The 117,711-nt window shown below is 40.2% G+C and overlaps 5 protein-coding genes and 1 non-coding gene across 6 annotated transcripts; 2 read left to right on the top strand and 4 right to left on the bottom strand.

Annotated features, from left to right (window-relative positions):
- Positions 1-20,415: 20,415 nt before the first annotated feature.
- Positions 20,416-39,800, bottom strand: cog6 (component of oligomeric golgi complex 6). Its single transcript, XM_026378752.1, has 19 exons — positions 39,666-39,800; positions 39,015-39,158; positions 38,524-38,595; positions 38,330-38,388; positions 32,252-32,363; positions 31,832-31,914; positions 31,599-31,669; positions 30,663-30,756; positions 29,525-29,653; positions 28,596-28,687; positions 27,247-27,311; positions 27,060-27,151; positions 26,820-26,937; positions 25,662-25,793; positions 25,384-25,551; positions 24,776-24,883; positions 23,075-23,128; positions 22,881-22,960; positions 20,416-21,319 (listed from the first exon to the last, which is right to left on the bottom strand). Exons 1-19 carry the CDS (start codon positions 39,798-39,800, stop codon positions 21,172-21,174), a joined length of 1,956 nt encoding a protein of 651 aa, XP_026234537.1. The 3' UTR covers positions 20,416-21,171.
- Positions 39,801-40,881: 1,081 nt separating this feature from the next.
- LOC113149720 (LHFPL tetraspan subfamily member 6 protein) lies at positions 40,882-79,487 on the top strand. Its single transcript, XM_026341968.1, has 4 exons — positions 40,882-41,212; positions 42,017-42,534; positions 75,255-75,353; positions 78,663-79,487. The coding sequence occupies exons 2-4, from the start codon at positions 42,150-42,152 to the stop codon at positions 78,779-78,781; spliced, it is 603 nt and encodes a 200-aa protein (XP_026197753.1). The 5' UTR covers positions 40,882-41,212; positions 42,017-42,149; the 3' UTR covers positions 78,782-79,487.
- Positions 79,488-85,007: 5,520 nt separating this feature from the next.
- On the bottom strand, positions 85,008-85,080 carry trnak-uuu. The gene has a single exon. It is a non-coding gene; the product is annotated as a tRNA-Lys (tRNA).
- Positions 85,081-85,479: 399 nt separating this feature from the next.
- On the top strand, positions 85,480-90,382 carry nek3 (NIMA related kinase 3). Its single transcript, XM_026363629.1, has 14 exons — positions 85,480-85,517; positions 85,595-85,722; positions 86,095-86,188; positions 86,315-86,412; positions 86,490-86,573; positions 86,929-86,996; positions 87,096-87,182; positions 87,970-88,024; positions 88,209-88,409; positions 88,617-88,731; positions 88,813-88,965; positions 89,058-89,189; positions 89,324-89,441; positions 90,037-90,382. The coding sequence occupies exons 2-14, from the start codon at positions 85,606-85,608 to the stop codon at positions 90,101-90,103; spliced, it is 1,389 nt and encodes a 462-aa protein (XP_026219414.1). The 5' UTR covers positions 85,480-85,517; positions 85,595-85,605; the 3' UTR covers positions 90,104-90,382.
- A 9,058-nt stretch (positions 90,383-99,440) lies between these two features.
- Positions 99,441-101,915, bottom strand: lpar6a (lysophosphatidic acid receptor 6a). Its single transcript, XM_026340394.1, has one exon. The coding sequence runs from the start codon at positions 101,113-101,115 to the stop codon at positions 100,045-100,047; it is 1,071 nt and encodes a 356-aa protein (XP_026196179.1). The 5' UTR covers positions 101,116-101,915; the 3' UTR covers positions 99,441-100,044.
- Positions 101,916-107,307: 5,392 nt separating this feature from the next.
- Positions 107,308-117,023, bottom strand: rcbtb2 (regulator of chromosome condensation (RCC1) and BTB (POZ) domain containing protein 2). The gene is made up of 12 exons (XM_026377758.1): positions 116,828-117,023; positions 115,484-115,618; positions 114,648-114,798; positions 113,925-114,091; positions 113,681-113,839; positions 112,451-112,558; positions 111,331-111,473; positions 111,039-111,229; positions 110,505-110,631; positions 109,311-109,450; positions 109,081-109,211; positions 107,308-108,966 (listed from the first exon to the last, which is right to left on the bottom strand). Exons 2-12 carry the CDS (start codon positions 115,607-115,609, stop codon positions 108,826-108,828), a joined length of 1,584 nt encoding a protein of 527 aa, XP_026233543.1. The 5' UTR covers positions 115,610-115,618; positions 116,828-117,023; the 3' UTR covers positions 107,308-108,825.
- Positions 117,024-117,711: the final 688 nt, after the last annotated feature.

The following is a 117,711-nucleotide window of genomic DNA, read 5'->3' as shown; positions in this document are numbered from 1 at the left end:
CCTGCTTCCAGAGCAAAGATCAGTTTCTGATGTACAGATACACATATTACTGTTGTCAAGATCTCTAATCTGTTTATCTATGTCTCCTCTAGCCCTGTGCATCGTACCCTGATACCTAAAATGTCTATGAATTGGCAATAGATGACTAGAAGGTTGTCTGACCTGGTGTCAGTTTTGATCCCAGGTAATAAATCAACTGACTTTAAAGTTGTAGAGGAGTGTTAACAAAGAGCACTAGGATTTACTATTGGCTAAGTTTGACATGAACTAGATGACAAAAATCATTGTAAATTATCAGTTTTCAACACCATAGTCCAGAAATAACATACTGTACGTAGAGGAAAATAAGCTGATTCCCTGTTTTTGTCTTCCATTCAGTGTCCTCACTTAAAAACTGCGCATGGAAACATGGACACAGGAGATAAAGGATCCCAGAAAGGAGGTTCACGCCATGTGCACAGGATTGTTTTACAAAAGACTGAAAACTCTCTACTTGTGTGCTTAACTCCCATTTAGTGGCGTCTCATTTCTTCCTTATAATGATTCCTCCTGGCTTTTTCTTACAGCTACATTCCGTACCATACACCCCCTACCAATGAACTCATTCACCCCAGACAGCAAACTGCATAGCCTCCCTGGCCCCACTGTCTTTGACTTTGACTTGCAAGTAAAAGATAACCTTTAACTAGACAAGCCTTTAGGAACTGGTCTCATAAAAATCTCTGGCAAACAAGTGTTCTTTAAAGCATGCAGTCAATTCAGTGACTAAATGTTTTCCTTATTTTAGAATTGATTTCTGTTTCTGTGGAATGAGGTGTTGTCTAGGTATTGTAAAATACGCCCCATCCCAGAAACTTGACAATTCTACATAATCCACATAACAATAAGCTTGGCCAACAGCAAATTGAAGCGAGCTGAGTAGGCTTAGCTCATTCGAAGAAATGGCACACTATACGTTTCTGCTCCCCTGAGTCCAGGAAAAAATGTAATGTTTGCATTTCTTTACAGTGCAAAGCAATGTGGGCCAAGGTTTTGGTGTCAGAGTGGGAGGGAGGAGGGACAGGGGGGCAGAGAGGACGCTTGTGAGCACATAGCTGAGGAATGTGGGTGTGGACTGCTGCCAAAGGCATATGCGATCCTTATGTTCCCCTGGGTGCGAGAAGGCAAAATGCGGTTAGACAGTTGGGGCCATGTCAGGACACAAATGCAATGTGAGGACAAAGTAATATGCCATGGAGTTCACATTCTTCACTGCATTTTGTGTTTGCCCCTAGTTTCCACCTAGTGTTTCCTTGTGCCCCCATTTTGAATCGAAGCAATGAATTACAGAAACAAGGGGGTTTTGTTAAAGCATGTAAATTCTTGTCATTCCCTTTAGCAGGACAGTTGAGTCAATATTTGCGAACCCAAGACTTTCAGTATTAGAAAACTGTGGCCAGTAGTCCAATCTGTTATCAAAGCCTCTTCCTGGAGTTTGTCCATTAACAATGTGCTTGTTTGAGCCTTCACACTGTAATGACATTCCTGAAGAAAAGTATTTCTGAATGACTTTCTATGAGACTACACAGCTATTCTGGTTAGCCATTTGGCTCGCAGTCAGACGTCAAGAGTATTTACGGATAATTAAGTGTCACAGACTAAATATTATACAGTGGCTCGGTACTCTCTGTCACTGTAAAAAGGAAATGTAATAATTAAACTATATCAAAGGGCTTGTTCAAACAAAATCAATCACATTCTGGACCTAATTCAATGCTGTTTTAGTCCAACAACACTGTTACTCTTCAATTTAAATGTTAGACCTACAAAGTTTCACTATATATAATAAAACTACTGTATATTTAAGTTTTTAATCCAAATAATGTCAAAAACCAAGTAACAAGGGTAGAAAATACAATTTTTAATGATTCAATTATATAAAAAAACTGATTTCTAAACTTGTTTTTAACCAAACAAGAAGAACTCACATTTTGAGATACTGTATTAACTGTACTTTACCATACTTATCTTTTCAAGCTATCATACAAGCCCGAACATGCACACTTGTGTGTGTGTATGTCAGTATGTGAGTGTGTGTGTTCGAGGTGTGTCTCCAGGGCTCTGTAGATGACACAAATAAGTCTCAGTGAGACTTTGGGCCCAAAAGAGACCACGCAATGGGGCTTGTAACTAGTGGAGTGCCATAGTGGATGACAGAACCCATGGGTGGTCACCAGCCTCAGCTGAGCCTGTCTGCTGCACAGCGGCAAATGACCCAGCTGAATGTAATCTGTCATTGGTTTGAAGTTGTCTTGATCACATCACACAGTAATACATACACCCGTACACCCACATATGCCTAAGTATCTCTTAAAATTTATTTAGTCAAGATTTATTAGTGCCAGAAGTGGAAAATCTGTATTTTATTTTCCCCCCAAATGTGTCAGGCTTTGAGTGTTCCCCTTTGATAAACTTTCTGGTTAATCTAAGAGCCCTTTTAAATGTCCAAAGAGCCCTTCTGATTGACCAACACGCCCACCTGATAGGCCCCAGTTTCCTCACACTAAATGACCATCTGCTTGACAAAAGCACCCTTCTGTTTGGCCTAAATGCCCACCTAAACTGGTGGGTCCATACCCATAACCTTCCCACCTGCACCTTTAATACATCTCTCTTTGGTGAAAGTGCTCTTCCAGTTGAGCTGCCATTTTGGCTGCCTCAACTGCTCCTTCTTCTGGTTGTCCCAACTGTTGGCAAGTAACCCTCTGGTTGGTCAAAGTATCCTTCTAGTATTTTAATTAGTTTTCTAGTTGGTTCTTCAGGTCAACCTGAGTTCCGCTTTGGTTGACATAAGAGCGCTTTAGGGCTATTTTGATTGTGTGAAACAAGAAATAGGTTTATTTCCACGTAGGCTTTAACTAACAAGGAATTTGTCATTGATATTTGAATGAGAGAGGACAAAAATAAAACATAAAGCCAATGTTCCAATCATCCAGCTGCGAGTGCTCCTCTGATGGACCCAGATGACCCTCTGACTGGTATGAGTGTCTTTCCGTGCCTAGTAATTCTGTAGGTTGTCTCAAGTGTAAATCTAATATGACCCTGAGACTACACTATAAATCTGAACATAAGCCGTTGCCATGTTTTTCCTCCTCACCCCACAGAAAGCCTTACATGCCATTGATCAGATGATCAGTTGCCCTTCGTTGCAACACATCTAATCATCCTACAACGAAGTAGTTCCACTTTGAGGCCAACAAACGTCACCATGAAACAAAACACTTCAGGAGTGGCTGGAGAAACAAAGAGAGAAAGACGCAGAGGGAGAGTAAAAGAGAAACAGATGTAGCTCAACTGTTGTGTAAGTTGAGAGGAGACAGCCCAGCCTAGAGCTGTGATTTGTGTCCTGACTTGACCTCAGCAGCAGCAGCAGTGGTAAGACACCCAGCGAGCACAACACACACACACACACAAGTATTGATCTGATTCTTTTTTATCTTTACTGTTTCTGACTGTGTTGCTGACCGTCTCGTTGTCATGTACGCACCACTGGAACTGATGAGTCCCAGATGACTTTAGCTTCCAGGTTAGTCACATTCCACATCGGTTTTTCTCCTCGCAGCCTTTGTACTGTCACATTTCCATGTTCAAGGAGCCCTCCTTAAGCACTTCTGACATTATTTTAGTTTCTATAGTAAAGATATATATATATATATATATATTTCCCGAGTACTCCATTCATGTCGTGTGATGTGAGCAACTTTGGAAGCAATGCAGAGCACAGTCTGTGGCTAAGTGTTCTGTAGAAGACCGAAGTGTGTCAGAACTGCCAGTCCCCGACATCTCAAGGGTTCAATAAGGGAGTTTTTTGTCGTACTGTCAAACCCTCTGCTGCTGCTGGGAGGAGCGGACTGAGGGGAAAATTCAGACCATTTCAAAATAGATTCAAAGGCTCATTTCTGATGCTTCATGGATTGAACTTGACAGCCTGGTAATATCTTATGACTAACTCAGAGATGCACAGAAACAATAAGAGTCTTTTTCCCCTGCTATACCACGGGCGATGGTTACTACAGTCTGCCTTTGTGTTGCTCAAAGCTGTTACTACATGCAATGGCAGTCTATTTATGGCTGTTCACTCAGCCTGGCAATGGCTCGCCCACAGCCATATTCCATGATTTATATGAAAAATGCCCCTCTCCACCCAGCTTGGGTTTGTGGTTAGCTGCGACTGGCACGCGACCGATGGTATTTCCTCCAGAATGATAGTAAGAGAGTCACACACCGGCACTCTCAAGAATAAACAAAGACTTTTTGAAAGGCAAACAGGATGTAAACACTGACGTTTCTATGGTAAAATTACATGAGAACAAAGAGGGAAAGAAGGAGAAAAAAAGAGGAAAAGAGGTCAAATACATGCACAAAGAAAGAAGAAAGAAAGAGGTGAGGCAACTCTATGTGTGTACACTGAGGCAATCACTTGGTACAAAGTTTAAAATGTTTTAAAACTGTTAAAAAGAAGGAAAATAAACCACAGTAAGATAAGAAGAAATAAATGAAAGTATGCAGAAGAATGATCCCTGTACTTGCTAGAAATATAAACGCGTTCATTTGTGTTAAATGTATCTTAAACAACAAAGAACTGTAAACAGTCTCACTGAGGCAGACATCTATCTCTGCAAATAGAAAAGATAGTCAAACTGCAATTTCTTGTCTCAAAAACTATAGAGAATGGTCTGTTATTCATTCGTTCAATGGACTGATAATCTCTCTGAACTATACCACACAGAAACAAGAATGTAACAACAACAGGCTGCTCTAATAGCTGGGTGGTGCTACACTATATTTTCTGATTTTGAAACAATGGTGCTGATTTGCATATTACAGTCCAAGCTTAATACCTGGAAGCTCAAGTAGTGTTGGCTCTTGTTTGCAGTTGGAGCTGTACCAAAATATTTGACACCTATGGCTTGTGGTTTGACAGCCTTGGTATTGCTGAATGGCCTTTTTTTTTTTTTTGTTTTTTTTTCGACTTTGCTATTATCAAAATGTCAGATTTATTTTGTCAAAGCGCTGCCTTCCGTTTTTGTTCAGCAGCAAATGGACACACGTTAGTATTCATGGCCTCGCCTCGCCATAAGTCATGTGTTTTAAAGTGTTACTCATCAATGGCAGGGGACAGGACAAGGTATCCTGCTGCAGCACTGGGTCATTCAACCTGTGATAAAATTATTCATTAGTGTATTAGATCCTGTGTCCCCTCTACTCATGCGTGTCATAAGATGTTTCACGCTTGTTTACGTTTTATCCAGGAACATATCAGTTACCTGAGCCCTGGTCTAATAATCTGCATGTAGGGTACATGTGGGCGAGAACCAAGTATCAGCAGGACATTTGAAAACAACACCATCAACAACACTCAGTGTGGCTCACAAACACTGAGTGCTGATCCTAACAAAGCAGCATGTGTGTTTAGAGAAGTCTGGCACTGAGTTGCAGGTGGAGGCGGTCCTTCTCCGTACGTGTGTGATTTATCTCATTGCAGTTGCGGTTGAAGATTGGTCTTCTGATAATAGAGTCGACAACAACATCGCTGCATTCTTCTTGGTTTGAGGATGTCAGCTTGGAGCTTGTGTTTCAAGTTTTTTTTTTTTTTTTTTTGCTAATTTTTTCATCTGCACATAGCAGAGAAGAAGACATAACATAAAAAAATCAACCAGTGATACACCCAGCAGAGAACAAAGAAAAGGAAATGGCAACCAAAACCATCTTTTTTCAAATTTATAGCATAGACTTTTTAATCTTTTAGGCAACCAGAAGTTTTTTGTTTTGTCTAAGCTTTGTTGTGGTAAACAAAAAGCCTAGACAAAATTATGTAATTATCAATTATTTAAGCTTAGAAGCCTAGTCTGCAACCTCTCTTTACTTCTTTCATCCTGAAATTTATTGCGTAAACTTTTATTTTTGAAGGTTTTATATATAAAGAGTCTATAAAATTTGTTTTTGGTCTTTGTTATGGACATAAACAACAAAACAAGTCTTCCCAATTAGGTACAAAAAAAAAAAAAAAAAAAAAGCCACTGACTGAGGTATTGCAGCTGTAGATATTTGCAGGTTTTGTATCATATTTATCACATCAGTGGGCCTAAGACAAAAGACAATTTGTTATAATGCTGATAATTAAGTATAAAGTAAAGGTACAGGCAATATCACACAGAACTCTTTTGACTGTAGCATAAATCTTGGATAATAATGATGCCAAAAGAAAATAATCTAAACCATAACCATAAGTTTATTAGCTATATGTAAACAGTAGCACATATCCTTCAGGGGCTTAATAACAGAGACAAAAGAAAGCAATACATACAATTTTTGGAGATGGTATCTCTGTGAAATCATGAATTATGAGCAAGAGCAATAAAATGAGGATTTAAAAGCTTAAGTGTCACATTGGAAATGCTCAGATGTCTTTTTGTCTTCAGACACCTGCCCAAGAATCACAGAGTACAGCTCAACCATTAAAGACTGGACAAATAGGAGATTTATTCCCAGTGTAATGTCTGTATTATGGTATCAACTGGTGGTCTCTTTTAGACAAGGACCAAAAATATTGCTCCAAATCTCTATAAAGATCTAAATCTTTTTACTATTGTTGTTAATAATGTTATGGAGTTGACACTCCAACTGTGTGTGTCCTGAACTACTCGGTTATCGACTTTGAGAGTTTAGGGAGTAGCTCATGTCAATAAACTGGCCTGCCCCATGCTGGCTGCACCATATGGAGAGGTCTGGTTGTAATTTATGGGACAGGCCAGGGCATAGTGCCAGGGAATTAGAGATGCAGGCGGCAGGAGACATTTTAATTTGTGCTGCCATGTGCAAAGGCATGCACCTCCAGCCTGGGTCGGTTCCTGTGATTAGACTGGCTAGCGTATTCTTAGAAGAGAGGAGGAGCAGGAAAACATGGAGAAATAGAACAAGACCCAGGAAATATAGTGATGTAACATGGTGTTACAGCAACATCCCACCTCTATCAAAACAAAAGGATCATCAAAGTCATGTTCAGCTTCACACTGAGTGACACCTGATTTAAAAATTCTAATTATGTCAATATATCTATTGATATTGTTATATTAACAATGTATAACTAAAGTTAAAAGGCTGCTCAGTGCATCTAATCGAAGGGAACACCTGCAGTATTCGGTTTTAGCTCAGTTTTTGGTCTCTACCAACTTCTGCAAATAGTATGTAGCTCTACATCTGCAAAATATTCCACTAAGGTTCTGTCATTTGGTGCAGATTGCAGACAATCAGTCCTTATAGCTTGATAACAGCGAGACAATAATAAAGACAATAAAGTTTCAGGCCAGACAGCTAAACAAACTCGTTGTAAAGCTCTTTAAAACTTAGTGGAGTTGTAGGTTTGTGTGATAATTCTTTTGTAATTAATCAGTTTGAAGTAAAAAGTGAAAAATCCTGCAGGAAAGCATGTATTCTGGATACGAGGATCACATTAGTGGTAATGGTGAAAGTCTGAGGATGAATTCGGTCCAGTGGGATGCTGCTGTCTCTAGGTTCTAGCAGAGAGGGAGCACCTTGACATGACCACGGAAACAGATTCCCATGAAAGGACTAGAGCAGCACAATCAAGAGCCACTGACGATGGAGAGCTGTGTACAAAATAAAATATTCAAGACTTTAAAGAGAAAATACCTGATTATTCTGCCAGTAATTCAGTGAAACTAGGATTTCAAACTATATTCCAACAAGCTTCAGGTAGTAAAATCTCCCTCAGAATAGAAACACGGTGTCTTATAAAAAACAGCTTTGTAAGAGATATATCGAGTTTAACTGCACAGTAATGTTTGAAAGCCTTTGCTTTGCTCTGAGCTGTGGTTTATGTTCAGTAATCCTACAGTATGTGGCAACCGAGAGCTGACTGAATTCTCTGGAGTCCTGTCAGGTGAAGGCTGTAAGCATTCCTCTGTTTCCTAGACAATGGCATTATGGGATATAGACAGAGATATGTCTGAACCCGTGGTATAGGGAATGACCTCGCTCTCATTAGTGAGCTGAGGAGAGGATGGCAATTACAAATCTGAGTCCCACAGGAAGACAGAGGTAGGTCTAAAGAGACTTGTTATCTGTGTGATACACTGTACGTACAGGTGACAACCTTTTCCTCAGGTGAGACACTACTGTATGGATGTACCTCTTTTCTTCTAGTTGGAGTTCTTAGTCATAAGTTATATCACCAGAACTGAACCAAAATGTTAAAGGTGAAGCCAGGCAGTGAGGCAATGAACTGAAACCCAATATAAAGCTCCATAAAGGTTTATAGAGTGTCTGTGAGGGATTAGTCTATCCAGGGTAGGCCAATATTACATTTAAATTAGGTTATTTATTTATGGAAAATAATAATTAAACATTTCAGGACTATGCTTAAGGTTCAGGGTCATAGAGGATGTTATGAAAGAGTCGTGTCAAGAACACATATTACTTTTTCTATACTTTTTCTGCCTGTCTTGGTTGAGTGGTGTAGCATTTGTTGCATATTCATGGTAAGTAATGTAGACATAGTACATTTTTAACACATAGTGGGGACTAAGTAAGGACACAACCAGCCATGGAGCTGCTACTCCCTTTTATTTCATATTCCCCTATTTTTATTTCTGGCCACCATTCACATCATCGCATTATTTTATACACTGGGATAGTTGCTGCTTAGGTTTGGCAGTTGCCCAATAGTTTTACAACCAAGTGCACAAGGCAGCCTCAAAAGCAACCAAACAGGTTTGAAACAAGTTCAGGATCCAATTATTTTAATCAGACAACTTATTAGGAAGTACACCTCTTTACAACACAAGTAGTGACATTAAGTCTAATGGATTCTTTAAAGTTGTCCTTTCAAAGAGTCCTTTAAATTCTGAAGCCTTTGTTATTATAACTGTGCGTGCATAGTGTTTTACAACACAACAGATAAAAATAAAATGTCACTTTTGGTTTCAGTTCCAAACATGTGGCCTAGTTTTAAAATTGTCTGTGGTTATCTGACCACTCCTGTTGCCCTATTGAACTCAGTCGTAAAGTTGTATGAGCAACGTCACTGACTGACGATGAGATTTGCAGATGAACCAGGCTGGTTCAAAAATAGATTTACCTTTTATGTCTGACTGACACTGACTAACGATGAGGGACAACAGCAAGGAGGGAAGCTATTATTTTGGAAAACTCCTTTGTCGCACCATACGAAATCTTTGTATGCAGTTTTTTGATTTGATTGGAGCAATGAAAATATGGGTTAATTTAAGCTCATCTCTTAACGGCAACGTACAGATATTTAGTAGCTTGAATTAAAATCTGAGTCCCATGCAATGAACAACACTGTCTCTTTAAAAAGTATGCACTGTATTAGTCATTATGAGATGTACTCATACATTAGTGTTACTCAGGATGAAGAATGTGTGCCTGTGTGTGTATGTTTGGGAGAGAAAGAGGCTGTACATGTGCGTGTGTGAGTGTTGGGGGAGAGCCTATTGAGTGTTGCTAATGACTGCCATCCCATGAGCTTAATCAAAGATTTGTACATTTAATTGCTGTGAAGTCAGTGCTCACCACCTGCCACGTCTTGCCACACATGTGCTCACCCCCTCTCTGGGAGCATTTCCAGCTCCATCTATCATCCCTGGCTGAAGGCTGAGACAACACAGCCTGCTGGGCAACCTGCACTCAGCCGTCCAGCCGGGCTCAGCCAGGCCTGCGCAGCATGGACCCGGAGAGCCTGCTCAGCGCGGCGGGAGGTCTGTCAGCACCTGGGCCTTACAGTGCTGAACCATTCCTCACATTATTAAAAACAGACTAGCCTAAAACTGACACTGAATAAAGTCAGTGAGATGTATGTTTTTGTTTTCTTCACTCACAGAGACATTCACACGGCCATGTGCAACCCAGCCATGACATGAGATATGTATCAAAGCAGAAGAGCTCTGTGAAACACAGCCAACTCTGCACCTCTTTAGGCCTCACCCTCACTCCCACGCTAACTACTATCACCGTGTGTGAGAATTGGTGGTCTGCTTTGTCCCGCAGCATGGCCCAGGATGGAATGTGGGCCTGATCTGTTATCAGTCTCAGCTTGTTTTCCCAGCTGATGCCCACAGGCCTTGTGTAACACAGCCACACTCTTGAGCGAGCTCTTGCACGAGCTGTGTGAGGATCTGTCAGGATTGTTTGCTACTGCCTCTCACCTTTGAGTTTGTGGGGCTATTACAGTATACATGATAGACATTAGTCCCTAGAGGCCACAACCTCCTAGGGAGCTACAGTTCAACACAGCAATGCAGCATCAGGTGAATTTTTAAGGAGCGGGAAGCTCGTGCTGTGCACAATGCCAGAAAGGATCCAGAAGGGCGTGGGGAGCCTGTTGTATGGGTTGTTGGTCATACGTTATTTGATGAATGCCTAATAGTATTCTAGGTGGTGATGATAATGTTATTGGCAACTGAACAAGGTATTTGCACATTCTTTTATCTCACTTTCCTCTCCAATTTTCATGTTTTCATGTTTAACTTTACTCACATCACATTCACTTCTACAGAATGTGTCCTTTCACAGAAGATCACCTAAAGTGGTGGTGGCTCAGGTGTTACAGTTAATCCAACGTTATACTCATCCTTGAAAGTTTGCTAATTGTCCCATACGAGGCTCCGGGCTAGACAGAAAAAAACAGGCCTGAGCTGTATTGTGGGAGCGAGTTCGACTGTAAGCTGGCAAGTCTGGACAAAGCCCTCTATAGCCTGGCATCTCCTGGGGCTGGAGTGCTGCTCGCAAGGTGTGATCCAGACCTGCCCCCGTGGGTGTGTGAGCAAGGGAGCAGGTGGAAGGTTAGAGCTGCCTGTTTGACTCCCTGAGCTCATCAGTGGCCCAGCCTGTTCACCGTCTACACGAAAGAGGGACGATTACTTGCATTTACAGTAACTTTTGCAACATGTCGACAGCTTTCTTGCTCTTGAGGTTCACAATTTCAAATGTGAGCTTAAGAGCCGTGAAGTGTTTCGCTAACTAAAACAGGAAGTGAACATCAATCAATTGAGATAATAAGTACAATTGAACTGACTACACATTTACCTGTGCCTGTTTATTTAAGTATTATAGGTACAATATTGGAGGTTTTCTTGGTTTTAACTAACATTATTCTACTTGGGAATGAATTGCTGGTTAGGTGTTTTTGTCCATTTTATGTTGTATTGTTGTTTGTACTCTATAGACAGTTTACTTATAATTATTATTATTTACTTCATTATTGAGAAAGAGGTGAAACAACTATACAACTGAGAGCTTTAGAGGTGCTGGTAAATTAATTATACTACATTTGGACAGAGCCAGGTTAGCAATACCCCCACTACCTAGTCTTTATGCTTATTCATTGCCCATCTTAAGAAAAAGTCTCCACCTGGATTAATTAATCAAATAGGTAAGAGCCTCCCATTGGATAATTACTGCATGGATGATTACGTTTCAGCTGGCAACAAATCATTTAACCATAACTGATGCAGTGAGTAGCTTCTCAGTTCTTAAACCATGTCTGAAGACTCATCCTGTGGTCGTGGAAAAGATGTTAATCTGTTTCAGTAGGATCAAATTATTGGCATGGACATATTCCAAGATGACAATGTCAGGATTCAGGCTCTGTGTGAAAGAGTGGTTCAGGGAGCAGGACACATCAACATCACGCATGGATTGGCCCCCACAGAGTCCAGACCTTAACCCAATTGAGAATCGTTGGGATGTGCTGAAGAAAACTATGCACAGTGGTCCGACACTCCCATCATCAATACAAGATCTTGGCAAAAAATGAATACAACTCTTGGCGGGAATAATGGGAATGTTGTGACATTGCAGGAGAATGTGTGCTGTAATAATCTTCTATTCTATTTTCAGACAATTTTCAACATTAAATGAGAAAACACAGCAGCACAGATTCTGGTGTTGAAGACACAGCTGAACTGCTGAATATATTAATCAAGTGTACTACCACTGCAAAATATTTCATTCAGTTGAGTTTCACCTTGCCGTGCTGAACCCAGTGTCACTCCAGACTTTAATTGGTTGAATCAGAAGCTTTAACTGGGATCCACCTGCTCAGCATCTTTCACAGAGGAATTTAATAAAGAGAGTATACAGATGCAGCAAATTATGATGATTATATTGTTCATTGTATAACCCGGTGCATTCCTGCTGCTGATTCGTTTCACTGTAACCTGGAGAAAAGCAAACTAGACAAACCAATTTGAGGGATGCACTCGCAGAAAAGAGGGTCGACCATATGGCCACTCTTCAGGGAATACAAAATAGAGTTTATGATCTCTCTCATATCGTGACAGCAGATGCAATCTGAGTGGTCTGTTTCGCTGACTCACATGTTTGGGCCACCCACGTATGAGAGCGCCAAGCTAAAATCACACACTGTTTCCACGACAACCATAATTTATACCTTCAAAACAACTTTTTCTTTCATCTCACACAAAAAAAAAATGTAATTAGAAACTTGCTTCTGGACTCAAAATGTCAGAAGTACTGGATTTTTGCAAAGTTTGAGCAAAATAAGCATAACATCGAGATCAGGTTCCTTTCAAGTGGAGCAATAGATTTCGCCTCACAGGTAAGTGAAGCTCCAATGAAAATAAGATTTGTGAGTTAAAACATTTGAAAACAGATCTTTTTGATAATTTGGCAGGTTGCCTTTACGGATGTTGAACACACACACATTGTGTTGAGCACAAATCCACATAAATCACATTGCAAGACAAGTGGAAAAAGTGTTTTTGTGAAAGCCTACTCCTCCATTCTTGAATTTTATCTAACTTCCTACTGTGATTTCCTATTTCAGGTCAAACACAGTTTCCTACTTCTTGATCAATCCAAAGCATTTCATATGTCGGAGCCAAGATATCACTTAAGAGAAAGTCGAGACCTTTCGGTGTATGAATGGGAGGAAACTGCAGAAGGGTTTACCCACCATGCCTGTCATTCAATAATAACACCCTTTCTTTTCTTCTGTGTGCCCAGGTTAAATACCAAAGCTTGTTTTCTCTGCATGGATTTGATTTGCTTCCATGATTTGAAAGTGACCGTTTAAAAAAAGCCTTCTGTGGAAAGTTTTCAGATGTCTCTCTCTCTCACCTCTGTCTCCACTCCCCCCTTCCTCAGTGAAAACAGGGCTCGATCCGGCCCCGGCCCCCGACTTGTTGGGACAGCTGCTCAGATGATCCGAGCTCTCCGCAGGTTCCATGATTCATTTTCTGAGTCAACACCACAAACTTGAGCTTCAACCTTGATGCTGTCATGATTCACCGGCAGATTTGTAAATTGGAATTATTACTCAATTGAATGTGTACAAAATAAACAGGGTCAGTCTCACATAGAGTCCGCCTAAGAACAGGGAATGAAATGAGAAACTACACATTTAGACATTAGAAAAATATATGATGTAATTTTTCCAAAGCAAAACTTCACAGCTTCGATAAATTCTGTTTTCTGCTTCCATTCGCCCACCAGACATATTTTGTTTCTTGTTTGTTTTCATGAGATTTTAATTTAACATATTATGCTGATTTAAGAAACGTTCTGCAGTGTTGGGTGGATAATTATTACAGTTCCTTTAGTGTGATGAGAGAAGAGCAGCTGAATGACTGGCGCATGTGAGTTCCATTAAACTTTTATGAGATGTTGATTTTTCTTTTTTTATAATTGCTGAAATATTATATAGAAAAACTGCTTCTGTGGTGTTGTTGTTCTGTTTTGTGGATCTACAGTAGGTCATGGATTAATATTATTATTAATAATTAATTTAACAGAATGATAAACCACTAAAACACTGGCCTAACACAAATGAGATAGATTTAAGATATGTTTAAAGGTTTTATATTTTTGTAATCGGCGTAATCAGTTAAACTACAGAATTTCCTCCAAACGTCCACTGATGCAGCAACACCGTGCTTACTGATTTTCCATAAAGGAAGCAAACGATCGATCTGCTCTTTGATTAACATTGATGGTCCCAAATAAAAGCCAAAATTAGCCAAATCGCTTTTTCATATCTCTCACTCACACTTTTTTTTTTCCTGAGATGGGGCATTACTAGAAAAGCTCCCAGTCACACCCATGCGATGAGGGAACGGGCGATGGTTTCACTGTGGCTCATCTGGATCACTCTGGTTCGACTCCTCACCCTGGATTGAATTAGCAGCCTGTCTTTCAGCTAGTTCCTCCCTTACCAGTCTGGCGTGGAGAATGTGTGGGCAGGGAGGGATTAATGATGTCAGGCCAGCAGTTTTGTCACTGCCACTCCCAGTCTGCGTATAAAGCCACTAATCACCAATCTACCTTCTGCAGACTGCTCCGAGTTCCCTCCTCATGCTAAATATTATTGTTGTGAGTTGTAGGTCTAGTGACTCATACTTTCCATTGACATCTTACTCATTCAACCGCTACAATGGGAAGGAGTGGCTTTCTGCTGACACACATTCCCACACACTTCTCCATCGAGCCATATTAAACTGTAGTTTAATATCACTGCATTACTTTAAAGAAGATTAAGCCGCTCCTGACAACTCTCCCAGTGACTAACGAGTTGCAACAACACCATTGCTTCTCTACAGGTGATGTTGGCCTGTAAGTATAATAAATCAAAGGTTAGTTAGCTAATTAGAAGCTGGTTTACAACGACGCTGGTGTTTCTTTTTTTACATTTTGTGATTTCTGTGGCTGACGGCAGTGTGTTCAGAAATGGAAGTTTGGGATTTGTTTTTAACAAAGTAAAAGTAACAGTGAATCCTCCACACAAATCTCTGCCAAAGTTAAACACACAGCACTTCGCCACAGTTGTACCACAGTGAAGCAGATTAAACAGTCTCGTCATAGGAATAGACACACTGTGAACTTATTTGATGAAGCAGATAAATGAACTTTCTGTTCATAGTAACATGAAGTACATCCAGAAAATATTGACAGTGCTTAACTTTTTAAGTTTTGTAATGTTACGGCTCTTTTCCAAAATGAATTAAATTCCTAATCGCATCATAAAACAATACCCCATAACATCAACGTGAAAGTAGTCTGAAACTTTTGCACATTTATTAAAACTTAAAAACACTTTAATCATATGTACATTAGTATACACAGACATGACTCTTTCTAGAGTGGGTCGCCAAGTCAAACTGAGCCATCGAGAGGAGAAGAAGAACCTGATAGTCACTCTAAAAGAGCTCCAGCATTTCTCTGTGGAGAGAGGGGAACCTTCCAGAAGAAAAACCATCTCTGCAGCACTCCACCAATCACGCGTGTAAGGTACAGTAGCCAGAAGAAAATCACCTCTCAGTAAGACAGTGGCAAGAAAAAGTATGTGAACCTTTTGGCATTAATTTGTCATAAAATGTGATCTGATCTTCATTTAAGTCAAGAGTATTAACAAATATAATGTGCTTAAAATAATAACTCCATAAAAAATAACAACCATAAAAACCTCATAGTGCTAGTGGAAAAAGTATGTGAACCTTGAATACTGACCTCCAGAAAGCCAATTGCTGTAAGGCATTAGCATACGTGGAAGAAAATTATTTTGAGGGTGTGGACTAGAGCTACTTTGACCACTCTGACTTTTTGAGTTTGCTCTGCACAAGAAGAACACGCTTATGTGAACCATGCCTCGCCAAAAGGAGCTTTCAGAGAATCTACGATCAAGAATTGTTGATTTAAATAAAGCCGGAAAGGGTTAAAACATGATGTTAAAGACTAGTTAGACAAATAATCTACAAATCGGTGAGGTAAAGAAACAACCCCGAGTGGCAGCCAAAGATTTGAAGGCATCATTGGAACTGGCTAACATCTGTGTTCATGAGTCTGCAGTATGTAAAACACTGAACAAGCAGGACTCCGGCTGTCAGTTCAATTGTTCCGACTGCCAATGGCAATTGATGTGAACTGAAATTGTTCTGTTCTCACAGGAAACCATACAGTTGACCACACAACAGCGCCCAGTGGTTTGGTGTAACATTGTCCTCAAGCCTCGTCCTAAAAGTGAGCTTTAAAATCTCAGCACAACGAGACGAGGGTTGAATTGTTCTTCTGACCATTTTGTGATATCGACATACTCAACTTTTAAGCTGTTGCTATTTTGTTTGGTTTTCTGTCAAGGGAAACTTCTATTTAATGCTCTTGAGAATGTGCTGCTGTGATTCTCTGTCACTAGCTAAGCCTTCTTGGTGTGTGTGTGTGTGTGTTTGAGTGCACACTATGGGGAGTCAGCATACAGGCCCATTTCACGTGGTTCAGAAGGTGAAGGGTTATCAGGGGAAAGGTGAGTATGGGACTGCTGCTCTGGGTTACTCAGTAACTGGGGCTCTCTCCTTTCCCTCTCAGGCCTCTACTGCTGTTTCTGCGCAACCAACCCCACACCTCTCACCACACACACACACACACACACACACACACACTGCATCTGTGTCACTGTGTTCTCCCATCGTTCCTTGTGATCTTGCAAAGAAAGAAGAAATAATGCAGCACTTCTCCAGCTCTAATATTTTCTTGTTGAGAAACAAAGTTTACAGTGTTTGACTTATAGATAATCAAATAAGTCACATAAACCTGGCATCTTATGTGTTATTATCACATTCTGCAACATTTACACCCTCTAAAAAGCTTTTTTGTTTTTCAGTTTACAGGGCAGCGTGGAGATGCAAGAATATTGACATTATTTGGTGCTACTAAGTTGATAAGAGCTGAAGGGTTTAATTCAGAGAAAGACTAGAATTAACAGCTGATGTGCTTCATATTGTCCATATGACTGACCTTGTTCTTGCTAGGAAGAGAAACTGATGCTCAACTTTAAACTAACACTGGTATGACGGCGTACAGACTCCTGCCGTTGCATCACCATCCCAGCATTCTGCTGTCAAAACAGTCGAGCGTAATGCAGCCAAAGCTTGTGCTTACAATCGTGTTTGTTTACCGACCCTGAGCCGGGACACATGAAAGTGGGGTGACCAGGTCTGCGGCCGTGACCGACGAGCAACTCTTACCCATATAATCTCTGCTTTTCTTTCTGTCCTACACACACAAACACACACAAACACACACACACACACACACACACAGTGTAACCCTGTTCTTTTGCTTCAGGATGGGAGTCACAGGACTCTGCTTGGAAGAAGAGTGCAGCACGGTCGCTCTTGGGACCAATGAGAGCAGAGACAGTGCTCTATGTGTGAGTAATGATTGACAGCATGTTGGATCACTCACAGAGGAATTAGTCATGGTGAATTTGTTACATGTTCTTGTTCTCTTTTCTGTTCGAGTGCATAGGTCTCTGTCTGTCTCTCACTGTCATGGATTTGATTGTGTGCCGGTGCCAAACCTGGTGATCTTTTATAAAAGGCTGAAATAATTGTTTACAATCATGGTAAACAACTTAAACAACACATATTAAGAAATCTCCTTTTCATATTCATGCAGGAAAACAGAAGGAGAATTTCATGAGTGACTAAAAACCAAACAACACAGAACAAATCTAGTCATTAGTGAAACAATTCGGAAATTACTGAACATGCTTGCGTTCGGCCCTTGACTCCGTACAAAGTGTTCATACCAGCAAAAGCAAACATGTTTCTGCTGAGAGCAAAAGCTTACACAATGAAGTATCGCAGCCACACGCAATACTGTACAAGCATTCTGGGGCACCATCGGGGGGTCCAACCTTTTCCAGCAGAGCGAGGGCAAAGCAGCTCCATCATTGGCTAATCTTCGGCCAGAAAGAACCAGTCATCTCAGCGCTCTCCTCTCATCCCACAACTATCCAAACACTGTGCTGTTAGTGTCTCTGATATGCTTTGTTTATCAGGCCACCTGGACATGCATCTGGTCAGCCAGGGAGTATGCCTGTCAGTAGCAGTGCCAGATGGACGTGCATTAATAACATTATGTGTCAAAATCACAAGCAGCAAATGCTGACTTTTGAGGCAGTTTTTTGAAAGTTTCTGAAGCCCTGTGTTATGTTGAGTGCACTGAACGAATGCTGATTAGGGTGATGGGAACAGCAGAGAATCAGAGAGGAGAGAAAATTAATTACCATGCGCTGGTGTTTCAGGTCAGTACTTCACAGTGCCCCCCTTCCTGTGCTAATAGACAAATTACATAATAGCCTCCAAAGAGTGAAAGAGGTTTGACATAAGATAACCTCTCCAAATAACAAAAGTAATGTGGAGAAATAAGAGGAGATATTTCAGCTTCATCATAAAATGGACAACCACATGCAATGCATCGGGCGAGTGTTATATAACTAATACCTTTATTCAAACTGGCTTAATAAGAGCTGTTAGGGGTGAAGGGGATGAGTGGTTTAATTCAAACTAAGAATTTGGTCAAGGTGATCAAATCCAGAAACAAAATGCTCAAGTATGGACTAAAACCACGCTGCACATAATGACTGATGAATGAACTGATTTTCGGTGATAAACACATCTGCTCTTGCAGAAAGTTTGTGTATATTTAACAATTAGGCAGGATGTGATGCAACTGTTCATAATCTGCAAGTCAGCACAGTCTGTGGCACGAATAGCCCAATCAAAACAGATAACAAATTAACACTGTATGCCTTACAGTGTTACTTACTTTGGAGGTTAGTGGTGCAAAGTCCATTATTTCATCATTGATTTCCTAACTACTTCCTATCAGACAGAGCTTTATCTGTGTGGGAAGATTAGAGCTAGAAAGTAGAAGACATTTTGCTTGTACTATGGTGTCACTGGTAAGTGCTAATCTTTTAGTTTTCCTACCAGAGAATTAATATTATGAAATTTAACTGCAGTGACAGTTAACCTTGGATCATCACAGAAAAACTGTGAAAGAGGAACTCTATGTGTCATTAATCAGCCTTCCAGATGTTTAAAAGATCATTTATATTATTATAAAGAAAATCATGTCTAGGACTACTTTACCAAACTGCTGGTTATTGGTTAGCCTGCCTGCCAAACGCTGAAAAATCAAAATAATTTAACAGCCAATGCAACAGGCAAAGTGCCTCTGTGAAACCTTTTAGAGTTACTGGTGCAGTGAATCTACAGTTTGTGTGTATTATGTTTAATTCTCTGAAAAATGCTGAGCAATAAACAAAATTTATTTTATTACTAATTAATCAATTATTTTATTTTACATTTTATTGTAAATGCTCTCAACTGGCTCTGCTAGTTACCAAATCCTACTTTAAAGATGTGATTCATTCCCAAGAGAGGAAGCGACACGACATTTCTAAGCAAAAACATGCAGTAAAATGTGTGATTTCCACAGCGGCTGTGCATTAGTTTGAGTCATTCTCCTTTCAAAGTTTCTGCTGAGGCATTAGATGAGAATCAAGCTGTCAGCTGCGATCGACATTTACCCCGAGCCGCTGGAACACAAGGGAGAAAAAAAAGGAAAGAAACAGAAAATTGAAAATTGCTGGTATTATCCTTTAACCCAGATTCCTGCTGGTCTCATGCTTCAGCAGGCAAAAGCGTGGTGACCGAGTCATATGGAGCGAATGATGGGATGAATGTTTGCCACCCTGCTCACCACTACCTGCCTCTAAGTGGTGACTATCACCTCTCACATCTGCTAACTCATTAATACAGAGACCAGCAGGAAAAAGCTCTCACGTGCTGATCTGTGCGGGCCCACATGGATTCACACACTCCACTGACATGCAGCTGAGTAAGTGAAAGCGTGCACTGTTTGTATTGTCACGCTTGTTATTCAATAATCCTGCTTCTCAAACATCATACTCACTTTCTGCCAAAAGATCGCCGAGTAAAAACACTCAAGAATCCAACTTGTATCCCAGTAGGGCCAAGCAGAACTGAAGCGAGAGCTGGTCTATTTAAAGGACCTAAGAGTGCTGTCCAGATGCTGAACTTTGTTGTATTCCATTTATTCCCAGTACTCAATGTCCTGGCCAATGATATTTGAGTAACATCCGGTGAGCTGGGGGAAATCCTGGGACTCAGCACTAGTAGTGCTGCCAAGATTAGGCCTGCTGCCATGAACCTTGATGTCAGATAGCAGAAATGAAATGCTGCCTCTCAGGCCAGAGATCATAACAACAGACCAGATCAATATTCAGTTATCTTTACTGTTTCAGTGGCGCTTAACTGGGGATTACAAGGTCTGGGAGGTGTCAGATTTCCACAAATATGATATTATATGTCAAATGTCACAACAAAATGAAAAACAAAACTAAGACAGTGGCAATGAAGCAGAATTATCGGTCAATTATTTGTTGGTTTTATGTTTTGGATTCTGTAGATTCTGATTTATAAAAACCTCTTAATATAAGATTTATATAAAGAAACTTTACATTATGTGGAGAAAAGTAGACATCTACTAAAGTATACATAACACAAATAATGTAATTAGAAGCTTTATTAGTTCCTAATAGTCACATTCCTACTATGGGTCTTAATGCTGTGCCAGTAATGAAGAAAAACACAACATCCCGATGACACAGTATAACGTGTTCTGCCAGAGATTCATTCAAACGTTGAATTTATGGTAAATGACTGAATCTATTCTCATTATAGTCTTATTTTCACATCTTTCTCAGCTTTACAGGCAGTTTGAAAAACCAAATGAGACGGTAAGACATATTTTCCATTTCAGCCCTACAACTCAAAACAGTTGAGATTAAAATAAACACAACGTTTGTGCTGAAGCCTGCGAGGTTCCTCTTGGCTTTGTGGCTGAATTTTTCCTGACCACTTTTAAGTGTGGAAAAATAAGACAGGCCTCTTAAATTCAGTGTATCCTTTTGATTTATATAATGTTTAATAGCTTGAATAAAAACACATTGTTTTGTACAAATATGGACCCTAAACATGGCACACGGTGTGAAAACAGAAAGAAGAAGAGAAAAACAAGCGGACTGTCTGCAGCAATGAAAATATAAGGATTGTATACATATAATGTCCTTCTTCCTGGCACACAGAGAGATCTATATACATTCATGTCTCTCTGAGGTCAGCGACCCACATTTCCCACGAAAAACTCCACCTTAACAACTACTTTTATATACATATGTGTTTTATTATGCTGTACAAATTACACACCTCTTTAAATAACCTGCAGGCTGTTCAGCACTGGGGCTCAGACAGACAAAAGTGTCGCTCAGGACAGCAAGGTCTGAACCTGTTGAGGGGATCTGGGTACCAGGGTCTCTGGGTCCTTGTAGCCATTTGCTGGACTAGTCAGTGCGGAGTAAACCTCTGCATAGGCTCTGCACACCAGCTCCGTGGACTGACGGAAAATCTGCTCCCTGCACAAACAGATAAAAAATAAAAATTTTTAGATTCTTACACTCACAAAACAAAGTCCAACGTTTCTAGTCTAAATCAGACAAGCAGAGCTATGCTGTAACTAGTCGGCATTCAAGAGCTGAAATAAGTCAGCTATGGATAAGAATTTGTCCTAATTACTTTTTTGTTCAGTGACCACAGTGTGTAAAAACAAAGAGTGGTAGTGTGTGGTGCACACTGCCATCTATGGATACATTTTCCAGTATTACTGCACAAACATCAGGCGCCTGTCTCAGCAGCAAAAAAATTATTTGACAAGAAAAAGAAAGAGAGATAGAGAATTTTAAATCATATTTACAACCATCATTAGCAAAACATCTAAACTTAGTGTTAAAAATAATTTAATTATACAACCCAGATATGTCTTTGTATATGTTTGCTGTTTGTGTGTGATAAGTGGAATAATATTTATAAGAAATTGAAATAAAATGCATTTTGGCCATGTCACACTTATGATTTTGGACTTGATCATGCAGAAACAAAATCTAAAGATGTAATTTGCTGCTTGTTCTTACTCGGCTTTTATTTTTGATTTAGTCTCTTTTAAGGTGTAAAAGTAAGATTTTTTAAAATACTTTTGTCCTAAAAAAAAACTTAAAAAAATTTAACTTTAGGCAAAGGACATAATGTAAGTATCATGCAAGTGGAAGATGCAGCAGCCACACCAGAAGAGCCCAATGAGAGAACTCAAGGACTCAGTGGGAGCACCTTGGTTGTATCCCACTCAGGCTCTTGAGATCCATATTTTTAATTGGCCCACAGAGAACACAGAACCGCAGTGCTGTGTATAACACCTTTAGTCCAGACCAAGTGTGCTACCATGAAACTAAAACGAAAGGAGTCTAAAAGTACATTCCCATTATTTGTGTGCTCCAGGAGTGTTTTCAGAGTGCTAGCGGGTGTTTTTGTGTATTTAGGTGAGCAGAAAAGCAGACATGAGAGACAGCGGGAAAGAGAGAGAGAAAGACAAAGAAGAGGAATGATTTCAGGGAACGAGTGTGAGGGAGAAATGGGCCAGAAGCTAATTAATGGCGTCCTGCCCATCAGTCCTCCCATGTCCATTAATAGAGAACATTAACCTGAGGTACAGAGTGCTCCTCAAGCCTGCTGCACTTCCCAGTAAACGTGACTCACAGAAAGAGCCCTCCAATGTAGCAGCTGGATTGAGCTAAAAGCATGTGCATTTTCTGATCAGCAAGACAAATACAGGCAGTCCTGGTGCCGACTGCTCTCTCAATGTGTTGGTGGCTCTAGCAATTTAGCATCCAAACTCGCCGTGCATTTAGTCAAGTGTTTTGTTTGGAATGCAGTAATGATCGTATTACATCTGGGAAACTAATGAATGTTCAACATTATTAGGTCAACGCTCCCGTTCTATTTTTATAGCTCTGAATGTGTTCCTCACTCTGCTGAAACACCATGCAATGTAGTAAACATTTAACTTTACGCCTGAACATTGCATGCATACTAATCTTTCCCTGAACTAAACAGCTCCTCTCATCATTTAGGATGACAACTCACTTGATGGCTGCACTGAGCAGGAAGTTGAGCTGTGGCATCACAAGAGTGTCTGGTGAGGACAAGTAGCGATCAAACTGTACCTGTTGAGCGTGTGAGAAAGTAAAGGAGCAGGTGATGAATCAAAAAAACATAATAATTAGGCGAGTTAATCGTATTTCAAAATGAGGTTTCTTGATTCACATAGTGTAGCTCACCATTGCTGTTTTTACAGAAGAGCTGTCCATGCTGGGGAGGAGGGACAGAGGACCCTGAGACAGAAAAGTAAACATCGTTTTAGAATCCAACTCAAGGTCAATGTTTGAACAGCAACAATGCTGAATCTGAGAACTGAACAAAGGTCAGGTGGCTGAGATCTACATTCATTCATGTCTGCAGCAGCAGTGTTATTTGTAAACTCTGCACACAGTCTCTAAAAAGAGATGAAGGTAAGGATCCAGTGATGCCTAAATGAGTGATGTTACCTCAGTCCAGCTAAACATATAATAAGGGTAATTTATTTTTCATAGTTTCCAAACCCAAATGATGATTATGCTAAGGCTGGACAACGATCCAGCATATTTATCCTGATAACAAGTCATCATCTGTTACTATAAATGACAGGCTGGTTTGTTAATCATTTGTTTGATGTCTTGATTGGTGCAGACATCTTCATTTATATGGGATTCAGTTTAGTCATGCAGATTCAATAGAGTATCTTTAAGTTGTAAGACATTTATAAGCACTTATCTTCTGCACAAAAGAGACATACAGGTGAAAAAACTGAATATAAGTGACTTTGTGTTTTTTTTTTGTTTTTTTTTTTTTTTTACAATAAATGAATTTGGAAGAGTTTAAATTTGTGAACAATTCCCTCCCTAAATCTTAATGTTGACTACAGTAGTGTAAACACATGACTGACTTGAGAACACAACATCAGGTACCTTTAAGGCAATTAGCTGGCACTGATTATCCAGATAGGCAACATTAAGTCAAGCTTAAATGCCTAAATTGCCAACATTAAACGCAGCAAATAGAAGGCAGTGCAGGGGTCAACGCAACAAAACAGTACCTTGAGTGATTTTATGGGATATGGGCACATTAACAAACGCATATGAGCACACTAACTCATCTGTTTGCTGCTAGCCAGTGAACAGTACGGTTGGAATTACTGTTGTGCAGTTTGATTTTTCTGATGTACAGTATAATAAAATATTATATATGCATGCAAACATAATAAATGTCTTTTGTAACATGTTTTACATGTTAAACAGAAAAAAGTAAATCTGGAAACTCTAAAATAAACCTGGGGATTCTTGTCATTCATTGACATCTGGAGAGCTGTCGAGTGCAGACAGTCAGACTTAATCTTTTCAAACAGAACACTATTTAGGGAAAACCAAGCCACCCAAGTAGCGAAGTAGACGGCAGAAGAATGACAGTTCCTGACTGAGCTTTGCACTGGGCTGCAGCACCAGGGTGTGGTGTGTCCTGACATGACCTGGGGTTTCAAGACTCTCATGCTAAACCACAACTATTGGTCTCAGTCAGCCGAGTGGCAAAGTGTGTTACTAAGAGGGACGGAGGCACCAGGAAATCAGCTTTCTTATTTGCACAGGACACTTCTGCAGAAGGTAATATATTTTAATAGAACATAATATGATCTGCTCCCCCTGCCCTTTTCTCATCAGAAAATCTGATAGAAATGTTATTATCCCCATGATCAGATACTGGTCATGTGGTAACCATAGCGATAGCTATTGTAAAGCCCAAAAAAAGAGAGAGAGTTAAAGCCTGTGTAATATAAAAAAAGAGAACCATTAGGGAGTCTAACAAGAGGGGGAAAAAAAAAATCACACAGTTCTTTAACTTCACAAGAGAGTGTATGTGAAAGTATGGTTAAGTGCTTCATGTGAGACCTGTTCAGCACTGTGCTGCTGGACACAGCTGTAGATGTAACTCAGTCCAGCTCTGGTCAGCACAAAGGATGCCTGCTCGTTGATGAGAGTGTCAAGGTGAGCCTCAATCTGGAAAATGTGGGAGAGAGCGGCTTAAAATCCAGTCCAAGCCAACATTATAAACCAATGGTACTTGTGGTTAATGGAGAATCACTGTGCTATTGATAATGAAACTTCTACAGGAGCTCTTGTGGTGCTCAATTACAAAAGACGTGCTAAAAATAGAGGGATAGAGGGCACATTTGAGCATGAACAACAATACATGACGCACACCCTTCTATTGGCTAGCAAATTAAATCTTTTTAATAAAAGATTTGGGCTGTATGGGTTTTAATGAAAGCAAAGAGAATAATTAAACATTTTTACTGAACAAATAGTGTAATGACTGTACATGTTAGAAAACTTCATGATTCTGTATGTCTCATCTCCTAAAGGTGTCGTGTTTTTGTTCGTTATTATTACATTATTGGTATTGACTAACTAGAATCAGGTTCTAGTTAGTCAAACTAGATAAACTGCATATTTATAATTGCAATGTCTGATTCACTAATAATTTGTTAATAGCAAACCTGGAACTCAAGCATCTCCAGCCTCTTGTCAGTGAACTCAAACAGAGCCAGGGTGGTCTTCATGACATACAGTGAGTTGACCATGTACGTAGCCATGTCGGCTGTGCCAAGGTTACTGGCTGATACGGTACACAACTGTAGGAGGGGATCCAAGATGCAAGAGAGCACCTGGTAGAGACAATGAAAGTCTGGGTCTTAGGAGATGAATGAAAACAAACCTTTAACTTTTACAGAGACAGTAACTCATGTTTAAAAATCTGACCTCACTGATCATTTACCTGTGCAAAGTCAGCCTGACGGGCATCAAGAGGAACAACGGAAGAGTCGTGGGAGGCTAGCACCTCCCTGAGGAGGGACAGGGTCTGAGTAAGGGATGCTGTAGGTCCCAGGTCTGCAGGTGGCAGCTCCACCTGCCCAAGCAGTCAGGACCACATCAGGACAAAGAAGATAGCGCAAAGTTATTCTTGCAAAGGCAAGTTGTGTGTGATCTGCAGTCTTCGTGAAGATAAGTGGTCGTCGCGGCCAACTCAAAGCATTAAACATTCCTAATCAGCAGTGTGACAGCCTGAATATACAACTGCTCCCTGCTGCTACTCTCACTCTGCTTGCTCAGAGTCAGTTGAGGTTTTTAATGAAGAGGGTTTTGATTTTATTGGCCTCTGGATACAAAACACAGAACTGAGCCGGGCCACCTTTGTCCACCTAATAGAGCAAATTATGAGAAGGCTGTGTTCCTGGCATTAGCTGGAATTGACACCAAAACCCTGAGGGCCTCCAATTTGATTAACACCAAGCTACAGGGATAATTCTTGTAACTGCTATTGATCAGAACGCAGCAAGCATGTAATATGGAAGAGCTCCCGCTCGTGCTGAGGTATATTTGGATGGCAATTTAACTAAACAGTTAACAAACCTGGTGTTTTTTGGCAGCTAACGCCATTTCGATGCTGAGGCCAGCAGGCCAAAACTGTTTACAAGCAGCAGTGCTTCAGAAATAGCTTGTTGTGTTTGAGGGTTTAGACGAAAAGCTGAAATACACAATGTGTGTCCACAGGGTGCAATAGTGAACTTCTGCACTCTCATTTAAGCATTTTTATGAAAGAACATTGTGAACTGTCTCTATTTTAAAACTAGTCGCCTTTTCTTTCTGGCATTGTTTCCCTTGTAATCACTTACTCGGATGTGATTTCTCTTTGTTTTTATTGTTGTATATGGATAAAGGTCTGATTTCTGCTACTTCAAAGATTTAGAGAATTGTGTATGAAGATTTTTTACATATAAAATAAAAGCAACAATCAACTTAAAAAAAATTAGATGGGCTAACAAGACAAAGAGAACGTAGAGAAGAACAATAAGGAATATATCATTAAACTATATCAAATAAAATAAATAGAAAATAGAAATAGTCAATACAAATCTTTCTACTCATCCTGTACCTTGTCCATCAGTCTGCTTGCATGAAGGCTCAGGCTGTTGAAGAACATTTTTTTGCTGAGGATATGCATTTCCTCAATAGTCATGAGCAAAGAGGCCACACTGGTACCAATAATGGAGCTGGAAATCAAATACAAATCAAATGTATGGATAAGTCGACTAGTGTTACAACCAGTTTTTAACCAAATAACAATGCACATTATGTTGCATACTTTAAACTTCAGTAAGCTACGCTAAGGTACCTGATGGTGTGGTGGTAGAACTTAAGCAGGTTGGACAGCTTGTAAAGCAGAACAGCACCTGGTTCAGCCACAATGACCTGTTCTATTCTAACCTGAGGAACAGATCCATAAAACAGATGAGGAGAACATGACAGAAAACAACATGCATACAACAATTTAAAAACTACCACGTAAACTGGTTGCTCACCTTAAGTGGCCTGCAGACTCCCTCGGTGATGTGTCCAACTACTTCCTGCATGTTCTCTTCCACACCTAAAAAGACACACAGAAAAAATTTTAATGTATATAACTAAAAAATAAATATATGCACAATATCAGTTAAATCTACATAATTAGACACAACATTCATTCCTTTCTAAATGACACATTTGTGTTTATTTTAACAGGTGACAGCAACGTCAGCACTGAAACTCCACGTAACCACACTGACACCTGCCTGAGAATGCAGGACTCAGCATTTGTGCAGGTTAATTCTCCCTCTGTGTCTACTGTACATAGAAGGTGTAACACAAACAGAGCAGCAGTAGCCACTCTTGTGCTCCGTGTGTCTACACTGGAGACATTCCAGCAAAGTTCAGTGTAGGTCAGAGCCTAATACACAATCACTTTGGTCATGTGTGTAAAATACTGAAGAACAGACTTCAAACATAAAATATGCTTCGGGCCGTTATTACGCATGCTGTCCAGACAGCTGGAGTGATTAACATAAGAGTGTCTCTGTTTCATAGGACAGGCAAGACAAACAATTTGGTAGTCCATATTAACTACAGGAAAATACTCCAAACAGGTGTAAAGAGATAAATATTAACCTTTGATAACCTGGATGTAAGAGTTGGTATAAGGCAAAACTAGTCTTAAATCTTAACTGCTTTGAGAATCAATGAAATGTAATTTGAGAAATTAGCAAAACATGAGTCTATCTATAGGGCCATAAAGTGTACAAAATAAAACAAGGAAACAAACAAATATGCAATAGGAGTAAGATGTAAAAAAAGGTAAACAAGCTGTAGGTGACCACATGGTGGAGATCTGAACGCTGTGTTACTAACATATAGAAAACGTCATACCTGTCATGATCCTGCTCTTCACATCCTGGCCCATGCTTTTATTTTGACTTTCATTTCCTCTCCCTGCACTGTCCTCACTTTTCCAGCTACACTTCTTTATCCCTCGTGGATTGCACCTGTTCTCCCCTGCCACTAATCACCCTGATTACCTCACCTGTGTCACCCTCTGCTCACTCCCATTGATCACATCATCTGTTTCACCTGTGCACCAGCTTCCATTTTAAAGCTGCTCTCAGTCTACACCTCTTTACCAGTTTGTCAGTGTTGATACTGCTTTCTGCTTTCCCACAATTACTGCTGAGATCTGTTGTTACTTTATTTTCAAGTGTCTTGTCACGTGTTTCTTGCTTCTCATGTCTGATCCCTGTATTCCATCTACTTCATTACAATGAAAACTTTACTCTCTTACTCGTGCTCTTCGTGTCTGGTCTTATAATTGGGTCCTATGAAACCTTAATTTTGACAATACCTTGCAGAGTGACTTGTTTCAACAAAGCTTCTAGATGCTCTTTCTCTGATGCAGTAGCTTGGTGCAGCCAGGCCAACATGTCCCCAACATACCTGGAAAGAGTGACAAAACAGTCTGTGTAAAACGGTACGTCACTGAGGGTCCAACCTGAGGGCTAATCTTACCGTGTCCTGACTATAGTTACACTGAGGCATGGGTCATCATGTTTCACACGCCTAACACACAAACGCACAGCTTTTGGTGTTACATAATGGTGGAAAATGATTATGTGCCAACTCGTATGTGTGCATGTGCATGTCTTTGTTTGCTTGTGTGGATAAATTTTACCTTTAAACTACTGCAGTGAGGATTGGTTCAAATTAGAGTAAAGTTTAGGTTAAGCCAACAGATGGGCATTTACTTATGGTTATAGTTCAAGTCTACGAGTCTCCTCAAAAAATATATCAGGACTGAGATATGTGTGCGTGTTTGTGAGCGTGCGAGGATATAGAGAGGTGAGAAAGAACTTGATGTTCTCAGAACTGCTGTTGCCTCCTATTAAGTGGAGGTGATTTTGTGTTCCACACATGGCTGGTATTCTGAGAAAATCTCCCATTTAGCTCCTGGGCACAGGAGAAAGGGGGAAGAAGACGTGGCACAACAGGAAACACAGACACAATCAGACACTCCTTGACAGACATTTAACATCACCTTAGATTGGGTTTCAAAAGTTAAGATTCTCAGGAGCGTGGAATTAAGTATAATGGATTTATAAGGCAGTTGGACAATAACAATAACAATCACACAACATATACACTACAGAGTAGTTGTACCTTAATATTTTATGAGACATCATTCAGCATATGTTCCAAATCAGTGCAGACTGGATAAATGCCTCAATTTCAATCACAGCTGATGGTTAAGTGGTATTTATATACGAATGGATGTACCTCATGGGGTCATGTGAATGCATCTCTATGGGACGAGGAGTTCCCCCTGGCCCCCCACGGGTAAGAGCATCAATGAAGCCACGTACGACAGCACACCTGCGCGCAGTCCCAAACTCATCCAGAGTATATCTGACCAAACAGAGGAGAAAGGAAGACGACATTCAGCACGCAAACCTCATGTGAAAAGTGTTTTTGTGCAGACTGTGTGGCGGAGGTCAGTCACTGACATACATCAACAATGCAGGCAGCTTTTCCAAAAGGAAAGAGTTTGAGGTTGTTTTGATTACTTGGCAGTGGCAGTCTCTGTGACAGACTAAACAGAAGATAGTGCTGAATTAATATTCCAGGAACACTGGTCTCCACTCTCTCAGCCTCAACATCCCCAACAGGAACATGACCTTGAATCCTTTCTGGGCACTGAGACAGGTGCATTTCCAAGAAAGCAGTCAGACAAAAGAGTGGTCTACCATGAAACATGTGAAACTTTCTTTTGTGCTTTTTTGTTTTATGTTAAACTTGCTGTAAGCATCGTATGCAATTCTTTGACATATACAAGCACAAATTGATTTCCTGCACTGGTGGGTGTGCATTATTTCAAATTCAGTGCTTCAAAACATTTTAGTATTTTTATTCAAGATTGAGTGAGTGATTTCCTTAAAAAATGTAATAAAATAAATAAGCTTTAATAGTGCCTGTTCATGTGCACTTCAGGCATTTCAAGGCACTTACAGAATTTCAGTCTCAGAGGTTCATAATGGTATAAAGAACATGCCATGATTCTCAGAGTGACTAAACTCTTTGTTTGTCAAGCTGTAGCTTTTACAGCATTACAAAAAGGCTTTTTAAAATAAATACATTTAGGGTAGAAAATCATTTAGCATGTTCGTTCTAGATTTATTTCAGTAATTTCATTACATTATGCTGATGTACATTGGCATTTATTAATGCTGAAATGTTACAATTAAGAGATCTATGCCTTCTTGTATTTGTCAGAAATGGGTTTAAACAAATGTTTATACTGCATTTTGACAGTGATTCTTTGCCAATGTGCTCTGCTTCTGTTGCTGGAACACACTGTTTTGTTCTGATAAATAAATAGAGATAATTTACTATTTGTGAGAGTGTGTTTGGATGTTACTTGTAAAGAACAGGACGGTCCTGTAAGGCCTCCATTGCTTGAATCAAGACGGGGCTGATATCACATGTCTCCTGGGTCAGTCCCCTGCATTCATCTACATGGAAAAAAAGAAAGCAGGACAAGAGATGTAACTACAAGGGTAGTGGAAAAAAAGCCTCTCTTTGTAGTAACTATGCCCGATTAGATGTTGCTAAATGTTTTTGACCATGGCAACAATGTTGGCAAGAACATGTTACAGCACCATGAACATTTTTCAATCATATTTTCCCATGAGCTTTGTGCATCAGACAATACAAACAATGAGCTGCCAGTGGCCAGACTGTGGAGAAAATGGGTCAATGCACGCCACTCTTGACAGACCTTACTAAATGCTGGAAATAGAAGTAGGTGCCTTCATCATTCAGTGCAGTAATATTCTGCCACACACTGACAAACTAGATTAATGTCCAAATTACAAAAAACAACATAACAACAGCTCTTTTATCACCAAACTTTCACTTGGCAAATTTCTGCATTTGGGTCTTTATGGCAAATCTAAACCACAGCAAAATAAGAGGAACTCGTAATTTAGTAGATGGTCTATAATTCTGTATTGTATAATTATACAAATTAGGTTCCTGTGAACTAAATAGTTTGTTTCCATTTTGATTTCAATGACAAAACATTAACAAAAACTTTAGTTTCTAGCCTTCTCCTGACAAAACCCCTCTCAGACATCATAAGTCACATGTGTTTACAAATGAGTCCTATAGATGACAATCACTGGATTTTATCCACACTTGAAACTGGAGTTTGTATTTATTTAGAAATGTAAAAACGAGACCAAGAGCAACTGCTGAAGTTCAGCTGTCTGTCTTAGATGTATGGTGATCTTGTGCAAAAGGGGTCACAGTTAAGTTTATCCCTCAGCGTACTCGTGATATTAACTGTACTCACTCTGAGCCCAGCGGTAGAGCTGCTCATATGATGTCTCCTGTAACACAGCCATCTGCTCCATGATCTCTAATCTGGAACAAGCACATGAGCAAGACTGAACATTACATACTCATGACCTGCAGCACAGAGTGAGAGGCCTGACATTTTTTTCCATGTTCACCTTACTGGTTGATAATAAAATCTGAGAATCCCACAAGGAGAATAAAATTACTTTAGTCAGATGTGAATCTTACCCTGCAGTTTGTTGATTAGTTCGCAAGAGGATTTTAACATCCTCGTGGATGTGCTTCACCCTGTTGAGAGCTTTGAAGAAATCCTGGAAAATGTATGAATTAATGTATTAGGATCAATACGTGTTCATATTTGTCAAAACAAAATTCAAAGCTTTGGTAAATATGTCTTCTTCTGAGAGAAAATATGTAGTGTTATTAGTAGTTAAGTAATGTATGTGCAACTACACATTGTTTAAAAAGAGCATAGCATATTTAGTTAGTAGTTGTTACAGTATAAAACAAAACACAAGGCAATGGAAGACAGCTACAGATCAGCAATGCAATAATCTGTACCTGATGCTGCATCCTCCTATCCGCTGGGTGCGGAACGGAGGACTCTACATGATTTAAATCATTAGCATACATTTTAATGAAGATTACTTCAGTAATAGGTGCATCCCGAGGCCCTCGCAGTGTGGCCATCTCCTCCGGAGATAGTTGGAACTTGGCAAGAAAAGCCTGAGCAACCTGAGCTCGTACCTCCAGTCGGTGACTGAGGAGAAAGAGATAATTGTTCTAATTACCTTCACTTGTCATGCTTGTACTTTAATATTGTTTAAAAAAATGGTTCTCATTATAATGTCTTGTCATTTAGTTTATTGTTCAGTTCAGCTGTGCAGTTGCTTGGCATTATGATTTGTTTTGTCTGTCGTCAAGGCCCTTGTGGACTTTTATCTCACAGCAGCGTTCAGACTTTTTTCCCCCACTCTTTCATCTTTCAGATTTATCACTGTGTTTTGTCATACCCTTGTGTTTTCTTACCCTGCAAATAAGAAGACCTGTCAGTGTGGAAAGCTGGAACAAAATTATATCCTGTTTACTTTAAATACAGTGCAGGTTGTCCACTAAATGTAATGCTCAAGGTCCCACAGAAGATGGCAGTCACACTCCTCATACACACACACCTCTAAGCTCATAGGGAAGAGTTCGAGGACTGGGTGGGACACAGCAAAGATATCATGTGCAGGAGTCAGAAAATAAATAACAGAGGAAGATAATAGCAACAAAAACAATGCGTAGCCGGATACTGGCCAGGTTTTGTCAATCAATAATAGCAGAGCGATAACTATCTGTGTCACTATAAGTGTCTCAACATAATAGTGACCATAGCAACTGCCCCAGGCAAACTGGGAACTCTTGTCATGGGATAGCAAAACAACAGGAAGTCCTGCCTCTGCGCCCATCTTTTCATTCAAACCACCTAATCTATATTCTCACCCTCCATGTGAAGGCAAGGCAGGATCAGTAAATCACCAGGTTGTTTTGGTAGAGCAGAAAAACCCCCAACATTATCTGACCATTGTCCTTCACGCTGCTATTACCAGTGCTCAGCCAGCTGAAAGTAAAGGGTTGTAAATCTGTTACAGGATTCTACAGTTTAGTATTTCTCTGTGTAACTCTCAAGGCGTCTTTGCCCAGTACGTGTTTTCCCAAAGAGATTTTGTTGCAACACACAAAAGAAACAGATTGCCTGGACCACCACTTATAATTCAATGCACAGTCAGGCTTGTAAGTCCATACTTGGACTTGTTAGTAGTGATAATACTTTGAATTATTCATTTTAGAGAGACACAGCAGCCTTGCCTCTACCTTTTCAACAGTTTCACTATAGAAAAGTGCTTATGACTAAGATGCCACAGTCAACTTCAGACTGGATTCAGAGAGAACGCATCATACTACTGAGAGGTAACAAATTAAAACAAGATGCACTCAAGCTAGCTGTTATCCCCACACAATTATAATGACACGTTTAAAAAAGCAACCCCTATGCAAATAAGGTCATTAATTAAACTGACTGATGCATAAATTAGAGAAGATACTTCAACATGTGCGTCTTCACACGACACAAGCAATATTAATGTAAGGTCTGTAAACGCTTGAGAAGCACAGTTAGTGCAATTAGTTTACACTTTAATGTAGAAATGCTTTTAAAGGTAAATTATTGCACGCTGTATTTCAAAAGTATGAACTTGTCAGTTTCATTTTCAGCCAGTAATTTGTCCCAGTGCCAGTGAAGGAGATCTGAGGACATGTTGAACTTGAGACATAGGAGCAACAGCAGAGCGAACCCTTTTCACATGTCCGACTGAGAACAGGCTCACCTGCAGAATGTAAAAAAAATAAATCCCCCAGTTTTTTCATGTTTAGTCCGAAAGTGACAGAACCTGTACAAGGTGAGGAGAGAGGGCTGTGGGACGTGTAGCAGCCGAGCAACCGAGAGCAAGGGAACGATTGAGCTGCAGGATCATTTTCTACAGCCCTGTCAGGACATGACACATTCTTCTTCAGATTGCAATTACCAAATACCAGAGAGAAGCAACATACTTGAGTGAATCAGCAATGTCACACTCTGGGCTAGTGGTTCAAAGAAAGATTAGCTCAAACATGATGTAAGCTTTTCTTGAGGTATGCCCAACAAGTGCAGAGGTTAATTAGATGTAGGTTACATAACGTGGCGTGAAGAAGGAAGACAAGTTACTGTCTTTGTGTCTTTGCTTGTGTCTGTGTGCGCTCAGATTTTCCAGTGAGGCCAATTGATTTTGTCTGTTCAAGCACAGAAATCGTTAAAGCAATATAACACAGCACAATCTCATAAACAGCTTTGTCAAAGTGAAACACTGAAATTACCAGTTCCTACTTAATGGCTTTGTCATTAAGTTCAGAAAAACAGAGAGCTTGATCAGTCAGTAACAATAAGCAAGCTCACCATTCACTACAGAGTGCAAAAACAGCTTAAGTTTTTCACTTCCATGAAAACATTTGCAGGAAATGATCATTTCTGAAAACTAAACTCACAGACTGAACGACAGGGAGAATGACAGGTGTTCTTTGTAATGAACAAATGTCCAATGTTGTCATTAGTTGTGACCTTGTGGATCAATCAACCATAAAAGTCTATTAGAGGCCATTTCAAAGCCTTGTGTGGAAATTACTGTAAGTGTGTGACTGTGCCATGTGACAACGATCACAGAAAGCTACATCCAGTTACATTAGACAACACAAAGGCACACTAACAGTCATACCCTCATTAAAAGCCAACTGAGCCTTAATAAGGCTCCAGCATCATTTTACACAGGTTGTCATTTACATTCTGATGCCCTTGTTGTTGTTGATTGTTCTCAGGGGTCTCAGAGCTCAGAGGGTTCATTAATGAGCTACACAGAAGGCATACTGAGAGCATTTGCTTCATTTTCAGTCTGAATACAACACAGCTTTATGTCTAATGATTCATCATGTGCCGTTAAAATTACTGTGGGAAATATGTCTTAGCAGTCGGTACTAAATGTATCTACATTGCACTTTGGCATGCAGTCAACTAGGCCTGCTGTAGCAGCCTGAGGGGTTTAGTAATAGCTGGAGCCCAACTCCTACAGCTCCAGCTGAACACTGGACTGACACATCCGTTTGTGACATGTTTGAACTTGTTCAACGTGATAACATGTCAAGCTAATGCAAAGATCACAAGGTGCAGTACAGGTGGACAGCATTACGTTTCATTATGGAAAAACACACAGTTATCCTGTTGACAGTGTCTTTGAACAGAACCAGGCCAAAACAAAAGAGCAGCATGTCTGAAAGCCGGCAGATAAACACATGCTGTCGACTCTCATTGGCTCACCCTGTCCACCTTTGCCTCAACACACTGTAAGCAAACTGTTGTTCCTTCCTGTTTCATTAAAACTGACAAATGGCACAATGTCGCTGGCAGATAAGATAGCAAGCAGTTCGAGACAGGTCTGCTCTGCCGGATAAATACACATCAGGAGCTTTGGCAGAGCTTTGAAAATCACTGTAGTCTCTCAGCAAAGCTGCCTTATAAGCACAAAATGTGACATTATGCTACAAATCTTAGCATAGCTATAACAAGTGTCAACAGGAAAAAAGGAAAAGACTTTTGGACTGCAGAGGATTTTGTGACCTGAAATAAATCTGACAGAGAAGACCAGTGCTGTAGCCTGTCCGGTGGGTAGCTGAAGGAGGACAGCTCGACTGCACACGTGCCCTGGCAGCTCTTCTGAGACAAAATTGCTAAAGACAAGGTCAAAGCCCAGCGTGCAGACACTATCCCATCTGGCTTTGGGGTCATTGTAGTTCTGGGAATGAAAATGTCGCACCGATGGACAGCGGGTCCCTTTGGGACCACCCGGCAAAGAAAAGAGCGAGGCAGGGGGCCTCTCAGGGGGCATTCATATAAAACCTCTAACCACTTATGTTCAGGAAGACCCCCCGCACAATGCAAGGCAACATGTATTAATTCATTGCCCACACGTGTTCACTGGTGACTTTATTCCCACTGGTGTCTTTCACTGCTCTCACTCTCAGCCCATCTCCTCCCTGCTCAATCTTGCTGCCTCCACTTCTGTGTCACCTTTCCGGCTTGGAATTGCCACGCTACATCAAAGCTGTCAGCGCTGTTTTTTGCCAGAAATCTACATTATCTTTGCCCGTGCCCCTGCCTTGATGACAACTCACAAGGTCACTGAGCACTGAGGTCACAGCAACTACAATTACTAATGAAAGCCCCACCCCAACAGCTATCAGTGAACAGGAACGGGTGGTGTATTTACACGTCCTTGACGACACTTTGTCAGCCAAATTCAGACTGATTTTAGTGGCTGGCTTTCATCAACAGGAAAAATATATTTATACATCAACAACCCAAAAAAAGATGTAGAAGATGAAGTTATAGCCAAGGTATACTGGCTCCACTTATGATTACATTACTGCAAAGTCTTTATATTGGATCTGTATATATGTTAGCTCTTAATGCGTGTTGTCAGCAATTCTCTATTCACATGCTCAAATATAAAAAGACACTGATTGGCTGCACTCCAGTTGTAATAGTCTGACTTCAATACGATCAGGGAGAAGTGCAGTGTCAACAGGAACTACTTTAATGTGTATCTCCAGATCAAACGTCCAGGATATGACAAATACAACAAATAAAGCTCCATTAATGATGATTGCTGCCCTCCTTATGCAAATAGACAACTACAGGAGAAATATTTCATCAACTTCATGAATCATTCATACCTCCTCATCAAAAATAAAGATGTGTTCACCAGCTCCTCCTGCACCAGATCTCTCTAACTTCTGACACTAAAGAGAAGCAGTAGCATTTCACGGTATAACTGTAGCCAGGTTATTAGAGTTTTAAATTGGCAGGCCACGTGCTTCTTTGTGCAAATAATATTAAATTATCATTATATCATTTTTAATGTAATAGCTTGGTTCTAAATAAATCCCCAGTAGCTGACGGTCTCTAAGAGGCAACTCCTGGAAAACAAGGAAGTGGCAGCTCATTCAACCATGCTTCACTTTCAAACATGTGTGCAATAAAATCTTATCATTTGCAAAGTGGACCATGTTGTTCCTGGTGCTATATTTGTCTGGAAATATCCCTGAACAGAAAACAGAGTAGTCTCTCTGTGGAAATGAAACACCAAAGAGAGTGAAATGTTGCCTATCAGTGACATATGTGATGGGTTCCCAAAATGACTTGTAGCTTCAGAACAGATAAGGGGAGATATGTTGCCGTGACATCCCTTTGAAATTTCTGCAGATATTTTAGAATATAGTTGCTATCCTATCTCCACAATCTCACTGATATTCTGAAATGCCAGTTTAAAGGTTCAGGGTGGCACATTGCTCAGATGGTTTCATTTGATAGTTTTTAGCAATTTAGTTGCCATCAGATCATCAAAACAAGTTGTACCTGCAACAGTGGAGTACAGCCGACTTTCCAGATTTATGACCACAACAACAACTGTACAATATAAACAATACTAAGTACAACGTGTGTTTGATGCAACTCAATGAAACAGCCCTACAAAGATCTAACATAAAAGATTCAGTTTGTTGAGACTACTATTTAAGTGTTTTGAGTGCTCACTTTATTCTTTGTTACAATTTAAGGCTATTCATTATGAAAGTGTTGTGAACCTGACTGCATAATAGCAACACAACCTACGTTACTGCTCCCAGCACATTCAAATCACCTAAATAACTAAAATATGCTAGGGTTGCAACAGTTTCCCCAGATTAACAGTATACCATGGTATCACAACTGATGCTTATTATACAACGTACATTTGCTTAATGCTGGTACTGAAAGAAAATACAACCAAAAGTAGAATCTATCTTAAGGGGGTGTATTTAGTTAGCAAAATGTGTGGAACCAAAGTGGCTGTAAATGACAAAAACATTTTGACATCTTCACCCAAAGTATGTGTCCCATGCTTTGGGATAATCTTGCTTTTACATTTCTATAATCTAATAATATAAAAATTTATTAGTACAACAGTCAAAAAGATTATTTTTTCTGCAGTGAGTATTTTTACTCAATGCAGAAACCATGATACTTTTTCAGATGGTTATCTTGTATCGTTGCAACACTAATGACAAGTTACAACATTGACAGGCATCCACAAAACATTTACTTTGTCAGGTTAAACTCACTTTTCTCCCTGCAGCTTGTTGGTTTTCACTATGAGGTCCTGAGTTTGCTCCTTCGCTGCCTATTAAAGAAAGGTTAGAAACACTGTATTTTTTTAAATAGCTTGCAAAAAGTATGATTTTATCACTTGTTTGATCCATGTCAACCTAATACTAAGCATACAGAGATATACTACTCATTGTTATTTCAACCATACCTTTAATCTGTTGGTCATTTCTTCACAACATGTGCTCATGGCTTGGACATCCTCGTGAACACTTTCTAACTCCTGTGGAAATGTGAAATCATAAAATCACAGTTTGTTCTGTTAAGACTGTCCTGCAAACAACTGTGTTTCTGCAACGTCACAATACATTTAAGGATTTTAAGAGATTTAAAAATATAGAAAATAATTAGTAAACATATTAAATTGTTAAATAAATAACCAGCTGAAAATGGGTCGGGGAATGGTAACAAAACTGCATCCAACTCCCTGCAATTAAAGATGCCATAAGATCTGCTGAACCAGCAGAATATCAGAGTTAACTTTTAATGTTCATTTTTCAGTTAAGTTCTACATTTGTTGTACAAATGTTGTGCTGTTGTGTAGAAATGTAAATGTGTACCAGCTCAACAGTCTCTCCAAAGGCTGATCTTTTATTAAGCCTCACTAAATATAGTGCATCTTCTGGCAAAGCCATATCTTACTTCTTTCACTTCTTTAAATATTCGTGCAAACTCCTCATTGATTGCTAAACTTCTTCTCTCTATGTCACCACGAAGATTTCTCCTGGTGCGCAAACTGTTCTCGGTGAAGAACACAGAGAGCGCTTTTAGAGCTTCCAGCATCTCCTGAAAGCAGAAAACAATGTCATGTTAGTCAAGGTTTCCTTGAGGTTATGTTCTCCTTCCACACAACCCCACACACAGCACAGCATACAGTGTGCAGCCTATATTTTCCCCCTGTAAAACACATTGATCAACTTTTGGACTACTCCCCTGGTGTCTAAAACGATTTATGATATTATAAATCTTTGAAATTCACACTGAACTGCAGCAACTCGTTCATTAGTCTCAGTTTGTGTCCTACCTACTACAACATTAACCTATTTACATAGCTACATTACAATTTATGCTAAAGTCAGAGAGGATACACCGGGGCTATGTAGAAAAATGCTACCTGTTATATAAATAAATATTTTGACTGACGTTGTCTGACTGGGCTTGACCACATGGACATTTTTATTAACGCTACACGATATAATGATTTCTGCAAACGCTACATTGGGAAAATATCGCTTGCAGATTTGACGGCTGTTAGCTAGTTAGCTAGCAGGAAGCTAAATCCGTCCAGCTTACCTTGTCATTGTCAAGCCTCGTCTCCAGTATTTTGTTGAGCTTCCTTGACAGTGGATTATTCGGTTGAGAAGCTGCATTTGGATTCTGTATTACAGTGGCGCTGTCTGCTGACATTTCTACTTTAATATCAGACATTATACTGAAACACCTCCACGTCAACTTTCGGAAAACTGTTTTGGTCCGTCTCAAATCAACGTCCGGTCAACAAATAGACCCTAGAAGAGAACGATACAACGTTCCGCTTAGGTTGACGCTATTTATTAAGTTAAGTAAGTTTTGCTTAAAGATGAGAAAATAGCAATTATGTTATCACGTAAAAAAATAACATCAGCATTGTTATTTAGGCTAATCATTTATTTAAACATATAACAATGCTTTGTTACTGTGTAATGTTCCTGTTTCTACATATTCAAATACAAAGTGAGACTCGATTGTAGTAAATAAGAAATCGTAAACGTGCTGTTTGAACTGAACTGAAACAGACTTCTGTTTTTAAAATATTAATTTAAATTTATTTTTGAGTCTCCACTAAACCTAGTTACTTTATGGCAAATAAAGATTATAATGACATTATAATATTTATCAATCACCGATCTTCACTGAAGGACAAAACATTAACAATTTACATTACTTAATTTATATTGTAACACAATAAGTAGATATATCACTATAACTAAAAACAGGGTGCAGTGTGAGTTTCAATTTGCCTGTCATTTTAAATATTTCTTATTTAGTGGGAGCTTTAAACTACAGGGTGATGTAACTGTGTGCATATCAGGGTTAACCTACATCATCTAGAGGTATTTCTAATTACTAAGCAGTAAATAAACCTACAGCACATGTAACTCATTTTTGCACAGGGCTGTAGAGCACATTTCAAAACATAAAAGCAATGCACATTTTAAAAAAGCACCTAAAGCATAAGATGCAGTGATTTGATAGCGACATCTGCCCAAAAACATTCCTTAATTTGGTTTTATTAATAGCTCCTTAAAAACACACTGAATCCAAAGATTCACGTTAGGCACCGCTCAGTAAAGATTTACTAGATGTAAGTCATCGTCAGAGCTGCTGTTGGATTATTTACGAGGTGTCCATGAATGCACCAGGAGCATGTAGGGAATGATAGTAGCGGTGAGTCCAGCCCCTGGGTGGGGATTTGTGTGATTGATGGTCACCTCCCGAGAGTGTTCATGGACTCGCCCCCTTTCTCCTTCTCTCTCTCTACCTCTGTCTGTCTCCCACAGCAGGAATGTGGATTCAGGAGTCCAGTCAGTCCGCGCCGCACGTTTCTGCGCCGCTCAGGAGTGAATAATTGATCCTCGCCTCGACTAAATGTATTGATGAGGAGGAAGTGATTTGTGGAGGATACTGCGGTGACTTTTTTTTTTAAATTTACAATCATAGGTTGAACACATTTCTTTTCTCTTTTTTCTTGACTGGGGAAAAGTTTTGATTTGAGACTTACGCACACAGCCGGAGTGCGCAAATGGAAATAACCTTTGAGCGCACAGCGAGCGACCCTTATTCCGGTGGTCTGCCAGCATGTAAGCTTTCTGATTCATTTTCAATTTCCCAGTCTTGTTGTCATTTGTCACATTCCGACACAGGGAGCATTGCTACAGCGTACCGTGTTCCTTGAGGTCACCCCTATTGAAATATGATTATATATTTATGTAGTGGCTGTTTCTGTGGGAGCGGATTGTTCCCTGAACTAAGTTTGAATTGCTTTGGTGTTTTCACATGATATGGCACCATAACACGGAGCAGGCTATACTGCTATGTGTGTAATATAATTATAAAGTTTATTATAGGGAGGGTATCTGCTGTTTTGTGCAAGAGTTACAACTGTTATCAAAATAAAACTACATTATTGTCAGCTGTATTTATCCCCAGGTGTTTAAGTTACAGGGTACCTGTGCTGATATAGTAGTTATTATTATTCCTTTTTTACTTAACGATGGCGAATACTGTGAACTAATAACGATAATTCTCGCATTAGACGTGAAGGAAATGCCCTCAAAACATATAAAATGCACAATAAATGCACAATAAACACACTTAAATACATAATACTTAAAGGACTTAACAGAAAACCAGGATTAACTAAGCACCTGTCAGGCACAAAACTACACTGATCATGTTGTTATTAGTCTGCTAATTAGTAATAATTCTACTGGGATTCTCTCTTATCTATGATGTTGAATTATTACTGTTTTGTTTTTATGATGGCACAGATTTCTATTTTTCAGCCTATCAAAGTCTTTTTTCATGCTATTCCAAAACCACTTCTTCCTGCAGATGTGTTTTTCTGTCAGTGCTCACCCTGGATGTTTCTCTCCTCCTGACAGGGACCCAGAATCACTGAGAAGGTGAAGACTGCTAGTGTTAAATGCTCACTGCAAGGCTTCCCACAACACAGCGACTGCTCATATAACTGCTGTTAGTTCAGTGACTGTGTCGACCATTTGCACACTGTTTACCATGGCGTCTAGTCTGACATGTACGGGTGTTATCTGGGCCCTGCTCTCCCTGCTGTGTGCTGCGGCCTCCTGTGTTGGCTTCTTCATGCCCTACTGGCTGCTGGGGACACAGATGGATAAGCCGGTGTCCTTTGGCACATTTCGGCGTTGCTCCTATCCTGTGCGGGACGAGGAGAGGCAGGCTACAGTGATGCTGGAGCAGTGTGGGCGCTATGCCTCGTTCCATGGCATCCCCAGTCTGGAGTGGAGGATCTGCACGGTGGTGACAGGCGTGGGATGTGGCCTCCTCCTGCTGGTGGCACTCACAGCGCTCATGGGCTGCTGCATCTCTGACCTCATCTCACGTACTATCGGCCGGGTGGCCGGCGGAATCCAGTTTGTTGGTGGTAAGTTGATGTTTCTGTGTGGTTCTGGGTATTTTTGTACCTTCATCCAGCCCAAACCAAAACCTTCAGAGTGTGGTCAGTACGTGGTTTTCATCTGACTGAGGTTGTATAGAACAGAGTGAAGTTATGAAGATATCTGGGACTACAGTGCTTTGAAGAGTCAGATCACATAATTTTATGGTTTGGTCTGAAAGATTACAGATTCTCTATAAATCCAGATGGGAGGTATGTGGCTGTAATTACCTTCTCATTGCTCACTGAACTAAATGAATTGATGAGGAAACAAAGAGGCGTAGAAGTGATAATCATGAAAAGTTTATCTCCGTCCAACTTCCCCAACAAACCTACTGATGGTCGAGAAATGGATCAACGGCCGAACAGGAAATGAACAGACTCGTTGAGATGTAGCTCATGTTACTCACTCAGTGCCTACAGGTCAATGTTCATTTTTTATTTGATTAAATTTAATTAAGATGATTGCAGTTTTCAAGGAACGCTCAAGGCACTCTGCTCTATAAGTAAATGTTTGTAAGATTTTTGAAAAAGCACAAACTGAACTGTGGATCGTCATCGTGTTGGTGCCTAACGTGAATAGATTTTGGTCCCATGTGAGAAAACCTGAATTGGGCAAAGATATTGCAAATATGGTGGAACATATAATTTAAAGAAGAAAAAAAAACCTTCAGAGTTTCATCATACCTTCCTGTGCTTCACTCTGACTAGTAATTTTCCTTGCTCCTGCTCTCTTATGGGCCACAGACTTCTGGCATCAATTCACATCCTTTGTTTTTAGTTTGACTGATGAAATGGTGTAAAATTGAGCTTCATTTGTGCTACAAGCTTGCCAGAAATATGTCAGTGTGATTTTCTGATTTGGATTTGATCCAGAATGCACCCCTTAAAGTTGAAAAGCAACCCACGCCTGTTTCTTTCTCTTTGCAAAAGTAGAGGTCCGTCCACGCTGCAGTTCTGACCATGCTTTGTTTGTTTAATTAGTAGGTGGACACAGCTCTGCACGGTACCAGCTTTGTTTATGTGTACGGTTGGTTTTGCTCATGTGTTCTCCCGGGACGTGAGGTCTGAGGGAAAGCTTCCATTGAAGCTTCAAGTTTCTCTGCCCCAGTTTAAGAAGCTGCGGCGCTCCAGTCCTCTCATTAACTCAAAAAACGTTTGCTTGCATACTGTGGCTCATCACTCTGCTATGTGCAAACCCCATCACTTCAGTTTGGCTTTAAAAAGTGATGTGACAGAAAAGCAGGTTGCAGGCAGATTTGACAGAGCTGCCAGGTTTTTCAGAAGGATAAATCTACAGAGGACCACCACAACGCACCATGTCCTAGTTCTAAAAGGCTTAGCTACTTAGCAACATCAGTATTAATGATGTATAATATGGAGGATGATTAAGGTGAAGGCTGGTTGGTTTATTCAGAAATGTGCACTTTTATGTAAGGAGAGCTCCTTTTAAGCTCACAGCAACCCCATACATAGAGCATTACAGCAAGCTGCTATTTTTGGTTATAGGATTAAAACATCCCTGTCTTTTTTTTTTGCAATTTCTCTCGTTCGTAGACTCACAAATCCAAACACGCATGAATTTAGATGAAAGGTGAGCGAAAGAAGGTGGCGCACCATAAAAGTGGCAGCACTCAGATCTTTTAACTTGAATGCTGTTGAGCTAAAGGGCAGGGATGTCTCAGAAGGGCTAATTGGAGGTGACACAATTGGGAAGCTCAGTGGGCTGCTCCCTGTATTGTCTTCTATCACTTACAAAGAGTGTAAAAGTGTGATGGAAGACAGGGAGGGGGACTGGGAGAAAGAATTAAAACAATACCTGATGATTGAAACATTCAGCATTTGCTTCTTATTAGCCCAGAACCTCGCTGAGAAATAAAGATCTGCTGGGGGAAACCGGAATGTGTGCCAAGAGATATGATCAAATCTCAGCGATTAGCAGGAACATGGAGCAGGAATAAATGAGGCGTACAGTTGGTGAGGCAGCGCATGCAAATTCAACAGACGCAAAGGAGCCTTATAGTTCGGCCTATGATGCTGTTGTCTTCGTCCTTTTGTTATTTTGCATCTTAACAGAGAGGCCCCAGTGAAACATCCACTCTACTTCTTCCTTAAATTCATCCCAATCTCATGAACTAGATTAGAGCTAAAAGGATTTATCAGGGCTTTATTTCATTAGCTACAGTCCAGACTAAAAGAACAACATTTACCAACAACTATTATTGTTGATGGTGTTGCTGTTTACCTCTTATAATGCTGTTTTGTTTTTGGTTCTCTGTGAGCAAGTTATTCCAGAGCTGGTTAATTGCTAATGGCAAAGGCCCAGATTTCCTCCACAGGCCAGAGAGTCTGAGTCTGAGAGTATGAGACTGTTCTGGCTCATAAATCAAAGGCCTGAGATCGCTGTGCTGCTTACATTAAACAACTGCTTTCACTGTAGTTTCTTGTCTTAGTTATACAGTGGTGAGGACTCGAAGCGGCTGCGGCACAGATGGGAGGTTCAGACATTAAAAGATTCTTGACTTGGATTTGGTTGTTAGGGATTTTGATTCTCCCCCTGCAGAGCCGCGCCTTGTGTTTTTGGGTGCCCCAAGAAGAGCTGCACGCATTGGGAAGAGAGCTATTTACTGTTTGCTTTTGAAAGCCACAATTTCTAAATGTGTTTTTACATACTTTGCATTTCCCTTCTGCATAAATACCATCCTTTAATCTATGGTTTTTTGCTTCCTTGTTTATTTACTCCCTTTCCACTGCCCCACCTCACAGGTAGTTTTGTTTTGACATTGTGTTATTTGATTGTTTCTTGATGATTTATGGTCTGAAGGTCCTGTGATTGTATAACCGTTCCACTCCATCATCAATTAAGTTTAAATATTGTTGAGGCTTTTTGAAAGTGAGATTCATGATCTGAAAATGGGCTGGTTGGTGTTGAAACACTTCACATATGTTTAAAATCAGCAGTCTGAAGAGCTGAATTTCTGGTTCAATAGCCTCTGTACAGATTTCAGTGATAGCCATGCATGCCGAGTTGGCTCAGACATCAGGATTTTGCCTCAGACGCAGTCTAATTCATGCACAGTGCAAATGGCTTTAAGGGATTAATTGGCTTGTGATCTGGCCAACTGCTGAATTTAACCAAATTGTAAAAGTGAAATTAGAAAATTATTTAAAATCTGGCTGGAAAATGTAAAGATCCAAAAAGTACAATTGTTCGATAAAGGTTTTTCTACACCTAATAAGAGCTATTGCATTTTGTTATTTAGATTATCAATGTTTAATTAATATTAGTCAAAATAAGAACATGTACATCACCAACAGGAGAACAGAAATGTACATCACCAACAGGAGAACAGAAAACACTCTTTAAATAGCTCTTTGTTATATAGATGCATTGAATTAAAGCTAGAACTTTTGAAGACAGAGACTGTGGATGTCATACTGTGAGGTTATGCATGTTTAGTAACATGCATTGTTATGCAATCCCTGATTTGGAGCACGCAAAGCCAAAAGGAGACGCGGTAATTGGTAAGTGTAGTTTCAAAACATGCCTAAAATCTCTCAAACAGTGGTGAAATCATCATACACATGATAAGTCAGGAGATATACAATAGGTTCTCGAGGCCAGAGCATATAGGCTATATTCTATAGAGAATGTGTTAAAGTGACGTGTCCTTGAAACTGAACAAGACAAACAATATGATGAATGACAGGCTGTACTCGGCCTTTTTCTGGTAGTTTGTTGGGAAAGTATGGAGGGTACAGGCAGAGGACTTCATACGGGCTGCTGCTGTTTCAGAGGAGGTGCAGACCCATGAGGTGCACTGTCCCCTAGGGATGTAAAGGAAAGTTTGAAACAGCTCAGTGCAGCATATTTTACTGCTATAAGGGAAGGTCAGCAGGGAGTCTAATTTTGTCATTGGCGTTGTTGCAGCGAGGACAAATTCAATGTTATCACAGAGGCACAGTTGAAAAGCATAAATGATTGGGTAGAAACATTGAACTATTACATGAAATTACATGAAATCTTACCCTGGATTCTGGAAGTTAAGTTTTATTTTATTTGGTTGTTTCACTCAGAGACCAGCTCTCTTTCACAGGAATGTACTGATCACATGAACACACACATTCCCACCTGGAAGCTGCCCAGTTCAGCCCAGTCTGACCTGCTGGCCACTGACCAGCTCCACTGGAGCGGCTGGGATTAAGGTCCTGGCTCAAAGGCACCACAGTAGTGTTGACGAGGGAGGGGCAAGTGCTGCTTTTTTCTACTTGTACAACCAACCAGGTTCGGTTTTACTGGTCTGGGGGATTTAACCAGCAACCATCTAGCCACGAGCTTGCTAACCTAACCATTAGGCGATGTAATTTATTTGTGGTACATTTATCTTTCAGAATCAGAATCTAAGCAAGTAAAACCGTGCTATGTCTGTTTTTATTTTGAACTAAAGGGTGGAAAAAACTGGCTCCTGCCTCTGCAGTGTGCACAGGCTTGTTGGCCGTGCTGGTTGAATACATCCCACAACATCTGAACTATCAAATAATTTGTTGTGTTGCCTTCTGGAAAAGCTTCTTCATTTTGTTTTCTGGTTGATTGGCCCTGTTTACACCTTTGTGCCAGCATCTCATTTGCCCATTCATATTGTTATGTAAAGAAAAATAAGAATATGCAGGGATGATACACACATGAAAAGCGTTCTGAGTTGATTACAGTTATGTTGTTTCAGGTGTATCACTTCCTTAAGTAGCTCTGTTGTTGCCCCAGAGGTAACCTGTAACACAATATGTCAGCACAGTATACAGCATCCGGGTCATGTGCTATTCAGGCCACATGATGTTAAATTTACTACATTTGTCTGATCTACCAGTGTAGCTCAAAGTGCATGTCAAGGGCATGAGCATGAGCGCTAAATTTAAAGACATGTAAATAAATTACAGATGGGCTGCCATTATGGCTTCCATGATTTTGCCAAGGGCTATTTGGCACAGGAGCATGTTGTCCTATTTGAGAGCCATACCAGCACAGCCAGGAGCTTTGTCCTTGTGTCGGCTTTGTGAGTTGTTGCCAGCTGGATCCCCTCCAGTCCCAGAGTGTGTGCTTCCACTCCCCTCTCACCACCAGCACTCATTTTCAAGAGGTACAACAAAATAAAACCACATCCATATGAGGAAGGCTTTGGAATGTGGAGCTGGGCATTGTTTCATGGTGTCAGATCACGAGACATTTTCAGGAGCATAGGTAAATATGCTTCTCCTCGTAGGCCTGCCACTGTGATGTGAGGATGAACTACACTGTCTCGTCTGCCATTGCAGACTGTATTGCATAAAACGGATGAGACATCACTGGCCTACTGTATACGTTTAATAGAAGAAACCCCTTCCACTACTTCCTAGAGCCTTCTGTTATGGATTTTAGGATGCTATCTTGCTCTTCATTACTTACATTTCCGGCCACTGATGGTTATAAAGTGAACGTCTCTTCGTCTGGTTTGATTGATCACCTACTGTAGAGTGTAGTCCATTCTTGCAACACTGTAATGCGCTCATTCAGCCTCGCAGCTATTTTTACTCAACATGCAGTTTCCCCAAACCCCCACTAAGACCACTACAAGGGTGACTGGAGTCAGAGAGCAGCAAAATGTAGCCTGTCCACCATAGGCAGTCTATTTTCTTCAAAACTCTGGTCTGTTTTTCATCATCACCTTTCACTTGTTTGCAGCATGAACTCTCTCCTTTTCTGCCCTACAGTATTATTTGCACTGCTCCTGTATTAAATGCTCTATTTCAAACTTGTTTCACCTTTTCTCTAGTTCTGCTTTGTGTCCAGCCCTGTAAGTCCTTTCCCTATCCTTCTCCATCTTCCTCTCGTTCTCTTCCTCCTCCTCAAAGTGGCTGTTCACATTGCTCCATGCAGCAAGCAGAAAAAAAAAACTGATTGAGCCAGTACCCAGTGACCCGGAGAGCAGACCTGGGCTCAGACAGAAAGAGGGAACAGATAAAAAAAACAACAAAAAAAAACAGTGAGACAGAAACAGAGAGAAACAGGGCGGAAAGCCCAGCATCAACAGGGATTTAGTTTTGTCAAACAGGAAGTCTGTGGAACCAAAGGATAGACAGAAGGGTTATTTCAGTCTGTTCCTCTGTTAAGTCATTGTTTTCTCTGCCATAGTAGCAGGCGTGCTGTATATTGGATTGTTTTGTCACTGGGAGCAGAACTGTTCCCAAAAACCTGTCTAGTGTGGCATCTAGGAGGCTGACAGCAACGAATGAGTTTGGGGAACAAGATTGGCAGTGCTGTGCTGAAACTATTAGTTGATTAAATAATTTACACAAAATGAATCTGCAGCAATTTTGATGATCATTAAATCAACTGAATGATAATTTGCAAGTAAGTTACCAGCAAAAAATCATTAGCAATCAATCTTTATCTTGTTCCTGCCACTCACACTGTGGGACTGAGCCAGAATACTTTGTGCTAGATGCTCAGCATGCTAACATGATCACAAGTGACCATGTTCACCATCTTAGTTTGACGTGCTAGTCTCCTGAAACCCAGTCATGCAGTTTTGTGTTTTGCCTTTTGGGACGGCACGTGTCTCTGTGTTTCAGTAACCATAGTCAGTGTTGAAAACCATGGATATATTAGGAGAGCTGGATACGGCACTGCCTCTCAGCCCTTTGGTCAGTTTCTCCAAGTGGCCTGAAAAAAAAATGTCCACAAGACTTTTTTTGGCTTATGCACCAGACAAGCTATTTTCAGTGACTGGGTGCCATCTTTGAGTTCCCTGTCCAGCCCACATGAAACCTGTCCCCTATGTAACACACATGATGACTTTTCTAGTAATATCTCACATGGGTTCTGACTTTTCAGAATGACTACTTGCTTGAAAACCACATTTTATGAGAGCGAGTGGTGAGTGACTAAAAATATGAATTTAGTTTTAGTTTTTTCAACATTTTATTGGTTTTTCAGTGTTTTACACAAAATCTTACTCACTGAATGGGATATGGTATGTAATGGTATATGTCTCAGTATCCTTTGGGGTTTGCATGTAAACAGTTTTTATATGATGTTATAATATAAATAATATTCTGCTGACAAAGAAAGTCAGAACAAAATTTCATGGTAATTGGTACAATAGTTGTTATTTGATATTTCGAACTAAACCACAACTATGAACTCACTCATGGCACTACAGGAAAATGGCAGAGGATCATCAAAGTCACAGGATTCATCCTCTGAGCACCACAAATGTCTGTATAAGATTTCATGACATTCAATCCAATAGTTGAGGTTTTTCTGCATTAGTCAGTCTGCAACAGACTAAACAGATCTACTAAACTTACTCCCACCACCTTAAATTCACTAATAATGAAAATGAGTGTGTTCTCCTCTAAGAGGGTGAAGCAGGCAAAAAAGTAATTGTTAGCAAATATCACAGTTTTGCTGCTGACACTTAAAACAGTGAATACAGTGTGCGGATGAATCACCGCTCAGACAGATGCTTAACAGATGGCAAAGACTCCACTTCTCTGTATCACTGGTGACACACATTTTAGAGGGCATGTTTGGTGTCAGTGCCTTACCCTATACTTATGCAAGTGAGCAACACTTTAGTCACAGGTGGGATACAAGAATAAATCACTTTATCTGTTGTTTCTGTAGCAGATAAACCCTTTGTGTGAACAGAAATACAAAGACAGAATGAGGGAAAGAAGACTACCTGTTTACCCCGAACTTCACCACATGTTATGTCTAATTAGGGATGAAAAAGATGGAAAGCCCACGTTTGACCTGAGACACCTCTGAGGGAGTCAGAGGCCTTGAGTTAGCTGAATAAATGAATAAGTATGGATTGAATGAATTGGGTCTGAGCCCTGTGGGATAAAGTAGTTTGCTCAGTATTCATACCCTGTTTTACAGTCTCAGAGGCACTGTGCCTTTTACACTACAGTTAATTATAGCCTGTTCTTTCTAGTGAGGGGGAATGTGGGGTCAATACTTCTTTTGTGCTGCCTTCTCATAGGTCAAATAGCAAGCAGGCAAGGAAATAGAATATGGGCTGGATGTATGGAGACAGATCTGCAAATAAAATGGGAGTGCAGACTAGCTGAGAGAGGGGTCTATTTTAGGCAAAGGAATCCACAATAATTGCCTGTCTTTAGTTTCTTTACCCCCAAACCACAGATACACTATATTGTAAACTTCCATATTCCAAAGAAGCAGAGTGAACACCTCCTTAAGGAGTAAGTCATTTTTGTCCGTTTCACCACTCTGACTCATGGACGTCTTATTTAATTTGACTCTGTGTCTCATCCCGGAAAGCACAGCAATAGCACTAAGAGCTACAAGAAGAGACAGCTGTCTTGGTAGAAGTGGCCTCTGTCTCCGGGAGAATTAGATCAGGGTCAGTGTGCAGCTCTGGGAGGGAAGCTTTGCCCCTGACTGGGTCAGTCAAACATGTGACCTTTGCACTAGACAGTGAAGACAGGTGAAGGTGGCGTAAAAAAAAAAATAAAACAGCTGCAGATCAGATCAGAGGAGGAAAGGAGTCACCTGTGCACATAGAGTTGTTTGTCATGAGTGCCCCACACTCTATTAATCACTTGGTGACAACAGTTGTATGTGTGAAGGGGGCATTTGGTTTTCTAAAGTGCAAATTTGTTGCTTCTCTTGCCCTTTTTTTTTTTGGAGAGGTCCTGTAATGTAGCCTAAATGTGGCTGAGTAGAAATTTGGAGATCAACGCCCCACCTCTACCTTCCCCATCCCCTGAACCACAATTTTTATTTGACAGGCTTTTAAACGGTGAAGGATTTTTGAAGGATGTTATGAATTTATGAGTGGAGGCGAAAAGACCCTTGAGAATGAGTGTTTGTGTGTTAAGTGATCAATAAAAATAGAACTTCATTTAATAGAGTGAAATGTGCATGTGAGCTTTTTTTTTTTTAAGAAGCCTTGCGTTAAACAGCATCAAAGGCACCTTGGCATAGTAATGAGCAAAATGTCACACTCGTCATTATCATAAAATGACAACACTGTAAATGTGCTGTATGAAATTATGTCTTAGCAAAAAAAAAAAGAAGTGTGCATGCTTCAGTTCTTATAAGGCTGACACAGGCTGATGTCTGTTTTGTGGCCCACGGCTCTACTTGCAGAGAATGGGGAGGGTTTAGTGTTGAGGAGGAACGCGACGCAGTGTGATTGCAGTTTTGCTTTGCTTCCCAGGCTCTCATTCCAGCTGGGCAGCAGCAGTTGGGTGGGCTCTTCCCATTATAGGATCTGGTTTCCACAGTAGCAGGGGGTGCAGACCAAAAGAGAGACACGGGGAGAAAGTGGAGGCAGGGTCAACATTTTGAGAAATGCCTAAATTCTTGAAGCAGGCGTTGTCTGTTGTTTAAGGCAGACAAGTTATGCTACAAGTTACACTTACATTCAAGAAACACGGCACCGCTAGTCAACTTTTACTCTGCTGGAGCAGATTGTAGTCAAATCTCCATAGTTGTCAAATGGCACCTTGTTGACCGAACATCCTTTGAACCTGAAAAAGCAGAAATTCAGCAGCAACAACAGCAACAACAGCAAAACATAAACAAAATCAGAAAAGAAAGAGCCTCAAGTCAAGCATTTACCCTATATAGCCAAGTGCACAGGAAAAAGAGGCCTTGAGATGTCTTGAGGCCCCTTATTCCTGAGCCATCTGGGACGTCTATTCAGTACACCCTAAGACAGAGTAGCTCGATGTATTTTGAGTCACTGAGTCCAAAATGCAGCCCAGTGAAAGCATAACACCAGATCTCTGGAATGCACAAAAGGGAGCTTCATCTCAGTGAGACCTAGAGGCAGCTATAAACAGGACAGAAGACATGCACTACCCATATTTGTATGTGTTTATGAAGATCAGCAAGAGCCGATGGCCATATATAGGACATTGGTGAGAAACAGCTTGAACAATACAGAGCTTTCTGAGGTTTGGTAGCTATTATTAACTGCACTCAGAGACACATGTGACAATACTGCACATAAAGTGGGAATAAAATATTGTTGGAGTTGGAGAAATGAGTAGAACTTGTTTTGACTGAGTCCACGCTTCCTCTGCCTTCTTCATGCACATATTCTCTTTTCTGTTTTCACTTTTTTTTTTCTTGCTTGTCTCATCGGTATGTCCTTTTTTGCTTGAACAGAAACAAAATGTCACAGACAACTCAAATGCAAAGCGAAAGCTGAGAGTTCTGGGAGCATGGGAACAAAGGCACTCTTTGATCCAGCAGACTGACTTTTACTCTGTGCTCTAATTCTGGGTCTGGACCCCGTAAGCCCCCTGGTGTTGTTCTCCCGGTCCTCTCAAGCTAACTACACCCATTTCCTGGCCCATGGTCTGGCCATGGATCTCCATAGCAACAGCCACCTGGCTTTAGTTTCTGTTACCACCAAATATTACAGAAGGTTTTCCTGGGTGTGATTGAGAGTCATACTGTAACTGAACCTGTGGCTTTTAAATCACATATTCCAGCTAGTGCTTGTATGAGCTGATGTCTCTAGCAGGAGATGGTGAGGATGAATCGAAATGATGAAATATTAGTTATTTATAGGCTTTATAGACTTGCCAGCATAATGAAAACACCAATCATCACTGAATTGCTCCAAGATAATGCAAAGTCTGACTACCATCAATTGTCTGCGTGGTGTTGTCACTTTCATTTTAGATAAATTCTTGCAAGACAAAGTAAACAAAACCCATTCAACAGCTAAAATGAGATCAAACTATTTTTTTTGGCAGCATCTTAGCTATTCTGTAAAAAAAAGTACATGAACCTCATTACAGTGTCTATACCCTAGTGTTATAGCCTGCTCTGCCTATATATAAACACAATTACGTGGGTAAATTGGAAGGGAACCACACAGCTTTTAACATAGACAACTAAAGACAAGGGTGTCACCTGTTAAGTGGAAGCAGAATAGAGGGTTTGTAATTACAGAGTGATTCTATGTGGACCCTTGGGAGCTCAAGGGTACTGCTCTGCTGCCAGTGATATCATTCACTTCATCATCTCCTGCACTGCTGGCTAAGATTTGATCATTAGTGAATGTGTCGCTATCACGACTGTCCTCCTAATGCTGCTCCCCGCAGGTCCTAGGGGCAGCTCCCTTTCCAGCCTCCTGCCACCTCCTGTCTCACTGCTCAAACATGTAATTGAAAAATAAGGTTTCTACAAAAAATAAAAGGAGATCAATCTGACTGCTTGTCATAACATTGTTTGAGTGTCTGGCCGAATTGTACTGGCAAAGTGAAAGCAGTTAGACGTCCGTGTTATTTTTCCTAACATCACTGAATCTTGGTGAGAGCTGGTGGATCAGGAAGTGAAACCCTCCAAAGCTGTTCTGCTCAACATATTTCCGCCTCTCTGTGATGTGCTTCACCATCTGACATTTGAAGATAGCCACGCAATAAGTGTCTGACTGGAGTGCGTGTGTGTGTTTTCGAACACAGAGCGCTCAGCCTCGCTCGTGGTGGATGCCAAATGGCTCATCATGTGCAGCGAGAGAGATAATAGAAGCCAAGAAGTCACAGGCACTCAGGCCAGCTGATAACATGCTTCATACTGTCAGTCACACATCAGAGTGGACAAAGGAAAGGTTGTGTTATTTTGATTGTTTGCCTGATATTTGTGATTTGATGCTGATTTACTGTGTTTCTTTTCGAGGCGACTGGCTCAGAAATATTGTTTCCCAATGTTGCTTTTTCCTCTTCTGTAACTGCATCAGCTCATAGGTGTGAGGAAGCAGAGGTGGCTATTAGAGATGTATGTGGATTTGACATATGTCAATCAGTAGCTACAGCTAAGACCTTGCAAAACAACACTGGATATAGGGTAGTAGATGTCCATTATTACAGCCTCCACTGTGCCTGGAGCTCTGCGATCATTTTGCTTCCAAGACGTTGTAGTTGAGGATGATTGAATGACTGATGTTTACTGTGGATGTTTCTGTTACTGAAGACTCTTCAGCCTAACTGCACTGAATATACTTTGGCATGTTATTGGCCATTTATTTGCAGGAATAAAAATGATGACACCACATGAACTGGCACGAAAATAGACATTTGCTATTTCTGTGTGAAGTTAGCCTTTAAAAGCTGTCTGCAGTCATAAATCTGAGTTAAGTCTCATTATGACTATGTTCAAAGGGAATTCATAATTAGAAATATGTGGAAGACTGTAGAGACAAACTGTCTCAAATGAAATGTCAAAGGTTTGAAAGGAAATTGGACAACTTATTATTTTAAAGGACTGCATTCCCAGGGGTTTTGTAGCTTTCATGTGTTGATGTGAACCTCACCCTCTCTGCTTCTTCTTGTCTTCTTCACACGCTCAGTCCTAGCAACACAAAGACTAAAGGAAATAGCAAATATATGGTTACTGGTCAGTCCACAGCTTTGTTCTCTATTCTCCAGAGACCATTGCAGTGAAAGACTTGAGAGGAGCTGAGCACTTTGTCCTGAGCAGTTGTCGGCTGACTACTGGCAACTGGTGCGTGATTTCCCCCGGCGGCATTCATTCAGTTTGAAAAGACACATTTATTCTAGACACATAGACTCCACTTCAGACTTCAAACAGAACAAGCACGAGTGTTTTACAGTTACGTTTAGCATCAGAAAAATAGTTTTCACTGATGAAACATAAGATATGGGATGAGCAAGTCAAAAAAGCCAAAAGTACAAACCACTGTGGTTTAATAAGAAACTCGGATACAAAAATGGGACCAAGCAACCTAGTTGTGGTTCTAACTCCGCTGGTCATGAGTTTGTTTCTTTATAGAAAACTAAGCTTCCTTGTTTGAACTCCTCTGGGTTTTCACAGGCATCCTGTTTCTTGGAAGGCAACTGAGAACAACAACTCAAAGCAAAGACAGCTTGTACAGAGTTATCACAGAACTTTAAAGATGTGCTGTCACTGAGGCAAAGTATTCAAAGAGCCATCCTTCCCACTACTGATTGATGGGCTCTCAGCAGGGTGCCGCTGAGTCAGGGAGGCACCTGCCCTGAGCCACAGCAATCTGTAATCATGATCAAACCTCAGATCTTTAGCTGGGAGTCAGCTAGTGTCCTTGCGCTAGGCTTTGTTGTTTTGAGCATGCTCTTCTCCCCTCGGCAAGCCCTTCAGGCAGTTACACAGAAGGCACGCGGGAGTTGTGGGGACAGTACAGGATAGAGATTTAGACACAAGCTGGCACCAGGATCAGGCTTGTGACAGGGACGTTCTCAGACGGTATTGATCTGAAAAGAGATCTACATCCTCTCCTGATATACCAACAGGCCGCTGTTTGTCACTTGTGATAGTGAGCAACCTTCCTCTGCCTCGCTGTGTAACCTGGACGTGTTTTAATATGGTTTCTACTAACACCTTTATATAAATCTGTTGTTCTGTCTCCGATATTCAACCATAAACCTATTTCTTTTATATTTTGTCCTTAAAAGCCACAAAATAATTGATCCTACACCATGTGTCTGACAATAAAGAAATCCCTTATACCTCGGCTAAACATATCACCCTCTAATATCCTCCTTTACCTCAGGGTTTTGTGATAATTACCCCATTGTTAGACCTTGAGTTTGAGAAGTAACACCTAACCAAGGGCAACGTGCCGCGTGCAGAGCAGGACTGTGATTCATGTGTATAGCTTGCTATATATCTTCAAGGAAGCGGTAATAGGTGGGGGTGAACAAGGGGAAAATGGGCTGCTGTCGCTTGAGTAGCTGCTAATGTGGTCTTTCCAGTGATAATGAAACAGTTGGAAAGATGATCCTTTATTGCTGTGTGCAGATGGCCTAAACAATACAAATAAACAGCTTAAACTTTTGCATAGCCTTTTTATGGTCAATATTAATACAGTAGGTGTTCAATTCCCAAACATATTTCAGTTTATTATGATACAAAATAGAGAGAGTGGCAGATTCTTACATATAAAAAGCTTAAAAAAGCTTTAATCAACGTTTGGCATTATGCTTACTTAATACCTTAAACAATTTAATTGCTGACTCAGTCATATACATATCCTTTATATCATTTATAGAACAGTAAACATCTCAAGTCACATGCTTGCTACTTTACTTTTGAAGGAGAGAAAAACACTCCACCCTCTCTTTTCACCATCCCATTTCTTTTTGCTTGGCATGTCAACTGTGATCCAGACCTAATCTACCAGCCCAATAGTTAGGTCCCTGCAGGAAGCCTGGGGGCCCCAGGCTCTGCACCACTGCCTCATCCGTCTTCAAGACAGGCTACAGGCAGGGGCCAGCGTCATGCCTGTCCTGTTGCACTTGCATATGCAGAGCTACGAGTGGATGCTGAACCCTGAAGCCTTCATCTGGTCACCAGGTGGGCACCAGAGCAGTGGCCTGTCTCTTCCTCCATGCTCTGTCTGTAAGCGTGGAAATGAAAATCAGTAGAGATGACCCTCTTCCCCTGTGGGGAGCCTCCAGCCTCCTCAGAGGCAACAAACAGGCAGCGGTTCTCACACACTGAGGTGACAGAGAGCAAATAGCACTGGAAGTTAATTTCGCTAGCTGTGCTGTTTGTGCAGTTTCATGTTTTCTCTTTGGACTCCATTTTGTTTTGGAAGCTGCTCATATACCACATATTGTTTGCTGAAACTGAACACTGAACGTTTTTTTTCTTCTTGTTGTAAATTTCAGTCATATCTTTGTCACTTTGCCAGGTTTGAAACTAAACAATCAGTCTGACAGTTATGCAAACACATGCACATGGTGCAGCAGCAGCCAAAGATGCTTCATCAAGGATGCTCTGCCATCAGTGTGTTTGTTCCCTATTAGACTAAGATTTTAGGAAGACAAAGAACTGCAAGTCGTTTGTGTGATTGTTTGCTTGTGTAACGTATTTATCTGACTGTGGTCTGTTGTAAAAGAATTGTGTAAATCTTTAAAAGAAAAAATATCAAGAATTTATTATGGAGTCTCTGTATTCAAATTTAACAGCCAGGTTTTCAATGCATTTTTCTGATTTTATTATCATCAAGAAACTGTACAGTAAGAATAATTTTACACAAAACTCACTGAATAAAATTGAGCACAGTTTTGCACACACTGTACATAAGCTAAAACAGACAACAACAGACAGCTGGCCAGTCCTACAGTGAGTTGTTTATTCTGGCAAGCACACTAAGAAAGTGGTACAATTGTGGTAAAGTGAATGACATAGTGCCCCTGACAAAGCTGTTAGGGGCCAAGCTCCTTGTTTGTTCCTTTTGAGGGGAAGTCAAATACAGCCTTGACAAACTTAACACCGCAATAGAGGCAAACGGCCTGAAGCCAGATGTTGATTGAACATCAGATACCCCATTTAAGCTGTTTTTCATCAGAAAAATAACCCATGAAATGAAGCATTTTAGACAGCAGCCATAGACTTTAACCATCCCCTCCCTCATCTCTCTGCACTTCTCTCTGCACCAGCACATTGAGTAAAGAATAGATTAGAGAGTAATGAAATAAGGACATTTAAAGAAAGATTTGAATTGAGTGTCAGCCATGGGTAGATGATCACATTACCAGTTGTCCAATGCAATGACTTTCCTTCCCATTAAGAGGCATTATGATCTCCTCTGCAATGTAATTAGAGTGTAAATGGGCCCATGTCTGTTCTTCTGAATTTTATTTAGCTGTTCTTTTTCTTGTTACTGGTGCCAGTATGTCAGTATTTGGAGACTTCATTAGATCAGATAATCATCTTTTGGCAGCTCAGCTATCCTGCCCCACATTTCCCGTTGAATTGCACGTACCTGAAATGAAGAAAATAACCGCCTACATTTGCTCCATTTGTAGGCATGAACACTTGAAAACCCTACACATTTTTATTTTGAGGTAGAAGCAGTTTCAAACGTTGAAGTCAGATGGTAAAATAGTTTTTAATCAACCTCTTCCTCTGAGCCCCAAGTCGCAGGTCTGTTAGGTCCACTTTCTTTCACCTCCTTTTCCAGGGGCTCCTGTAGGTTGATGGAAGCTGAAGCTGGGGGGAGGGTTGCGAAAGAGAAGGGGCTTTGGAGGCCACCCGTGGAATCTTTGCATACCACCAGGGAAAGTGGGAGGATTTTTACACCTCTACAGGCTCCAGACATCCCCTTCTCCCTGTGCCTCCCAGCCAGCATCATAAACTGTGAAGCAGCAGCTGGTGTCAGAGAGAGAGAAGGAGAGAGAGAGAGTGACGCCCTGCTATCTCACTTACCATCTTCTTTAAATAAAGGCCAGTAACACAGAAGAGCGGAAGATGTGGCACCCATCCCTTCATCGAATCACCAGATGGAGCTGATCTAAATCAAGTTCCCCCTGCTATAAATACAATGGAAAACAGGCAGACACAGGGAATAATAAACGGCAGCATATGCCGTGGTCAACCTCTGTGGGTAGAAAGGAGTGCTATTCCTTCATGCTTTGCATTTCTCCTCTGAATTCAACCATAAAGGCACTTAGTTTAGCATGCACCACAGCAGGAGAAGCTCTGGCAGCAGGACATGCCAATCAGACCAGTGGCCCCATTTCCATTTTTTCTCTGCTGAAGAAAAACAAGTTGAATACAATGAAAATTAGTTATGTGATGAAACTCTTTAGTGTATTCATCCTTATAATCCAGCAACTGCTCGATATTACAAGAGGCTCAGTGCCTTATAATGCTGTAATTGAATGTTGAACTAGGGGCTAGTTGGGTTAAAAGCTGCTGTGGTTTTATTTTCTCCCGTCCTATCGGTATCATTATCTTTGGATGGGTGGAGGAGGGTTGCCTTTGTTGGCCTGCATGGATCAATTAAGCCATCAGGAGGGAGAGACAGTAATAAGACATGTAATGGAAGGTCTCTTTTCCTTGGGGAAGGGTATTAAATTCATCACCGCCTTGTGTTCTCACATTTATCACTGGCGCATTACAACTTGTAATCAGTCACAGATGTCAGGGTTGGTGCTGACTCTCTGTCACTCCTCATGCCTTGACACTGGTATCAGTTACTACATAATGCATTTAATGTATTTTCCTGCAAACTGTATAAATCTCTATGTGAGGATCAGATGAAATTACTTCACCAGTTATAAAATTACTACATAAAATTTAATGATATCTCTGATTTATAGGCTGATGTTTTCTTTACAAAATAGGCCAAAATGCTTTTTAGCTTTCCTACAACATGATGCCTGTGCAGAGGTAGGACACAGTGGCATTGCCTTCCCATTCAAAATGAGCTTCCAGTTCCAGAATAGCACACTCCACATGTGAAGTGTGATCCTGGGGTACAAATGTTCCATCTTCACATTATAACACATAACTCCCAACTCTAGTGACAGACATGCCTGTCTGTCACTAGAGTTGGAATTTGGTTTCACACTTCCTTCCACAAGTTGGTTTCATCCAAACCCTGCTGGTGCCAAAATGGGAAAAGAAATAGTCAGAAAAAACATGAACATTGGGGAGTTTACATGTGTTGCCAAGGTGAAGTGCAGCAACAGCTTTAATCCAGCAGTTCAGTACTGACCAAAATACTGCTGCACTGCACTTGTAATTAATGGGTTTTGGAATAAAACGTTTGCTTGCCCCGCCAACCCACAAATTTCACTTTGCACATTGTGGTCTGGCAGGAATTTCAGCCATGCTGTACAAGAGCGGAATGACAGTCCTCTTCTCCAGTTGTGAATTATTACAAACCCTTCCTGCACCTGACTGCATGAACACATCACTGAATTAGCTACCATTGGTCTTTCCATCTGTTTTCCAAATTAACTTCAGACTGTGAAAAAACAGATATTAGTTTATTGTCCACACAGTCAACTTAAACTGGACAGAAATGATCTAATAACCACAAATCCCCTACACCCAACACGTGGTTCAAGTAGAAGAGAGATTTGATTCACATCATCTAAACAGTTCCCCATAATTTAGTGATTGGTTTGCCAGCTGTCAGGCTCAGTCCATTCTTTACAAGCTCTGTGGTGGAGTAAAGATGAGGGCGTTCAAGACAAGATTAAAACATGTAATATTGTGCTGCCACTCTTTCCTGTATAAAATGGTACAAACCTGGTATGCAGAGCCATTGTTGACTCTGCATTATGCTGGCAGTAGAGGTAGTAAAATGTCCACATCCATGCCAGCTTGATGTCTGCATGACAGCTTGGGGCCTAGGCGCAAAGGGGTGTGACATTTTCCTGATGTATTATTTCTGTAACTCTCTCTTGGGAGCCAGTTGGAAAAGTAATAGGTTAGGGTTAGATTGAGGCTGAAGTAGGACTAAGATACAAACAAGTAGTCTTCATAGTGGTCCTTTTGAGAATCCAATAGTAGAAGGTGATATAGCATTTAGAGTGAGAAAGACGTTCTGAACTTTACCTCCTTTCGCCTCCAGTGTAGACATGCAAAAAACACCAGCGATGCTGCTGCTGCTGTGTAGACACACTATGAGCAGCTATCTGTATTTGCCATCATAAGGTAATTGGTAGGCGGTGTAGTGGATCCATCAAAGCAAACATGGACAGCGGAAGCACAGTGAGAATCTTGCAGAGTTCTGCCTGCCTCCTTGGCCTTGCCATATGGTGTTAGTGGAGGTGCCAGCGCCTGGGGAGGATGCAGCCGTATGGTGGCAGGAAATACACAGACAAAGCAGTGTGTCAAAACAAGACAGAGGAGGAATGTGAGTCTCTCTGCTGCAATGCAAACAACAGACGTAGCATGCGAACATGCTTTATGACAGAGACAAATGAATGAGAGAGTAAGAATTGAAAGGGTCAAAAATGACCTTCAAACTAAATTACGACAATTTCCTCAGCACAGCCATAAAGACTAGTGTCTTTTATCACTCTGCATTGCCATCTTTTACCCTCTTTCTTCCTCTTCTGTTAAACGCCTTAACAAGAAACACATAAATAAATAGATTCTGCTGGAATCTGTTTTCCTCTCAAGTATTACAAATGTCTTATTGAATTCAGCCTTTGCCATGATCCCATCAACGACACTGCGAGTCGTGTCCTCTGCCATTTTAAAGGCATTTCTGTTCTCCTCTCTGTTGCACATTTGAAAAGAATGATTGCTATGCTGAGAGGATGGATGAGGGACTAAAAGTAAAAGCCAAAACCAGCCCGAAGAATGTGTTAGCAGAAATGAATGGCTGGATGAGTAGGTGGGGGTGGCTCTCCTATATTTTGTGTGACCTTTTCAGTACGACTCGGAGGATTTTGGTGCCATCTGTGCCCTCTGGGTTCCACTAATCCCATTGCTGCTACACTCAGCAGTAATGGGCACCTTAAACCTTTGGAACATGCTCCCGATCTTACACAGACTTAATCACAGGACCACACTCCTTTCTTTGTTGCAGCTCCCACTAGAATACAGTGGCAAGAAAAAGTATGTGAATTATCTGGTTTTCTGCATTAATTTGTCATAAAACATGATCTGATCTTTATCTAAGTCATGAGTAATAACAAATAATAACGTGCCTAAAATTAGAACAACCATAAATAGCTCATAGTGCTAGCGGAAAATGTATGTGAACCCTAGGAATTAATACCTAGTTGCAATGTTCTTTTTAGTAAGCAGCAGCCTTCTCATGGTGTCCCACCATAGACACCCTGCTTGTTCAATGTTTAACTTTTTCTTGCCACTGTATACGTCTTATCTCCATTTACATTTATTTCCTCTTGCATTAGTGTCATTGTGTTCTAGGGATAGTTATTGCTTTGCCTCTGCTTTTATGTGGATATTTTGTCAAAACAAAACAGTTTTTCATGAAGGATTTACCAGAAATAATCTATTGCTTGGCTGAAATGCCTGAACTGAAACACAGAAAAACACATTTAATTAACACAGAGGCACAATTTAGACATTTAAAAACATCAAATAGGTTTTTTCTCCTTTTGACCCACACTTGAATGCACATGTACAGTGTTTATTGTTGCTATTGTTGCTGCCATATCAGTTTCTCTCCATCTCAAAATGCATTTTTCAGCCAGCACAGATTCCACTTTATTATTTTGTTTTCTCTCTTAACCCCGTCAGCTGAACTTTGAAGTACTCTCTCCTTCGTAAATGAAAGTGCGCTGCCTGGGTGTGTTTATTGACTCGCTTGTGCTGTCACGTTCATGCTTCTGCCTGCTATGCCTGGGCTCCAAAAGGCTGGAAATAAGTATCTTTAGAGACAGAATACCCAGCTGAGAGGAAGCCCATTTTAGCTTTGGCCTCATGACAAAAACTGAACATGGTGTAACAAATAAAAGGAATTCCAATTATGTGTTGGACAAAGAACTGCAAAAACGAAGGGTTTATGAATTAATTCTCAGATGCAAACTGATACCACGTGAGCAGACTCACACTCACACACCAAAGTCAGCATTATTCTTGATGTTGGTGATCTATCCCTGGCATTCTCGGTCTCTGGTGACTTAATTCCCACTCTTGCCGCGACAATCCAAAGACTGCACTGCGTGTCAGAAAAGGTTTAGGACTTTGTTTTATTTGACACTTGCTTCAGCAGCTTAGTTTCTTGTCAAGTGTGTTGCAGCTGCTGGAGGTTTTCTGCTTTTCTTTTCATGACTGTTCGCCTCATTTTCCTCAGCTCTGCATTCCCCTGTGTGGAAAATCCTAATCGTATGCCCTGACTCTGTTTTGCTCTTCTCTTGGTGGGTGAGATACTGTAGAGTGGATGATCAAAGTCTTTCTTCGTCATTCTGGTTGAGGAAAACAGAAGCTTCACATTTCTCTCGAGGATATGCACTGTGGTTTGCCAGTACAGCTCTTCATATTATTCTCTTTTGTTTTTTTGTTTTTATAATGCTAATTAATTTTTGCTTCCAACACCTTAACACTGGTACGTGCTAAAGATTCTTCCTCAGCCATCAAGAGACCACTTCAAGCGTAAGAGCCAACCATAACTCACAATATTAAAGAGTTTTTTTCTTCTTTTGATAATTTCTCTCATCATTTGAAATAATTTTTAGAAGTGGAGGCAGTAACAGAAAAATGCAATAGCAGGATCTAAGAAACACATGAGACTGATAGTCCAGCAGTAAGAGGAGAGCTAAGTCAACCTCTAATGGATTTGTGCACCGTGGCTGCTGTGTGTAATGTTTGTGACACGTATGTGATTTATTACTGTGAAGCTTTCATGCAGGACGGGTTTTTTGGTGTGATTTTTTTTTGTTGTTATTATTAAACTGGTTCAAGTGTGGAAGTGCTTCCCTGAGGAATGATTCATCGCTAGTTTGCCAGGATGCAACCAGTGCTCGGCTCCCTAACGTATGAACCAGCGGAGCAACCGGAAGAGTTTTCTACTCTGTGTGTCCCCCTAGTTTCTGCTGTTCATTCATCTCCACATTGATTTTAATAGTTGGGGAGGTGGGGGTGGGAGAGCAACTTTTGAGGGATGGATGGTCTGCAGGCTGCAAAGTCTGATCTCATTTATATTTTTTATAGCTTACAAGGAGAAACAGTAAATTGTAACAACACTCCCCCGTGGGTGATGAATTGAGGGTGATTGCCTTTGGGGACAATCAAGCCAAAAGTCAGACTTGCATTTCGCTTTTTCTCACACAGTCGATGCAGAATTTTGCATGCTGACAACAACACAGCATGTGCAAATAAAGATCTTAACACTGAATCATCAGATCAGAGTGAGGACACAGTGACCTTCAGGTTTGGGGGATGGGGCGTTTTTTTCTTTAGGGACTAACCAGTGGGCTGAACTCAACCTCTCCTCCATCAAGAGTTCCCATGTTCCCAGACATCAGCGATTGTGTCTTAATGAATTCACTGAATACTAATCAGGCAGCCTGGGTCCGGGGGGTGGGGCAGGGCTTGACACAGACAAGGTCCCCTATAAATATGGTGAGGATTTTTTGTCTCCTGCTCTCATTGCATTCCTCATTATTTAGAAAACAGCAGAAATGAAATTGGGGTCGTTGCCTCTGAGATATCTTTTTTCAGTCTCGTCTGTTTTATCGTGATGCTCTCGTGCTTCATCTGTCAGCTAATGCTCTTGTTAATCTCATTGTGGAGTTGTGACTGACTCGACTCAGCTTGTTTCTTGGGAATATCCTGTTATTGTTTCGTCTTCACTGTCTTCAAATCGCTCCAGTTCAGTGTGCGTATATTTTTCTGTCTAGACCCCCTTTCATAAAAATGTTTCAGCACCACTGGCCACAGGTTATATCCACTAACATTAATCAACACTCAACAGACTCTTAATCTCTTATCCGAGTCCCGTTAGCCCCACGGACAAACTTTTTATAGCTCAATCAATCAGACTGACTGGCTCTGAAATGTCCAGTGGTACATGCTCAACAGCATTTGGCAGGCTATTCAGTCACTGCGAGACTACTGTAACAGGGTTATAGTAATCAACATTCAAGAAAAAGAAAAGATTCATCCCAGACAAAAAACTATTCACACATGCAGCGACCTATGATCTCCGATAGCTCACTCATCATTTGTGAGCAGGAACAAGTCCGTCTTAAAGCCACGGCCGCTCAAATTGATTCAATCAGGAGACTCATTGTGGACGAGCTCTTTTGACAGTGAACGGGCGCCTTTGTGGACACATGACATTACAGAAGTGAACTTTTCGGCCTCATCACTGAGAGAACTATAAGTTAATTTTGCTCTGAAGTTTTACGGTTTCATCTTACAAAGTTGATCTCTAATTCATCGTCAGTGCAGCAGACCCAAGTTTTATCTCTCATTTTAAGCCTCTGAAGAGAGTCGTTCGTGTTCATGAATACTGATTGAACTTTACAAAGCTCTATTTGCAAGGAAATAATATAACATTAGGTCGGGAAGTGATTTGTAAAATTGAGGGAGATCGCTAATGTTTTAATTCACATACAAATCTGCCATGGATGTAATTTAAATTATATTCAAGACTAATTTAACTGCCATATCTTGGTGAAGTCAGAGGTCCCTGGGTACTACTTACCAGTAACAATAAAGAGAACAAAAATTTAATTTGTAATTTCTTCTTATAGATGCAAAATTTAGCTCTTCATCACAAAAATGGAAGAAGAGGTAACTGAATTGTAGTGCTTTTGGGGGGGAATTTTAAATGAATCTTTGTTTAATGACTAATTCTAATATCTTTGACTTCTTTTGTGCGGGTGGGTGTTTTGTTATTATATCTGATGTACTGCACTTAATTCTATTCTTATAACGTTTTTCCAGAAACCTCTGAGATAAGGAGCAAACATACTGTGATATTAGTCTTTTGTGAAGAGTGAGAATTCACTGTAATCGCCCTGACTGTTGCAGGAAACCACTGGCGCATAAAGTGCATTGTTCCCACATCGTTTTTCCTCTCTCTTTTAAACATCTTGGTGAGAGGTAGTTGTGGAAGGACTCAGGGAACTATTGATTTTCATTCGTCCTTGCTCCCCTGCTATAATCTGTGGGTTCATGTGATCCACTAACTCTTATGACATGAATGCCTGCAGCTTGATTAGAGCCATATGTTTGTGGGAGGTGTAATAGAAGTGTTAAGTCTGTATTTGTCTGCAGCATAATAAAATGAAACTTGGCCGGAGCACGGTCCTGTTTTACTTCTTATTTTATTGGAAAAGTATCACGCTGAATAACTGCTCCATTGTTCATTCTGCGCTATGTCTTGTTTTTTTCACATTTTCCTAAACGGACAGAGTAGTAAATAAAAGAAAGCCAAGGATTTATTTCAGATAATTAAGGCTGTTTTCTGTATTCTCTGTAATTACCTATATAAACTGCTTCATTCATTGCCCACCTGCTAACGCTCAACCAATTCAGTTTTAATCTCTGGGTTTAAGCTGATCCAACTGGTTTTATTTCTTTTAACATAAATGTTTTGATTTGGGTTGCCTGCAGGGCTTAACTGACAAAATATGGTTTATCAAGCTGAAGATTTAATGAATGTGCCTGTAAAAACACGCCAATACATTTATCGAGGGCTCTGCCCAAGAAGCAAAGATAATCAGAAAACTATTTGAATGGAAGTGAAATAAACAAGTGTCATTGTCGCGTCTCTTTTCCACACAATCAGTGTTAAGAAACCGCAGTTTATTCTAGATCTTATTTTATTACCTATCAGTTTATAGGAGTCACTACGGTGTTGTTAAGAAGAAAAGCATAACCAGGAGGCTGCAGTTTGATTACTAACATTTATCTGAATTTAATCCGCTTTAGTGTACTTCAGTAAGCTTTACCACCGTGTCTGCATGGCAGCATAAAAAAAAGCAAGATAATGGTAAATCTTCATATGAAATGGAATTGGTCGCCTTTCCTTGACATCTGTTTGGTTTCAATCTGTGGCATCATCAGGGCAGAAATAGCATTTCATCCTTGAGCGAACAGGCTAAACCAGATATTATATGATTATGTGGGATCACAATACCAATTCAATATCATACAAAATGTCAAAAGCGCACACAGGGCTGCACAACATCATCTCCGCCTCTCTTTTGTATTACCCTATTGTATTGCTCGCAGATTACTTGACATGTTACATAATGTGTTCTCATTTCAACTGTTCTCCTCTCCCTCAAGGGCTCTCAAATGTCATGATAACAGCATGTGATGGAAGAGGAGAGACACTGGTGCATTGTCTTCTAACCTGCAGAATCTGTATAAGTTAGAATACAGTTTAATTTGTAACCTCCATGGGTTCGGACAAAGGTTTCAGAACGTTTCCACTTTCCACATTTACTTTTAGTAACAGCAAAACCCTCTGCTTCAGCTGTTTGCTTTGTTTGGATGTGTATATAAGTTAAATTCTGGTGTTATTACAATTCTCCATTCCAGGGCTTTAGAGTGGGCCTCATGTCATACTGAGATTTCCACTCCTGCTGAATGGCTTTTACATTACACCCACACAATGAAATGCGGGCAGGAAAAGTGACCTCTTAGCACAGGGAATATTTGCGCTTTGAAAGTTAGGTAAGGCTGCTTAAACTCAATCCCTAAGGCTAATAAGCTAGCCTGGTGTGTGTCCCAGAAGACAGCGTGAATGCAGTGGGCCGGCACTTGAAACACAAACTATGGAGTACTTTGTACACTTGGCAGTGGGAGTCCATTTTTTCCTCAATCCCTGAGGCGTTGCATTGTCTTTTTAAAGGATCCTCTTTGTGTTTGTGGTGTGGAGCTGCTCACATGACGAGCCCCAGTACTGTCAGAGAGGCATTTTGATGTCTGGCAGTGTGTGCATGAAGCATCCTGAAACATTCATTGCATATTTGGATGCTGTTAACATGAATATTAAAGCATAGATTGCAGCGTCTTTGATATCGCTCTCCTGAGAAAGGCTTGCGTTAGCATGTTTACTGCTCATTGTAAAGGGTAATTACGCTTCGCTGTTGGTGTGTGCTGACTTTTGGACACGTGGCCTACTGTGATGCTTTTCTGTCAGGCTCTGTCAGTGGGAGGAGAGTGCTGCTCAACACATCAGACATGACCCAGTTAGAAGAGCTACACTTGTAGGACCTTATAAAGTGGATCCTACCCTGAGGAGGATTTCCATACCCTTTGGCTTTGTTGTTCCCCTCACAAGTTCCCTACTTCACTCAACTTGCCTCTCTGAAGGCTGGAACAGCCATTGCTTTTTAAATTGAAATTCCAGACTGTCATGCTGATGGTATAATAGTTTGAAGAAGATGTTCATATATATTCTCAGTACATTTCCCACTGAAATTTCAGTTCAATTAGACTGAGGTACTGTTTTCCAGAATCGACTATAAGTTAGCTTTGATTCAATTTATGTCATGACCAAGTAAAGTAGCTTATTGTCAGCATCCTGCCACGAAGCCTCACAAAAATAATACAGAAAGTCATTAAAATATTGCAAGATATTGCAAAAGCTAATCTTTCCTTCGGTGAAAAAAAGCGTAGACAGCAAATTAATACCAGTGCTGCACCGTAGCAATCAGGTGATCTTGGCATGGGAGGGTTTCTCAAATACTGATTCACTGTTTCCATTGTTGCTCATGCTTTAGATTCCACCACAGTGTTTAGCACCACGGTGACTACATTTACAAGGGAAAAGTAAAATTGTGCAGCATTTTGGAAAAGTCAGACAAGGAATTTCTCTCGGATGCTGCTGAATTCTTTCTCTTATTTTTTTGTCTGCTTTTTATTTGACTTCTCTAACTGGAAGGAGGGGAAGGGGGAATGTCCAATTTGCAATGTGAGATCAGAGGAGACATGGTTGAGGTCACAAAGAGGCGTGGGTTTGTAGCTGGAGAGAGTGAGACATACAGAAAATATCTGCACCCCCGTGTGAAAAGCTCATTCTCTCCACAAATTCAGAAGATGTTCTCTTTTGAACGTTATTTGTGACGTATTTACCGCGCCCTGCTTTCATCTTGTGTATGTTTTATACACTGTGGGCTCCTGAGCCGTAGACTTAATGCTGTTTTTTCCACTTAATACTTGGCCGCTGCTCAATGAACCGCAAGTTAATTTGCTCTTGTAATTGGTGTGTATATTAATTACCGAATGTAGTCGGAAACTGTGTGACAAATGGACGTTGTGATTAGATAAGACTAGCTCTTGACAGAACACTTGTAGCAAAAGCACTGAAACAGATCAATATAACAAGCTGCTTACTCTGCCCAGGGCCAGTGATGGTGACTGATGGATGAACGTGGAAAAAAATAAGAGTGTGGCAGGAGTCGCACAACCCCAGAGAAACACACTACTCTGAGCTTTTTTTGGCCAGTTCTTTAGGAATATGTAATCAAACCCAGTCTCATTTTCGTCACCACAAACTTGAACTTTAAGTAACTGTTAAGTACTTGTTAGGCTTTAATGCACGGTTTGCTTTCACCACTGCATTATACAAACAAGACCAGTGGTCCAAAAACAGCATCAAGCGTGTGGACTCATATCATTTTTTTGCAGGTTGTTCCTCTGCATGTCATGGAACTTCCCAGATCTGTGGTGTTTCATAAACCACAGCACGGCCCTGTTTATTAGTAATGCTTCGAGATAGCTACTGATGCAGAGCAGATGAAGCAAGCCAAAACGGGAAGTGAAGGGCAAAACACATTTGCAAGATAAAGACCTCACATAAAACTGATCTAACAATAAGTCATTTGATGGCTGATGGGATAGAAAGGAATTTATAACTGTCTGACCTTTTCTTGGTGCTGGCAGAAGCAAATACCAGAGGGAATAGGGGGACATTTGTCATGGAGAGGGTGGTCACAGTGTTGGTGAGAGGCCTGAACTCGATGTAGAGGGTGTTTGTCACAGAGCTCTGATCTTACGGGCCTGGTCAGTAATACAGTTTCTCACTTCTTGTTAGTGATGGAGGTAGTCTCTAGTAAGAACTGTGCAGAAAAACAACAACAGCAGTGATTAGCAAAGTAACAGTGATGAAAAAACAAGATAGTTGAAGAATACTACTTAACATGCTTGACGTAGCTTTGTAAACAAGTAGGAAACTAATCAGCAGTCTATTGGCTAAATAACACTTGAATGCCAGCCACTGTCAGCAGCAGTATTTGTATGCTTCACGGTGCACATCGCTCACCGCATGTATTTCACATGCTATCTTTAAATCCCCTCTTTCTCTGCATCCCCCCCTCATCCCTCGCCTCTCACAGTTCCAGCAGTGTTTCAGCTGAATCTCCAGATTCCCCAGTTGCCCATGTAGAAGCAACCGTCTTCGCCAGCAAAAATGCTCACATAAACACTTCTGGTAAACTGACTGTATTGATCCAACTTGAATGACAGAGAATCAAAGCATCAGAAGTAGAGCAGGCACGCCGCCCGTGTCGGTGTGCTTTGTGTTTCAAGTAGCAGAGAAAACATGCCTCAACATCCAGGGATGGTTGTGTTGACAGATGAGTCACGTGGACTGTTCAAGTGACACTGGGAACCTGTCGCTGCCTCAGATTAAAGCTTAATAAAGCAAACAGCCACAGCCACAGCCACACACACACACACACACACACACACACAACATGTTACCAATACCATTTCAAAGAAGGAAAGAAGAATGAGTCTGAACATGTCGTTCTTTTACCTGCTCCTCTTTATTTTCTATTTGTTGTGAGTATGAATTTGTTACTTTCATAGTGAATTTAACTATGACTGCAGTATTAAATCTTAAAATCATCTCATTTTATATAATAGTCGACAAAGAACCCTTGTTGTGAGTTTATTTCCCTTTTTTCCATTCATCTCATTGATCCTGATGCTGTTTTTTTCTGTCTTTCCTCATCACACTAACATATTTCTGGAAAATTAATATATAAAACCACTCTGAGACTAGATCTAAACCCTTTGGAAATGTGAAAACAGGCCAAAGGACAGGTAAAGGTGCATAATATTTAGGCAGCACATAGCACACCTTCCCAGGTGTGGTTGCTCCTACATTTTCCGTCCTCTTTCGGATTATGATCCTCCAAGCCCAAAAGGGAATGTCTTACATTAAGCCGGCCCATTCAGGCATATCCCCACTCCAGTTCCCTGGCCACCAAAAAATTCTCTCCAGCTTAGTGGCAGCCTTTTCTCCCTGTCCTCTTTGGCCTTTTGAATGATAACCTTGAATAGCATTGTCTTGGGGCATGAAGGGGGCTAAAGAAATTCCTTGGTTCTGGACAGAGAGCAGGAAGGCTTGACAAAAGGCATCAGCACTCCCTAAATCAGAGAATGTGGAGGATATGAAAAGGGGGCAGTTTTTCTTTCAGGTAAAAAGCGTTGACAGAAAAGGATGGGGGACAATAGCACAGCTCTGATAGAATAAAGCCATCCTCTTTGTGCTTTTTAAAGCATTTGAAAATGCGATTTCAAAGTGAGCTCAACTGCGATGATGAAATCTGAGGCAAGGAAATGCAGAAGAGAGATCGCTATATTAGAGCAGATCTGATGGACTGAACACTGATATGTCAGGCTGATTGTATTTGGTTGAGGCCATAGAACTGAACTCTTTCCCAGTTCATAGAATAGCCTTTCAGAGAAGCCATTAGGCCCTGAGATAGTCGTTGTGATAACGACTGCATGGAGATCAATTGAAACTCGATCTGTGAATAAGTTGTCTGACCTCTTATTCTCCACTTATATTCTCCACTGCACGCTCCCTCCGACCCTTTTCCTCTTCCTCCTCACTTTCCTTCGCATCAGCTGGCTGCCATAGCAACTGAAAGACGACAAAATAGGCTACGGTTTTACAAACATTGGTGTTGGCGAAAAGCTGCACGGTAAACAAACAAACCTCCCAGGCCTGTGTTGACAGAGCAGCACTTGAACCTCTCCTGATCGCCCAGAAAGCTGAGGGCATCTTTAAGTTTGACCTGAAAGGAAACTAGTTATTTTGACAGACACCGAATGGATGCCGGTGGCTTCACATTTACGATCTTCACTGTCTTTTCCACCATGTCTTGTATTTGCTGCGTAGATGCTATAACAGCCATCTGCAGACTTCTTCCTAATGGCAGCTTAGTGGAGTCCTGCAATGATTTCTTCATGAGGTAGCCATCTGCTGACAGCAAATTTCCCCTTGTTGAAGCTCACCGTGTTGTCTGAGAGCGAGAAAAACATTTCTGTGGTTTGGGGAAAGCAATTAAATTCTCAAAAACCCCTGAACAGGTAGAATTAAAGTGATTTAACTGGCTGCAGATTTTGAGTTTATTATGTGGTCGAGTGACAGCGTCAAAAGTCTAAAGGCATCACTTGGTTTACCTGCAGTGACATAATATTTAAAAGTCGAATTGGTCCATTTTCCACTGCATTATTCTTATTTGACTTTAGTTTTTGCTCACCACAGCGAGCCAATTTGTCCTGAAGGGATTATTCTTTTTATGTCCTAACTCTAGCATGTGGTGTGGTGCTTGTGATTACAACATTTCTGTTCGCTCATTCTCAAGACTCACTGGGACATCAGATTAAAATTCACCAATGATTTATAGAATAAAAACATAATAACACATAATACAAAATGTCTACATATGCAGGCTGTTGTGAGGTCAGCGAGGCTTTGCTCAGAGGTCACAAGCCAAACAGACAACCACATGCTAATGACACAAAGCCCCAGACCAGGGCGCATCAGTGTCAGCTTTAGAAATCACAACGACAGGAAGTATCTGTCTACAGCAGCATCCATGGAGAATCCGAGCCTGAGGTAGTTCCCCTCTCACATGTCCACACTTCTTTCTAGCAGCCTGGCTCATAAACATTATTTCAAAGAATGTTTTGTAGACTCGGTAATCTTTCTCCTACATCCCAGTACCCAGCCTCTCTCTACCTCGGCTTCTCAGTAACCTGCATAATGAGTGTGGAGGATGGGATTTCATGGAATTAAGTATCGTTGGACAAAAATAAAAAGCCAGAAGAAAAATGTAGGAGCGCATATGGAATTGAATTGCATCTTGGCCATGTGTTTACATTTTTTGTTGGCTGCTCCTCCAGTGATTTGTGTTTCACAGTATCATATGGTAACACGTGAATGCTCACATTGATTTCACCCACTGCAGTGTGGCAGGCTCGCTGACTTTATCCCCAAAACCAACAGAAAGCACCAACGGTTCACTCAGAAACCTTTGATTTTTTGCGCTCACACAATGGAACTGAGCTCTTGTCTTTGTTGTGGCGCTAATTCTTCTCCTGTCTGTAGTCTGAAAATGGACAATTTTCAGCATTCAACCTCGTCGTCATCATCTGACCTCATGTGGAAACTATGCACTGGTGTTTTTCTTTCTCCATTCTTCTCTTGGAGGTGCCAGCTCCAGAGCAGCAGCTCCTTGTAGTTTCCATCATTTTAACAAATGTGTTAATCAAAGTATGATTGAGAATCCCCATTAATCTTGATTTTTTGAAATGGAAATAAAGCAGTTTGCTGGATAGAATAACAATGTCTTCAGGAAACAAAACCACATTTTTTCTTCTTCCCCTCTTGCTGCAAGGAAATTCGATTTGATTACATGCTGCTGTATCGCTCGGTATTACACAACACTTGAAAGAGAATTTCTGATTTAGTTAAATATTAATCATGAATACATTATCATGCTTTACAGTCTTTACTGTTACAAATTCGAATCAAAACACATTTGATAAGATTATATAACGGGGACCGTTTTAATGACTGTGTGTATGCTCACTTGCTCCTAAATGTATTTTTCTACCTTGTAGTAGTAGATCTCCACAGCGGTTGCTTGTACTGAGTTCTACATGAAATCACTCTGTTATTTTTTGCTGTACAGCTCAAGTAATGATAGTAATTTAAGGTCTGAAGCCAAAACTCGTCTGAAGTTCTCCTAATGGTGTGAAGACGAAACGGCTGAGTAGTTACATGTGAAAATCCCCGGATCCCCTCTGATCCTGAGCTGTAATGACGCAGACTTGGTCAGACCCTTTTATATCCCTTCATTCTCATCAACATGCTGGAGTTGCACTGAATTGATTTTCTACCACAGGTGCCATAATCAGCCCGTCTATTTTCTCACAGAACCAACCCTATGACATTCATCGTCCTTTTGGCTGCGGCTGGGGAAAACACAGATGTCTTATTCACTTTTCCTGCTCCACCTCAGATGTTAGCCAGTTTGTCTAGCCCATCTGTATTAGCATGTGGATTAATTCCAGCTTGTTATCTGGCCTAGATGTAAGTCGCGGATGGCAGGGGTAATCAGGTTGGAAGGCAGAGCTTTCTTTCCTTCCTTTCCTTTGCTGCCATCCTCACATCCCAAAACTGATAGCAGGGCAGACACATCGAAGGGGATTAGGCTAATGTGATGGCAGTGCCACCTACCAGGGGCACCCACAGGGTAATTTTAAGAGACAGGCCTTGGCATCTAGGGAATCATGTGAAGACCTGGCTACAGGCAAATATTGAGGATATTAATCCTTAATGTAATGGCCTTGACTAGATTTTGCTCTCGTCTCTGTGTGCAGTTTTAAGCACAGTCATAAGTCTCTTTAATCACTGACATAAAGCATTCCCTCAAGGATTTTCCAGAGTTTTACAGTAATTATTGCGTTGCAAAAAAAAAAAAAGCTTGTTTTTTTTCCGCTGTTGCCTCTGTGAGAAATTGCCAAACTATTTGCATACGTTCATTGTTCATTTGCAGCAGTTTTACGAGCTGCTGGCAGAGTGGTGCTTTGTTTTGTTGCCGTAAAAATGCAATGAAGTGTTAAAGCCACAGTCCATGTCATTTTACAAAAGGGATGTGAGGTTTGTTCAGGTGTAAAACTGCAGGAACAGGTCAGAGCAGCTTCCACGTCACTATCTGCTGGAAACGGTTAATAGGTGCAACAACAAAAAAAGTCACTGAGGTTTGGTGGCACACATCACTCTACTGTGGGGCAGCACCTCATTGTCTTTCTGGTCACTTTAATTAAAGTATAAAGCAAAGAATGAGAAAGAATCAACTCAGAACCTGAGTTTGAATTCATTTCACCTTGCTGGATGTCTGGATGCAACAAAGAAAAACACACAGCTTCGCATTTTTCTCCCTCATTAATGAAAAGATTCTTAAATTATGAAAAGCCACAGAGGCAAGGTCTCTCAAAAACAATACCTAACGTCCCCGTGGAGTCGAGTGAACACCTTGATGGGGCTCATTTGTCCTTGCTGCAGTTTTCCCCTCACAAATGGTGTAGTTTCAGCCTTCAGCCGTGTATTGTGCTGTGTTTTGAATCCCCAGTGATCAGCTGAGTTACTGCTAAGTCTTCCTTCCTCACTGACTGACTCCACTTCTCTTCCTCTTGTTCTCAGGTCTGCTCATAGGTTCAGGCTGCGCACTCTACCCACTGGGATGGGACAGTGAGGAAGTACAGCAGACCTGCAACAACAGCTCAGACCAGTTTCAACTAGGTAAGTTGTCTGCCTGGAAGATCCATCATCCACATACATCTTCAGTCTGCTCAAAAGCGCCTAAATAACACACCTATGCTTCAGCCTCGACTGTGTAAATTTGTCTCACGCTGCTCACTGATTTGGTCCCAGAACAGAAAAATCTTTCAAAAAGTTAGAAACCTAGAACAGACTTTTTTATCAGGCCCTTGACATACCTTTCTTGGAAACCAAGCAAACACAAGTCTCTGGTACTGTTAAATAGAAAAAGAGACGATATGATAAAAAGTCAACAGAACCTCCTGTTGCTTTAAAACTTTAATTAATTAAGTGTTTTACTTCTGTAAATATGTGCTGAGAATAAGCAGGAGCTCAATTTGTGCTGTGTATTCAGAGGCATAATCAGGAATATCTCACAGACTATATATATGCTACTGTATCAGGTTGAAGAGCTATTCATACCGCCGCTAAACTTTTATTTGATACCAATCAAATAGGGTTTGATTTTTTTTCAAATTAAAAAGATTAACTTATTATTAACCAAACATTACTGACCAAACATCAGAGCAAAATAGAGGACAACACTGTCACAGGTAATAAGTTGATAAAGCCCTCAGCTGACACAAATTTGCTTTCTCCTTTAATTTACATCAGTATCCGTCAAGTTAGGAAAGTTCTGCCACATTTAATTTTTTATAATTATTGTTTTTCTGCTTTATTCAATACGCAAAACCTTGTCATGTCCTCAGAATATGATTACTTAACACTTGTCCCCCTTGTTAACCATCCCCTGTGGTTTCATTGAATGACATAAATAGCATGCAGCCATTTTTCATGTGTGTGCACTAATTAAAAGATGTGCTGCATTCAAAGGTGACAGTTTGACCCGAGGATGACATAAGCAGAAAACTCATTCTTTTGGACGCATGGAAGGTGGAAGTCATTGCAGTCTGCCCATTAGATTTTGACATTTGTCATGTACAAATGAAAAATTTGTGCTGATAAGTGGCTCTGTAGGAAAGGTCAGCGGGACGTACTAGAACTATTGAAGGCGTTCAAGGTGAACCGTAATATCACAGCCAGTTTCCAGGAAGTCAAACCATTTGTTTTTTACCATCAATCAAAGTTTTGAGCTGACATTGGCATCAAAGCAACACTGCTGTAGACAATAAATATTCATATCCCATTTCATTCCAATTTAGTTGTTGTGATATATTACTCTATGATTGCCAGCAAGGCAAAAATGACAATTATCTTGTTCTGTTATTGTAGATTTAAAAAATGCAGGTTGATAAATATTAAAAAACCATGATGCATATGGAACTTTGTAAATCTGCTGATTGTATGGAACAAATAAAGCCCACAGTGTGTTTTGTGGTTATGTAAATTATGGATTTATACAGAATACAACTGCCTCTGTGTGGGCAGATAAATGTGACTGCTGTAGCAGTATTTAAATCTAAGCCATGTCCATAAAATTAAAACAGATAACCCTGACTGATTTAAATTCCTAACCCTATCATCTTAAAGACTGAAATGGAAGACCATGTTATCAGAAGTAATTATGTGTCGCAGCTCGAGTACGGGACCGCGGGCAAACATGAAGACAAACAGACAGGCGGGCAGGTTCAGTGAAGTGGCTTTAATGAAGACAAAGGTGGCTTCCAGGCAAACAGGAAGATAACAGGGGAGTTGGCATGAACAAGAGTCCACAGCATGAACAGCGCAAATGACAGCACACATACACTGTGGGAAAGGATATGAGGAAATGGGCTGGTTTGAAATATAGATGACTGAGGAGGACGTGGAAACATGTGAGCAGGTGGGTGTGGAAGACTCAGGTGACAGGTAAAGGAGGGGAAGTCCTAGAGCAGCTGGTGATTGGACGGTGAACGGCCTGAACCTAGGGGAACGAGGAGAAGGTGGAGGAGTGGGAGAGAGGCGGGGCAGGCGAAATACACAGTGCCGAGACAGGAATCGTGCCAGTTATGTTGTTTATCAATATTTATAACTTTAACTTTTTAATGAACATATTATTATTTGTACATATAAATTACAGTTAACAAGTACATGTACACCAGTGTGCTGTTAGCATATTAAATTTGCTTGTCGAAAAACGATTGCATCATGGCTATTTCCGTTTCACCCCGTTCTCGTTAGCACTTCTTCTGTAAACGGTTGATTTCACACAAATGACGCCTTCGCCAACACATTGTCTTTGAACCTCTGCTTCACAAATCCTTTCATTAATCACGGAGAGAGCAGTCAGTGCTTCAAAGAATAACACCTGGTGTTGGACTCATTGATTACAGATGTGTTAAATATGAAACACAAGATGAAATATTCTCCCAGATAAACTGCAGCCACATTATAAAGAGAAAAATTAGCAGAACAGAAAATGAGACTCTGTATTTTTCAGGAGCTGACTCGTGTTTCCACAGTGAGAAGAAGACTGATACGATTTGTTAATGAGACGCCTCCTTATTCTCCCACCCGGCTCGTAATGACTGCATTCAATCAGATTTTCTCCCAAAATGTGTTTCTTATAATGAGAGGTTTTGATGGTCATCACAATTTATTCCAAATTACAAATGTGATATAGGCTATCCTTGTTTAATAATGCACATAATTTACTCTGAGGATTGTATGGAAAAAAATGCATCTGTGTGCCACATGCACTGTCAGTTTGCAATTGAACTATGTCCAGAGCATTTGTTTGAGCACTGCTAACTCTTTCTCAAAGGAAAGGGAAATATAGTGGCTCGGACAGAAAATGTTGAAGCAGTTCACAACATTATTTGCACTTAACACTAACATACTAACTTAACACTGACTAGTTAGATCAAAGACAAGAGTAGAGGTGCAACATTGATGAAGTAGTGTGCACAACTAGGTGATGTATTGGAGCTGAACACACTGATTCATTCATCCAGCCACACACAAGAGTTGTTGTGAGAGTTGTTGACCGACGTGTGTACACGGGACAATAAAAGTAAAGGTATTACATGTAAACAGATGAACACGCAGTTCTTTTCATTGCAATGGAGCAGATCTGAGCTCTAGTATATGTTTTCTTCATTTATCAAAGAAGTGATGTGGAACTTAGAAGCAATTTTCCTAAAAAGGTTCTGTGAATGTAGAGTCAACAGTGCAAATCTCTTCTAAGCGGTTAAACCAAAATTGAAATCAGTTCTTCCTTGGCCTAAGGCTTATCTGTCCTAATTTTATTGAAATCCATTCATGGGGTTTTTGGAAATATCATTCTGACAGAAAATGAATAAATAAAACGAACTAAAGATGTCATCCTCCATCCTCTGCCTTCCTCTGCAGGTTCCTGCCAGATCGGCTGGGCGTATTACTGCACAGGAGCAGGGGCAGCGGCTGCCATGCTTCTGTGCACCTGGCTGTCCTGTTTCGCAGGGAAGAAACAGAAGCAGTACCCGTACTGAAGAGAACACCAGAGAGACGGGAACAGGCCGAGACCTCAGGCAGTTCGACAAAAGGGAGCGGACTATGACTCCGGACTCACACCAGTACAGCACATCAGGCACCAAAGACGCTCAAGTCATTACGGTGCTCTGCACATCATGGGACATGACTCGTCTGACAACTGCAGGGACTGTTTCATAATGAACACACACGCACACACACACACACACACACACACACACACACACACACGGCTTTGAAAACTAGCTCTACTCTTACAAGCTGTTCTTATATGAAACATGTATGGACCAATACTATTTGTAAAACTGTTACATGACTATTTCTTTAACTCGAAGCGTATCCTCTCTTATTTTTTTGCCTTCTTCTCCCTCGGTCATTGATGTTTATGTGATAGTGTGTCCTGTGATGAAGAGAGTAGTATTATTGCTTCATTGTTTTGTGAAGTGTTTCTGTCTCCTCTTTATGTCTCATCCTTGCCTTAAACACAAGTGAGATGCAATAATCCCTATAATCCAACACTGGCTGCCTGCTTCCTCAACTCAGACTCTACAGATTCCAAATATCTAAGCATAGTTTATTTAACACATTCATAAGATATATGTTGTGTATGATAACGTATTTTATCATATTAGCACATGTTTTGTATTCACTCTACAAATTATTCTTTGTCATTATTTTCATTTTGTAAATAAATGTTTATTGAAATCCTGGCGTTAAAATGATTATTTCAGTCACAGAATAAACCCTGAGGTAAGTGGAACAGGCCTGTGCTCACATTCCTAAAAAGCTTTTCCCATGACCTCTTGATCTTGGTAGTGTTCACTACATGTGGGAGTCCTTTTCCCCCCAGTTGATACAGAGGATAAAGATGGAGCAGTGCTGTGAATTTAACTTTTCCCTATTATTGATAAGGTAAATCCTGTGACCTCTAGTCAGATTATTTGCCTTTTGATCAGGTTACACAGCTTTAAAGCTTCACAGTCTTCCAGACAATGCCTGAGATGCAGTCCCACCCTGGGACTTTGAGGAGCTGTGCATCCATCGGCTTAATGTCGAGAGGTATCTCCTAGTTACTCAACCCGCCTTCATAGTGTGACTTACAACAACGGTAACCTTTTCATAGCAATTACCACCGCTGTATGTGTGAGCTGCTCCCAGCTTTTCAGTTACTATTTTTAGTCATTTTTCCCCCCCTCTCTGTTTTCTGTCCTTTGATTAACAAACAACACTTCAGAGATTCATCCAAGCCCAAGCGTACAAAGTCAGCTCATTTACAATGCAGTTCTTCCCGTTGCATTTGGCCCTCATTACCATGCACATTTTCTCACAATGCTCAGCATCCCCCAGATAATGGTAGCTCCCCCCTCATCCTCACTTGAGAAATCTCTCTTTCTCTGTACTTGGTCTGTTTAATATGTTTGAACAGCTCCTCTGCATTCTGGTCTCTCTCTCTCTCTCTGATCTACTGTGTTGATTGATATCGCCGGTGATTGTTACAGTGTCAACTAGATGCCTCATCAGCCGAGGCTGACACATTGGGGTCATGTTGGAGCATTCCCCTCCTTTGTATCAGTGCTTGAACCTCAGACTGACAGGGTGCACTATGCAATCGGAGGTCTTGTTATGCGTAGGCGGCTGATTGTCTTAAAGCATGCAAAATGTGTGGTAACTGGCAAGTACAGCTGCTCTCATCAGCTGCTGAGTACAGGGATATCACAACTGTTGAACATGACGTGAATTTAGATTAATCAGAGCTGTTGTTTGCTGTTAGTGCTCTTATTCTTTTTTTTTTTTCAGTGCTGTTAGGACAACATTTTGATTTATACACAGAGGCAGATCGACATGTTACCAAAATGATCTGCCTAAACCTACAAGGTTTGAACATTTGATAATGAAAAGATGGATAAAATGTAAATGGAGCATCACATTCAAAGGTGGAGTCCAGAAACAAGTTAGTCAAGACTTGAATGACGTGTATTTATCAGTTATTAAAACTACACTGATTCCTATTTCCTCTTTACATTTGTGATTTTGGGAAGAGCAGCAAAACTAAAACTCATTTTCTTTAACCTTTAAGGAAAATGCAATGAGAAGAAGAAAACACGAGGATTAAAAAAAATGAAATAGATGCTGCTGAAGTTTTAGTATGACATCAGCTGAAATCTGTGCAGACTTTTTTTTAATATTGTTGGAGGAGGTTTTATTATTAAAGCACCTTTAGAGAGTTCAGCCTTGGCAGCCAGATAGATCCTTCCACATCAATTAATTCTTTCTAATTATTTTTTTCCCCAGCAGTGCGGCAGCTAGATAATTACTGCCCTTAAGAGCAACTCTGCTTAAAAGGGGTTTGTGCTACAATAACACTAAATCTCCATAAAGATATTGCATAATTGATACTGCTGCAGGATAGCAAGCCTGCAATTGTAAAGCACCTGTATAGAGAAATAGCTTTATGTCACCCCTGTCTATCCTGAACATCATTAGTATAGGGGTTATTTGGTTGTGTAATATGAAAATGAATAAAATAACCCATGCACAGGTTTTACATGAACTGAAATGAGTGGAGTAATGCAGCCCAACATCTTTGAAGTCAGTCAATGTTATTGATTTAATTGAGAGACTATCTTTGTTTCCTGCTGTGCTTTACCAGTCCCCACCCGCACTGAAAGGAAGAGCCAATTAGCCGCATATTTCTGTTTTAAGATCTTACATCGATATGCGAAATATTAATAGTCCTGATGTTCCTGTTTCCAATCCAGGCTGATTACACCTCCACACATTTCTTAACAGCAGAGATTTTTGACTTGTTATAATAGCACATGTGATATTAATAACACGGACAGTGGCTCTGTTCTTTTGTGTCATTAAGCCATGACCATGAGCAAACATACACAAAACCAGGAGCCTGAAACCAATAACAGATGTCAGTGTTCATGCTTGTGAGCACTGAATTCCCAAAAACTGCTGTCATTTAAAAAATATATAGTTTTAAACCAATTTTCCTATCACTTTTATAGAAGAGCTGTTCACCACCCACCAAACGTTAGGCTTCGTTAGCATCTTTATTGGAAGTGATCCCTACTGAATTTAATCAGTCATAAACATCTCTGACTAGTATTTATCCAGTTTTGAGAAAAAGATAAGTTAAGATTTTAGTGAAATCCTCAGTAACTGCTGATCCTAACCCTAACCTGCTGTTATGTGACTTTGTAAAAGATACTGACAGTAAAGCAGCTAAAAAGCTTGTGGAGTTTTTTTAAGACCAAAGCAGTCCTATAAATATTAAATGACCTGTGGTTCTGGTGTCCTGAGAGTTGGAGAAACCTTCCTTTGGTATGTTTTTCTTTCTATGGCATTTTCCTCTGGTATTTTTGTGGTGTGGCCACGAGTGTCCACAAATATGACTATACTGGGATAATAGTGACAGGTTGATATTAAGGCTGTGTGCTCGTTTCAGTGTCCTCCTTCCTCCTAGTGGCTGATTTGACTACAGCGAGTTTGAAGTGCTTCTCAGTTGAGAGGTAAGAATAAAATCAATGTGTTTTCATTCAGTTCTCACCCTGGGACGTCATTTTTGGATTCAGATAGGCTTGTTAGGACACTTGCATCTCCATTTATTTAGATGTTTAGTGTTTTAATGAGAACTTTTCTATTTCATAAAGTTTTACTGCGTATCACGCTTCACCTCGCCACCCCTCATATAATCAGGGGTGTTCCCTGTTGATGCACATTAAATATCCAGCTGCAAACAGGAAGAATTGAAGCTTTTTGAGTGGAACATAATTAAGCAAATGACAATTATATTATTGGGTCTTTTTCCACTCCCATTACATCAAGTATGTGCTGTAAAAGCTATTAAATATGCCGTAAAAGAGCTCCCCCACAAACGTCCAGCACAGTGATGCCTTCCTATTGATTAGTAGATGACAAATCTGGCAGGTTCCCTTTGTATTAGTAAACTGTAAAAAAGGAAAAAGGGTAAAAAGTTAGTCTGATCCATCTCCAAAGTCTGTGAAGGATAAACCGATAAAAAGCACTGAAGACAATGAACTGAAAAAGAAGCAAGGTGACAATGTCCAAGGTAATTATCTGGGGGATCAACATCTGCTCTGAGGTTAAGGATGGTGATAAAACCCTGTTTACGATGCTCAAATGGACCTTAAAGTTGAGATAAACTTCACAAAGTGACATTCACAGTCACTTTGCAGCTTCGTGGACACATCACAACAGATTATAGCTTTGTTCCTCTGATGTCCGTCTTTAAGAGGCTGATAATCAGACTGAACTGCCACTTAGTTTCAGCTCATCTGTTCACTAAACAATTTAGAGAGGTGGGCCGCGACTCACAGGTTTAGATAATCAGGTCCTTCATAACATGTTAGCTTCTCTGGGAAATTAGCACATTGGAAGGACATCATACATCAAAATTCAAGCAAAGCTCAGAAATGCCAGATTGTATGAACTTTCAAACTACTTTTTATGACCCTTGACCCCGTTTACTGGTCCCAAACGTCTCATTTGAGAGTTAACAAGCTGCCACGTGAATACAGCATATTTTAGAACTCTCTTTCCAGAGTATAAATAAAGTTCTGATTTTAAATTAAATAAATATCTAAAATAAATCTCAGACATCTCTGACGACTCAGTCTGCATATCGAGCGGCCCCACGTGAGGGACCGACCTCTGGATTGAGAAACCCTCATACTAGAGGCTCTTGATTGATGTCATTCAGTTTGAATTTTTACTGCCCCGCAGCTGCTTCGTGTCAGTCATCTGTCATTTTCGAAGCAGCACAAACGAGAAGCGAAGTGTCACTGACTGTGACTGATATGATCCTGCATTTAAATGCTCTGTCAGCATCGAAAAACACCTACAGCAACGAAGAAGTATGATCCTCATCCCACTGCTATCACTTCACAAATTAAATGTTTTTAGATATGTGCTCTCTCTTGCACAGCTTGGTGGTCGTCTTCAATAACCCGTTAATGATCAGCCAGCTGACCGTGTGCAAATTCCTCAGTTTTGAGCTGAGCAGAGTAAACCAAAGCTAACAGACCCGACATTGTTCAGCTGCACAGGAAGAGCAGCTATTTGGGGTTAAGAACATGACAGTTTAGATATCAGAGGGATGTAAAACATGCCTTCACTCTCCGTTTGTTTAGGTTTTATCAGCACAACTTTGTCTACTGATCCTTAAATACCACAATAGCTCAAATCTTCTCATTAGACTGTGTATTTTTAAGCTTCACTTATGACAATCTTCTGCCTTTATCATGATGTACTGCTATAATTACAAAGCCCATTGCTACCTTGTCTTAAACTGTATAAAACAGTCCTCATCCACTTATCAGTAGACGCTCAGCTGAGATTAGAACAGGGCCTCTTTCCAAACTAAGTTAACTGAGACATCATTTTACAGAGAAGCATCATGCCCATCATATTTCCCCAAACAGTTTGTGCAGCATAATCGAGGACCTCTAGACAAACTGTTGCACCATGTCCAATATTTACCTCATTACTGCATTTATTTTTCTCCTGTGGAAAACTATTCGCTGATAGGTGCAACCAGAGCACTGCCAGACAGGAAAAAAAAAACAAAAACAGGAGGTAATGAGGCAAATATTACACGTTTGGACCCACTGTGCAGCTGTTTGGATGTGAGGCACTTGGTTTATGCCTCACAAGATGCTGGGGGAATTCTGCGGCTCATTAAAGGACTATACCGGTGTGTTTTCAAGTTTCAGCTCCTTAACTACAAGTCGCATTTCCACATTTGTGCTGACTATTTACAAACATTTGCATTTGCCATTTAAGAATTACAGCCTTGTTAAGCAAAGTACTTCCATTTGTCTTCGTCTTAATACTTTTAAATCTAGCAGATCACTTTAACCAAACTACTTTCACTTTCACATGAACGGGAGTGATGTGGCTCTGACCACACCGTGACTGGATGTTGTCAGGAAATATGTTTGTTCATGTTCACCTACTTGTTGCAACTGCAGTTGAATTAACTGAAGAGTGGTGTGGTTCTGTTTTGTTGTCTGATAAAACGCTGTGCTCTTCTCTGCAGGTTTACTTATGAATTTCACAACATCAGCTTGAACTCATGCATCTTTTCTTTGGTCTCTGTCAGTGCAGCATTTCCTACCTTTAACAGTCAGAGATCACACTGGTGGAGCAGCAGCTTTAACAATGGAGGTCCAGGCTTGTTTTAAAAGTGTTGATCGCCCGAACAGGGACTTGAACCCTGGACCCTCAGATTAAAAGTCTGATGCTCTACCGACTGAGCTATCCGGGCTCTGTCTGCAGGAAACATGTGATTTCAACACAATCATGACGTGGAGTTTCATGCGTCTTCATCTTTAAACCCTGTTTTTTTGCCACTGTGCAGAGAGAGATTTTTGCCGATGGATTAGATTTGCTAAAGTGGTGTTGTCATCATCATTATTTTATAACATCACTTTTATATCGGGCTGTTCAAACAAACGGCAGAAAATAAAAGCTCAGGAAATAGATTATAAATAATAATAAACAGCTGAATGTGTTATATAAGCACTCAAAAGACGTGTGGGTAAATTATTACTACATTATTAAAGATTTACAGGAATTTAATTCTGGGGTTTAGAGATTATAATCTACCGCCATCTGGCGGCTGCGTCGCGCAATACAGGTGTGCGTCACGCTACGTCATCGCAGAACAAGGAAGTTCCGACCAAACAAACAGCACGCGCACAGGTAGGTTAAATTCATTTGTGAACACTGGAGACTAAATCCGTTGTTTTAATTATGTGCGGTGTCTCTTTGTGGTTTAGGAAGAAGCTCTATGGAGACATACTCTCTCCTCAGGGTCATCGGTGAAGGGTCTTTCGGTCGGGCTTTGTTAGTCCGGTGTAAAAACAGTCAGGAGAAGTATGTAGTCAAGGAAATCCAGCTGCCAAAGGTATGTGCAAACAAAGAAGGGGTGAAATGTACAAACTGTGGCTTCATGTTTACCTGTGGGCTGCAACAGGAGTTGAACTCCATCTCCCCAGTGCAGCAAGAATTAATGAGAAAATAATAATAAAACAACATTCAAATAAACATAGTAATATAGAAATACATTACATTTATTCTGCAGCATATATGGAGAAACTAGCAGTCTATAGGCAATGTTTGAGTCCAGACTGTAATGTTATAGTCGTAGGTTGGATATGGAAATGTGATTTGTAATGTGCTGATTTAATGTACCACACCGCTGCATGCACAGAAATGTGGAGGATGTTTGTTTTGAATAATGCTCAATGCGTCCATACCCGTGTTTTCATTTTTATAGAATCGGTCCAAATTGGAGAGTACGAGAAGAGAAGCCGTCCTGTTGTCTAGAATGAAACATCTTAATATTGTGGCTTTCAGGGAAGCATTTGAAGGTAGTGACACACAACATTTGTCAAAATCCTATTGTAAGACAATTACATTACATTACATTATCTTGGGACATACGTCTGTGATTGTTCAGGCTGAATAGTGGGCACTATATGATTGTGTTTGTGCAGCTGATGACCTCCTGTGTATTGTTATGGAGTACTGCAGCGGAGGAGACCTGCTCCAGATGATCCAACGGCAGAAAACGGCGACATTTTGTGTTGATGATGTATGCCTCACAGCCTGCGATCATTCTACACTTGTGTGTCACTGTTTTATTAAAAAAAATTTTGACATTTTTTCCAGATTTTGAAATGGTTTGCACAGATGTGTGCAGGTGCAAAGTATATTCACGATAAACGGGTTTTGCACAGAGATCTGAAATCCAAGGTACAGTAGTATTTAGACATTATGTTTATAATGACTATTTCTATATAAAAGATTTTACCTCATGTAAACATTTAGTCAAACACAACACAGGCATTATGAAGTGATGAAGAATATCAGTTATTTTTTATTCTCTAAATCCTAAGAAGACGTCGGTCATTTATTTTATTGGGTTGCATGTTGATAGAATCCCTCTGTGAGTGCTGTGAAGTGAAATGAACAATGAATCAATCGTTTATTGAGATACGATCACAGCATTATCTCTCACTAATGGATAATATTATCATTTTGCCATGGTCGGCTGTTCTTATTCTTGCTTAATGTCAAGTCACCACTTCTCTTTCATTTCCTTACCCAGAACATTTTCCTGACAGATAATGGGACAATCAAGCTTGGGGACTTTGGCTCGGCGTGTGTTCTGAACAGGTACAGGAAGAGAATAGGAAGCAGTTTACATTTATCCATTTTGTTTGATTTGCTGCTGTTATATTGGATCAACCACTTATTTATGCAATGGTGTTACAGCTCAAAAGCGTATGCTCATACATATGTTGGGACACCATATTATGTGGCTCCAGAAATCTGGGACAACAAACCGTACAACAATAAGAGGTATGTTATCAGATCTGTTGATCTGGTTCCTGAATTTGATATGGCACAATTTCAGAAGATCATAAAATGATAATTATTGATCAATGTCCATGTGGGGAAGCTGAGTTATGGAGATAGAAATTCTGTAAAGGTAGACTAGTATACATAGGCATAGCACATGGAGGCAGCGTGTAGGACTGTGTGTGTATATATATATGTGTGTATATATATATATATATATATGTGTGTATATATATATGTGTGTATATATATATATATATATATATATATATATATATATATATGTGTATGTATGTATGTATGTATGTATGTATGTATGTATATATATATATATATATATATGTATATATATGTATATATATGTATATATATATATATATATATATGTGTGTAAGTATATATACTTATATATTTGCAACATGACAAATTCTTATCTTGGAGAGGAATTATTTTTATTAATCCGTCTTGAACCATGGAATGTGTTCTGAAGCAGAGGTTCAGTTCGTATTCATTTATGAGCCCCAGGACCAGTAGTTCGATTCCTGTGTCTTGGTTTTCTTGGACAAGACACAGAAACCCTGTAGCAGTGCCGTGATCTATGTGCAGCTGTCCAGCAACAGTTTCCCCAAGAGAATCAATAAGTTATGTCATTATTATTCTCAGCTTAACAGTGATTATGTAAATCTATGCGTGGGTTAACCCATCTTGTATCTCAGTGTGCCAGGACATGATGCATGTCTGGTGTGAATGAATAACAATCTCTCTCTTATGTTTATGTGTTCTTCAGTGATGTGTGGTCTCTGGGCTGTGTTCTGTACGAGCTCTGCACCCTGCGACACCCGGTACATCCCCTCACTCGTCCCTCCATGTATCATGAGTTTGACATACCTTAAAGCACTGTTGCAGAAGGATTGAGGCCCAGTGTCTTCAGCTGAGTTCAATCATCTACTGTGTATTTTTTCTGGCTCAGATTTTGCGGTGCGGTTTGTTGTCCTGAACATCCTCACACCTTACTCTTGTGTCCAGTTCCAGGCACCCAGCTGGAAGAGCCTGATTCTGAAGGTGTGTCGGGGTTCGTACCCTCCCCTCCCCAGCCACCTGCCCTATGAGCTGCAGTATTTGATCAAGCAGATGTTTAAGACAAACCCAAAAGACAGGCCGTCCCTGCACACCATCCTAACATCTCACCGGGTTTCCAAGCTCCTGCGACCGTATCTGTCTTCTCAGGTAAAACACTTTGTACATGGTGACAGTCACTCAAGCAGCTTTTCTGGCTGTCCATCCATCAGAATAATATACAGTGAGTTACGCTATTTCCCCAGCTGTAGTGACTCTATGTGGAATCTGACCTTTGACAAGCTGCTGTTAGTTCAGATGTACTGCAAAGTTCATGTTATGAGTTTGAATTACTGTTCTGTTTTGAATCTTTTAAAGGCGATAGAGAAAGAGGAACAGGGGAGGCGGTTAGGTCACTGGAACAGAGAAGACGGGAAGAAAGTGGCTGATCTTCTGGGAGAGATGAGTTTAATAAAAACAACAACATTTGAAGGTACAGTCGTTATCATAAAATATGCTGCTGCAATTCAGGGAGAATAGTAACAAAAATGAAAATGTCACTCTTCACCACCAGGCACAGAGTTTTCTAAGAGTCACTCTGAAAGCAGAGAGCCTGGCCATCGAAAGCAGTGGGCAGCTGAGCCATCAGACAGTGTGCTGCAGGTGTTGGGCAATGCCAGCCTCATCTCATCTGACAGTCAGACCCTCGCAGGTTCCACTCGTGGAAGTATGAGACTACCAGCAGCATTTTAATTTACTGAAATGTACAGTTTAGAGAGTGAAATACAGTATCAGAGGGATGTATCCCGGTTTTTCCAGGTGTGTCAGAGGAGCCGGGGAACAGCAGGCAGAGGAGACAATGGGAGAGGGACCCTCCTGAAAGGCTTCTGAGTTTGCTTGAGAAGGCCCGACTGAGCAGAGCCTTCAGCACCTTTTTAATAAACAGAGTTGGTCTGTAAAAATGAAAAAATCATATTATTTGTAGAACTAACAAACAGAAAAGACACTTGTTAAATCTACAACAAGTGTAATTTTAGTGAGGATAGTATTATGTCATCTGTGATGTTGTGGTTTCCATTTTCTAGGTGATGATCCCCTGGTGGGACCTCTCTCCAAGCCGCAGGGTGACGACACTGATGGACCTGAGCCAGAAGTGGCTGTGGATGAGGACCGGCTGCAGCCTCGCTCTGATGACGAGGACACGTAAGTAACCCAGACGTATAATAAGATATTTTATTTATTTTATTTAAGATATTTTATTTAATCTAACAGGCCATACAGTACATCAGCAAGAGAAAAGGGAAATTCCTCAAGATTTTTGGTTTTATTTTGACATCGTAAAAAGTTAAGTCATTCTTAATGTAGCTTTCAGTGGCCATAACCGTGGTGTAGCATTTCAGATGGAAAGGTTTGACTAGTTATAGTTTTTACTAAGTGTGTAGGTGGTAGTATTGGAAGACTTAGATGAAAATGTAATAATAAAATACTGTAGCTCACATATTTGTTTACAAAATACAAAATCAAAAGCATTAGCTGTAAAGCGAGTTGCAGAAAATCCCTGGAAAAATGAACATTGTTCATGTTAAAATGTATATTAAATATTAATGTGTAGTGAGAATAATGTATGACAATCTGTTAGATCCCTGTTTACTGTGACCACTTACAGTTATGACAAAAATGACATTTAAAATTTTATTTACAAGACTGTGTCATTAGTAAAGGGGTCTGGATACTTTCTGAAGCCACTCTACGTGATTATAAAGTTAAATTGGATTCACTGTATCTGCTCTCTTCACAGAGACTTTGAGGAAGAATCTCCATGTGACTGGATAGATGAAGCTGAGAAAATGTTTGCAGAACACTAAAGCCTCATTCCTGCGCGGCCTACACAGTCACGAGGCTTATTAATGTTTACATTTGTTTAAAACGCTAAATGTGCACATGCCAGAATAATTTCCTGCAGTGTATGTTGCTGTTATAAATGAGGACCAGCTTTTACAGCACGTTTACAAAAGCACAGTTAAGCTGAAGATTCTTGCATTGTGAGTTTTCAGCTTTTGAACTCAAACAAACTGTTCAACACTCAACTGCTGCAACAAATCACTACATTTTGAATTTTAGATAAATGTATTTGCCATAAAATGTTTTTGTGCATGTGCTGTGTCTCTTATTTGATTTGAACATCTGCTGTTCAGGTTACCAGTGATAACATTCCTACTAGATTGAAGCTGTCTGGAAGCTCCTGTTTGGCTTGTCGGGGAAGCAGGAAATATTAGACTCAGAGCAGCTGGGTCTCCGTGGGGTCACACCATTTTGAGGCTGCCTCCACCCTTTGATGTCTATTTCCTCTGCAGTATGAAAAGCAGACTAAACATGTTCAGTCATTGGTATGCTTTGTCTTTTATTCTCTTGCTGCGATGTTAACACACCGTATATCTCCTCCTATTAGCAGTGGTGTGCCTGCATTAATTTCTTTCGACAGTTTAAAGACAAGCTGGTTAGGTGAACTGGTGACACATCTATGCATGGGAACATGAGTCAGTGCTGTGATAGACTTGCAAACTGTCCCTGGTGTGCCCCGCCTCTTGCCTAACGGCAGATGGGGTCAGCTCCAGCAACACCAGGATACTTAACAGGATGGGTGGTGTGGATAATGGATGGATGGATATGACTAAAATGGTTTAGGCACAAAAAGATGGCAGTAAATTTTGATATTGTACCACTAGATGGAGTTGAAATCACTGGTGTGAGCCTATGGAGTAGGCAGGAGTGAGGACATCTACATTGTGGTTCATATATAATTAAACCTTTGTCGATATTTAAGGTCAGCGGGTGCTCGCTCTGCTTAAATGTGAATTTAAGAGTGTGTTCCTTAAGAGATTTAATATAAGGGAACGAGTAAAGCCTGTTATTCTCTTTGTTTGGTCAAATTAAAAGCTTTACAGCGCGGAATAAGAGCTGACAATAGCTTAACCACGTGCAACAAGGCTGAGACAAAAACCGAGTCTCGCCCATGACAGTTTGGGAAGAACAGGAAATGCATACCCTTGAGTCAACAAAACCATAATGGTGCTGATTCACCAACAGTCACACTAAGGATGGATTATCCTGCTGCCAAAGTTCCTTTGGTGGCTGAAACCTCCCATTAGCTGACAGGAGGACTCCAGTATATGAGCGCCTTTTGCCAGATATCTGCACATGATGTGTTTTATTGAGGAAGTTCAGGGCTGCAGCTCACCACTTATCTTGAAGTCACACTGAATCCCCATCCAGGGCACGTACTCCAGTCCCCCTGCTTTTTTACTTTTCTTTCCCCTTGTACCTACATAGATATTCATGTTCTGCATAGATACACATAAAGTTGCGTAGCACAGATGAGCTGCAGCATCTTTGAGCTGTGTGTCCTGCAGATAGAGGGGTCTAGGGGTTCATGATGGACTAGACATTGCCTTTATCTAATAGTTCTGCAAGACATAAGTAGAATAAGTTTAAGTCTTTAATCCTTTTTAAAAACATATGTCAAGGGTGCAAAAAAATGTAATGACATTTAGTACAATACTTAAAAATTGAGACAGATAAGCAGATAAATAGGAGCTTCCTCTTGCAGGAAGGATGTGAAGTTATATCTCATTGGCCCTGAATTAGAGAAGTTGAGAAGAGACGTTTCTCTTTGAATGAAGTGCTGTGTCTTGGCCACACTCCATGAGGATGTGAGGTCAAAGTGGAAATGAAACATTTAGTTTCAATCATTTTGCTGTCGAGTGAAGTCAAGTCAAATTCTTTTTTTGTGTAGTCAAGCATCACATAACACAAACCGGCCTCATGGGTCTCAGTTCCTCTGTGGCTCTGTGCTTTGACTCAAATAGGCACAAGTGAAACACCGCGTCACTTCTAAATGCCTGGGACTTCGTGCTGTGTCTTTATTGACAGAGGTACAAGGTAAACCACAGTGTTTTCTTGCTGTACATCTAGTGCAAACCGTGCAGCTCACTCAAAACAACTCACAGGAACTGAGACTAACACCAAGGTAGCATTTCCTCTCTCTTTACATCTCACCTTAACATGTGCTCAGCGGTACAGTCGAGTTGCATCTAGAGCCCTTGCACCAACACCTAATCTGAAGTGCTTCATTGATTTTCTTGTGCTCTTCCTGGTTACCTGATAGCAAACAATCTGAGTAACCCACTCTTATCAAATGATGGACACAAGGCATTTCCTTATGTCTTTTTAGGAGACTGTCCACACACCTCGACCATCTGCTGCCGCTATCACTCTTGATGAAATATTGACGCTTGTTATCCCTGACAATTTCCCCTTTCGTCTGCTCATCTTGGCGCCTGTTTTTGTGGCTTGCTTTCTCACTGTCCCCAGCTTCACACAGGAAGAGCTCTGCAGATGTAAGATGACCCAATGATCTCTCACTTGCTGCCGATGTGTAGAAACGCATTTTCATTTTCAGTTCTCTTATTCAGAACAAAGTGGGAGAAGAGTTTTTCAGCTATAGATGATTTTGTAGTGTAATGTTCTGAATTTTTTATTTATTTATTTTTTGCATTTACAGCCTCACACACACATTGAAGGCAATAACGAAACCTGCGACCATGACTCGCCCAGTAAGGAGAAGTGCTGTTTATTCTTCATAGGGAGCAACTCTTCCTGTAGCTCTCCAAGGCTCTGCAGTTGGAAGTCTCTGCAACTATAAATATGCGAAATGCCATTGTTATGATTATTACACACCCTCTGTAGTGACCCTCCATTGTCTGCTGCCATTGTTTTGTTGCTCTGTATAAGACAATAGAGACTGACGTAGCCAAGCAGGGTTTGTCATGTAACAGCACAATTCATCAGCCGCTCACAGTGAAAAGGTCAGGAACAGTTAAATTTGGATCCAGGGTTATGCAAAGAGAGTCAGCGCTGGCTCTGTGCAGATTCTTGGACCATTGGCAGTTTTAAACTCAATTGTTCGTGGCTCACATGATTGTTGAGTCCCGTTGGATCGCTCCAAGTTTAGGAAGGGTCACAGGCGATGCAGGTCTGTCCCTTTGCCATCCTTCCTTTCAGCTAATAATAGATCAATAATAGACAAGAGTTTGAACAGACACTTCCCTTTTTTTGCAGTTTACTGGAAATGTGCTGTTTTACAATTTAAGAACTTTGTTAAATTTAAGTGTATTTAAATGTGAATCTCTGCTGTAAATATATAAATGGTTTGAAGTTAGGGTAATTAGTAGTAGATGCACACATCTAAGAAAAGTTTCAAGAAGGGCATGCAGTTGAATTGTGTGACAGTGGCAGCAGACAAGCCTGAACAAACTGAACATGCCACCTTATTTGCATCTTTTTTTTCTGTCTGACTTTGCCTTTTTTTACCCCCCTGAGCGACATGCTGTTACAATCTAAAAATGAATCTCGTGACACACGTGGCATTCCCCACTTGAAACGTCAGCCTCTCTTCTTCAGTGAAACGTCACACTCCCACAATCATGTTGCTGTTCATAGTCTGCAAAATGCTAAACGTTGGATTGTGGTTTACAAATGAGTATGATTTGCTGCACTGAGTGCATCTAAATGAACACGGCATGGGGACAAGAGTGGCAAGAGTTGGTTTGCTACTTTAACAAGAGTGTAGAATAACCCTGAAAAAGCCTGATATATTTATCCACCGATGAGGGATATTTATTAAAAATAGTTAAGGGTTATACTGGCTAAGGTCTGAAGATTTGTGACTTGTTTCATATTAGATTCAAAATTATAAAATTGATCAATTATTTGATAATAATATAGAATATAAACATGTATTTAAGTAGCATTTAAATGTGACAATGCAGGGCTTAAATTGAAGTTTAATTAATTGGGAGAAACATAAAGCTTCATTAATTCACCAAATGAGTTTGACACAAATTCATTCAAGCTCGAAGAACACAGTATAGCAGCCCCGGCTCCAGCATGAATGAAATCATTCAGTCCTGTAATTCTGTGTAGGGACACGGTTAGTATTTACAGCTCAGTGATGTAAAGGACCACATCCATACTGTTCAAGTTCAAACACGAAAGACCGATCGATGACTGGGTGTTTTCGCTGGACTTTCCAAACATGCATAACTCTGTTTGCATCACAGAAATGTGAAAACCAATCAACATGGTATTCTGTGTAGCATCTGTTTGAAACATGTGTTGTCAAGATGTGTCGGTGTTTCGAGTTCTGGCCCATCTATTTTTTTTTCTGTTTTTTTTTTCAATTTTGCAATCAGTGCTCCAGTGTATTTTTGTCAAGACATCCGTCAGTATCTATTCATCACTATTATTTGAAATAATACTCACAGTCACTGAGATTTTAACATTACATTATACATCATAATGTTGCATAATCGTAAGGTTACAATAGAAGATATAAAGAAAACAGCTGTGCAGTCTAAATGCTCAATATAGACTATAGACTAGACTCGGCTTAAGCAACATAACGGGCTTTTTGCAACATTGATAGATGTAGGAGCTAAAACTTGCAACATGTTTTTGTAGTGTGGTATTAACAGGAAGCAAATACAACAGCCCAACTGAAGAATGGTATTAACGGGTCCATTCATTGATTATCATCCTTCTCTTGCTTAATTGTGCCTCTGTGTTAGGTGTAAATATCTTGGTCTTATCTGATAACTCCATGGCCCTAATTCTGTGGTTTGTTTCGGGGCAATGCAGATAACCTCAGGGGTATCAATGAGCCGTGTCCTCCCCACTCCGTGGCCACAGTGTCAAAAAATGAGTTGCCTCTACAGGACTGTAGTTCAAACGGATGTGGAAGTCGTATTTTTAAGTATGCCATCTTTAAGGGAGTTAAAGATGTTCTTTTGGAAGAGATAAATCTCTTTTTGAAATTAAGAATTTATGGAGTAAGCAGCAAATATGATAAAACTTTACTAAGACCTGTGATTTTGTAGGACAAAGCGTGTGTTGAGCAGAGAGGATATCACCTCAGTCAGTAGTAAAATTGTAATTTTCTGTGGTTAAAGGAGCCTGAATTCTGCGGAGGAAGGGAGGGAGAGTATTGTGTGGTCTAGGAGGCTCTGTGGAAATTCCTCATGGGGAACATTCTGACCTCAAGGCTGACCTCTGTGAGTGTCATGCTATATTATGTGTGAGTTATGCTACTGAGTAAGGCCATTTGTTTACAAGTCTGTGCTGTGCTGCTGGTTTTGGGCACATCACTAATCCTGTCATATGCTAAATGGAACCATGACTTGGATGACTTAGAATCTTCACAGACATTTAGTAAACTCATTTATCAATAATATCTGAATAAATTATTAACCAATAAAACAGCAACTCAAGTTTTTTATTACCTTTTTCCTGTAAGCTGTCACATTGTTATTTATTAATCATCTTAATTTGTTAGCATTTTATATTTTATACTATTATTTGCCACAAGGATCTTTGACAGGGTGTGGGACATGTGCCAGTGGACTAGAAGCTGTAGTTATAAAAGAGGATCAATGTGTTCACAATGGCCAGTCAGACATTGTTTAAACCCCCAGGGGTTTTCAAAGGAAGGATGCCTATCTCAGGGAACCACAACCTTCTTTCATCTCAATTTATTTTTTCATCCAACAGGCTCTAATATTGTGTTCAGTCGGGCTAAAACACTCACACTGAAGCAAATACTGGATGTACGTACTGTATATTTCTACTAATAGCTCACATTGGATGTACTGGGGGCAGAGACAGTGTAGGGTACTTTAACACACAGGGTTGTTTCTAGGAAATAAATCTGTTAACCCAAAAATGTGACTGTAATAATGTGTGTCAATATGTATAACAGTGCGTGTAAGTGAGTGTGTGGGAATTCCCAGCTGGATTCACAGAACAGTTAACCCCACTTCCTACAAGTGTCATGCTCATGCTGAGACTTGTGGGTTCTCCCTTTACCATGGAACACACTTCGGAGGTATTTCTCAACATTTAACACACCCACACACAGGGACAAAGTAAAAAAAACACACACACACACACACACACACACACACACACACACACACACACACACACACACACACACACACACACACACACACACACACACACACATATCTTAGGTGTTTATGTATTTTATATTGATAACATCAGAACAGTCCAGGCTTGACTTCCCAGTGGATCCACAGAGCAGTGTTTCTCCATAATTCATTGTCTGTCAGATCTGTGCAGGAAGTTTCTGGCAAACTAATGTCACACATGCTCCAACCACGATTTTCAAGCACAAACAGGCTCTGAAATCTTGCCTCAAGGTAAAGAGTCATCTTAGCGAAGAAGGGAACAGTGACGAGCATTGTGCTCTCACGCCTCGTCAAAGATGAGCTAAATGTTCTATTTTCGTTTCCTGGCTGTATTTGTGTATTATACTAATATGCAAGACCACAACAGTTCACACATGCTGCATACTGTGCATGTTCTTGTTGATAAAGGGAGTATTTTCTCAGTGTGCTGCTTATACTTTCTGTTTCATTCCAAAGATGTTACACAATGCAAGACTTGATCTGGTCAAATAACTCCTGCAGGGATTGATAAGGCCTGTTTATGGTCTGAGGCGACGGGGAGTTAAGGAGGATTACATGTGACTGGTTGGTGCAGTTATTTCGTTTACCGCCCTGCTTGCAGCTACTGCACTCCTTCCACCAGTGGTTATTAGTTCAGTGCTGCTTCTGATTTCAGAATGAGTAGGCTGTTGTGCTTAAACAAGCAAGATCCTTCTTTTCTGTCTAACCACATCCTGAGAAATGGTTTCTTAATGCAGTGTTCTGCCTCCTGCATTGTGTGTTTTTATTGCCCCATCTTTCCCAGTCAGGAAAGTTGTATTGCAAGCAAGACCTCTGCCTTTGCCCCAGAGGGTGACAAACTTTTAATAGAATGATAATAATACCCAGAACCAAGGCAGTTTATGATGTGAGCCAAGCAGGAAAAACGGCTGATTATCTTTTACAGAGACCTCCTCTCTCCACATCCATTTAGTGGAATCAGCACTTCACTTGTCATGTGATCTAGAGCTGAGCAGAGGATGAGGATCTCACCCTGGTCTCACCCCGACTCCATCCATCCTACTCTTCCCCGAAAGCCCATAAATACTGAGGTCTCTGTCAATACTCCAGCAGAATGACTCCTGACACGAGTTCTCAACACACCAGAGGATCTCCAGTCAGCCGGTCCTTACAGAACTTCAAAGCAGACATTAAAAGGTTCATTGGAGAAAACATGCTGAATTTACCACAGAGCAGTGGGACCCTGAAGCTAAAAGTTAAAGGCTAGATGCAGACTTGTTTTTTTATCTTCACTAAGACTTGTCGGATGGCGCTGACTGTGACGACCCTGATGATGGTGGCGCCCCTTTTTTTTGGGTGTCTGTGATATTCATGTAGATAAAAACACTGATGTCGAAACTTTTTTATAATCCTAGAATTGGGGAAGTTTCATGAAACGTCATATTTCCTTATTTACATCATCACTGACACAACAGGATTTCTCTTTGAAATTATGACAGTAATGCAGAACAGAATGCATGTGATGACAAGCAGTGCGGCATCTGTATTTTCTCACCCTGCAACCTGCTGGGAAGGAGAGGTCAGCCTGATTAGATAACGGTTGTGTATGCAGAGGAGCCAGCTGGGCTCAAGTGAGAGGTCAGATCACTGATGCATTGAGCTCATACAACTGTTAAACCTATTAGTGCGTGTGTATTTTTGATGTTAAGTAACATTCTCATTGTAAAATCGGAAAACAACTAAGACAATTCTGGAAGTTGCAGTCACTGTGTTTGAGGAAGGTGCTGAGTCGAGTGTGTGCATTTAAAAGAACACAGAATACTCAATAAGACCTGTTCCCTCATATAGTCACGCCAGGTGCACGTTACAGTTACGTTAGATAATCAGTGTTTTGTCTTGATAAATATATTATTATTCAAACAGTGGTTTCATTTGTTTGTTCCTCTGTGTGTCTACTGTGACCTTTGGCTCAGATAGCAAAAAGCATGACTGCATGACGGTCTGCAAAGTTTGCATTTAAACACACAACTTGCACGCAAGATTGACTGACTCATTCCCACCATTTATTTTATTTGCCGGTTGCTAACGTATAAAATAGAAAAGATCTTCTTAAAATAAGATGTCTGATCAACACTGATTCTAGTTTATGTTAGACAGATGAGAGGAACGGCCTCAGTGTCAAGTTATACTTTGTTTTCAGAACCCAGATCCTCAACCCTGCCCTTGACTTGCTCACATGGCCCCAGAACCAAGTTCTGCAGACTGACCTTCAAGCTATGTCAATAACGTTAAAGCACCATATGCTTTGTGTTATTCACTCTCACACTGCGTACACTCCTCAGCGGTGCCATATCAATTGTCCACAGTGGGACAAATGCTTCACACATCTGTTTTTCTAGAAAACTACAAACAGGATGTTCTGATTAGGTTTCTTGTAAATTAAATCAGACTTTATTGTTGTTTCTCAATACACATAAGGGTGTGAGCTACGTCACGTGACATAGCTGCACTGATCGTACTGTTCTGGTGAAGAGGCCAAGCCTTGTCAGAAACGATAAAAACACTGAGTCCTTGTGGAAGGGAAAACAAAAAGTAACAGGATGATAAAGTGGAATTCCTATCTAGGTTAAGCTAAACATAAAAGACAGCTCACTCTTTGGACTCTTTTCTAGATCTAGTTCCTACTGATCCATTCATTGTGTTTATGAAATGATCCTCATTGCATACGATCTAACTATTCTTAATTTGGTGGGTCTTTCACCACATTTACATTGATACTTGTTGCTTAAAAACTGTGAATTGTCTCTTTGTCAGTTGCCATTAAAGAAGACTTCCTCTCCTCTACCACTGGTTACCACACAGGAAGCTGGCACTCCCCAGTTGGAGGCAGACCAGACTCCATCAGACTTTCTACTTCCGCTTTTTTTACCATGACCAGGATAGTCATAAGTGGTTTTGCAGCTAAGTGGTGTCAAGCCACACCTGTCTGCTGTGGTGCACTGCACCATGGTCTTCACGTGACTTGTCTAAACCAGAGGCGTGCAAATCTCATGAGGTTTAATGCTGTAAATAAACATGTTTCGTCATGTAATTGTGGGTTTTGCTCTGTGATGATCCTTTCAAGGTACGTTAAAAAAAAAAAAGAAACGCAAATGACAAACGTTTCCAGGTGCGATCATTGTTTTAGACAGTAAATGAGTTTTATTCATTACTGTGGCTTGAGTGCAGTATGTGGAATTCTGTGCCAGTGCATTTCATGGTAATAAAGATTAATACAGTCTATAATGAAATGCTACCAGAACAAAAAACAATTTATAATCCACAATAAAAAAATCGCTGTACAACCTATAGTTCGATATATCTTTATGTTAATTTAATATATACTGCTGCACTCTATAGTTAGCACCACAACTTACAATGGAAATGTACAGATTTACAGGCACATCTAGTATTTAATAAAACTTTCACGCTGTTCAGTAATCACATTCCCTTCCAGGTCACTGGCAGAGCAATTTGCTTAACACATTTACAGTATTTTCCACAGGACAGAGAAACTTGTAAGTAGTAATGACAAATCCACAGATGTAGAAATAATACAGCAGAGCAGACGCTGTCAGTGACAGGTCCCAACATTTGCCCTGAGATGAAGACTAACATTTGATAATACTTCTTTGGCAGGTGCTTTATTAAGCACTCCAAAAAATCAATTCCCCTCGTCTTACGGAGGTTTTTCTTTTTTTCTATGGAAAGATTGATTTTAATACCTGTTATGTGTGTAGCAATCACACTGTAGACTCACTGCGGAAGACTTTAGTTTTGAGACTCCTCAGGCTGAAGTGCAGATTGGAACTAGTTTCTGACGGTAGGGCCTCGGAGAACCTGACATCATATTTACTGCTGGTCTGAGACTTTCTCTTAATAGAGTTTTGGATAGTCTCAGAGGTGAAGTAGTAAACGATGGGATCAAAGCAGCAGTTGGATGCAGCAATGCAGAGGGCTATTGGGAAGATGGTTCGAACCACAGACTCCACATAGCAGCCTTTCAAGGTTTTGGTGCGGACAAGAGCGTAGAAAACCAGATTTACATTGTAGGGGATGAAGCAAAAACAAAAAATAAAAAGATGTACAATTATCATCCGCAGGATCTTTTTTTTGTTCAATTTCCCCCCACGACTGATGGTTTGGGGGCTACGCAATGTCTGCAACACCATGACAGAGCAACCTACGTTAAGTAGCAACGGGATGAAGAAGCCCACTGTCTCTATGAAGATGACCACCTTAGATAGGTGAGATTTCCACTGATTGGAGGAGAAGTTCTCAAAGCAGAAAGTGGCATTAGTCTTGTTCTCATGTGTGGTTGATTCCAACTTGAACCCCGTTGGAAGACTCCCTGACAGCACCAGCACCCATACAGCAGCACACACTATCTTAGCATTGCGTTTTGTCCTGAGCGTCCTTGAGCGAAAAGGGTACACAATGGCCAAAAAGCGATCCACACTGATACAGGTGAGAAAGAGCATGCTGCCATACATGTTGGTGTGGAACAGAGAGGCAGACACCTTGCAGAGCATGCTTCCAAAAGGCCAGTTCCGGTTGATGAAGTAGAAGACCCTCAGAGGCAGTGTGAAGACAAACAGTAGGTCGGACACCACCAAGTTCATCATGTAAGTTGTGGTCTCATTTTTGAGCTTGAGGGAGCAGGTGAATATATAAATAGCCACAACATTAGTGATCAGTCCCACCACAAACACAATGCTGAAAACTGCGCTATACAGTGGGTATTTGAACTCATCATTCTTGATGCACATAGAGTTATTTGTTGAGTTGTTTTCGGATGATGTGGTGGTGTACATTCTGAAAGGTGAAGAGTGGGGGGATGATAAATGGCTGTTATGTATAGAAATATGAAGATAGGTCTGCACTGTACAGCAAATTCAACATGAATGGAGAGTAAAGCACAACAGTTCTATAACTGGATGCACTGAGACACTCTGTCATTCAGGCCACCGCATGAAGGTTTCTTTGTCCATGTTAGATAAGACTGCTGCATATGGTCAGCATGATTTCCTCTCCTGTCTTGATGTAGTTATTTGGGGTTATATGGGGGTTACCTCTTGTTGAAAAGACCCCTCCCAGAGGACAGAGATTCAGGCTGGAGTATCTTCCCCTCCCCCTGCCTTGTCTCTCGACCAGGCTGCACCCCACAAGTTGCAGGCTGAGCTGTACTTACTCAGATAAATCCCTCACAGAAATGGGTCCCCTTTTCACTCAAGAAGTCCCCAACCGCCACGAGCACTAGTCCACAGAAAAGTTGATGACATATCCACATTTACGTCTGTTAGAGAGATGTCCTCATGACATAATCCCTTTCCTTTGTCAAAATTCAATCCTGTGTTATTGTCCTTTTTAGTTCCAGGGCAGCAAAGTTGTCATCAGCTTTCCAAACACACACCACCAGGCTTCTGCACAGGAACAGAAATGAAGTGTGAGTTGAGCTCCTGCTCTCCGTCTGTGTGTCACAACGCAAGTGTGTTTCCCTGTTTGCCCTTTGGCTCTGTTTCTATTTCCCTGTCTGCCTCTCTTTCTCACTCTCCCCAGACTGCTCAGCACGCATCATGCTCACACAGAGTTCCTACTTCTCCTTTGTGCTGGTATCAGAGAACGAGTGTGGAAGGGAGAGCAGCCGCGTAAAACCCCTCCCACTGCCTCCACTCCTCCTACTCCTTTGTTTGTCTTTACAGTTAACGAATCAACCAACACAGCACTGCCATGTGAGGGAATTCACCAAAACTTTAGAATAAGTTTCCATAATTAGCAGCAGTTTTTTTTTACACAAAAATCTATGTTTTGACTTAAAAATAATAAAGTTATAGCAGCAATATTGACCCTATTAGCAATATGACCCTATTTCAAATAAAATAAAATAAAAATCAGTATGAACCATGTGCATTTGTGAAGCCAAGAATATCAAGTGAAATCATCTGTTAACTGAAAAAAACATTTGAGGATATTAAAGCAACATAAGTAATAGAGTTACATTATCTGATTACTTTTACAACATCCAACACAGCTGTAGTGCAACATAGTACTAGTATTCAAATACTGTACTTTACACTACTACTCCAGTGTGTCAGAGGGAAATACTGTACTTTTCTTACTTCATTAGATTAATTTGACAGATTTATTTATTAGTCACTCTGCAGCTAAAAAAGTAAAAGTTCATAAAATGCAATACTTAAATAAGTTGAGTATATATATATATAATGCAGTAGTAGACTTGTAATACTACCTAAAGTAAGAAGTTGATTTCTATATTATTCTTAAAATCGAACTCATCTTGTTCTTCAAATGGTTTGCAGATTGTTTTTTCTTCATTAGTAAAGCTGTTACTAAAAACTCAAGGCAGAACGTGTCTGAGGAGTTCACTAAACCTCTAGGTCACCGAGGTGAGTGCCTTCCCAAGTCTGATGGGAGGCACCGGAGAACTGAACTGTCTCCTTGTTGTTTCCGACTGCTTGTGTGGGCAGCACTTCTACTAAAGAAGACCAGCATTTCATTCTGCAAGTGACATTGGAAATGAGACAGAACAAAATGCTTTCTCTATTCAGTGGCTTTCTTAGATGCCCTTGTCAGTCCATGCCCACATCTTTCTCCTCTCAGCTCACTGTGAAACTAGCATTCAAGTTCTCCTTCAGTAGAAACTCTCCACTTGGCAGTCAGTAAAAACATTGAGGTCTTTGTTGCAAGTGAAGTAGCTTAGCAGGGAAGAACTGAAATGTATAAATAATCAGACTCGGTATTCTAACTATAAAATGCTTTCAGCTTCTTTATTTGTTGTTTGTGTAACATTTGTGTATTTTGCGTGTATTTTAGATGGGTGGTTGTTGATAAGTGTCAAACAGGAAATAAACCCTACATATATACTCTATACTCTACCTTCACTAAACTAATGCTTGTCTGATAGATCAAACAAGTCTTTTTCTGATAAATCCACTCTTTACCTCACATTCGAATGCTTCTGATTGTTCTGATTTTTAGACTGAGAGTTCGAACAAGCCAAATTTCACTGTCTTACTGCAATGCTGGTGTGTGACAATGAAGCTCTTGAATCTTGAACTTTCAAAAAGTTGCCAACAATATCCAGACAAATGAAGGAAAATCTTGCAGAGAATCAAAGAGACGGTGGGTGTTTAATGGGCACAGTGCCTCTCTTTGTCAGTTCGCCAAAAAATAAACAGCATCAAGGCTACAATGAAATGTTCATGAAAATAAAAAAAACTGTACTATTGTCTTGAGCTTGCAAAATAGTTCCATCCAGCACATAAAAACAAGCGCTTCACATGCAAGTATGTAGTCAATAAACAAAAACATGTGTCTGAAATCCCTGGACTGTTAAATTTCTCACAATGCCAGGAAACTGTCTGGCACCCCCAAGGCCAAGAGTGAAAGCACTGAAATACAAGAGCCAAACCGCTGAGAATGATATTAGGGTGACATAATAGTGTGGTCAGACAAGGGTTACAGATCTGATGATATCCTCAAACCTTACAAATTGAAAACATACTCAGTGAAACTTGTGAAGTGATACTGTTTAGTCTGGTTGTATTGAACATAACTGTGTGTAGTGATGCAGCCAGTCAGCCTGGAGCAACCATTAGAGCCTAAATGTATACATGTTCAGAATCAGAATCCGAATCAGCTTTATTGGCCAAGTTTGCACAAGACAAGCAAGGAATTGGATGTGGTCTGACTCCGTCTTTTGTACCCTCTGGTTGCATGGTTGCAGGTTGCATGTTGTTCTGTGCATTTCATGTTCGTTAATTAATTGATTTAATGACATTTTACAGTATAATCTTTGCATAGTTTCCAGTCTTTGTGTTAAGCTAAGCTAAGCTGACATCTAGTGCATGAATTGGCATTGTAGCATTGAGTAGCATTGTGTTACGGCACAGACATGAGCATTGTGTCATCTCATCTAATGCCTAAATTAAAAGCAAGACAGTGTATAAATATTGTATTAATTGTGAATGCATTCGAAAGGAAGTAGATAATTCACTTGAACTCATGCAAACTAGAGTGGGTGAGATTTTTGTTTGATGACTTGCTTTGGGGGTTTGAAACCCAAAAGAACTTGACATGACATGACATGACATGACATGACTTGATTTTCAATTTCCTATATCTAAATTAATGCAGAACCAAAAATGCATCATGTTTTGTTGCTGCAACATGAATAACTAGCACTACTGAACAAATACGCAAACTTGCAAAGAGACATTCTGCAGCATGGACAGCTTCACTGAGACTCAAAGGGCTTTATTCTTATTCTGTTATGTTCACCATAGAAACCGAATACTGCACCGATATTGTGACAACATCAACACACACAACAAGTGAAAGCTGCACAACCCATTTGAACAGCATTTCACAGACCAGAGCGTAGACCACAAATATTGCAGAGTGAGATGCCACATTTTTCTTCTGTGATAGCAAATTGTGAAAAAATAAGACAATGTTTTACCAAAGACACAAGAAGGGCTTAAGAGAAATGACAGATTAAAGTCCCGAGGCAAGTGACGGGTCCGTTGTACCTTCTCCAGATTAACACTTAGAAAGCAATACGTGCACAGTGAGAATCGTGCCTTTATCTTTTGTCTTCATCTTGTCCTGGAAAGTCTTAAGTAAAAATGAAAGCTAAACCAAAGTCCTCCTGACATTTAAAAAGCACAAGAAGAATCTGCTGTGGTTCAAGGGCAGTTTACACCCCCACACTGTCAAAGCATTTGACTCCTTTGCAAAAAGAAATGTTCCCTACCTCTACAAAAACCACAAACTACACATCTGCAGTCTCATAAAATGCTGCCTTATTGCATGTATTATGAACTCTGTGTCAGTTTTCCCAATTTCAGAATCATTTCCTGTTTCACTTTTCATTTACATGTATCACAGTATACTGTTGTTCCAGGTGGGCTGACTGTTAGACCACTAATTTGAATTTTGTGGCAACATGCATGCTTTATAAGCTATGCAGAGTAGTATGATAAAGACAAACCAACTTATCATTCATTTTTACAGGCTTTGCAGACACAGGATGAAACTCAAAGAAGTCGATCATCTTACTGCAGCCACAAACTGATGTGCTAACAGGATGTGGTGTTATCACTTTGTATTGATTTAGGAGCAGTGAGTAGAGGAGCCAACTAAAGGCGCAACCTGAAGGGGGTGGAGGTTATGTGGCAGAGTACCAATTACCGTTGGCAGCCGTGTGCACGTTCCTGTTCCACATAAAACCGTTGAACTTGTGTGTGCAACCAGTGCGTGTTAAAGATGTTGTACTTGCCCCAACTAGTTTGTCAGCCACCAGAGGACTTGACACCAACTACTGTGTATCACTGTAGGTATTACCCTCATAGCTATATATAAATAAATGTAATGTAATTTGTTTGGGAACAAGACATTAGCTGGAACCACTTAACGTGATTATCATTTGGCAGTGGGTGATCTGGTTTTTATCACAATACGCTGAAACATACCTGTAAGGACTACTGTGACGTTAGTACTCAAACTAAAACCAGGACATCCTTTGATATGAGATGATGAAGCTTGAAAAGCATTTATATCAGTATATTATTATCTTGTAAGGTGCTTCTGACCGCATCCTGTAACAACATGGTTTAGTGATATAAAAAAAAGCATGTGAAAGAGTGACATTTCTGTACTTCTATTGTTTGTAAGAATGTATTTCTGCACATCTACGGGTTAGAAAATGTGATCTGATCTTCTTCTAAATCACAAGTAAAGACAAACACAGTGTGAAAGTCTCTCCTGAGAACGTTTTACAACAACTCTACAGGAGTAGGACCTGGGCTTTGAATGGGCCACTCAAAAAAGGTGGACCGTCTTTATTTGAATGGCTTCTGTACAAGATGTACTTTTATATTTAGGGTCATTCTAATGCTGCTTCACTCAACTCCTACGGCGTTTCAGCTGGCAGACGGTCACCCTGACATTTGTCCCATATCATAATCTTCTGTCCACTGTTGTTTTGTTTCTAGCTTGTATGCCATGGCCTTTTTTTGCCATACGTAGTGCTGTATTCAGCTTAAACAACTGAACTATAATCTCACCATTCTCCCAATAGCACCATGAAGTGTCATGGTGCTCTTTGTTACACCGTAAACATCATGCGATGAAATTGTTGCATTGATTGGACTCAAGATTTGCTAACACCTGATCTATAAAACAGAAATCAGAGAAATGATAACCGTGTAAAAGTAGAATTCAATGCAGAGCAGCTGTATTGGATTGCATTAGACTGAATGTTTTCTTGGCACAGTTTTGAAAGAAATCTGCCCGACTTATGTGGCACTCTAACATAGCTGCATCTGCACATGTGGAAATACACAGTCATACATGTTAATTATGTTTCCTCTTTCAGGAAGAGAGAACTGAGTCTATTACTTGTCAAATGCAAATATGTTTAACACTGTATGCATGTAATGTATGCACGTTTTAATAATTACTTCCCCTTGTTACCTAACACACACTAGCAATATTACAAGTTGTATATTAAGTTTTACATGTCTATTTAACACATGAATAGGTTTTGTTTCTTTCCATTTCCCTCAACGGATGGTTGAATGGTTGATGGATGAATGATCATTTTCAAAGGAAATGCATGCCTGAGTTAAAGCAGCACTAATATGCAGATGCGGTAAGTGGTGTGGTAACGTTTTAGCGAAAGCACTTGAAAACAGAATGAGGGAGAAGTGAAAACTTCAATATGCAATCTGGCTAATCCACTGGCATTCGCCACAGAATTGCATAAGTACAAAACTATTTACTATTAATAGTATTCAAGTACAACAAATTGACCTGTTAATGCTTTGAACTGCTATTGGTAAAACTCAGTTGCAGCTTGCATTGACACGAACATTGTGTTAATATCATGTTCAGTATTTTACATTATGCATGTATAAAAAGTAAAGAACTATTCCAAAACAGACCACATAGCAATAATACATCATTATAGTTATTGATTTTAATACTTTTTAGATCAAATGTTACTATTAGTGCCACTGTCAGCAGCTTACAGAATTGCCCATACAAAACAATAATAACAAGAACACACAGGTAGTCAGTAATTATCAAAATATTACAAAAAATTTAATAAATGCAGTGATAAAGTAAAACCAGTCTGTTACATTCTATTTAGACTAATTCAATGTGGAATTACCTGGTAACTATGTTTTATATATATTCTATATTCTTATATATTTAAAGACCTTGTGGTCCTATATGAGACTTGAGCTTTATTCAACAGTAAGCTTGCATTTATCCATCCATCCATACATCCATGGTCGCGCAGGCATGCAAAACAAATGCCCAAGCCACCTCAGCTGGCTCCTCTAGCTTGCATTTACGCAACACAAATACTATTTACTTACTATAAGGTGCTAAGAGGGAAGATATGTAAAGAAACACGGGTAAAAAAAAATAACAAGAAGTTTGCTGCCAACATGTAAAAAAAAAAGCAAACAAAAAAACAAACAAAACAATAACCACATTTTTGTAAACATACCAAATTGCAATAAAAAAACTGACTGAGTAAAATCAGCTTTGTCTACAGTGCAACATCACTGACAGGCTACAGTGGAATCAATACGTTTGTGTAAGTAACATATGTAAAGAAAGGGTTAATCTGAACACCAGTAAACGCACAGCAGCACGTCCTTATCTCTTGTAAAGTGTAACTGAACACATTTCTTTCCTCCTATCAGTCTGCTGATGGAGGCTGAAGTAACTGTCCTCAGCAAAACTGTGCAACTGTTGATCAAACATCTATCAGTAACTGTAAGTTACTGTTAAATATTGGATGGCATGTTTTTGTCTTTTTTAAACCACTAAATCTGACTAGAGAAAGCTCAAAAATCAAGGCTTCAAAAAAAAAGCAATATAATGTGAATAGTCAATTCATGGCTGACTTAAATTAATTTGCTAATAACTTCCTGACACTCCTGATCAGACCCTGTACTACAATACATTATGTGTGCTGATAATTTGTTTTACGTACAGATAAAGGGCAGTGTGATAACTATACTGCTACCTTAATGGCAGTCCCTTATGTTGGTATTAATTATACTTAGTTTAAAAGCATTTTCATGCATCCTGCCTGAGCTGATTGATATTGTGAAAAAAGTCCCACCAGCTTATCTGTATGGTGACTAGTTTGATCAGACAAAGCATATTGTACTGCCAGTAACACAAAGATAACAAAAAGGTGACCACTGTGACATATCTTTTCATTTGGCCTTTTGCACGTCACGTCTGTGCCATTGCTTGGGACTGGACTGGTGATGTAGTCCAATATTTACAGTGTGTTTGGAATAGGTTTAGGGCAGTAACATAGACACATCAGGCAGCATTCCCAGCCATTGTATCCCCAGCGACATGGCTTTGAAATAATAATCAGGCTGGTCTTTCCTTTGGTTTAAGATCTACTGTCTGCAAATCAGTAAGCTTAAACCTCATCATATTGATTGGCCACTCAAGTGGCACTCAAGTCAGTTCTTGAAGGCGCCATAGCGGCTGGCCTTACTAATGAAGTTCTTGAGCAGGTCGTGATCCATATCTGCAAAGGCCTGGGTCTGAGTGACAGCTGTTAGGTGGTTGACACAAAACTTGAAGCAGAACTCCTCCAGGTCCTAAAAATGAAGAGGGCTGTGTGGTCATTGCTGAGGAGTATAACTGACTAGCTACTGTGAAGGGCCCCACCACCACTATGGTGTGTGACTGTGTGTCAAGGGCTATAAGCTTACCCGCGCCTCATACTTGACAGCAGCAGAGAGCAGAGTGATGGCGTTCTCCTCAGAGATGCCTCTCTTGATTGTTTCCTGGCACAGCCTCTTCAGCCTTGTCTCTCGGTAGAAAGTAGCCAAGTCCAGCAGCCCTACACACACAACAGCAACACACAGGTGGGTGTGCTTAGGACTGTGCACGGCCTGCATTCCTAGTGCTTTCAGCAAGTTAAGTGCTGCAAATGGCTTACCAATAGCATCCTCTGGTGGCAGGTTGATAGTGTCTGTGTAGAGATACTCCAGAAAGGCTCTGTACACCAAGTATGAGAACTGGTGGATTTCTATGGCATCCTCATCTGTTTCGTTCAGCAATGCACGGAAATGTTCACACCTACAGAGGGATGAGGAAAGGAGCTGACTTCTTTTGCAAAATGCTGAAAGGATGACACCAGTAACATGTGTATGCATGTACTTATTACATTTTGTATTTTTCTAGTTCCACTGCCACCTGAACAAAATTCACATTTGCCACTTTTTCTATATTTGTTCCATATTGCAGTGTGCATTATGATTACAGATCTGCATTTTTATACACATTTATATCACTGCTTATGTTCACTGGCTCAAAACACTGTTGAACTTACAACAAACAAACCTTTTCATTCTCTAACAGCATCTGAAACGTGTCATTTGCATGTGATCTTACTAAAGCAGGCATTTTGCACTGCTGCATATTTGTGTAAGCATGTGCACTAAGGTTGACATTGCAGACACTCCGGCTCCTTCCTACTGACGGTGCAAAAGTGCAAGGTACTGGAATGCAAATACTTTGTGGCCAAGTGTGGTTATAAAAAGAAAAAAACAAAACAAGGGAAACAATAGGTCTGCCTTTGCTTCACTGTGAACAGGAAAGATGAGCAAACTAAACAGATGAGGTTCAAATAATAGCAACAGAACATACATCAGCTAAACGATAACTTCATTGGCAAAGGAAGATGTTTTTTTTGTGTTTGTTATCATGGTAGCTGCATAAAGTTTGTTTTGATTTCACGTTTCCATAATTACCAGTCACACAACATCAAACTGTGTTTCTGTTCCCTACAATTCCTATGTAGTATTCAGAACACATGACCAGGCACAAGCTTTAAATGTGAAAAATAGATTCATGTGACCAAAAACAGGAAGGAGAAGCAGGTTGCTTAGAGTCATCTCTAAACATAAAATAAATAAAATGAAGGAAAAGTAGTAAAGCCAAAAGAGTAGAGTGGTAGAGTACACCTTCCCAAACACACACCAGCTTCTCAAAATGTCTAGACATGTTACTTTGGTTATTTGCAAAAAAAAAAACCCCATAGAAAACGAGTAGCACTAGTTCATTTTTAACACATTTTTAAATAAAATGAATAATTTAAACTTTGTACTATTAGTGTCTTCGTTATCTGTACCTGATTTTGAGCAGGGCTTTGTGAACATGGATACACTTCCCATCAACAAGGAACTTCAGGTCTGAAATCTCTGGGCTGTCAAACTCTTTTTTCAAAGACTGGGCGACAGTCAGGTAGTCATCCCCATCTGGCAAAAAAAATAAATCAAATGCCTTTACATTTCTTAAAAAGGACAAATAAGAATATTCTTGCTGTTAAATGAAGCCTTTCTTTGTACTAGTTACGTGTTATGTTTACATAAAAAGCACAAAATAACGCCTTTCAACTGAATCACTATTTGTTTCTAAAAGCAAACAACAGAAAAACACTTTTTCAGTGGTTTATGAATTAAACTGAATTTTCGTAAGGATATAATTAAGAAACAAATATAAACAAAACAGCAAGCTCAAATGCCACCTATGCTACATATGTTCACAGCATGGCAGGTTTCCCATTGACGAGTAAATGGGACAATATTAAATGGTTTAAAAAAAGATCAGGTTATTTGGAGTCTAAGTTGTAAGGCTCTTCTTCAGTTGTGGAAATCGTGCTTACCTACTGAGAGAAGATGCCATGTGACTGCAGGTGTGGCAAAACAGGCAAAGACATCGTCTGTGCTGCTGAAATGGGTGAGGTGGGGGCTGGCCACTGCCTGACCTCTACACTGACCCCACATCAGAACCTGACCACTCTGGGTCTTGGCAGCTGATGTGTGGCTGGTGTGACATGCAGCCACTTCCACCATCCTAGTGACAAAAACAGAATTACAGTACTACTGATGAAAACCTTCTTTTGCAGGCCGCATATTAACAATTTTTAATATGATATATGACAATATAACACTGACCTCTCCTTGTCTGTGTTTATCAGGGTGGGGAGAGCTTGGTTGCTTTTATTGCCTGTTCCCAACTGTCCATACGAGTTGGCTCCCCAGGCGTAAATAAACCCCTCATCTGTCAGTGCCAACGTATGTGCATATCCACAGGCAACCTGTATAAGGAAAGAAGAGTGTGAGTGAGGTAAATGTTACCTAAAATAAAGATCAAGTATTATTCTTTTAATTCATAGTTTATAATGAAGTGCAGAAGCTACGATATGTTTCCCAAAACCTGTCTTTACTGTTGTTGCTTTTATGATCAATTGTACGTTCTGCTCTTTATCTACTGTTGCCAGGGGGCATCGTGCAACCTGAGCTCCACATGAGAGATGTTTTTCCATTATGCACGTGCTTCACTCAAAGTGAACAAACTGAACTGAGCTGACTGAACTGACTCTGATCAGCTTTTCTAGAACCAAAATCACTTTACCATCTATGGGTTATTCAGTTTAGGGTGCAGGGGGCCATGCATGCCATTGTGCACAGGAAACAAGTAAATGGGACTATAGCCTATATATACACCGCACCAACTGTTTCCTACAGTCAACAACTGCAATAAAACATGTATTTATCAAACCTCTGACAGCAAAATGATGCATTGTTTTTACAGAAGACTACTGAATGACAGTAAAATAAATTTTCTAAAGGGATTGACAGCTGAACGGACTAGAATTAATCTTAACCTGGTCGTTAGCTTATTCAAAAGCAGGCTTGCTTCACAGAATAAATCTGCATAGTAACTTAATTCAGCTTGATTTAATGTGCTTTCATGCTGCTGAGTCAGGGTTAAATTCATCCAGGATATCTGGAAACAATCCCAGTTTACTCCCTTATCTTGGTTTTGTGTATTTCACCTGTCAATAGCCTAAACACTAACCTATCAGATCACTGAAAAATCACAGCCATCAGGTAATTAGCTTCAATATATTAAGTTTTAATTTCATTTTAAGTGAGGCAGATGACCCAAGCTTAGTCAGAATAAACTCACTTCATGATACAGACTCCACACTGTTGCTCACACTGTTCCATCTCTAGAAATAATGAAAATACAGATCTTATCTCCTTGTAAGGTTTATTATCATACTCTTACCTGGACAATATTGACACCTTGAAGAGAAGCAATTCTGCAGGGGGTTTGCTGATTTCCATTGTTGCCCAAACCCAGCTGTCCATTGCAATTGTAGCCCCAACCATAGACCTACAAACATAAGACAAACGATGTACACACTATATCGAGGCATTAGTGGGAGGCGGCCTCCATTAAGTTTAGGACTCCCCTGGTTTTAGCTTCTATTAGTACGTATCTGAATAGATATGGAATGAATCAGCAGCACTTCAGCATTTTCTCTCAGTTGTCCTCTTCACTTTCTGACATTCTGAAATGTCTCATTTCAAATCACAGGTTTCCTGTAAACACGTGTTTGCTGTGTGATGAACATTGCTTTCTTCGTTAAGAAAACAGAATAACTGATGTAGTTGGAATTAAGTGCTCCTCCTGGGCAATCTGTTTAGTTTTTAAAAATAGGTAAAACTGGCTAGCCACATGTCTACTGCTATGTTAATAATACAGGCATTAATAATCAATTCCAATTTTTCAGTTCAACCCAATATTTTTATGTTTATAGTTCCCGTTCATCTTTCTAAGTGGCACACATCCAGCTCTGCTGGGAACAAGGTTGTGGTCCTAAACTGCTGTGCATGTGAAAAATTAGCTGACATTTGAACCATGTGATCACAGTAGCTGTGTCAAAATTCAGGAGCTGCATCTTTTAAATCCTGCATTTGTTGACCGATTGCTATTCCATTTCGAGGTCTCTTTCAAATGCAGAAGAAAATTGTTGCCTTCTTTGCCAAGGCAACAAAAAATCAAGTGGGGGATCCTTTTTTGGCCAAGGCCATCCCAAGATTCTTTGCAAGCCAGTGCCTTTGTAGACTGCGTCCTTCAAATAATTTGGCTGCAGAATTGAGAGACTGCTAAACACAACATCTTAATTTGTGCGTCAGTCAAATCACTCCTCAAAATCTGTCAAGTGTTTGGCTTAAACATAATCTTAAATATCTGAAAGTAATCTGAAACATCCTCGTCTCTCCACTCCTTGTCAGTTCTCCGTTGTTACTCAACAGACAATTTGCACGTATATCCACCTATATATTCACTTATATAGTACTTGCTAAATACATTAATATCTTCATGCTTGGGAGGGATACACATTAACCAACCCCCATTAATAATTAAGGGCTGTTGACTGCCAAAATGTCAACACACTAGGAGCACTGGTTCACTTATTCTTGTTTAACATTTGGATACTGATCTTTTTACCTCTCCATTGTCCAGAACAGCCATAGAGCAGAGCTGACCACAGGCTATGTTAACTACCACTTTGTTCTGCAGGCAGCTGCTGACCCGACGTGGTGTCGGCTGGTTGGCAGTAGACCCTGAACCGACTTGGCCTGAATTGTTGTAACCCCATGCGTAGACCTAAACACAGAGGCAAAATGTTCACTCTCAAACTCACTCACCAATCTTCAGGAAAAAAAATAAAGTAAGAATACAACTAAAGAACCTCTCCATCAGTTGTGAGGGCAATAGTGTGGTGGGAGCCACAGGCCACTTCTGTCACTCTCTTGCTTTGGAGGTTTGTAGACACCAGGGCAGGAGTCAGTCCATGATTGGTGGTTCCATTGCCCAGCTGGCTATAGCCATTGTGGCCCCAAGCAAACACCTCTCCATCTGCACAGCAGAGGGCAAACCTTTATGTTTTCACAGTGGTTAATATTTTATCAACAGATAAGAAGTTGACTTCAAAAAGAAATTGTGAGAAAGTCTCAACAGAGCTCTGGTAGGAAATCAGGAGGAGTGGAGGATTTATTTAGAGTCAGCAGGAAACAGAAAGCGAAAGAAAGAAACTAAACTGAAACTGAACTGTATTTGAATCTTATTTAATTATGGTTACTTACTGAAGCAGAAATAGCACCAAAGATACACACGCAGTCATGTCTCACTATACAGACATTCATTGGCATTCCCTAACCTGTTACCCTGTTAACCAGCACTAAATACCAAACCTTAATGCTTATCCTAACCATAAATATACCTAAACCTCTTAGATCTATTCTTAAAAAATATGGAATTAGTTCTATGAAATATTTGGCCACATGACACAGCATCATCACAAAACCTGACTCTAGGCATTGGCACTTGCCATCTTGTTCGTCTGTAATATCATTCCTCTGATTCCAGAGGAAATTTCCCTTTGGGGACAAAAAGGTTTTCTGAACCGGATTACCTGCAGTGGCGATAACCACATGTGGTCCTGTTCCATAGCTTAGGGACACAATCTTCTTTCCACACAAGACATCAATCCTCCGAGGCTCAATGGTGCTTTGAAGATCTCCAAGTCCTAAACAGCCACTGCAGTTAGTACCCAGAGCAAAGACCTGCAAAATACCAAACATCAATGCTTAAATGTCTCCAATATTAATAAATAATATATAAATGTTATGCAGACAACTACATAAATAATAATACAAATGCTGGATAATGTTTGAATTGCATTGTAGAGAAAGATGTTAAAGTGTACATGATAACATATTGGTAGAAAAGAACATATTAACATTCATTAATAGTATTATACAATTTTTCATTATCAATTAAAATATAATTATCAATTTTAAATAATTAAATGCATTTTTTGTTATGTTTATGTGTTGTAAGGAATAAAGTCAACTTAAATAAGTGTCTACAGACTGAATATGATCTACCCCCACATTTAAAAAAATCCACCAAAATACAGTGTTGTACCACATGTTCCTTCTCTCAAACCTAAACTGTTTGTGCCACAGGGAAAAATAAGCAAGTGTGGAAAGATAAGACACGGTTGCACCTTTCTACAGGATAAAAATGGAGCATGCTTGGGTATTAGGTACATATGGCTAAAGATAGCCTCATTCTATCTGCTTATCCCTGTGCCTGGAATGGCACCCTGCATCAACCAGAGAGTGAGAAGCCTGCAGCATTTTTCTACCCACTTTTCGACAGAAAATGATCAAAAAAATTTTAAGCCTTCGAACACATCTTAATATAAATGAGAGGAAGAACCCTGGCCTAAAGTTGAAGTGTTACCTCATCATTAACTGTGACGTAGAGGGCTTCATTTGCAGCACTGCCAAAGACACAAGCCTGCCGGATAAGCCTTAGTTCCTCAGGAGGAAGGAGTGCAAACACTGGCCACTTCCCCACGTCCAGCATACTACTCAGCTGTGAAATGACAAGAAAACACAGTTAACAGGTAAAAAAAAAAAGAAAAAGAAAAGAGTTATAAAGAGATTTGGACTTTCTTTGAAATAAAACTGAAAAAAAGCAACAGTTAAGCAGGCATGTACTGAGGGTATGTTAAAAGCCATTCCTTAATTGATTAATCAATCTCTGCATTTAAATGACAAAAGTATTTGGGATAAAGTTATTGCAGAACATTTCATTAGAAAATAACTTCAAGCCAGACTATAACTATAATACCATGGTTATGGAGTTTTAGTTCTGTAGAAACAAATGCATAGGATAAAAAGTAAACGGATAAATTATCCAGAGGATTTTCCATATCTCAGACGTCCCCACAGACAGCAACAGGGAACTGAGCCTGGTTTTGTTGACAGATTAAAAACATGCATGCTTGTTGGCAGAGGTAAACCCATTAACCTGTGTTTATTGACAGAATGAGTGAAGTCCAGGCTATGTTAGCTCTACATTTGTCTTTGTGTTACTATATCTAAACCCTGAAACAGTATTGTCAGCACAATGGCTGAACTGTAGACAATCCTGCTCTTAATTTATAATATAATGTAGTCAGGGTGCTACAATGGATCTGAAATAAGTTGACTGGGTCTCTCTATTTAATGTGGATAATTTATCATGTAGACTCAGCTACTGACAATATGTGATCATTAATTCTACTTGTCTCACTGGGTAAAGCTGACTTTCTTTAAACTCTTATTAGGCTAGCTTCAATTCATAAAGAGAGAACTGTAAACATAATATGACATTACACAAAGCATCCTCAGCTGATATTACACACCAGACGCACTAAAATAACCTATAGATAATACAGAACAAGCCCAAAAGTTTCGAAATGCACTTGGAAATGATCGGTTCTATGTAAGTCACGGTTATATCTTGCGAAACTAAAGTGAAAGTCTCGGTGACCAGTAGCACGACGATGCGCTAAACATGAACCCAGAAGTTATGAACGTCGCTGCTCTATAAACACATACAGACTTTTATCAGATGTTCCACACTTCAAGTCTACAAACATCCAAACAAAACACGTTGTGCAGCCTGTGTTTACAACCTAACAACGTAAAAGTTGCTATAGTAGCATCTATGGTTAGCATTAGCTATTAGCTAAAACAGCACTGTCCCATAAAAAAAAAGCTATTAAGCTAATTAGTAGGAGTTCAAACCCGTCGTTACCTTGCTGTTGTTATAGCTAGTATTTCATCCGCGATGCCGTTTTCTATTCGACAGAAACACCGATAGATTGTCGGCCAACATAGTTGGTCAAACGACTGGCTGATTCATCTGTGCATCCCGGTGTAGTATAGCTTCACAGCAGTTGCTATAGTTGCACCTTAATGTAGTTGATCGCTGCACCAGCGACTGAAAAACACAGCACTTCCTGTAGTCTGGTGGTGCGTTTATGGGCGTCGGAGCTGAGGACGGCGAACTGTATTCATATTTACCAGATATAACCCTGAGCATTAGATATCGCTTATGAATTTGCTTTGTAAAATGTAATGTTTTGTGAGACGTATAGATATTAATGTTCTAAACGAATCATAATTAATCCAATAATGCCTTACTGATTATTTATATATTATCATTTGGTGAAAACGCTTATATACGACTCCACTTAAAGCAGCATGTGAATACCTTCAGAAATAAATTACAAGTAGACACATAAAAATAATAATACTTAATATATATTATATTGAACAATATGCTATTCTACATCTAATTCGAGTGACTACTTTCTTGTCATATTTTACTTAATTAAGTTACTTTTGGTTTAGTTCTTCATAACGAATTACTTTATGATACGTTCTTGTGAATTACTGGTGATTTTTATTTTATCGTTTTTAGCTGCTCTTCATTTCAAACTTTGTTGACTATTGTGTCAGAAACATCAGTGTACACGTCCAGCAGATGGCAGTATGAAGAGACCAAGCCTTTGTGCGAGTCAGTGCTTTGCACATGCACTTGTTTGAATCCAAGCTTTACACACACTCCTTTGACAAAAATAAAATAAATGTACCAATATGTATTTATGAAATAATAAAATGCTGTGTTTGTAAGCA

Source organism: Anabas testudineus, chromosome 13 (assembly GCF_900324465.2).
Source record: "Anabas testudineus chromosome 13, fAnaTes1.2, whole genome shotgun sequence".
Lineage (NCBI taxonomy): Eukaryota > Metazoa > Chordata > Actinopteri > Anabantiformes > Anabantidae > Anabas > Anabas testudineus.
This window is presented reverse-complemented; position numbering and strand designations above follow the sequence as displayed.

Coding starts and splice junctions, on each gene's coding strand:
- cog6 (XM_026378752.1), bottom strand. CDS start 39,800: ATGTCTGATATTAAAGTAGAAATGTCAGCAGACAGCGCCACTGTAATA. Junction 28,688..29,524: donor CATTCACATGACCCCATGAG/GTACATCCATTC, acceptor CACTCTTTCCAG/GTATGTTGGGGACATGTTGG. Junction 21,320..22,880: donor CTGCTCAGTGCAGCCATCAA/GTGAGTTGTCAT, acceptor CTGTTTGTGCAG/GGAGCAGATTTTCCGTCAGT.
- LOC113149720 (XM_026341968.1), top strand. CDS start 42,150: ATGGCGTCTAGTCTGACATGTACGGGTGTTATCTGGGCCCTGCTCTCC. Junction 42,535..75,254: donor CGGAATCCAGTTTGTTGGTG/GTAAGTTGATGT, acceptor TCTTGTTCTCAG/GTCTGCTCATAGGTTCAGGC. Junction 75,354..78,662: donor CTCAGACCAGTTTCAACTAG/GTAAGTTGTCTG, acceptor CTTCCTCTGCAG/GTTCCTGCCAGATCGGCTGG.
- nek3 (XM_026363629.1), top strand. CDS start 85,606: ATGGAGACATACTCTCTCCTCAGGGTCATCGGTGAAGGGTCTTTCGGT. Junction 86,574..86,928: donor ACAGAGATCTGAAATCCAAG/GTACAGTAGTAT, acceptor TTCCTTACCCAG/AACATTTTCCTGACAGATAA. Junction 89,190..89,323: donor CTTTTTAATAAACAGAGTTG/GTCTGTAAAAAT, acceptor TCCATTTTCTAG/GTGATGATCCCCTGGTGGGA.
- lpar6a (XM_026340394.1), bottom strand. CDS start 101,115: ATGTACACCACCACATCATCCGAAAACAACTCAACAAATAACTCTATG.
- rcbtb2 (XM_026377758.1), bottom strand. CDS start 115,609: ATGCTGGACGTGGGGAAGTGGCCAGTGTTTGCACTCCTTCCTCCTGAG. Junction 110,632..111,038: donor ATGGCATCTTCTCTCAGTAG/GTAAGCACGATT, acceptor TTTTTTTGCCAG/ATGGGGATGACTACCTGACT. Junction 109,212..109,310: donor GCCACCAGAGGATGCTATTG/GTAAGCCATTTG, acceptor TTGTGTGTGTAG/GGCTGCTGGACTTGGCTACT.